The sequence below is a fragment of the Rousettus aegyptiacus genome, unplaced genomic scaffold (genome assembly GCF_014176215.1).
Source record: "Rousettus aegyptiacus isolate mRouAeg1 unplaced genomic scaffold, mRouAeg1.p scaffold_m13_p_16, whole genome shotgun sequence".
In the NCBI taxonomy this organism is placed as follows: domain Eukaryota; kingdom Metazoa; phylum Chordata; class Mammalia; order Chiroptera; family Pteropodidae; genus Rousettus; species Rousettus aegyptiacus.
In genome coordinates this window covers 52,090,306-52,212,906 of record NW_023416291.1, presented here as the reverse complement: position 1 = coordinate 52,212,906, position 122,601 = coordinate 52,090,306, and the positions used below count along the sequence as shown (strand labels likewise).

At 63.0% G+C, this 122,601-nt stretch overlaps 1 protein-coding gene across 6 annotated transcripts; it reads left to right on the top strand.

Moving 5' to 3' along the window:
* The first annotated feature begins 3,658 nt into the window (after positions 1-3,658).
* On the top strand, positions 3,659-107,715 carry KDM4B (lysine demethylase 4B). 6 transcript variants are annotated; one of them, XM_036234065.1, is made up of 24 exons: positions 3,659-3,789; positions 25,106-25,204; positions 29,699-29,864; positions 35,109-35,284; positions 36,364-36,478; positions 40,390-40,583; positions 60,336-60,385; positions 62,775-62,878; positions 67,031-67,168; positions 81,213-81,409; positions 88,187-88,288; positions 88,551-88,750; positions 93,809-94,263; positions 94,494-94,614; positions 96,122-96,300; positions 97,337-97,556; positions 98,889-98,965; positions 99,230-99,285; positions 99,468-99,576; positions 102,969-103,154; positions 103,271-103,435; positions 103,779-103,898; positions 104,441-104,533; positions 105,643-107,715. In XM_036234065.1, exons 3-24 carry the CDS (start codon positions 29,724-29,726, stop codon positions 105,817-105,819), a joined length of 3,375 nt encoding a protein of 1,124 aa, XP_036089958.1. In that variant the 5' UTR covers positions 3,659-3,789; positions 25,106-25,204; positions 29,699-29,723; the 3' UTR covers positions 105,820-107,715. The 6 variants fall into 6 exon arrangements, with proteins under 6 accessions (XP_036089958.1, XP_036089963.1, XP_036089964.1 ...); XM_036234068.1 differs by lacking the exon at positions 3,659-3,789 and adding an exon at positions 12,077-12,717; XM_036234067.1 differs by lacking the exon at positions 3,659-3,789 and adding an exon at positions 21,026-21,400.
* Positions 107,716-122,601: the final 14,886 nt, after the last annotated feature.

The window sequence follows — 122,601 nt, the reverse complement described above, 5'->3', positions numbered from 1 at the left end:
AAGCTGGGCGCTCCTGTCCCCATTTATGTTCGAGGAAACCAAGGCCGCAGTGTTCCCCCACGAGACCAGCCCTAATCGTTAACCAAGAAGTCCACGACCTTAGAAGGGGTGTCTGGGCCTGGGGAAATTGGGACACCTTGGGGCGTAGGGACTGACTCCCTGAAATGCTGTTTCCAGCAGAAGCCTGAGGCCAAGGGTGAGGCAGGTTTAGAAATCAGCTTCAGGGACGGTGACAGGGCTGAATTCTGCAGAGGCCGTCGATTCGCGTGAACCTGATACTGGTGCCTTTTATTCACGGCCAGGTCATGGCATGGGCAGATCTGATTTAATAAACAAAAAGTTCTGCCTCTTTTTGTCCTTAAAACGTGCCAAGAGTGCCCTTGAAAACATTATGCTAAGTGCAAGGAGGCAGCCACAAATGATCACGTGTTACATGATCTCATGAAGCCTCCAGCACAGGGATCTGTGGAGAGAGGTTAGGGGGCCTGGGCCGGGGGAAGCGGGTTGGAGGGAACGTTAGCCGAATGGGTCAGGGCTTCTGGGGCGACAGACGTCCTACATCGTCATGGCGGCACGTGTCTGCGGCTGTCCTATAGTACACTCCGTGCGCGTGAATGGAACGGTGTACCAATTACATCGAAAGCATGTCAAACGTGGACATGGACTAAAAATCGGAAAGATGCTCAGCTCTGAGGGGCGTCCACGATAGTCCCCGGGTGAGCCCGGCACAGGGACAGAAGACTCCGAGGTGGGTTCATTATCAAGATTGTAGTCGTGGATGTTTTTCATTTTAAAAATTAAGACAAATATCATTGTTAAAGATGGGCAAACCCAGAAGAATGTATGTGCAACCACTATGTAGAAATAATCACAGTATTAAGCATATTTCCTTCCTGGTCGATCAAAAAAAGTCTTTCAATAGCTTTATTGAGATATTTCCTGTTGCCATGCCCTTCACCCATTTAACCCATTTCCCATTTTCCCGGACGGTCCTCGCTGGTGGCACTTGCAGCTACAGCGTTCACCCCAAGATGACTCATGGACTGTGGTGCTACCTAACCTCACCCCCAAAGTTTGTGCGAAATACCTCGATTTTATCTCGCTTTTATTATTTTCTTATTGCTCTAGTGTATCAATAGTCTTTGGAAACAAGTGATGTTATTCTGTTTATAGCCTTCCGTTTTTAATAGTGGTATTTCCATTTACAGCACATAGTAATTCTCGGTCGCTGATAACGTCGAATTCTAGAAAACGTAATATTCCGATGCGTAATATTAACATTTGTTTTCAGTCAGCCGAAGATTTCCTGAATCTGACGTATGGACACATTTCTGTTGCATGAGGATGAGAAACAAGTTCTGTTTAGAATGACTCCAAGAACAGATTTTATATTTTCACATCAAAAACCAGATTTGCTTCTGCCTCAAAGAGCGTGTTTATCTAAAATGAATGAGGACAACAAGCTGCACTTTTTTTTCCTAAACGGGGAATGGGTTAAAGTCTACAGTAGTGGTTTTTAGCATACTTACAGAATTGTGCAACTATCATCACTATGTAGTTCCAGAAGATTATCACCCCCAAAGGAAAATCCAGCCATTAGTAGTCAGTCCCCATCCCCCTCCTCCAGCTCGAGAACCACACACCCACTCGCTCTGGGTCTGCCTGTTCTAGACATTGCGTATGAACAGGATCACGCAATATTTGGTCTTGTGGGCGTGTTTTCAAGGTTCGCCCTCGTAGTGCGTGCCAGTGCTTCACTCCTTTGTAGGGCTGTTGTATTCTAGCCTGTGGCTGGACCACATTCAAAAAACTCACCTGCGTGATTTTTTGATGTAAAAGTTCCTTTTCTCCCTCCATCTCAGGTTATAAAAAGTACATAATTCCATTAGGACATTTGGAAACTGACTACGTGAAGAAAGTCAAAATATATATACCATCCTGCCATTCAGAGGGTTGCCATTTTCAGGCTTTATTTGTACAGGTGCATGTGTCGGTGCTGTGATGGTCAACCTCAGAACACCCTGGCACTGTTTTGACTCAACCATTTTTAGGTGAGGTAGACAGAGGTTAAGTGGCTTTACCTAAAGATAAGGCAAAGCCACGGCATGCATGTATTTCTGTGTGTATACACACACATACACACACACACGCATTGTATATTTTATATGTAAATTGAAAGAACAAAATTGGAACAGTGCTGCACATTAGCCTTGTGCCTGGTTTTCTATTGAATTCAGTTCATTTATCAAGTAGGCACTTTGTCTAGCACCTCAGTAAACAAACAGATGTGAACGGTGGTCTAGTGTATGCATATTTTTGTCCACTTATAAACGTAAAGCATTTTAAATGTGTCTAGCTTACATGTTGATCTACTTTTTCATTGCTACATAGTATTCCAGAGTACCTTGTGTTCCTCATCCCATAAAGGTGGATATTTAGGACAAAACATGGAAAGCAATTGCAGACAGCTCTGCAGCAAGCACCCTTGAGTGGTGCAAGCTCTGGCACCTTTCTTGGGGTCTGTGACCTCCAGGAATGCAATGTACTGAAAATGTTACTAGCAAACATCCGCTTGGCGGTTTATACTGCTCCCTGCGAAGTGCGACGTGCCCACACCCCTTTCTGATACGCGGTTGGTGGTGATGATAATATAGCAAACCTTAATTAAATGCTTAGGAGAGGCTACACGGTCAAACCCTTTACGTGCCTTTACGTGCCTCCTCTCACTCTACTTTGGCAACATTCCCAGGAGAGGGGCAAGCAGTGGCGTGTGTTTGCCACCGTATCCATTTCACAGGGGAAAGAGGCCCAGCGAGGTTACTTCGCAGTGAGGCGTGGGAAGCAGCCGAGCTTTGCACCTAGGTCAGAACATCAAACTCGCCTCGCTTACCGATTTAGGGAACTTCGGGGAAAGGCATCCAACTTTATGCGGAGGGCTATGCCCCTTTACAAAGTTTTGTTGATCGTGATGGATACGGACTTGGTTAATTTTGTTGGGGGTGGGGAGGGCATTTGCTGCTAGATTTTTTGTATCTCAATTTCGAAGTTCTCCTTTCCAGAATGAGTGTCTGTTAGGGAGCTGTGCTTTGTAGCCTGGAACTCCGAATTGGGGAACTCTGCGCCCAAATTTCGGCTGCGGGTTTCGAACCCGTTCGTGGTGACGCCTGGGCCGGGTGCTGATGTTGTGCAGGGTCTCACGTACTCAGCTGCCGCCTGATAACCGGGGCGGGGCCTGGGCCATGATTGGCATCCACCTCAGCCAGTCCGCACCTCGGGCTGACCCCGCAAGCCAATACCCGCTTGTTCTCGTGCGATCGTTGGGTGGGCCCCGAGGCGCCCTTGTCAATCCGAGCCCCAGCCGCCGCCCGGTTGGTTGCGGCCCCCTTGGCTGGCGTGCGCCACCTCCAATGAGATTGGAGCCGGTCAGCGGGCACGTGGGTGGGCACCAGCGTGTCCGGACCAGCTGGCCAATACGGAGGCGAGGCCGGCGTCGGCACCTACCCAATCGGGGAGCGCAGTGGGTAGGCCGTGCGGAGTTGATGGGCCCGGCGGATGGGAGGGGCGGAGCTGTCAGCGGCAGCCAATGGGCGTGCGGGCGTGGGCTCGGGGGCCAATGGCGGCCGGGGCGGAGCTGGCGTGCCGCCTCATAAGCCCCGCCCGGGGCGCTCGCGGAGGGCTCGGCCGCCAGCGACCGAGCGGGGCCCGGCCCGAGCGGGGCTTGGGGGTGCGACGCCGAGGGCGGGGGAGCGCGCGCCGCTGCTCCGGACTGGGCCGCGCGCGCCGCCTCAGGTGAGCCCGCGGTACGCGGCCGCCGCGTCCGAGCGCGGGCCCCGCCGCCTCCCCGGCGCCCAAGCCGGGGGCTGAGGGCGGGCGGGCGCCCGGGACTCGAGGCCCAGGCCTCGGGCGCGGCCTGCTCGGGCCGCGGCCGCCGCGCTTTGTCCCAGCCCGCGAGGCGGTTGGGGGCGTTAACCGCCCGGCCTGGGGCGCCGGCCGGGCCTCGGGCGGGGGCGGCGCGGCCGGACAATGGCGGGGCCGGGGGCGGGAGGCGGGGGCGCCCTGCCCGGGCCGCGCGGGGGCTGGGCCCGGGCGTCCCCGTCGGCCCTGCACAAAAGATGACAGCGTGGGTGGCCCGAGCCGGCCGGCCCTGCTTGGCTGGGCCCTTCTTGTCTTTTATTCACAGCAATCCTAACGATTAAAAAAAATAATTATTATAATAGAGAGATCCCAGGCCCTGGGTGGAACCCGCCCGCGTTTCCGACCCTTTGGGCGCCTGTGGGGTTACCGGGGCGCTTCCCCGGGACGCCCTCCGAAATGCCCATCATTTCATCCCAACCCCGTCCCCGAGTCAGCCCGCAGTGCCATCGGGCTTCCAACTTGCCCCTCAGTTAATCTCCCTGAACGCCCCCTCCCCCCCGAAGTAAGCACGCAGTCTGGATTTTTTTAATTAAAAAATGTGTCCACTTGCTATGCATATCATAGCTTCCAAACGCGTCCTCCCAGTTCTTCCCCCTCAACGCCATTGCCACCTCGAAGCCCCCCTCTCTGTAGCAATAAATCGTGGAGTCGCTCCTGCAGCGACCCCCTTGGGCTGTCCCCCAACCACTCCCGAGGGAGCGAGGGGACAGATTTCTTCCGAAAGGGACCTGCCCCGGGGTGTGCAAGGGCTTGTGTTTGTGCCCCGTGGGTGCGGCGACACCAGGGGTTTGAGGTGCACGTCCACCTGAGCACGGTGGATGGTTTTACAGGGTTTTTTTTTTTTTTTTTTTTTTTTACCCCCTGGGGGCGGGGGAGGCATAGACTGCGCTCTGGTGTGTCCCATCTGTTTGATCGGGGGAAGATGCTTTTGTTTTAATAATTCAGGTGCTCCTGGGGAACTGTTTCCTGAGTTATGAAACTAGTGAGAAGGGGGTTCTGTTCACTGGCACCCAAAGGTCCTGTAATATGTAAAGACTGTGTCCTTTTCCACGTGTTTCTGTCAGTGACATTTATTCAGCAAGCTCCTTTGGGTCTCACTGGGTGCTGGCACTGTCTTAAGGTCTGAGGATACCTGTCCCATCCCTCTGCCTCAACAGCTATTTATCTGGCTGTCCCCAAGCTGGAGAAAGCCCCTAAAACGAGCTCATTAGATGACTCCTATGGGCTTTTATCGTTGCTGTGCAAAGCTAATGACTCTCCCTAATTCTCAAGTAATAGCTTCCTTATGAGGCAGGGGGAGGGTTTGTCAAGCTCACTGGTCAGTCAGCCTTTTCTTGCCACCCTTGGAGCAGCAGTTGAGCAGCCTCTCTGGTCTCTGCAGTTTGTTTTTTGGAGCCAGAAGGACAGAGTGAATGTCTCAGAGTCAACTTGTGATTATATGAGTCGAGGGTTTCTGAAACTCGCTGGCCCTCCTTCTGTACTTCTGATTGGGCGCTTGGCAGATCTTGGCGCTTCCAGTGCAAGGGACGCGGTGATGGTCAGAACGCCGTGCTCTGGGGGAGGTCACCGAGTGGGGGCGGCAGAGGGGTGGTTGGAGGTGTGGCAGCCCGGATGCTCCCAGGTGTTGTGCCGTGGTTTGCACGCGGCTGCTGTGTGGGTGCCTTGTGCATGTGCGCGCGAGTGTATAGTTGAGACTGTACAGATCTTAGTAACAATTGAGTTTCTTGAATTTCTGATCCTTGCCTTTTTGGAGCGGGCAGCTAAGGAGAGAATGGGCTGCCAAGGAGCCATTAAACGTTGGAGCTTGAAAGTATTGCTGACGGGTTGTTCAGGACCCCGCCCCGCCTTTGTTCTACTTCTCTGTTTCCTAGAGAAGACCCTCTCTCAGTCTGTACCTGTCTGCAGGAGCCCTCTGGGGTGGTCAAGGGCCCTCCTCGTCCCTCCATCTCCCACCTCGCCTCGCTCTCCCTGTCCTTGATCCCACATCTCTCCGCCTCCTCTGCTGGTTTCTTATGCCCCACCCGCCTCCCCGGGGCACCCAGGGAAACCCGTGCCCCGGGGAGCCCATCTGTTCTGTGGTTCCATCTGACACCTGTGAGGATGCACGCTGGGGGCATTTGAGTGTCGGGGTAGGTTCTGGGGAGTCTCTGACTTCAGGGAGCTTTGGGTCTAGTGGGGGAAAAGGTGAAAGGGGTGTCCCAGATGCGGTCATAGCTACTATGGTGGTATGGAGCCCAGTGCCCTCAGGGCCAGCTTAGAGAAGCGGAAGGACTAGGTCATGGGTGACAGGGACTGAGGAAGGACTGAGGCGTAGGCAAATGAGCATTTCAGGTTGGCTTTCTTCCCGAGATCTGGATCCAGAGCCGCAGTGTCGTTTCAGAGCTATGTGACCTTGGGCCAGTCACTTGCTCAAGAACAAAATGGGGCTGTCACTAACCTTCCCAAGTGGGGTGCAGGGGTGGGGAGCAGATGAACTGCAGGCGGAAGGTAGGACCGCGCGGGCTCTGCACACCTGGCTTTGCTGGGGTTTCTGGGTTTCTGGCTCTGCTCCAAAGCCCTGACCCTGGCACTGTGGCTCTACCTGTGCTGCCCCTGGGTGCCCCTGGGTGCTTGCACCCTGGCTGAGGGTGGGGACACTTGAGGCAGGAGCTGAGCCTAGACTTTGCTTCTGTCTCCCTCCCCATGCCCCTCACAGGCCTCTGACTCCGAGTGTTCCAGTCCCTCCTCCGGGGCAGGTCACTTCATGTCTCCGGGCTTTGCTTTCCCCTCTGTAAAATGGGTGTAATGAGCATCCAGCCCCGTCACTGTGAGGATCAAAGGGGATGAAAGGCTCTGGAGTGCTTTGTGGGGTTCCAGGGAGCCGGGAACAGCGAGCCAGCTCATCACTGCTGGGGTGCTGTCAGGTTCTGCCAAGGTCTCCCCCTCAGCCCCGTCCGCACGTGGGCTGGGTGGTTTTCTGTGGAGGGCCACCCTGGGCACTGTGAGGTGGCCCTTGCCCCACTAGTGTCATCAGCACGCCTCTTACCCCTCTTACCCCCAGTTGTGATAACCGCATTGTCCCAGACATTGCCCAGTGTCCCCTGGGGAGCATGGCCACCCCCAGGTGAGTCTCTCTCACTTAACATTTAACCCATAGCGGTCTGATAGCTGACTGTGTCCCCATGTACCTCAGGTTCAGGTTCCCTTTGTCCCCTTCCCCGCTTCTTGTCTTTAATAGGGAGGGACTTGTGTTTGCAAACTGTCCAGCCTGTAGCCCTCAGCCTGGTATGGGTCCTTCCCAGCCTGCAGCGCTCTCCTCCCCTCCCCCACACCTACAGACGTGGACCTTAAGGACGCCCGTGCCACCTGAGCCCATGCTGCCAGACCCTGACCGTGGCGCGGGGTCTTCGCAGCTGCCCTTCGCTCATGGCCCCCGCAGGTCCCCTGCCCAGGTTTCCATGCCCTTCTTGTCATTGTGCCCTTTCCTGTCAATTTGTTGACCTGTTTTCTGGATTTTAAGATGCCTCCTTCAACCTTCGCCTCTTCCTAAACGATAATGCGCGTGAAGCCACGGGACTGACAGGCATTTTTACACAATGAAATGAATTCGAGATGGATTTTTTAAAAGTTTGTATCACTTCAATTACGGCCCAAGAGGATCAGTGAATGGATTTTATCGTTGTGGGATGAACGGGCTTTTGAGCCGCCCCCGCCCCGCCCCGGCCTGTGCTGGCGGCTCAGGCGAGTCGCCCTGACTCTGTCAGCTGGTGCGCCCACTCCCTCGGGGCCTGTCAGAACTCCTGAGAGGCCTCGCTCTGCGCAGCACCCCCCCCCCCCCCCCCGTGGCCCCCTCGCGACTCCGGCACAGACTCCGGACTGCGTCCCGTGGCCCGCGTCCTCCTCCGCGGTGCCCTCTCGCCTCTGGCTGTGCCGTCGCGCCCTGCCGTGCCCGCGGGCCTCAGTCCACCCAGCGCCCTTGGCCGGGCTTCCCTGCCTCAGGGCCTTGGCGCGTGCCGCTTCCGCCGCCAGGAGCTGGTCCCTTGGGCCCCTGCCCCGCGCGCGGCTCCCTGTCACGCGGTCCCGGCTCAGGGATGCCAGCCCTCACCACACTGCCTCAGGACCCCCTTCCGGCCGCCCTCTCTCCCATTCTGCCTTTTTTCTTTGCGCACTGTCCTACCAGAAATGCATATTAATCTGTTTCAGGATGTGTTGTCTGCCTCATCCACGAGGGTGGTTTTTTGAAGAGTCAGAGTAACTATTTTTGCCTTCGAAGGCCAGACTTCCTGTGTCCTGACTGCTCTGTCGTTGAAGCACAAAAGTATGCAAACACGAGTGTACCTGTGTCCCCATAACTTTACCGACACGGAAATGTGACTTTCATATACTTTTTTCATGTCATGAGCTATTTTCCTTCGATTTCTTTCCCACCTGATTGTTAGAAACCTCAAAACCATCCTTTGCTTATGGGCCATACCAAAGCAGGCTAGGTTTGACCCGAGGCTGCAGGTTGCCAGGGTGTGAGGTCCTCACTGTAGACATGGCATCTGTCTTGGCTGCTGCGTGTCTCCCCAGCACCTGGGCATTTCCTGGTGCCTGGCATGTGTTCTGTAAAAATTCGTTTGTTGGATGAATTTCCATCTTTTTGATGTCAAAGCATTTAGAGTTATTATCTGTACTTAAAAAATGGGTTGCGGGTGGTTTCAAGGGGAGTTAAAAGTCCAGGGAATGTGACAAAGTGTTATGACCCCATTCACCCAAAAAAACCTCGTGATAAGGGAGACAGTAAAGAGTTGACCTAGACGGGCGGATGTTTTGCTGTTTGCGAAGCCTGGTTTCTTCATTCTGCATCGGGCCGTCCTGTTCGCTTCTTGCCCCGTCTGGAGTTTGGCGAGGCGTGTGCTCCGCCCGAGGCCCACTTCGGCCCGGCAGAAGCCGAGGGTTGGAAAGGAAGAAGACATGCCCCAGTCACGTAGTTTTGTAAGCATTCCCGTGCTGGTGTCCCCGTCCCAAGGGTGACGTCCTGGGAGGCTCTGTCAGTCGGTCTCTCAACCGTGGCGTGCACGGGAGCACTGTGAAGAGGTGGCTTTCGTGTGTGTGACATTTAAGCTTTGTAGGGCAAGTGGCTGATGAGATGGCTGTGGGACGTGTGTGTTGGGTGCCCGGGGGCGGTTTCGCCCGCCCTTCTTGGCTTTACTCTTCCACCTTGGCTTTAGGGAGCGAAGAACTGGCTGACGAGTGATTTCTGAGCCCGGCAGGTCTTGGTACCATCCCAAGGACGTTTTGACCTGTCGAGGAAGCACACCGGTAATTTACGGGTACGCCTTCTGTAGCCGATTGAAATAAACAACCTGGAGAACTCCTTGGCTTAGTGAAGTTGCCTGTCCTTTTATTTTTTTTTTTCGGGCTTGTCTGAATCTTTCTCTGACTCTCTGTTGCTCTCTTCCCTCCTGTCTTTTCTCGTCCCACCCCAGTGGTTCTGGTGATGCCACGGGGTTCATGAGGTTTGCATGAAGCCGTCTCTGTCTCACGGGCAGGCTGTGCCTTTTGGGCTGTGACTCTCCAGGGTGGAGGCCTTGAGTGTGTTTGTTCAGTGGACAAAGAAAAATAATCCGAAAGCCGGCTGCCCGGGGCCTCAGTGCCTCAGTGGGTCTCCAGGCACAGAACAGAGCTGTAACCAAGGTGGGATTCGGCCCCGCAGGCCTGCACCAGCGATGGCAGTTAAGACAAGCCTGTGGGGCTGGCCGTGAAGGGGCGGGTGCTCAGCATTGTCCCTAGCACCCACTTCCCTTCTATGTTTGCGTCTGGACCCAAACCACGGCACCCGGGCAGGTAGGGGCGGAGCTGGAACTGCCTTCGTGGGCTCGTGGCCACTGCCTGCAGTCTCCGTGGAGAGAAGCGATTCGTGTCCGATGAGCTGGCAGCGGATCCAGAATTGTGCTTTGTGCACAAGACGCAAGAGGATGGATCAGGAGGCCTCCGCTGAGCGAGAGCCAGCCCGAAGCTGCCAGCAGGCGCAGTGATGGCCCGATGACAGGGGTGCGCCAGGCATCCCGTTAAGTGGGGTGCAGCCAGGCCTCGGGACCCCAGTATGGCCAGCACCTCGTCTCTACGCGGACAGCCCGTGACCTGCTCGCTGGGCACCCCGCGTGAGCGAGGGGGATGGCTCGCCTCAGCTCCACAGGGTGCTTGGCGGACCTTGGCCGGGCAGCTGGACTGGGAGATTCTGTCATTTTCCTGCTGGACCCTTCTAATCCCTGCTGTTCCCTCATTCTGCCCCTTAAAATCCCATCTGTCAGGAAGGGTTGGTGCTGAGCAGAGTGGGCTTCCTATCTTAGGTCAGTGGCTGCGTGGATCTGATTATCTTGGTCGTGATTCGAGAGAGAGAACCACTCTGTCTCTAGCTGGCATGCGAGTAAAGCCCCTGGAATTTAAACTCTAGATTTATTGCTTTAGGCAGCTCCTTCCCCCCAAGGAGGAGCAGAGAGCCGGTACAGAGCGCTGGTTCTCTGACACTCTTTTGGAAAAGAAGGTGTCTCATTTCTCCGCCCTCCTGGGCTGCAGAGGCAGAAGCCGCGGGATGGCGCTGGCCGCCGCCCCCTCGCGTCCTGCCTGCACCGAAGGCAGCGCCCTGATCCGACCTGCAGGCCGACGGGCACTGGCTCTCCTGCACGCCCGGCCACCCCACCGGGCCCGCGGACGGAAGGACGGCGCACGTTCGCCGATGGCAGAGCTGCAGCAGGGTCCGGCCGATGGTCGTGGAGACCTCAGTGCCCACTTGGCCTCTGCAGACTCCTGAGCCATGTCATGTAACCCCGAGGCAAAGATACACAGTTGAGCACGGAGGCAGGCCTCTCGCACGCGCGTCTCGGCTTGGGGACCAGTGGTTGCTGTTGATGGCTCTGGCTGGGTTGTGGCTTCCCAGTGACACAGCCATTGAGACGTGACTCGGAGCCCCATGCCCGCTGAGGGCGTCTGTCGTCGTGTGGTTGGGTGCGACAGTTGTTGAGCCTGTGTGCGTGTGGCCAGGTGCTCGTGGCGGCCCTGCCCACAGGGTCATGGGGCCGTGGAGGGAGCCTGGCCGGGGGAGCAGCAGAGCTGAGACAGGTGGCAGCTCAGGTGGTGGCCAGAAAGTCAGCAGAGGAGTCGCTGTTTGAGTTGTGCCTTGTCATCGTGAGTGCCGGTGAACTGGCGTGCAGAGGAAGAGAGGCACTTGGCGAGGACACTGGGGGGCCATGGCCTGGGACACCTGCGTGGAGAAGAGCCGGAGGAGGCGGGGGTGCTGGGGCCAGCCCGCTGTCTCTTGCCGGTGGCTCTGCCCTCAGGGAGCTTAGAGTCTGGCCCGCGAGGCAGGGCCTGAGGCATTCAGGTCCCCGGAGAGAGCGACATGACAGCTGTTGAACGATTCGCCCTGGTATGCCGACCAGACCCCGGATTTTCTAGGCCAACCCCTCTTAAAATACTCCTACCCTGTCTTTTTAAGAAATATATTGTTTATTGAGATATACATACCATTAAATACACACTTTTAAGGTGGACAGTTGAGTGGTTTTTGGAACACTTACAGGGTTGTGCAACCGTCACCACTAATTCCAGCACACTTTGTCACCCCCAAAAGGAGCCCTTCCTGTTAAACTGTCATCCCCCATCCCGCCTCCCAGCCCCTGGCAACCACGAACCAGCGCTCTCCGTGGACGTATCTGTCCTGGACACGTCACATAAGTGGAATCGCACACGGCGTGGCCTTCGGTGTCCAGTTTTTCCCACTGAGTAGTATTGGGACGAATATTATTAATAACATAGCAATAACATGGCCAAATGATGTTCCCGTGTTTGGTTGGACACATCGTGTTTACCCACTGTCCGTTGATGGACATTTGGGTAGTTTCTCCTTTTTCTGCTCCTCCTTTTCCCAAAACTGTGTCAGAGTTCCAGACTTGGAGGGCTGCGGTGTGCAGACTGCTTACCCAGCCGGCCCCCTGGGCAGAGGCCGTAGAGCTAGATCTTGGGGGCAGAGGGAGGCCAGAGTCCGGGAGGCCCAGCCCGGGGGGCGGGGGCGCGGCGCCCCTGCAGGAGCACACGGCTCCCTCTGCGTGCACGCGCGGACTGTGGCATTGGGTGGCGAGTCCGCGCTGCGCCGCCCTCCTCCTCCAGCCCGAGCTGGGCGAGGTGGGCCAGGTGTGCTGCACCTGGGCCAGCCATGCCTGGGGTCCGCGCAGGACCTCAGTGCAGCCACTGGGCCTCCGTGTGTCGTTCGTCTGTCAGCGTGGCTCCTGTACCTGTCACTCTGGCTTGTCTGTTTCTCGTGTGCAATATGTCCTGGTGGAGAGGACCGGGGCCTTCCTGCTGGAAGCCAGGGTCAGAAGGGGTGTCCTGGTTTCTGCCTGACCCGGCGCTGGCCTCACCCGTCAGTGCCGTCACCGTACCAGACGAGTTGGCCCATCTACTTTGCTGGTGTCTGCCCCGTGGGGACAGTGACGTTCGGGCGGAAGCGTGCGTGTGACTTGCTGTCCCCCTGGCAGAGGATGCGGGTGACCTGGGGTGTTCCGAGTGCCAGGGAGCTGCTCATGGCACCAGGAAGATGCCACGGGGATGCATGGGAACACTAGAGTGTCAGGTGACAGAGTTGGGCCTCTACCTCACGCCATACACAGACACGAACTCCAGGTGCCCGAAGACCTGAAGGGGAGAGCCGCACCCGCAGAGTGCTCAGCAGCGAACACGGGGGCAGCCGCGCAGCAGCGTCTGAGGCGGCATCGGCCACTGGAGGACGTGGGGCCAGCCCCACGCGTGATGCAAAGTCTCAGTTTTCTAGTATGCGAAAAGGTAAAAAGAAACAAGTGAAATTGATTAGTCTATTTTATTAACTCCAATATCCAAAATATTGTTTCCGCATGTAATCGGTATAAAAATTGTTAATGAGAGGTTTTTACATGCCTTTTTTTCTTCTTGGTCCTGAGTCTTCCACACCCTGTGTGTGTTTCTCACCTGACGTCCTGGTGTAGCTTACACTGACATTCTGGTGTGTTTCACACTCACTGCTGGGCCGCCACACGCTGGTCCTTTAGGAGGACTGCCGTCCCTGGATAAGCTGAGCGCTGTGATGGGGATGCTGTAAATGGGGGCACCCGGTGCTTCGTGGAGACTGCCCCCTTCCCAGCCTGCCGGGGCTTCTGGGTCTGTTGGCCTGAAGCGTGAATTGTGAGGCAGGCTCGACGCCAACCAGCTACCACCATGGGAGGGGCGGGCGAGGAGGGCGAGGCCCACCGCGGTGGGCGTAGCTGAGGGACAGCCCTCTGGGGGGCCAGGGAGGCCCGAGGCCTTCATGGGTGCGAATGAAGCTGGTTCTCGGAGGAGAGAAAGTGGGCGGCCTTGGGGAGGGCAGGGGCTGACCCCCAGCGGGCCTGTGTTTGAGGGGTGCTGCGGGGAAGTGGGGGCATGCTGCAAGCCCTGCTCTCGAGACTCGGCACTTGCTCACTCCGGGACGTTGGGCTCGCTGGCCAGCCCCTGCCAGTCGGGTGGCCATGGCCATGGCCGTGGCCCGATGCTTCTGTGGACCCTGCGTTTGTGGCCTGGATGCTGGCTGTGTGGGGCACTCTGAACTGGACTCGAGATGATTTCGTGAAGGGATTCGGAGGAACTTGAAACGTTGTTTTGGCCATAGGAGAGCCCAGGAGAGACTTGTGCACAAGAATGCTTTGGAAGTAACATCTCGGAGCCGCAGATGGTGGGAGGTCTCCCGGTGGGCATGGCGGAGCGGGGTCGGCAGCCAGAGGCTGGCGCCCGTGCACCCAGCCTGCCGCGGGTCAGATGCCGGCTCTGCCGCGTCTGTGTTCTTATCCCAAGGTGACGGTGGAGGTTTCTGCGTCAAGCGTGGGTGAGACGAGCTGAGTTTTAACAGTGAAAGTCCCTTAGTGGGGTGGCTTCCGTCCCAGGAGTGATTCTCCACCCAGGAGACACTGGGTGACGTCTGGGGACACCTGTGGTTGTCATGGCGGGGGTGGGGCCAGGGATGCTGCTCAGTCCCCTGCAGTGCCCAGGACGGATCCCTCCACCCCTGACAGTGTCCCAGTTTGGGGCACACTTGTCCCAGAGGCGGCCTTCAGTAGATTACGATACAATGCAATATAACTTTCCTCTGAGCGTCCGTCTCCTCGACTGTGAATCAGGGTGTCGCAAGAGAAGTTTCTAAACCACTTTTCATTCCAGAGCAGCCCGTGGCTTTTGTGTGGCTGCTCTGCATCCGTGCTGGGAAGAAGGTTCAGGAACAATCGAGGTGTTTAGAAGATGCCTTGAAATAAGCCGTGTCTTCTTCTGGAGCTGCTTAATGGTAAGGGGGCAGGTCGGAGGCAGCCGGGGCGGTGGTCCTGGGGAGGCTGGACCGGAGGCAGCCAGGTCGGAACGCGGAGCCCTGCGGCTTGTTCCACACGCCTGGTCGGGTTTTCTTGTCCAGTGAACTTGGGGTCAGGCCACCAGCCCGGAGCACCGTCCTAGGGTGAATGATGCCTCAGCCCGTGCGAGGGCTGGGGTGGGACTGTGTGTTGTGGACCGGCCTCTGGTGGGGACAGGGCCCGGTTAGGTTTCGTGTTCCTTGGCTGTCCCCACTTGGGCTCCGGTGTCCTGGGGGCAGCCACCGTGACACCGGACACCTGGCGGTGCCGCCTCAGCGTCCCAGCTCCGCCCCCGAAGCCCTGTTCCCTGCCTTCGTCAGCTTGGCCATCAGCCAGGGGCAGGCCTGAGAGCTCTGGGCCTGGCCAAGTCTCACTGGCTGTTTCCCTACAAGCCTCCGGGAGGGGTCTTTGTTATAACAATAACTTATTTCACAGTGTGAAAATCAGCAGCTACAGCGCGGGAAAACCAGAGCAGCACAGGCCGCCTGCCGCCCCGGCGGCTTCCAGCGTGTGTGTCCAGCCGGCACGGGGCTCGTGGGGCTCCCGCGGCTGGTTCGCGGGTGACGGCGTTTTCCTTACCCTGTGGTCGTCGGGAAGCCAAGGATCCCCACGTGGGGCCTGGAGATGTGGCCTTGTAACCAACAGGCAAGGGATCTTGTCACATGGGCCGGGTGCCAGGGAGGGCTGGGACCTCAGTGTGGTCAGGATTGGTCGAGGGTAGGGGAGTGGCGTTATTTGATAAGCCTGGGCCCCTGAGCACCGTGCAGGCCAGAGGCAGACAAGTGTGCCGGTGCGTGAGACAGGAGGGCGGGGCCCGATGGAGCCCCACACTCTGCTTCGTCTGCCTGTCCGTCCCCCGAGAACATTTGTCCTCAGGTCAGTGGTTTGGCACTAAACCTGGGCCAGACTCCGGGGCACAGCCTGCGAACCTGGCTGGGGGCCGTGGAGGAAGCCTGGCAAGGGTGGGCGTCTCAGAAAATGTCCAGAATCCTCAGCTCTTTGCCTCACAGTGACCTGCCTGGCTAAGAGAGCTGCCTGCTGAGGCATGGGCAAGCAGTGAGGGCTGTGGGACTTGGCAGTCTTCCTGATGGGGGGCCGAGACGGGGCCTGTAGCACCCCCAGGGGCAGGAACCCCTAGCAGTCCAGCCACTTAGGAAGACCGGGGCACTTTTGAGGGGACCAGCGTCTCCTGGGCCACATTCCGAGGTAGCGCTGGTTTCGAGGTCTAGAGACAGAGCCGAGAACGGGACCTGAGTACCCCATCCCTGCCGCTGCCGCGGGGAGAACAGGCTCCCTGGGCCTCGGCGTCTTCACGCACACTCCTCCAGCCCCGACGGGGAGAGCAGTCGCCGTGTAGCCGACTGCCTTTGCCCTTTCCTGCCTCCCTTTCTAGGACTCTGTCACAGAGCATCTGAGCACGCACGAAGGTGGACAGCAGGGCAGACGCCTCGCCCCCGTCGCCCGCCCTCGTGGCAGTCCGCCCCGCCGCCCTCCCGTCCGTGGGGAACGAGCCCCCGTGGTGTTGATTTTTTTAAAACTTAAAAAGCTTTGTGGACCCCCAGGAAATTGCAGAAACAGTGCAGAGAAGTCCTGCGTGCTCTCCCCAGCTCCGCCCAGTGGTGACATCGAACGCAAGCGTCGCCCACTGTCGGAGCTGGGAAATCGGCGCCGCAGCCTCACTGGGATTTCACAGGGGTCAGCCTCCGCTCACTCCCCAAGTCACGCCCGCCACCGGTCTGTTCCCATCTCCATAGTGTCTTCATTTGGGACTGTTAGGGAACGCGACATCATGTGTCGCCTTCGGGGCTGGCTTTTTCACGGAGAGCGTCCGAGCCGTGCACGCCGGCGGCCCATTCCTGCCGGCTCGGGGCCTGCCAGCGCCGTCCGCAAGCCGCCGGTGGTGGCGATGCCCGCCGTCCGTCCCGGCCGCAGCAGGGCCACGCCGCTCTTTTCCCCTCCATCACTCCACCTGAAGGTTTGTCAGTCTTGTTATTGCCCCCCAAACCAGATTTGGTTTAGTCGATTGCTTTACTTTTTATTTATATTTTGTTAATTTCTGCTTGAATCTTTATTTTTCCCTTCTTTCTGCATTAGGTCCAGTTTACTCTTTCAGTGTCTTAAGGTAGACCTTGGGAGTATTGAGGTCATTATTCTCCTTTTTTAAGTGTAGGCCGCTGTACATTTTCCCTTCAGTACTGTGTTAGCTGCATCCGTAAGTTTGGGTTTGCCTTCATCACCTCAAAGTATTTTCTGACTTCTCTTGTGATTTCTTCTTTGACCATGGTTGTTGAGGAGTGTGCTGTTTAGTTTCTATGTATTTGTGACTCCCCAGATTTTTTTCCTGTTAATGATTTCTGATTTTCATTGTGGTCAGAGAACCTACTTTGTGTGATTTGAATTCTTGTTAATGTGACGAGGGTGGTTTTATAGCTCAACACGTGTTCTGTACGTACTTAGAAGAAAGTATAATTTTCTCTTGTTAGGTGGGCTTTTCTGTAGATGGTTGTTCCTTTACAGCATCGTTCAAGTCTTTTTTTTTTTGTTCATCTTCTGCCTAGTTGTTTTATCTGTTGTTGAAAGTGGGTATTGCCGTCTCCAGCTGTTATCGTTGAATTATCTATTTCTCCCTTCTTTTCTGTCAGTTTTTGCTTCATGTGTTTTGAGCCTCTGTTATTAGGTGCATATGTGTTTATGATTGCTCCATCTTCCTGATGGATTGGCCCTTTATCATTGTAAAATGTCCATGTTTATCTTTACTGACATTTTTGTTTTAAAGCCCATGTTATCGGATATTTGCGAACCACTCCGGCTTCCTTCTGGTCGCTGCTGCCTGTCACGCCTTTTCCATCCCTTTTATTTTCAGCCCGTTTACATCCGTCAGTCTAAGGAACGTCTCCTCCAGGCGACAGCCGAGTGGGTCTCGTCTTTCCCCCTGCAGTGCGGCAGTGTCTTTCGGTCGGATCGTCGTCCGCGTCTGCCGCCCGCCTTCGTGCTTTCTGTCTCGTGTCTTTCCTCCCTCGCTTCGCACGTTACCGCTTTCCTTTGCATTGAGAGAGTACTTTCTGCTGTGACGTTTCGATTCCTTTAGTGATTTTTTCACTCTATTTTTGCAAGTACATTCTTGGGCCATATCATATATATCTTACCAGAATCTGCTTAATCGGGATTAAGCTTTGATCGATTCAGGGGTTGGGGCTTGCGAGGATGCTGGGGTGTCCGTCGGCCTGAACGGCGCCCTTCTTCTGTCCGTCCCTCCTGGGCCTCGGCGAAGGGAGGAGCTGTGATGACGGCAGCTGCCCGTGAGGCCCCGCCGTGCCAGGCCTGGGCTGGGGGGGCTCGGGTGCTCTCATCGCCCCTGCCCCGTCCAAGCTGACTGGCTTGCGGCCCTGATCCTGCCGCAGGGTTTCGAGTCTGGGTCGGTGTGTCACGCCCACTTGGAGGCAGGGCTCAGGGCTGTGAGGAGTGCCTGGTGCTCAGCCTCGAAGCTTGCGGAAGGCCAGCAGGGCGATGGGCTGCGACTTGGTTGTTGACTCTGGTCCTTTCGTGAGAGCTTAGGAGGGCACCGGGCAGAGAACTGGGGGCGGACAGCATGGACGCCTGTGGTCACTGACAGCGTGGGAAGCCACCGACAGTGCAGGGAGCCATGGTGTTCTGTGTACATTTAGTTGACTCTTCAAACCAGCATCGGCATTTTGACTAGGACTTTAGGGAGCTTTTGTGCATCTGTTTTTTGGTTCGGTGTTTTTTAGTGGCAGTTTTGTTAAGTATATTCACATGCTGTACAGTTCACCCTCTAAGAGTGTGAACCAGGAGTTATTACTGTATTACAGGTGTGCAGCCATCACCACAACTAATCCCAGAACTTTCCGTCACCCCAGAGGGAAACCCCATGCCCATAACTGGTCATCCCCAGGCCCTTCGCAGCCCTGGTGACCGCTATTCTCGCCGTCCCCATGGACGTGCCCGTTCTAGACACCGCACATGAGTGGGATCACACACCGAGGGGCTTTTGCGGCCGGTTGCATCACGGGGTGTCGCGGCCTCCAGGTTTGCATAACCTCGCTGTGGCGAGTGTCAGCGCCTCCTGGTGAAGGCCGAATCCTGTGCCGTTGTCTGGAAGGACCGCCTTCTGTTTGTCCATTAGTCCGTCAGCGGGCATTCGGGTGGCTTCTGCTTTATAGTCGTTAGGAATGACGCATATAATGCAAAGTACGAGCACTTGTGTACAGTCCATATGTGGCTGTCTGTCTGCATTCCCCTCGGGCAGATGGGTAGGAGTGGAATTGCCAGGTTTGATGGTAACTCCGCACTTCTCGCTTCAGGAAGTGGCCAAACTGTTTTCTAAAGTGGCTGCACCATTTTTAGGATCCTGCCAGCAGGATTCGAAGGCTCCAGTTTGGTTTGGAATTTAAATTTGAATTAAATAAGGAGAGGGTGCCGTAATGGTCACCAGGACGACTTGTGGCCTTCCTGGATCCTGTCTGCCCAGCTGGACCCGCGAGCTGCTGGGGGTGCGACCTCTGGGCCCAGGCGGCGGTGCTCGAAGTAGTTGGTTTTAAAAGGCTGATGCGTAAGTGTTGGCAGTAAAGACAACAGTTCGGCCGCCCAGACCTCACCCTTCCCGGCTGTGGGGAAGGCCGCGTGTGCCGCGCGGGGGTCTTTCTGGCGCAGGACGGCGGCTGTTTTTGCAGGGCGTGTGCGACTTCCTGGCCCAGTCTGTTGAGCGCTCCGATCGCTTGTAGTTTTTTCTCCTTAAACCACACTGCGGTGAGGTCCCTGCTGCTGTCCCCTCGAGACGGGCTGCTGGGAGCTCGCACACACGCTGCCCAGTGGCCCAGAGCCATCCTGCGGTCGGTGCTCCCGGGGCAGCCGGGGGCCGCATCGTCCCGCGGGCGGCCCCAGCGCTGTCCCTCCTTTCATTCTTCTCACCTCGTGGTCGCTGCCGTTCTGAATCGCCAGTTCGCGGCGTTGCTTGTTAAATTAGGGCGTTTGTTTCTGTGCTTGGCGTGTGACAGGCTTCTCAGCCTCAGCACTGTGACTGTCCATGCGGGGTCGTTGGGGTGGGGGTGTCCTGGGCCCTGCGGGGCGTCGAGCCGCATCCCTGGCCCCACCCACTCGACGCCAGGGGTACTTTCCCCTCCCCTCGCTGTGACAGCCGCAGACGTCCCCAGACGCCCCCCAGCGACCGGGACAGAGCGCCCTCCGGCTGAGGACGGTGTTGTGTAACAGCCCTCACCGCGTCAGTATTATCAGCGCCTTTCCTGTTGCGGGTTTTTCTCAGTTTCTCGTTTATCTCTCAGCTTTATTTTTGATGTGTTACTGCATAGAATATTTTAAAGTTTATTGCCAAATTTGGCTTTTCCTTTAAAGCCTCTGGTCTGTGACCTGCCTCGAGAGGTCTCCTCTCCCTGAGGTGATAAGAACGCTGGCCGGCGTCTCTCCCTCGCGCTTCGCGGAGGGTGCGGAGACCTGCCGTCCAGAAGCCCGAGGCGGGGCGCAGCGTTTTGCGTTCCACGTGCCCCCCCGCCCCCCGTCTGCGTGGGCTGGCGAGGCCCGTGGCTGGCACACGGATCCGGAGCTGGGCACCTCTGCTGCTGGCTGTGGGATCTCGGGCAAGTCCGGGCGCTGCCCTGGGCCTCAGTTTCCTCACCTGTGAAATGGGCTGTGCTAACAGTACCTGCTGCCTGGGCTTTTGGGGCCCATCAGGCTTGCCCGGTGCTTGGAGCCACGCCTGCGCGCGGGCAGACGGGGCCACCACCAGCGGCCCCCTCATCGCCACTGGCCGTCCCTCATCGCCGTGCAGCTCCGAGGGCAGGCCCAGAGCAGACTCGAGGAGGACGGTGATGTTCAGAGTGCTCAGCGACCCCGCCCAGCGTCCCCGGGTCTTGGACAGTGAGCGGGGTCCTCTCTGGGCACTTGACTTGTGAACGTGTACGTGTCCCATCCCCTCAGCCCCCGCTGCCCCGGCGCCTGTACAGAGAGGCCCACAAATTGCAAGGCACGTTCATGGAGGAACAGATTGTTTTGTTAATGATTGCGGTTTCGAATGGTTATGGAACCTCCGAGACCTGTTCCTACGTATGGAGAACGGGCGAGTGGTGTTTGCGCTCGGCCCCCAGCCCCCCCGGGATGTGGGCGTTCACTCCTCTCTCTCTCTGTGGTTCCAGCCCCGCGCCCGGGGCTGTGGGCCAGGGGGACAGGTGGCCTTCGCCCATGTCGCTTCCCCGACCCTTTCGAGAGCCTGGGGAAGACGTAGGTGGGCTGGCGGCCCCGTTCTCCTCGTCCCTGCCGTCCCGAAGGCAAGTGCTGGCAGCCACGCTGCCCTCCTTGGCCTTCTGCCCAAGCACTTTGCTTTTATTTTCATTTTTCCAGTCCAAGTGCTTATTTTTTTTAAAAAGAAATTTTCGGAGACATACTTTCAGATTTACAGAAAAGTTGACGAGAATGACACGAAGTCCCAGCTACTTTCCACCTGCTTTTCCGCGTGTTAATTTTCGTGCATCTGCCTTCGCTCCCTTTGTGCTCTCTCCCTCCCCGCCGCCCTTCCTCTTCCTCTCTGCTTCCCTCCCCCTTCCCCTCCCTCCCCACCTCCTTCCTCCTCCCCGCTTCCCTCCCCTCCTCCCTTTCTCTCTCTCCCTTTCTCTCCCCTCCCTCCCTCCCTCCCTCTTTGTCTTTCTTCTGAACTGCTCCAGATAGACACCCCTTTCCTCTAAATGTGTCAGTGTTTATTTCTTCCGAACAAGAGGTTCTCGTATGGAGTTATGAAAATCGGAAGTTAATTCTCGAACGAGAGCCCAGGATCACGTGTCGGAGTCACGTGTCCCGTCGCTTCCGTGTCTCTGAGCCTGGAACAGCTTCAGTCTGCCCTCGGGGACCGCGCCTGACATTTCGAAGCGTGCAGGCGGGTTACTCTGTAGCTTGTCCCTGGGTTCCTCACACTCAGGTCCCTGTTCCGGTGACGCCCTTGGGCAGGACTATCTCATAAGTGATCTGGTGACCTCTGTGCACCGCATCCTGAGGCCCCGGGTGTCAGTGTGGCCCATTTCTGATCACGTCTGTGACGGTCACCTGGTCAAGGTGGTGGCTGCCAGGTCTCTCCGCTGTACCGCCCATGCTCAGTAAGTTTCTCAGGGGGAGGGGTGCTCTGACAGCCAGCACCCTGTCGTTCCTCCAGCGCTCACCGCTCGCCTCAGCGGCCAGCCGATTCTTGCCGGACGGCGATCGTCTCATTCCGCCGGCCCTCCTGGGTCCCTTGGCTGGCTTTCTGCCGTAAGGAGCAGCCGTTTGCTTACGTCGCCGTGGACTCCTGGACTCTGACCTGACGCAAGGTGATGACCCATCGCTCTCGCAGTCTTGCTCCAGGGTCCCAGGTTCACCAGGGTCCCCACGAGGCTGGCTCCTCTGTCCTTGCCCCGTTGTGGCGATGCTGAGTGTCATCTCGTGTGCTTATTGGCCATTCATGTGTCGTCTTTGGGAAAATGTCCATTCAGATTCTTTGCCCATTTTGTAAATTAGGTTGTTTGTCTTTTTGTGGTGGAACTGTAAGAGTTCTTCGTACGCTCCGGATGTGAGAGTCTTACGAGGTAAGAGGTCAGCGGGTGTCTTCACCCATCGCGCGAGCCGTCTCCACGTTCTCGGCCACGTCCTTTGACGCAGAGTCCAGTCTACCTATGGTTTCACTTGTTGCTTCCGCTTTCATTGTGTCTAGGAACCGTCGCCTAATCCAAGGTCACAAAAATCGTGTATGAGTTTTCCTCTAAGAGTTTCAGAGTTTCAGCTTTAACATTTAGGTCTGTGATCCGTTTTGAGTTAATTTTTGTTTGCGGTGTGAGGTGGGGTTCACCTTCTTTTCAACGTGCATGTCCGTCGTCCTTGCGTAATTGTTGAAAAGCCTCATGGAAGAGCAACTTCCGGAACGTCAGTTCTCTTCCGCTGATCGTTATGCCTGCCTTAGGCCGGTACCAGGCCGTCCTGATCACTGTAGCTTTGGCACCCCGAGTCGTGTCTAGGCCTGGGGGTGGACGTTAGGGAAACATGATGTCGCTCTTACTTACGTTTCCACAGAAGGAGACCAGAGCCGCCTTGGCGGGCGCCCAGACAGCCCAGGGTGCCCGCCGCGTCGCCCACTGAGCCTGCGTGACCCCGCATGTGGGTTTCGGTGTCGGGGAGCGTGGGCAGGGTTTGGCGAGACTTCATAAATAGGAGGCTCTTTTCCCAGTTCGCAAAGCTGATGAAAAAGGTCGCTTCTCAGTTTTCGCACACGGGCAGGGCGAGGCGCGTGCTCAGCCGGCCGGCGCCTTTTCCGTCCCGGCGCCGGGTGCGGCGTGGTGTCGGTTTGTTTGTTCTTATCAGTTTGGATCTTTTTCCGGCCAGACTCTCTTCTTCCAGCTGAGACCTGCTGTGCAGCGAGCTTCAGAGGACAGAGGTAGAGGTTTTTAACTTTTTCGACTTTTTAAGTATTTTAAACTCACCGATGTCGCAGAGACAGTACATAAAGTCCCTTCAGACGCCTTCCCGAGCTCTTAACAGCTGCAGAGGAATGGCCCAGCTAACTACGCATTTTATCAGGGTTCCAGTGGGCCCACTCACATCCCTTTCCGCCCTGGGGCTCCTTCAGGGACCCCCTGTCGCCCGTGGTCGCCAGGGCCCCTCAGGTTCCTCGGGGGGGAGGGGACTGCGTCTCAGTCTTCCCTCACCTGTCTCGGCCTCGTGCATCGTAGGCGGTCCCTGGGCCCTGTCCGAGGTTTCCTCCCGATGACACGGAGCTTATGTGTTTGGGGAAGGCTGCCGGGTGGTCTCCTCCATGGCCTTGGTCCCTTGGGTGAGGTGGGCCATCCTCCAGTCTCCACGTGAAGGTCACTTTTTCCCTTTGGGGCTTCAAGACCGTGCAAACACCTGTGTCTCCCCAGACTTCTGCCTGTCGCTTTCAGACGGACGGCAGTCACGTGCAACAGGTACCACTCCGCCCTTGGCGTGGCCACGTGTGGGGCCCTCACAGCTCCGTTTGTGAGCGAGACGTCCTTTGCGGGGGAGAGCGGTCCCTGCCCCCCGCCCTCCGCGCCCGGTGCCGCTCTGGTTGCGCGCCAGGCCTGCGCCTGCGCATCTCGGGGCCGCGACCCAGCGCCGTCGCTGCTTGTCACCCCCCGGGTCGGCTCCCGTGTCCTCCTGCGTGTCCAACCGTCCAGGGACCGCGTCCGCCCTCCCCGCCCCATGAGGCGCCCAGGCTCATCTGGGGAGTGCACGTGGAGGCTACGGCAGTCGCCCCCCTTCGCCGCCCTAGCAGGTGACCCCCGACCTGGTGACTCAGACAGTACATGTTATCAGCGGACAGTTGTAGAGGCTGGAGGTTCAGCATGGTTCGCGCGCGGGGCTAAGGTCAAGGTGTCCGCACGCAGGTCCCTTCTGGCAGCTCCGGGGGACAGTCCATGCTTTGCCAGTCCCAGCTTCTAGAGGCGCCTGCATCCGCGCCATCTGGTTCCTTCCGCCACCTGGACTCACAGCGCAGCCTCTGACCTCTGCTGCTGTCATCACTTCTCCCTCTTAAAAGGACCCTGTGAGGACAGCCGAGCCCGCCCGATGATCCAGGATAATCTTCCTGGCTCAAGATCCCCCTTGTAATCCCATCTGCAAAGTCCCTTTTGCCCCAGAAGGGAGCGTAGCCTCAGGTCGTGGGGTTTAGACGCAGACATCCTTGGCGGCCTGTCTGCCGGTCATGCTCATGGTCATGGCCACAGGCAGAGGTTCCACGGCGATGTCAGGTGCTGGCAGGCTGTGGAGCGGGGCGGCCTGCAGCCCAGGATGGGGAGCGGCTGCGAGCCCTTGGGAGAGCCCGCGAGGGCTCATCAGTGCAGGGGGAGGTGTGTGCAGCCTGAGGGCCACGGCTCCACAGCGCGGTGTGGCCGATCCACCAGGGGCTGCGACCTGTTAAAGGGCAGTAGAATCAGCTTAATGGGTCATACCCAGTGATTTTAAAAAACAGATTAAATATAGAAAATGTCAGTGTGCATTACGTGTCATCAGGGTGTTTGTGAAACCTATGCTATTTAAAACTCTTGGCGAATTGGAGAAAATGTGTGGGATCCAGTTTGACAAAGCTGGGCCTGAGGGCCAAGCTGCCCTGCCCAGAGCATCCGGCCCACTGGGGGCACTCGGGTCATGGACAGCATGTGCAGCAGCCCTGAGGCAGGGAGCATCTGCCACCCAGGTTCACACGTCAGGAGAGCTGTGGGTGCTGTGGGCGCGAGGCCAGCGAGTGGGCGCGGGGCGGCCGGAGCCCAGAGGCCGCACCTAGCCGAGTCCCGTCCTGCATCCGTTCAGCAGGTGCAGGAGTGCCTCCACCCGACTGCGGGTCCCCCAGGTGGGACCCGGCCCCCCGTGGGTCCGCTCAGCCCTGCCAGGCGCGCTCTCTGCACTCTGCGTCCTCGGGGTGCAGATGGCGGTCACCGTGAGGGGTTGTCCATGTGAATTTCCTTCTTGGAGGGCCACCTTCCCCGGCTGTGGGGTTTACCAGAGGCAGAACTTGTAAACCCCTCAGACGCTGCCTGGACCCTCAGGTTTCCAGATGCTTCTTTAGTTGCTCCTGGAGGCTCTTGCTTCCTCAGCTCCTGATTTTTAAAAGCTGAACTTAAAAGAGGCGGTGCTGGGAGAACTGGATGGGGCGCTCACAGTTGCCGAGTTCTGTGTCCCTCGAAGTGGCAGAGGTCTGGAAATGGCTGCGAGAAGGCAAGCGTCCTGAGGCCACACGCTGCTGCTAGGGGTATAGCGTGGAGTCGAGGCTTCAGCCTGCCATCTGTTCAGTCGTGCTTTTATTTTGTGCATTTTAGGAACTATCACCGTTGCCGGAACTTGACAGAAACCTGAGCCACTAATTGGAGCATCCGTCGTTGCAGCCTCGGCCATCCGGGACAGCCAGGAACTTCCAAGTAAGTGTGAGACCAAGGCACCGAAGGCTACAGCCTTCTGCGGGGTGGCCATGAGGCCTCTGTGGTGCGGGGAGAAGGCGGCCCCGTTTAGTTCTGAGTTCCTGGGGGATCCGGGGTCTGCACCCCCTTAAAGGAGCCTGGACCCCTCTGGGTTGGCTCTGCTGGAGGTATCTTCTCCAGTCCACATGCTCCATGTTTGTACCTTCGCCCTTCGGCATCTGAATGCCTGTCCCTCAGTTCTAGGAGCCCTGAGAGCCACTGTACATTTTGATTACACTGTGGTTGCCCAGGATGGGCTGCCTTGTCTGCGTCCTGTGGATCAAGTGGGACACCATTTCCGGGCTCCCTGAGGGCCCTGTTCGCCCAACCCCATGCCCTACAGGAGATGATGACCAGTCACAGTCCCGGGGATGGCAGAGGGGAGCCCCTAAAAATGAAAGAGTCTTTTCAAATGCATTTAAAAGAACCCCATCTGCTTCTGGGTTTCACCTTCAGGCTTTCTACCCTCTTCTGCACGTTTGTAATTCACTAGGGAGAGAGGACAGAGGGTTTTAAAGTGGCGGCCTCTGCTGGTGGCCCAAGGTGGTCACTGGTAGGGAGAGAGGGGACGAGCCGATCGACCCCTGATCGTCCCCTGCTCGTACACATGGGGTGGGGATGATGGGGTGGAGGACGGACCGTGCTGTCCCCCGTCGGCTGCCCCCGATGGCCTGAGGAAGGCTGCGTCGTGTTCAGTACTGATCTCGGACGGAGGCCACGTGGCTAGTTAGGGGCCAGTGTGGACCGGAATGTGGCTTCTCAGAGGCATTGAAGACTGCAGCCGCTTCTCAGCGTCTCTCTCCTGGACGCTGCACGTGCCTCCCGTGGCTGTGGTGATGCGGCCGTGAACTGGTAACTTCAACCAGCCCACGCCTCTGTGACAGCCGAGGAGGTCGGAAGTCTGGAGTGGGTGTCGCGGGGCTCAGGTCAAGGCGTTGGCAGGGGACCGGTCCTCTGGAGACTTGAAGGCAGATGTGATCTTGACTTTTCCCTGGCTTGGGGCCCCTTCCTTGAACCGCTCCAGCCTCTGCCTCTGCCTCCCCCACCCTCCCTTTATCAGGACTGTCGTGAGGACACTGGGCCCCCGGGGAATCCAGGATCTCCCCATCTCAGGGGCCTTCACTTCGTCCCATGTGCAAAGTCCCAGTTTTGCTGTGGAAGGCACCGCGGTTCCAGCCCCAGGGGGAGGACGCGGCCGTCTCGTGGGGACGTTACTCTGCCGACCATAGTGTCGTCCACACTGCCTGAGCGTTTCCCACAGCGGCTGCCGTCCGCCGTCCGCCTGCAGGGGCCCAGGGTTCCGCGCGCACGTCCGCGCCAGCGCGGGTCGTCCCTCCCCCTCGTTCGGCCGCCCTGGGGCCCGAGGGGTGGCCCGCCGCGGGGGTGACCAGCACGTCCCGTTGGCGCGCTTGCCGCCCTCGCGCGTGTCTGCTCAGGAGAAGCGTCTTCACTTTGCCCGCCTGCGGACTGTGCTCCGCTTTGCCGGCATGAGCCTGTCTTGTGAGGGGCACGTTGCTCTTTCTAGACTGTTCTCTGTGTTCCCTCGTGGGGGCTCTCAGTTGGTTCTTTGTCCCTTCTCCCACGTTTCTCGTAACCCGGAAGGTTGCCGCCCGGTCGGCATTCAAATTCCTTTCTTATTTCTCATATATACGTGTATGATTTTTATTTGCACCCCGTTCAAAAAATGCGTCAAGGGTTATGGAGTGTTGGGATTATAGACCATTTTAATTTTCTTACATTTTCTTGTCAAAAGCTTTATTTTAAGAGGCACAAATAAGAGAAGAATCAGGCACAGCCCGCCTTGGGGCCAGTGTAGCTGGCGGCGGCTGGAGCGGCCAGTCTCGCCGGGGCGCATTTGAAGGGCGCACTCCCTGCCTTCTGCCTCGTCCGCCCTCCCGACCTCCGAGGCGGAAACTCATCCCCGTGAGAGGTCCTGCGGGCAGGCCCCGGCCACCCAGCTCTGCCGGGACAAGCGGGTCTCTGGGAAGAGGCAGGCCTGCCCACCGCCTCCCACCAATGGGGTGGGGTTTGGGTAGGCGGGCGGGGGGCAGCGTCCATGAGAGGCCGTGACCGCCTCCCCTGCAGGGCACGTGAGCCAGCCTGGAGGGAGAGCAGGCCAGCTAGCCAGGACCGGCCGGGGCAGACGCGAGAGCTGTCGGGGACGGGTGGGTCCTCGCACCTGCCACTCACCAGGGCAGGGGACTCAGGCTGTCACAGCCTCTGGCCCTGCCACCTGCCTGCTGTGTGGCCTGGGCAGGTGGGGCCCCGTGTCCAGTGAGCTGTGACAAACGGGCTCAGCGCGTGGAGTGGACGGCTTGCCCGCATGAAGTGCGTGGAACAGGGCCGGGCCTGTGAGGTGCTGGTGTGTCCCCCGGCCTCCGGCCGCAGCAGGCTGAGGGACCGGCCTCTGCACCTTTATCAGGCCCTCGAGGGCCTGGGAGCAGGGGCTGAGACTCGGGCCTCAGAGGATGGAACTGACGCTCCACGTGACGTGGGTGGGTGGCAGGGCCCCCCTTGGGAGCCACCGCTCTGTGCAAGCAGAGACCCCAGCTTCCCCCGCCATGTGGCACGTCTTCAGGGCTGATGCGGTGGCGTGGACAGCAGTGGGCGGCTGGGCGGTTGAGGGCGTGAGGAAGGCCAGCTCTCTCCCTTGAGTCTCTGCCCCTCCAGAGCCATTGGCTCCGCTCCATGCTGATGTTCACAGTGGTGCTGGGGTCGGGGCCTGTCCCCTCAGGAGGAGGGGAGTCGTGGGGGTCCGCAGTGAGCCCTGATGGCTGTGTCTGGCTTGGAGGGGAGAGGGCAGGTGGGCTGGGGCCCGGGCCGGGCAGGTGGGGCTCCCAAGTGGGGTTTTAGCCCCAGGCCCTGGGTGTGGTTGAGCGGGCTGGCCAGGGGTGAGGTGGGGGGGTGGGGTGGGCAGTTCAGAGGGCTACTCAGGGCCCTAGGGAGGGCAGCTCCTTGGTGGGCGGCCTGGCTGAGACTGGGGCCCTCTGGTGCCAGCTGCTCCTGGGGGGTTTGTGACAACCCCTGTGCTTCTATAACCAGTCTTCTGGGTGGTTCCCTATGATCCTGCCCAGAGCCGCTGTCACACGCTGTCACAGGCCCTTGTGGCCTGCCGTGCACACTGCAGCTTTGTGGCTGCCCCTTGAGGAGAAGCCTCAGGGCTCTCTGTGGACACAGGGTGGTGGTGGGCCCCAGCCTGGTCTCAGCAGTGATCCTTTTCTGTGTTAGGAGCCTCGGTGGCCCTCCTCAGCCATCTGGCTGTGAATGTGACCCTCAGGGTGGGGCTTTAGCTGCTGTGTCCCGCCCCCCTGGCCCCAGCCCCAGGCATGGGATGGGCTTTCGCAGACAGCGCCGGGGGCCAGTGTCTGCTGGCCTAGGCCTCCAGATCCTGCTGTAAGTGACTGCCTCTGGGGTGACTCCTGGGCTCATGCTGCCCTCTAGTGCTCGGTGTGGGGACTCTTTTGGGAGCCAGTGGCTGTATCTTGGTGACATGGATCCTCCACCCCCCTTCCTTCTGGGATGAGTGGGCTTCCTGGCTTTCTCATGCCCCAGCTCACCTTGGGGAAGGGGAGGTGGACTAGGTTAAATCGTCCCCCAGCTCCTGGGCTCTGACCTTCTCTGCCTCCTGGAGCGAGTCTGGGCTTTCAGCTCCTTTTCGGTTTGGAGAGTTGAACCAGGAGAATTTAATCAGGCAATGGGGACCGTTCGCAGAGTTTTTCACCCAGCCCCTTCACGCCCAGGGCAGGCCACTGCCTACTCTACTGGGCCCCCTTAACTCCAGCCTGCAGCCTCCTTCTGGAGAAGAGCCCGGATCCTCCTCAGGCACCCGCAGGCGTCGTGGTGCACACAGACACGCCCCCCTCCCCTCCTGTGCTGGGACCTCCAGGAGTGGGCAGGCCCCGCGCCGTGGATCAGGTCTGGCCCCAGGAAGCAAGCCATCCAGCTGGGCCTCCTGCTGCCGCGTCCCGGAGTCCCGCCTGTGTGTGGCCCAGGTTCGCCGACAGCAGCCAGGCCCGTCCTGGAGTGACCCGCGTGCTTGGGCAGACACCGCCCAGAGCTGGGGTCCCTGCTCATGGGTGCGACCCGTGAAAGAAGCCTGGCCGACACGCAGCCCCCCTCACCTTCCCTGACCCGCGCCGCGGCTGCTCTGCAGACATCCCGCTCAGAAGGACGCGCGTTGATTTGCGGCCCGATGAGACAGGCTTTTCTCCCCGGGGCCCCGGGTTAAAGCCGCGCTCCGGCTTCCCGCGTCGCGCTGGCGCTGAGCTAGGACGTCTGCTTTTAATTAGTGAAGTCATCCTGGTCTCTCGTGCCAGAGCCGAGCGGGGAAGTTGGCTCCCGGTCCCCTCCACCCCGCGTGGCTTCCGGGGGCCGCGGGTGTTTCTCGCGCGGCCTGAGGGAGAACAGGCCGCTCGGGGCGGCCCTGCCATGCTCATGCTCTCCGTCCCCCCGCAGGTGTGGCGGTGTCTCGGCTGCAGCCATGGGGTCTGAGGATCACGGCGCCCAGAACCCGAGCTGTAAAATCATGACGTTTCGCCCAACTATGGAAGAATTTAAGGACTTCAACAAATATGTGGCCTACATCGAGTCCCAGGGAGCCCACCGGGCGGGCCTGGCCAAGGTGGGTGACGTCCTGGTCCCGGCCCAGCGTTTCCGCGCCCGTCCACGTGTGGAGGCGGCACACGTTAGCACACTCACTGCGCCACGCGGGCCGCATGTGTCTGCAGCGCGGTGGGCTCTGTGCCCCGCCAGGTGCTGCTCTCAGCACTGCGTCACCGGTGACTTGTGCGGTGACTTGCGCGGCCCCGGTCCCCGTGACAGCTGCGGGCTGGGGCAGGGACATAGAGCTGCACTAGGGCCGACACAGTGGGCGGTGGCCACCCAGGGCATCATGGCCACGGGGCGCACACACCTGTGGGGGAGGTGGGTCAGGAGTCCGGGAAGGCCTCGAGGTTTGCCTTTATGTTACGAGTCAAAAATGTGTTTCTTAGAGACAGTAATGCACGTGGGAGGCACGCTTAAACGGCGCAGCAGGGCGGAGAGTGGCGCGTGAGCCTCCCCCTTCCCCGTCCTCGGAAGGGACAGGGATGCGCACGGCCCCTCTCCTCCCGTGGTGCGCTACGCAAATACGTGTGCCCGCGTGTACGCGCGTGTGTGAAGGCCAGACAGACACGTGAGCTCTCCCCGTGTCGCTTTCTGATAGAAAGGGGTGCCTTTCTTTTTTCTCGTTCATGTGAACCTGTGTATGTGGCGTTACTCCCCTGATAACTGGGAAGGACCTGTTCTGGGTTCTTCTAGCTGCTTTCCGGATGGCTATACTTTACCTAAGATTCCTTGTTGTCTGTTCTTTAAACCAGGGTCCCCACTCCCTGGGCCACGGACCGCACCGGTACTGGTCCGTGGCCTGTTAGGAACTGGGCCGCACAGCGGGGGGTGAGCGGCGGGTGGGCGAGCGAAGCTCCGTCTGCATCCGCAGCCGCTCCCAGCGCCGGCGTCACCGCCTCAGCTCTGCCTCGGGTCCTCAGGCATTAGATTCTCATGGGAGCGCCAGTCCCTGGTGCCACAAAGGCTGGGGGCCGCTGCTAAACCAGGTGGCTGGTGAACCTTTTCTACAGAGAGCCAGGTAGTGTTTCCAGGTTTACATGCAAGAGAGTCCCTGTTACCACCACTCAGCTCTGGCTCCTTGGATGACCCTGGAGTCTGCGGGTGCCGCTGTGCGCCAACAAAACTTTATTCATGGACATTGACACGTGAATCTCACAGAACTCTCACTTGTCCCGAAATCTTTTTCTTTTAAAATTTTTCAACTATTTAAAAGTGAAAACAAAGCAGAATAACACATTCTCAGCTCAAAGGCTGTACCAAAGCAGGTGGCGGGTGGGACTTGGGCTGCGGGCTGCGGGCTGCGGTTTGCTGCCCCCCCCCCCGCCCCATGTGGGCTGGTTTTGTTCCTCATATCAGTTCCTATCCTGCTACATTCCTGTCTCAGTCTCGGCCTCAGGAGATAAGGAGCGCAGTGTGCGGCCGCGTCTTTTCCCCTCCCCTTCTCTGGGTTTTTGCTCCTCGCACGTGGGATAGCATAGACAGAGTATTCTCATCTGGTCACTGCCTGTGTCTCAGTCGGCTGGGATTTGCCATCTCAGATGGGAAGGGCAGGTTCAGCGGGGTTGTGGCAGGTTCAGAGGCTGGCTAGGAGGCTCTTCTGCCCCACTGACCTGTTAATCGTCAGGTGACGCTGCCCTACCGCCCCGCCCCTTGCAGGCACAGTGGCGGGGAGACTGAGTTGCGCGGACCGGGGGTGGGGGTGGGGCCTGTCCTCCATCTCCTGTCACTGACCCAGTTCCACTCGCCAGGACGCAGCCAGCCCGGCAGCCTGGGATCCACGTCGTCCCTCACGTCAGGACGCGCGTAGCAAGTTAACACCTCGGGTGATTCTGTCAGACGCACCTTTGAGTCCCCCTGTCACTCCTCTGCCTACTCTCACCTAGTCGCGTCTGCCACCCTCGCGTCCCTGTGGCCCGCGCCCTTCCCTCCGTGGCCTTCGCCGAGTCGCTGCTTCTCCCTTGGGGCCCTGTGTCTCTGCTCGAGGCTTCTGGTTCCGGGAGACCAGTTTTTCGCTGGTTCGCGTGGGTCGAGGGGGCCTGGGCCGGAAAGCGTGAGGCGTGCGCTTTCAGGCGGCGCGTCCTCCTGCCTGTAGGTTGTGGGTTCCTTCTCTCTCTCAAGTGGCGCCGCTCTCGCCACTTTATCTGACAGGTGCCTTGGTTGCGGGACCCTCCGGCGCCAGCTGCGGCGGCGGCAGTGGGGGGCGGGGCCCTGCTCCCCTGGGCGCAGCGCGCAGCCCGCAGAGCCTGGCGGTGAGAGGCAGGCGGTCTCCCCGCTCACGCAGACGGCGCGCGGTGTCTCCAGTCTGCCGGCAGCCTCCCTGCCTCTCTGTGGGGACGCGTGGGTGCAGGGACGCAGGTGCTGTGGCCCCGGCCACCTCCCACTTCTCTCAGCTGGGGCCCTTGGCCCTCGGGGTGGCCAGCCCCTTTGGCGAAGGGGCAGGGCGTCCTGCTGGCCTGAGCCAGCTCTGGAGACGTGGCGAACTCCTCCTCCGGCCTCGTCAGCCGACTGCCCTTTGTGCGCGCGCGCGTGGGCGAGGGCGCGGCCGGCACAGGTGGAGCCAGGGCCGCGGCTCAGAGCGGCTGCAGCTGCGTCCTCTGTCCCCCGGCAGTTCTCGCCTCTGCAGACCGGGGTTGGGAGCCTCGCCAGGCCACTAGGGAGGTGCCTGGGAGGGCCGCATGTGGGCCAGGGTGCGGCCCTGTGGGAAGGGTCAAGGCCCTCGGTGTTCGAGAGCATCTCCGAGGACAGTCCTCTAGCGGAGAAGCACCCCGGCCGCTCTCAGCTGCCAGGCCTGCCCCCTGCAGAGGCGGTTTCGGGGGGCGAATGCTGGCCCCTCCTGCTCTCTCTCAGGGATCCCCACATCTGCCCCAGCTGCCCAGACTTCCTAGCTTTGCCACTCAACTCCCACGGGGCCAGCTGCCCGGTGTCACCTCCTTCACTTGGGGGATGTGGCCTTTCGGTTCCTCCCATCGTAGGCTGACCTTGCCTGCTAGGTGCTTCGAGCAAGCTCAGTCCAGGGCTGTCCCAGGCACTGGGCGAGGCGATCAGGGTGCTCCCCGGTCTTCAGGTGCCATCCTTCAGAGGTCCTTTGCCTGGAGATCTCCATTCGAGTCCCATCTCTCAGAGGCTTGATGGTGTTAGTTCACGATATGTCACTAAGAGATTTTTCTGGAAGCTTCCAGTTCCTGACCAGCTGAAAGTGGCCCTCCTTTCCCACAGGCTTTTCAGAATCTGCTTAGTGTAGTTCCCAACGTGTGCAAACCGTGCAACGCGTATGTGTCTGAAGGTCCTCTGGTTTTCAGATGTCCTCACACGCCTGTGCGTTGGGGACAGTGTAAATGAGCAAAGTAGACTTAGGCTCTCGTTTGGGAGGGCCTTTGGGTGTGCCACAGTTTGTTCATTTTGTCCCAGCCTGGGATCGGGGACAGACGTCTTCTAGTAGAGCTGAAGCGGGTTCGCCTGGGCCCGCAGCTCGGGGTGGCCGGGAGCCCATCCAGGTCACGGCACTCGCAGAAGGAGAGTCATCCACGTGGTTACAGAGCAGCTCGGGCCCACGGGTCCTTTGTCACCAAAGAGCGTCTCGGGTCCTGGAGGCACAGCCCTGTCGTTCGTTTGCGTTTCCAGCCTTGAATGTTGTTTATTAGCCGACTTCAGATTTCTCCCTAAGTCTGACCCCAGCACCTGTTGTCATGCGGCCTCATGCCGGACCCAGGCACCCCAGGTGCCTGTTGTGTCATGGCTGCAGTTGACACGGGGAGAGGCGATGTCCCCAGAAAGAGTCTCCACTGGACAGTTGCGTTCTCCAGGACCCATTTAAAATAGGGTCCCAGCCTCGGCACTGCTGACATCGGGCTGGGCCGCTCTCTGTGGGGCCCCGTCTAGGCTCGGTGCGAGGCTGTGCAGCATTCTGGGACCCACCTACTCAATGCCAGGAGTTTCCCCCAGTTGTGACAACCACAGATGTCCCCATATATTGCCTGGTGTCCCCTCAGGGGCAGGATCTCCCTGGGTGAGACCTGAGACTTCCTCTTACTGCTCTTGTTATTTCTGTTGTGTAAACAAGCGAGTGTGTGTGCGGGGAGGCGGTACCTTGCTGCTGTTAGCAGGCAGCCAGAGAATGAGCGTTTCCGTAGCCAAGAAAACGTTTTCTTCCGCCAATGTGAGAGATGCCATGGCGGCTTCCTTGGGCTGGTGCGTGGTGGATTCCCGCCCTTCTGGAAGCCGTCGGCAGGCTCGGGCATCAGCGGGGCTCTTCCCTCATCGGCCTGAGCACAGTGAGGTCTCAGCCTCCTAGAGTTCATGGCCGGTGCCCCGAGAACAGCTGGGTTTGCTCCTCTTCCCAGAGCTGCTGGGTGGCCCGCTGGGTGCCCTGGAAGGAGACTTGAGCCTCATGGCCACCCGCCCAGGACTGGGAGAGACCAGCCCCAGTTGGCCCCGTGTGACTGCCTGGTGCCCCATGGCCCAGCCCAGAGGTCCCCCCAGCCTGGAGGTGAAGGACCAGGAGTAGACTGCTGAGCCCAAGAAGTCCGGCACAGTGTCCACTCAGGCTGCGCCCGGACCCAGGGCCCCTGGCCCCAGGCTCTTCCCGCTGGTCCTCAGTGTCCCTTCGTGGAGAAGAGAAGGGGGGCAGGAGAGCTGCCACCCGCTCGGGGTCAGGTTGTGGTGGCACCTGCTGGCTCTTGCTGCAGTGAGACGGGTGCCCTTTTCAAAGGCGGCCTCAGGTCTCCCGCATGGAATCGTCACCGCCACTCAGCCACCTGCCTCTCGGTGCCTCACTCGACCCTCCTTCGTCTGGTGGTGTTAGTGTTTAGCAGTCGCTCACCTTCCCACAGAGCCCCCTTAGCCTCACCAGGATGTGCCATCGGCCCTCGTCCATCCGGGACCCCTGGTTTCTGGCGTCGCCCCAGCTTCCCGGCTGTGACTCCTCCCCAGGCCTGCCAGTGAAGCCGGCGCCCAGGGGCAGGCGTGCAGTGCTCCTTTCTGCCGCTAGAGGGCGCAGCGGCCCCGCGCGCCGCGCCAGAGCGAACTTGTTTGGCTGTAAGAGAACTCGAGGCACCGGGAGGCCGGCCCTGCTCTGCCCTGGTGGGTGGGGCCCAGGGCGCTGGTGCCGGGCCTCCTGGGGGTTGGCAGAGGTACAGGTGGTTCCTGGTGTCCCCGTGGGTCAGGCCCTGGTGTGCTCTCTGGGTGGTGGCTGCTGGTCTCTAAGGAGGAGGTAGCATGTCCTCTGCCTGGAGGCACCACTGACTCCCCTCTGGTCTCACAGATCATCCCCCCAAAGGAGTGGAAGCCACGGCAGACGTACGACGACATAGACGACGTGGTCATCCCGGCCCCCATCCAGCAGGTGGTGACGGGCCAGTCGGGCCTGTTCACGCAGTACAACATCCAGAAGAAGGCCATGACGGTCGGGGAGTATCGCCGCCTGGCCAACAGCGAGAAGTATGCGGCCAGCACGCGAGCGGGTGTAGGGCGGGCCCCCCGAAACCCCGGCTCTGAGGCGGAGCCACACCTCGAAGGCCTCTGGACCTCCCGAAGCACAGCCCCGTCCACCAGGGCACACGCAGCCCCATGCAGCACACACGGCCCGCCCGGGTGCCCCGGGGGGTCTCGGCAGCCCGTGCTCAGAGACGTCCGGTTCGGAGAGGGCGAGATCTGGACCCGCCCCCTCCTGGGGCCACGCTGTCCCTCTCACGCTGCCCTCAGCACTCGCTGCTGAGGACCGTGCCCTGGAGTGTGTACCCCACACCCTCCCATGGTGGCTCTTGTGGTGCCTCCTCATAGAGGGGCTGTCACACACACCTCCCTGTGTGCTTCCTCGCTCAACACGATACACGTGTGGGCGCTGTCACGCACACGCCTGCGTGCCTACGGGTGCATCGTGGGCATTCAGCGCATGCTGACGGGCACACGCACGCACTCCCGCGTGCTCACGGTCGCGTCGGTGGCGTATCCGTGGGCACTCGTGCGCATAGGGTGCACTCCCTGACACACACCCCGTGCTCGGTTCCTCGCAGCCCCCCTCGCTCTCTGAGGTTGTTTGTGCGTTTCTGGCAGTGCATTTGCTCTCACGTAAGTGTTCCGTGAGGGCAGAGCATTGTCTGCTCACTCACACGCTGTCCCCAGTGCCTAGGACAGGTCCTGGCCCGTCATCGTTGCTGCGGTATTTGCCGAGCAGCGGGATGATGAGAGCCGTCAAGGCCTGTGCCCCCCCCACCTGCTCGGGTGCCCCTGGCGTGCACTGTGGCTCGGGTGCCCCAGGCCCAGCGGCCGGCACGGGGGGGGGGGGGGGGCAAGAGTGGTGATCCAGGCAGGGCCGCTTGCCTGTGTGGGGCGCGCCCAGCGCCTGGGGGGAGCGCTCTCCCTGCAGCAGCCAGTCCAGTGCATTCGTGGCCTCGGGGGTTGCGCCCTCCGGTGGCCTGAGCGGAGCCCCTCCCTCGGTGCGTGCCCAGGAGGAGCGGGGAGCATCAGGCGCGCGCTCCGAGCCCCTGGCCCATGTTCCCCGTGCTGTTTGCTCACAGGTACTGCACGCCACGGCACCAGGACTTCGACGACCTGGAACGCAAGTACTGGAAGAACCTCACCTTCGTCTCGCCCATCTACGGGGCTGACATCAGCGGCTCCTTGTACGACGATGTGAGTACTGGGGGCCCCTCGGCATGGAGGCCAGAGGGTTCTGGGGAAAACGAGGGCCTCAGTTTTCTGGTAAATGGCAGAGGGGAATGAGTGTGAATGGGATTGTATCTTAAAAAGGGAAGTTGAAGTGATGCAGAGGCTTAGCCGGGCTTTCTGTCCGGGTCCCAGTTACAACTGCTGCCAAGTCTCAGAATGAATGAAGAAGGGATCCCATGTGTTTTCTGACTTGCAGAATCTTTCCTACTGAGTTATCGAAATGCCACCCTCAGAACCTCAGAGCCTTGAGTGATCAGCCACCCAGGCTGCCGCTGGGCTCACCCACATCTGGTCCCTGTGCTGGGCTGGAGGCCTGGGGACACCAAGGCAGTGGAGGGGGCCTGGCCTTGGCCTGTCCAAGGCTGCAGGTGGTGGGCACGCAGAGGCCCGGGGAGGTGCTGGTGTTAAGCAGAGGGAGGTTCACATGGGTCTTCTCTTTTTTAGGGAACAGCTTATTAATATTTATAGGACCTCCGACAATGCTGGGTGGATCTCCGGGGGTTAACTTCAGAGTTACTGAGCCTAGGCAGCATACGTAGGGGTCTTGTTTTCTTATCCATTCAGCCACCCCGTCTTTTGTTGGAGCACTTAGTTTTTTTTATCATTCGAAGTGCCTGTTGATAGATATGTAGTTATTGCCATTCTTTGTTCCTATTTTTTGATACATGTTTTTTTCTTCTTAAAGACGTCCTTCCAGCATTTCCTGTAACACTGGCTTGGTGGCGATGGACTCTGTTAGTATTTTCTTGCGAAGCTCTTTATCTGTCCTTCCATTCTAAATGATGGCTTTGCCGAGTAGAGTAATCTTGGTTGTAGGTTTTGGGTTTTTATTACTTTAAATATATCCTGCCAATCCCTTCTGGCCTGCAAAGTTTCTGCTGAGAAATTAGCTGTCAGTCTTACGGGCGCTCCCTTGTGGGTAACTAATCACTCTCCTCTTTCAGCTTCTAGGATTCTCTCTTTATATTTAACCCTTGGCATTTTAGTTATGATGTGTTTGGTGTGGGCCTCTTTGGGTTCTTCTCGTTTGGGACTCTGCACTTCCTGGGCTTGTATGTCTGTTTCCTTCAGCAGGTGAGGGAAGTTTTCCGTCACTACTTCTGCAGATAGGTTTCCACTGTCTGCTCTCTGCTCCTGGTGCCCTTTGGTGTGAATGGTGCGACGCTCGGCGTTGCCCCAGAGGCTCCTTACACTAGCTCCGTTTTTCGTTTTGTTCTCCTTCTCATCGCTGTCCCGATGGGCGCCCCGCTGCCCTGTCCTGTGTGGCAGTGGGTCGTCCACGCCGTGGGCTCCCTCTGGCGTCTCTTCCTCCCAGATATGGTGGTCTCGTTTCTGACCGGTTCCCTTCTGTGTTTTCCATCTCCATTTTTATGTTTTCTCTCTCTCTCTGCTGTTCTCGCTGAGTTCATCTGCTCTTCCCCTAAGTTCATTGAGCATCTTTATAACCAGTGTTTTGAACTCCGTGTCTGATAGACTGTCTCCGTTTTGTTGAGTTCTTTTTCTGGAGCTTTGTTCGGTTCCTTCAAGTGGGACAGGCTTCTTTGTCTCGCAGTTTGGCTGCCTCCCTGTGTCTGTTTCTATGAATTAGGTAGGGCTCCTACATCTCTTGGTCTTAGTAGAGTGACTTTATATAGTAAGTGTCCTGCGGGGCCCAGTGGCACAGTCCTTGGAGGGGCTCAGCTGCAGGTCAAGTTCAGCCGCAGCCTGTGCACTTTTGGGGCCACCTGGTAAGAGTCACCAGGCAGTCCACCCATGCGGGGCTTAGAGGTGCCTCAAGGGGCCAAGCCAGGAACCGAGGCCGGGTGCCGCTAGTGCCAGCCTAGGAGCTGCCCAGGGAGAGGCGCGGGGCCCGCGGAGGCCGGACGCTGCTGCTTTGGGTTTTGTGAGCCTTGGAGAGACTTTAGGGAAGTTCGCAGCAGGAGCCAAGACAGGCCGTTTTATATGGAATAAACTGCTGGAGGCAGCGTGAGCAGCCCGCAAGCTGGGAGCGGCCTGGCCCCAGGGGATGCCTGGGCAGAGCGACCTGTGTCATCCAGGGCGATAGCGACTCAGGTGTGGCGGTGCCTGCGTCTGCACGCTGGGAGCAGGGAAGGCTCAACTGAGCAACAGTGGAGACTGAGTCTGGGAGGGGGCCGCCCCTGCAGCCCTCACCCTGCAGCCGCCGGCCGGCTCAGCATCTCCTCCCGCGTCCCTGTCTCTCAGCGGGCGAGTGAGTCAGCAGCGAGGCCGGGGGCGGGCCCTCTCTGAGGACCGCCTGCGACTCCTGCGCTCGCCTCACGCAGCGGCAGCCTCCACGGCAGCCTCCACGGTCGTCGCAGCCAGAGGTTGTGGAACCCTGGGCTGGGGAGCCTGGTGTGGGGCTGGGACCCCTCGCTCCTCAGGTCGGGGACGTGGCTCTGCAGCCAAGAAGGCCCTCCCGGTTCTCAGTCACCACACGCCATTGCGAGACCGGGCCATTTTGTACCTCCATCCCTCCTACTGGCTTGAAGTGACCTTATTTTTGTCCCTAGTTGTAGGGCTTCTCTTCAGCCAGACCTCAGGCGACTCCACGTGCTGGGTGCTGTGTGGTGTGGTCGTGAGAGGAGGCGGGCCCAGTGTCCGCCTCCCACGACGTCATGGGGGGTCTCCTCCTCCGGCCCACTTTTAAGTGGGTTGTCTGTGTCCTTATCGTCGGGTTTTAAGAGTTCTGCCTACGTTTCGGGTGCCTGTCTTCGATCAGACGTGTCTTTGGCAAATGTTTTCCCTTCGTCTATTGCTTGACTCCTCGTCCTTTTGAGGTCCCTGTGTTATTCTCAAATAAGAATCTAACTATTAGAGGCTCGTCCCCTGAGAGCATCTGGGTTTGCCCTCGGGTGCCGCCCTTGGTGTGTCGTGACGGCCCCGCCGGGGCCTCCGCTACACCCAGCGTGGGCTCAGCTCCGGTTCCGGCAGAGGATTTGGGGCTTCGGTGCCCTGAGTTTGCTGTGCCCAACCTAGCACAACAATTTCCTTTTACAGTGGGGAAACTGAGGCCCAGAGCAAATAAGTGACTTGCCTTGCTCACAGGACGAGTTCCTGCCCGGCCTAGGCTAGGTGCTGGGGCCTCTGCCTGTCACCGCATCGTAGATGCGTGGGTGGGACGGTGAGGTGATTCGACAGGGGTTCAGGGAAACGACCTGGTTTTGACGTGCCCCGACCTTGGGCAGCTTCTGTGCAACGTGGCCAAGGGGCCTGGTGGCTGCTCGCACCCCGTGTTCTGGGCTCCTGCCGGGGCCCGCCTTGAAGGAGAGCCGCTGGTCGCCCATGTCAGGAGTGGGGGCGCGGTGAGATGGGGTGCGAGGGAGCACGGACGTGCCCCCGCGTCTCGGCAGGCTTGCGGGTCCTCCGGGGGCTGAAGGGCGACGAAAACGGGTTTTGTGAGCTCTCGTGACAAGGTAGGCGAGGGCGCCAGCCGCGCTTGCCGGGTTCTGAGAGCCGTCTCTGCCTGCTTCGTGGGAAGGCGCCGGAAGGGCTGGCCCCAGCGCCTCTCAGCGTCCTCTTCCCTTGCCGCTGACCCTGAGGCACGTAGATTATCCTCACCAGACCTCGGTCCCCACTGCCCGCGGCCCATGCACAGCTCAGTGGGGAATCCAGAGAAAGCCCCGGCCGGTGGCCTGGTGCGGGGTGGCCGTGGATGTCCACGGGTATGAGCAGCCCGGGCCGGGTCCCGGGTAGGGGTGGGTGAGGCTCTGCAGTGGGCAGGTTCGGGGGTGACGGCTGGCTCCGGGGCCCTCGGGGGTCACGCTGCAGCCCAGGGCTCAGAGGGGACAGCGCTCCCTGTCCTCCCGGCCGTGCCGGGGGTGGGGCCCGGCGTCCTGGGGACAGCAGCCTGCTGACCGTGCGCCTGCCGCCCCCAGGACGTGGCGCAGTGGAACATCGGGAACCTGCGGACCATCCTGGACATGGTGGAGCGCGAGTGTGGCACCATCATCGAGGGCGTCAACACGCCCTACCTGTACTTCGGCATGTGGAAGACCACCTTCGCCTGGCACACGGAGGACATGGACCTGTACAGCATCAACTACCTGCACTTCGGGGAGCCCAAGTCGTGGTGAGCGCCCAGCAGCCCAGCCGCTTCGGGACCAGGTGGCTCCTCTGGGGCCAGGCGGGGCGGGGGCGCCTCCGGATGGCTCCCTGTGGCCAGGGCTGTCAGGGCCCTGGCAGCTCGAGGTCTGCTGGCACGGTCCCCACCAGGGACGAGGGATGTGTGCCCTCGGCAGTGGGCTTCCCAACGCCCTGACCTGTGGTTGGGGTGCCCACAGCGAGCAGCAGCGGGCACGGGCCCCCTCAGCACTTCCCGGCTACGGCACTGGGAGCTCTTGGGAACTCAGGCCTGGGGACAGGGTGATCCTGGGCACTGAGGCTCCCCTTGCCTCCCGTTTGGCCTCTGGGTTGAGGGGGGATTAACAGTAGGCCCCTGCTGCGTGGGGGGGGTCCCCTGCTGGTTTGCAGGTGAGGAGCCGGCATGGGCCAGCTGGCCCAAAGGCCAGCCCTCGAGTGCGGGGCCCTGCCTGCTGGCGGGGCGACCGTGCATCCCGTGTTCCGGAGTCTGAGCTGGCCCGGCGGCCGCGGCCTCCGTTCGCTGCTGCAGCAGAGACTTCTGGGCCAGGGCCTCTCATCTCCCAGCCTCTCCTCAGCTGGCTCGGAAGCTTCTGCTGTCGCAGTGATGGTTACAGTGCAGAGGGGGATGCGGGAGGCGGGAGGTGGGAGAGGAGGCTCGGCAGGAGACCATGACGCTCAGGGCCTCAGCCGAGCAGACTTGGGGCCGTGAGGGGCCAGGGAACACCGCACAGCCAGGGACCCAGGCAGACCCTGGGCCAGGAGCCCCACCTTGGTGTTCTAGCTGAGCTGACTCCCACCAGCGTGGAGGGGCCCCTGCACCCCCTTTAAGTCCCTGGGGCCTCCTGGAGGCCTTTGCTGATTAGCGGGAGCAGCTGCTCTAAGCGGAGGCCTTGGAGCCAGGAGGAGGCCGAGGCGAGGCTCTATGTCTCCTCGGCCATGTGGACTCTGATGTGCACAGAGCCGTTCCCACGCAGGCAGGCCGGCAAGGATGGGAGAGTGTGGGGGGGCGGGACAGGGCGTTTGTGTGTGTCCGATGCCCGCCGGTCACAGGCCTGGTGGCCTAACACGTGCATCTATTCTTCCATGTCTGGAGGTCAGAAGCCTGACCCGTGTTCACAGGGCTGCACCCAGGGGGGCCGGGCCACCCCAAGGCTCCCGGGAGAGCCGTCTCCCGCCCTTTCCAGCTTCCAGGGGTGCCATGTCCCTGGCGCGTGGCCCCTCCCCCCTCGTCACAGCCGGCAGGTGGCCCCATCCACGTCTCTGACTGACCCCCACACCTCCCTCTTACGAGGATCCTGTGAGGATACTGGGCCCCCTGGGAATCCAGGGTCGTCCCCATCTCAGGGGCCTTGGCTGAATCTCACCTGCAGAGTCCCTCTGCCACATGAGGTGTCGTGTGCACAGGTTCCGGGCCGAGGACGGGGACGTCCTTGGGGCCGTCGTCCTGCCAGCTTCGGGCCTCTGGCCTGAGCTGAGCCGTGCTGTCGTCTGCCGCAGTCCTGCTGCAGTTCTGGGAGCTTCTCGTTCCCAGGCCCTTCTCTCCTGGGTGGCGTTCTGTGTCTCAGTATTGGCCCTCGATCGCCGACACCTCCAGGCTGGGAGATGTTTCCCTCGGGATAAATTTGGAGAGAGATCGAAGGGCTGGCGATGCCCCGAACCTCAGCCCCGCGTGGTCCTGAGCACCGGGCGAGCTGTTTTCTGGGCAGCAGCGCCCTCCGTGCTGCCCGGGGGGTCCCGGCGGCTGTGCAGCCACCTCGTCCCCTCTCGTCCTCTTCCCGTGGCGAGGCTGGGCTGTGACTCACGGAGGGGCCAGGCCTGGTGGGCAGGGGGCTGTGCGCTGACCTGCTGCGGGCGAGGGGGTGCGGCCCGGAGCGCAGCCTGCGGGGTGAGTGGCCCGCCCCGGCCAGCAGTCGGCGCAGTCCCCGGGGGCCGTGTGGCCGGCAGCCTTCTCCCCGTGCACATCCACAGCCTGGGCCGTGAGTGTGTGTGCATGTGAGTGTGAGAGTAATTGTGAATGTGGGGGTGAGTGTGTATGTGAGCGAGCATGCGCGTGTGTGTGGGAGTAATTGTGTGTGCACGTGAGTGTAATCTGAGTGCGGGGGTGAGTGTGTATGAGTGTGTGTGAGCATATACACTAGCGTGTGTGCATGAGGGTGTGTGAGTGTGTGTGCACTGCGGGGCCCTGCTCTCTGGCCTGGACCGTGCTTCGTGGCCGTGGCTGGCAGAGTGGCCAGTCTCTGCGTGGTGGCCCTCGTCCCTGTCCGGCCAGGCGCAGCTCCCCCAAGGGCAGCTAGATGGCGCCCTGTCCTTCCCTGCGCGCATCGCTGCCTGCTCGGTGGACTTCTTCCAGGCTCCTCCGTGCTCCTTAGACTCCACGCCCGCCGGGCAGTGATCATCCCGGAGGCCCTGGGGAGCTGCCGCAGGACGAGGGCAAGGACCCCTCAGGGCAGGCAGGCCGTGGGCATGCTGCTGCTCCTCCGCCCAGCCCCGCGGGGGGCCCTGGTTTTGGTCGGCGTCTGCCAGCCAGAGGGACCTTAAGGGAAGAAAGCCCACCTTTTTTTCCCAAAAAATAAAAAGACAGAAAGAAGGGAGCCAGTGCTGAGAGCTGAGGAGCGGGGTGGGGAGGCCAGCCTGTCCCCTGGGCTGCGGCTGGGACGAGAGTGCTGGGAAGGCAGTGGACTGGCCTCGAGGGAGAGGAGGCGTGAGGCCGTGCAGTGCAAGGTCCCTGAGAGCCATACATGGGAGGGGGCCCGGGGACGTGCGGGGCAGCAGCCCCGTCCCCGTGCGACAGCCCAGGACCAGCGCCCGGCTCTGTGCCCCCTGTTGCCAGCACGCAGTGCAGTGCCGGCTGCAGCCCCTGAGGCTGGCCCCTCTGTTCTGGGCTGGACCCTGAAGAGCACTTGGGTGTCCCCGGGGTGCCACCTGTACCCTTCCCTGCAGCCCGGTTCCCGAGAGCGCCGGGGAGGCAGCCAGCAGGGCCGAACGCTCCAGAAGGCACCTCGATCTTGCTTTTGGTTTCTGGTCCTGAGGGGGGTGGGATTGCACGTGGGCAGGGGCTTCGCAGAGGGCGGCTGCGTAGGGGTCTAGCTGCAGAGCCCCCGGCTCCCCGCCTGCCACCCGGCCAGCTCAGCCCAGGCGTGGCGCTGGGCACCCTTTTGTGCCATGTCCCTAGCACAGAGGGGGTTTGGTGATGTCAGGAGACCTGGGTGCTGGATGCAGTGACCCTCAGCCTCTCGGCTGCAGTGTGCTGAGGCCCCTGTCCTGCGGAGTCGGCGCCATCCCTGGGAGCTGGTGCTGACCGAGCTCCGTCGTGAGCCAATGTGGACGCCAGCCTGGGGCCGGTGAGGGGCCCTGTTGTCCCCGGGCTGGGGGCTCAGGGAGCCTCTCGGCAGCCCCCTGGGGGGGTGGCGCCCTGTTCCCACCCTTCCCTCCGGCCCTGGCAGGGGGTCGGTCCCGGCAGATCGCGCTCGCACGTCTGTCTCCCTGATTACACTGCTCTTCCTGCGTCTGCAGTGGCTTAATTGCAACCATTTCGGAGTATTTCGGTAGCACTTTTTTTTAAGTGTCGACGTCCTCAGGTTTACAGCGCTTTATGAAGCCTTTCTGGGTCTGTTGCTACTTTGGTAGTGTGATTTGTGTGTCAAAGTGACGTGAACAGCCTGGTGTCGATGAAAGCATGGAATCGGCTTCGAAAGGCCGGCATTATGTGCTGCTTTCAGGCAGCCAGGCTAAGAATATCTGCAGCCTTTGAGTGCTTCAAAATCCCTTTTGAGATGGGGATTTAAAATAGACCCAGCGCTTGAACTCGCCCCCTGACCAGCCTTCCCACACCCAGCCGGTTAGCAAGGCCAGGAGGTGGGCGGACCTGGGTGTCGGGACCGGGCAGGGCTGGCCCTCAGGGCAGTGACCAGGTAGTGGGGCTCGGTGTCGGGAGACTGTGCCCGCAGAAGCGGCTATCCCGGCCTGGGTGTCTGCCCTGGGCCCAGGGGTGGGAGAAGAGAGCGGAGCGCCTGCCGCCTGAGCCGGGTGCCCTGGCGCGCACGGCCGGCGTCGCTGCCGTTCGGGCCGGCGGCCAGGGTGCGGCCAGGCTCCTGTGGCGCGCCCTGTGCGCCTGCTTGCTGGGCGAGGGCTGGCCGCGGCTTCAGGGTCCCCGCTGCCCCGGACCCACAGTGCAGGCTTGGGGGAGCGTGAGGCCGGCGTGAGTGGCAGGCGGGGTGCAGGGGCCGAGGACCACCGCGGGGCGCAGGGGCCGACGGCTGCCGCCGTGGCGGGCAGCGCGGACGAGCAGCCAGGGGTCGCACGCCAGGCGCCGGGCCTCTCGTGGCAGCTGGGGCGCAGGCTGGGCTGTCCAGTCGAGGTTTTTCCGTTCTCTACTGTAAGTGCTGCAAGTGAGAGAAAGCCCTTCCCCAGGCGACTGAGGCCCGAGCAGGTGTGTTTCGGCTGAAGGAATGTCACTATGGGCCTGGGAGAGCGAGCCCACCCCACCCCCAGACTCGCTCTTGTTCCACCTGCTCTCAGAGGATGTGGAGACGCCTGGGCCCTTCAGAGGAAGTGTGTCCTGGTGCAGGATGCTCACCTGGGGTAGGGGGGGGGAGCTCAGGGCTGTGACCTTGGCCTTCAGGCCGCACACTGCAGCATCCCTGGAGGGCAGCAGCGCAGGTGCCGAGTTCTGTCTTCGCTTCCCCAGCCCTGCCAGTCCTCTCGCTTCGACTTGCCTGGCACACAGTCTTCCCAGTCTCTGTTGTCAGCGTCCCTGAGTGGGGGAGAGGGGAGAGGGTCCGATCGTGCTCACGTAAAGGGCGCAGAGCCCCCACATGCTTCCGGATGGTCCGGGGTGTGATGAGCAGGTCCTTCTGTGCAGGGTCGGCTGAGAGGGTGCCGCTGGGGGAGCCTGGGCGGCTGGGAGCTTGTGTCAAGCTCCACTCCTTCCCTGACCTTTCAGAAGCCTGATTGAGGCTCCCAGGGGCCTGGAGAAATTTTCTGTTTGATTCAGCTGCACCTAGAGTTTTTCTTTGGCATTTTGCTCAGGGGAATGTCACAGGAGAAGAGCTGGGCAGCCTTTCAGAAACCTGCCTGCCAGCGGGCACGGCCGTCTCTGCCCGTGCTTGGTACTCTGGAGGTGTGTGCGTGCATGAGTGTGCGTGTTTCCACATCTGTGCACGTATGCACGTGTGCAGAGCTCACGTGTGCACATGTACTTGTGAGTGCATGCCTGGGTGCGTGCGCACGTGTGCATTTGAGGGCACATGCTCCCAGTCTTGAGGCACCAGGAAGGAGCGTGGCTGTGCTGGGCTGGATCCCATGGGAGCCGCCCTCTGACTGCGGCCCAGGCGAGAGGCTGGGTGCGCTGGGCCCAGGGTTTATGGGTCTGTTGCCGGCGGGGGGGGCGTGGGGGGGGAGACAGAGCAAGGCCCTTTGGGAGGAAGGGGGCTCCTGGGCTGCTCTCTTACCCCTCAGCTGCCCGCCAGCCTGGCCGCCGGGGACCTCCCTGCGGGCCCACCGAGGCAGCATCAGCCGGCCTCCCAGCTGTACCTCCTGCGCCCTGATTAATCCCTCCCAGGGGACCTGAGCCTCCGGGGACAGGAGCCCCTCTGCCTCCTTTCTCCCCAGCTGTTCAAAGTCCACTCCCCAGGTCTGGCCGTAGGTGGCGCTGCTGGACCACAGTGTCTGGCCCAGCCCCCAGCAGGGCCTCTGCTTTCCCCAGGGAACGGGACTGGGAAGTCTGCGGTGGGCGAGGGGGCCACAGGAGGTGGTGGAGAGCCCCAGTGCCTGGAGGAGCCCAGTCTGGGTCTGCGTTTGCCATGGGCAACTGCACAGCCTCTGAGAGCCGAGGGCAGTGGGCACAAGGAGGGGTCCCTGTGCCCTGACTCAGGCATCGTCCTTTCTTCAGAGACGAGGGCAGCTCCTCCCGGCCACCTGGCTCTAGGCGGACCCCGAGGCCCGTCAGGGCAGGGAGCGCTCTGCACGGGTTGGCAGGAGCTCCTTCCTCCCCTTGCTCGCCCCAGGCCGAGCAAATCCCCACCTTAGTGTCCAGTGACAGTCAGTGTGGCCGTGGCACCTGGGGTGACCAAGGGGGCATGATTTGTACCTGGTTAACGCTTTGGGGAGACTGCCAGGCCCCCATTCCCTCAGCCCCAGGTCCTGAGCTAAGGCGACAGGAGCAAAGAGTGTTTCGAAGCAGAGAATTTCTCCTGAGAGCAGATTGCCGCGGAGCAGGGAGCGGCTGGACCTCTGCGTGTTAAGGGATGGTACATACGGCAGCACGGGCAGACCCCTCAGTGCCTGAGTGAGCCTCGGGGGGCCCGGCGACCGCACGCTGACGCTGCCCTGCCTGCGATGGTGGGGGTGGCCTCCTCCCTGCGGAAGGAATGTCCCGTGAGAAGGCGGCGGAGGTTGCAGTTGAGGTCCCGAGGGCAGCGAGCAGGACCACCCAGGGCCCAGCTTCCCAGCCCACTGGTTGTGATCTCGAGGCTCAGCACGGGGCCCACGGGGCCACGGGGAGGTCACCTTTCCAGAATCTCCTCTTTTGACGGTGGCTATAGCCACCGGATCAGGCTGGTTTGTGCCTGACTTGCGTGCCCACTGCCTCCTTGCGAGGCACTTGCGCGTGTGTCAGGGTGACAAGCACGATTTCGGCTTCAGAACTGAAAGTCCGCATCCTGGAACATTCCCAGAGCCTCGCAGACTATGGCGCTGGGTCGCTCCAGAGTATGTGAGCGCGTGAGTGTGTGTGAGTGTGCCCTCGTGTTCCGTATGTGCACGCGTCTGCCAGCTCACCTGTGTAGCCACCGGGAGCCCAGGTGGGGCCGTCGGTCTCTGGCTGGCGCTGCGGCTGCGGGCCGTGGCCCTCGGCGTCCGCGCCGGCCCAGGGCGCGGGCCAGTGGCTTACCGGCACGCCAGGAGGGCCTGCGCTCACGGGGGCTCGTGGGTGGGCCCGCCACGGCAGCCTGCCCTGGGCCCCCCCCGGCCCCTTCCAGCTGGTGCTGCGCCTCGCCCCCGTCAGAACCGCGTCGCTGTCCCTCACGCCACCAGCCCCGCCGTTGCGCGTCAGGCTCGTGCAGCAGATCTGACACCGAGAGCTGGCTTTGGCGTTCGAAAAACGAGCTCCTCTCGGGTCTGTCCGTTGTTTTCCCCGTGGTTGGACTGGGTGGTGGGTTTCGGGAAGAAGGGCCCTTCTCGTCCCATCACGGCCAGGCACGCTGGCCACGTGCCTGTCACCGTTGACATTGACCTCGACCCCTGCTGAGTGTGTTGGCCAGGTTTCTGTACTGTAAAGTCATTCTTTCTCTTTCTCCTTTTTGAAGTGTACTGTTTAAAAAAGTACTTCAAATATCGGAAGAGGGAAGAGAGTCATTAGCAGGACAGGCCCGTGCCCAGCGCCCGGCTCGGGCGGGCTCTGCCAGCCCTCTCGCTGGCCTCTTTTCTCCTTCTCTCGAGTCGGGGCGGGTTTAGGTCTCTGTTGCTCCATAGCAGGTCGGCCCCATTTATGGCTTGCGGTGATTAGCTCACACTTCTGTAGGGCAGAACCAAGGCACGGGCCAGTGGGGCCTTGAGTTCAGGGGCCCAGAGGCTGAATCGAGGCATCGGCAGGGTGAGCCCTCATCCGGGAGTTCGGGGTAGGCCATTCGGGGCGTTGGCAGAGTGAGGACCCCATGTCCACCAATTGTCCACCCGGGGCTGCTGTCAGCACCTGGAGGCCACTCTCAGGCCTCACCACGTGTTCCCCCCATCTCCAGGCCAGCCTGGGGGGTCCCCCTCGTCCTTGGCACCTCTGACCTGAGGAAGGGCACCACCCCTCTTAAGGGCTCACCTGCTTAGGCCAGGCGCACCAGGGTGCTTTCCTGATTTAAGGTTTACCAACTTGGGACCTTAATTACGAGAGCAAAACCCTCTCTGAACAGGCGCGCGAGCCTCCGGGACCGACGTCCGGGGCGTCTGAGAACTGCGCTCGTCAGAGTGTGTTCCTTTTCTTGGGAACTTTCTTTATTGTCACACATAGTATAGAAAAGTACATAAAATGTTTACGTACCAGAAAATACACATTCATATACAGTTTCCTGAATGGCTCTCTAGCCAACCCCTTTTAGCCCCCGTGAGTCAGGAGAGGCGCCTCTCCCCACCCCCCGCTGCTCCGCCTCCGTCGAGGCCCCCTCCCCAGCCAGCGCCCCCGGCGGCCACCTTCGGACCTCTTCTGCTGTGCCTGTGACCCCGGGCGGCTGGCTGCCGGCCGGATGTGAACGCCAGGCAGAGGGACTCTCGTGTGTTTTGCACTCGTTACGTGTGGTGGTGGTTTGTTCGTCTTGATGGCTGTAGAATTTTTCGTTTTCTGACTTTTTCTCCATCCGTGCATCTGTTCACTGTTGTCGGACGTTTGGGCTGTTTCCAGTCGGAGGCTGCTGCAAACGAGTCATCTTCTACCTGCCACTGCGTGAGAAGCCCGCTGCCGTACGCGACGACGTGACGAGAAGGAAAGATAGTGGCAGCTGCTCGCGCTGCTGCCCGTGCGCCAGGCGGTGCTCGGAGGGGCGGCTCGGCTTGTCTGAGGCCCGCGCCGTCCTCCGTCACAGACGGGCGCCGGCTCTGGCGTGGGGCCACAGAGCTCGGGAGTGGTGGGGCCGCGGCTTGGACTAGGTCGTCGGCCGAGCCCGCATCCCTCGGTGCTGCTCCCCCTGCTCCCGAGCATCGTGCCGTGACTCGGGAGGGGCGGCGCGCTCCGGCCAGGCAGTCACTCAGCCTGGGGGACGGGGTGCGCCCAGCTGGCAGGGTGGTCCAAACTCGGAGGTATGGGAGAAAAGGACCCTTTTCTTACAGGGCCCCTAAAACGGTCACAGAACCCAGCTCTGCTGGCGGGGGTCGAAGCTGGCAGCTTCTGCGGGAGCTGGAGGCAATGATGCCGGGGTGCGGGGCCCGGGCCGACGGAGGCTCCGCCGTCTTCCGCACGCGGCTTCCGGGTCGCCCTGGGCGTGCGTGTCCAGGCAGGGCCAGGGGAGGCAGTGTTCAGGAAGCTGCGATGGGCAGGCGTGGGGGACAGCACACGCGGCTTCTGCCCACATCTCAGTGCCCAGCGCCTGGTCACATGGCCACACTTCACAGCAGGGAGGCTGGGAAATGTAGTCTGACCACGTGTGAGCCGTAGCTTTACCACTGCCCGGGTGCCGAACAAAGGCGACTTCTAGGTTGCAGGAGACAGGTCGGCTCAAGCCCTGGGCCCACCTGAGGACAGACACCATCTGTTAAGGATGCGAGCTTATGGAGTGGCCGGACCACCTCCCGTCCCCCCTCCCCGCCCCCAATCAGGGCTGCAGGGCAAGGCTTGCAAGAGGGGGGGGAACAGGCTGCCAGCGGAGGGCGCGGCTGGAGGGTGGGCGCTGCGCCAGGGGCAGGGAGTCCGGAGGCTTCCGGGCTAGGCCGCAGCTTCTGGCCTGGGGGCGTTCAGGGTCGATTTCTCTGGCAGAGCCAGTGTGGGAGGGAGGGTCTGGGGGTCAGGGCTGGGCACGGCCAGGTAGCCCTCCGCTCATGCCTGGTTGCCGGCCTACCCAGCGAGGGTGTGGTTACCTTATGTCCGTCTGCCACTCATGGCTGTGGCCATGGGCATTGCTGGCCATCACACAGCCCCGCTGGCTTGGTCTGGCAGGAGCAGATGGCCCTTCATTTTAGAGTCTTTTGTTCAAAACGGGTGCTTTAGAGTTGGCGGGGCCTGCTTCACCCTGGCTGGTGCGATGGGGGTCGGGGGGGCTGCAAGGCTTTTGCTGTGGGGCAGCAGGAGCCAAGGAAGCCCTCCTGGGCCCGCACTCCCGGGCTGGGCTGGGCTGGGCTGGCGTGTGCCAGGTGGGGAGTGGGAGGCCTTTCCCTGCCCTCCACTCAGGAACCTGGTTTTTTCTGTTTGAAGTGTCGTCGCTGGACATTAGTGCCCATCGGGAGGTCCTCCCGTGGGCAATGTGCGGATTAGGAGTGGATTCAAGCTCTGGGGGTCTGTGGGGGCCATCTAGTGGGGGGCTTCCTGCTGCAGAAGACGGGCCTCCCAGCGTGGAGTTGCTTGCCCCCACCTGTCACTCGAGCTGAGCTGTCGGCAGTCCGGGTTCTGTTTGCAGGCCTGGTTTCCATGGCAAACTTCTCCCACGGTAGCGAGCTTGCTGGCAGCAGATTTCAGCTCCCCGGAAGGGCGGTCCCTGCAGGTGTGCGAGTGGAGGGAGTCTGTGTTAGCCTAGCTGGAAGATCTGGCTATGACTGCACGTTGGCATAGCAACAGGAGGCGGGAGCCCGGTGGCCTTGCAACGGTGCAGGGCCGGTGCAGGATGGGGCCAGAGGTGGCCACGCTGCTCGGATAAGACACGCTGATTGCCCACGGGGCTCGCTCTGTCTGCTCTTCAGCTTGACTCCTCGCCGAGCAGAGCTGAGCCTGCTTAACTCACATGTGAGCATGACCCTCCCCAGCGTGCCAGGGCTCGGAGTGACCTGGAGTGGCCCCAAGTGCCCCGAGGCTGAAACCCAGATGTGTGGCAGCTGGAAACCCTGGTGGTCAAGGGCCCGTGTATAACAGAGGTGTAACCCGCATGCTCGCCAAGCTAGTCCCCTAGTCAGGGACACCCAGGGCCACCTTCGGCAGGGCTAGGAAGAGCCTGTGGCCTGTCCTCCCAGTCGCCAGGAGCCTCAGCTGCCAACGTGTGTCCGCATGGGGTTCAGTAGGCCTTGGCATCTGTATGACAGTGACTGCAAATGAATCAAGTCGTTTTAATAGACGCAGAGCCTCCCACGTTGCAGGCATCCTGACCGCTCTCAGCTCGCAGGGACCGGGACTCCAGCCCTTTGCCAGGCCCGAACCAGCTCAGTCCCGGGTCCGGGCTCATGCCGGCACGCGACGTCGGCCTGTCTAATTCCCCTCCACTCTGGACAAGTGGGAACCAAGATCTTTCTCTCTCGAGCCAGCAGCCCCCGTCCCTTCAGATGCTCCTGGCCTCACTCTGTCCTGCTCAGATGGGCCTGTGTGTCTTGACAGGAGTCAGTGAGGGGCGTGCCCCGCTCGAGCTCACCGGCCTGTGGAAGAGGAGTTCGGAGGTGGCGGGGGCACCAGCCTCGCCAGCGGGGGGTCCGGGCACAGCGGGTTGTTTCGTGAGGCTCCTTCTGCAGGGAGGAGATTGGGGTCTTCGCAGGTGGCACGGTGTCCTCGCGGGCACCATGTCCCGCCACGCTGCCCCCCCCCCACGCTGGCAGCCCAGGCCCTTCCCTTCTCTTCCTAGAAGCCCCGCCACCTGCCTTTCACGCCTCGCCTCCTAGCCCCCCACCCAGCATCTCTAAAAACGGCATCGAAAACAGGCACGCGTGTGACTCGGCACCGTAGGTCCTGTCACAGGACAGAAATAACCCACGGGCCCGTAACGCGCCTGGGCCGGGGGTCAGGCGCCGCCGGCGGGGCCTGTGCGGTTCAGCACCACCGGCCTCGGGACGGCTGCGCCCTGGTTGCAGCCACAGAGTGTGCGGCCGGCTCTCGCTCCCCCGCAGGCGGGCCCGAAGCTGCAGGAGTCCAGGACGCTGCCCCATCCCGGCCCGCACGGGGAGGCGGGGCGGGCTGGGAGCCACCCGGTGCCTGGGGCACCAGCCACCTCCACCCGGCTCCCTGAGCGGCCCTGGTCCCTCCCTGTCGGCGGCACACGGTTGGCCCCCGCTGGCCAGCCAGTTCATTCGGTCGTCCCCATCTGAGACGGCCTGTTTTCTCTGAGCAGACGATCCCAGGACTCTGTTTATCTTGTGTGTAGGTTTCAATAGAAATGTCATTATTTCACATCATTGACACCGCTGGTGTGAGATACCCGATTCTGTCCTCTATTGTCCTGGAAATTAAATGATCCATTAAAGATAAAACCGCCAGGGCTCAATAAGGCCCTTTCCTGGAAACAGGCCACCCTGGTCCTGGGCTGATGCCATCTCCCCAGCGAGTGTTCGTATCCGTCGCAGGAAGGGGCCCAGGGCGGGGACGAATGAGGGGGGCTGCCTCCCACAGGCAGAGCGGGGCTCCTGGGAAGTTGAGACGGGATTTCCCGATAAGCCGGGCTCATCTTCGTTTGCCTCCAGCTCCTTCAGTCGCCCCTCAGGGAGGGGGCCGGGCGGCCCAGGCCGAGCCCCCTGGGGGTAGGCACCCTGGAGCACCTGTCCACCGCGGCATCTGCGCCCACGCCTGGTGCTCAGGGACTCGGAAGCGCTCTCCTTTTCTCCTGACGGTTTGGGAAAGGGCCTCCGGCCCTCCTCCACCCCGCCACCCCCCATCCGTGTCTGGGCCTCCGGCCCTCCTCCACCCCCCCACTCCCCCACCCCCTCCCCAGCCGTGGCCACCAACCCCTTCCAGGCACAGCGGGTCGGTGACGGCTTTTCTTCCTCCCCTCCCGGTGGGACACGGGGACGCCAGGTGTCTCGGTGGTTCCAGGGCCGTTCGTCCTTTCAGGCCTGTGGACCGCGGGCCCCTCAGGTGTCCAGGGCAGGCCCCCTTCTGCCGGGCGCTTTACCTAATGACGATACAACACGGGTGGCAACTTCTCCCGTCCCCTCCACTGCCCCCGGGGCTGCCGGCAGCCCCTTTCACGTTTTAGCCGTGATGAGGCCGCTCTGCTGGTGCTGACCACGATGCCCCTGCCATGACTGCATTCCGGAGTCGGTTGGCACAGTTGTCACAGTCGTCATTGCCACCTCGTTACGGAGGGACTTGATCACAGGCCAGTTCGCTGCCCTCCCGCTGTGGACGGGGCTTTGAGCAGCTGCGTCCCCTGCCCGCATCCCCTGCCCGCGCCAGCCCTGCAGAGACACGCGTGGGCTGCCCCGGGGCGGGCCGCGGTTCCGTCGGCGCAGGCGCACGCCCGGGTTTCCGTTTGACCCGTGTGCGGTGAGCGGTTTCGGCTTTTCAGCCCCGGGCGAGGGGCGCCGTTTGTCTTGGCGGGTTTCGCGGTCCCCGTGACTGTCTCTGCTGCGCAGGACGTGGCTGGTCCCACGCTGATGTTTTTATTCTTCACCCTCGCTGGGCCATTTCCTTCTGTGGCTTACCAGCATGTTCTCTCAGTTTTCCTACTGAAAGAAAAAAGTGTGTCTCTTTCCCTCTAATTGTTGTTCTCCTTTTACCTTTTTCTCGATTCATTACATTGGCTGGTGTGTTCAGTTCAGTGCTGAGTGGCCATCGTAACGGGCAGCCTGCCTTGCTCCCGACTCTCCAGAATGTTCATCGTGAAGTGTGGCTGTGGGGTGGTCCCTCTTAGTCCTAGCTGGCTGAGGATATTGATGCTGAATGGTTTGGAATTTTATGTACACGTTTATTGCTGGTCCGTCTTGGCGTCCCTGAGGATAAAGCTTTCTGGTCTCGCAGTGCGCTTTGTGTCTGATTTTCTGATGTGTCCCTTTGCAGCTGTGTGGGGCTGGCCTGCCGCTTCCCTGTGCGTCTGCCCTGTGTTGGTGGAGGGCTTCCCACTCGCCAGTTAATTCAGAATATGCCAGACGCACAGAATGAGCCGAGCAACCCCTGATCCCCCTGCCTGCGCAGCAGTGCGAGTGGGCGCCGCTCTCAGTGTGAAGGCTCACGAGGGCTCCCCGCGAAACCGCCAGGGCCCAGTGCCTTTCTGACGTCTGCGGCTTAGTGTCTTCAGGGTTCCTGGTTCGTCTGATGGTGCTCATCTTAAATTTATGGATGCCTTTCTTGGTCCAAGGCTCAGGAGACACCGAAGAACCAAGTGCCTCTGTGGCACCGAGCCCAGCAGCTGGGGCGGGACGGTGGCCTGCCACTCCTGCGTCTTAGGGCTGGTACGTCTTAACAGCTTTATTGAGGTGTAACTTACTCTGCGTAAAGCACCGTACCTAGAGGTCGCCTGAAGTGTTCGGACGTTTCAGTACATCAGTTGATAGGGCTGGCCTCAGTGGCCGTCATGTCGAGGGTCACTGCTTGTGGCAGTATCTTGGGGTGCTTCCACATGTGGGCGGACCGGCAGAGCTTAGTTCTGACCACCTCGGGGCAGTGCCTCGGCCGCTCTGTGGCCGGGTCATGCTGCTGGGCCCCGTTAGGCTGCAGGGCAGCATGCTGGGACCGTCCCGCTGACTTGTGGCAAGAGAGGTCGGGCTGCGGCCATGAGGGAGCTTTGAGTTTGGGGGCTGCAGCGATAACCGCGTTAACATTCGCCCTGGCAAGGCCACTGGCGTTCGGAGCTGCCACAACCTCCCGGGCTTGTGCAGGCGGCTTGCTCATGCCAGGTGGCCTCCAGGTTGACACGTGGTCTCCGCACTTCCGGTGGACACTGCCTTCTTGGTTCTGTTTTCGTAATTACAGCGTGTTAAACGGCAAGGGGCCTGTCTGCCCAGGCCTTGTGCAGACACTGTGAAATTAACTTCCGCACCCTCCGGCACGCGTTGGGCTGAGCTGACACTCCAGCGGGCTCCTGGCTGGACCCGTGCCCTTGGCACGCAGTCCTCAGCAGAGACGAGCCCCCTTATCGCCGGCACCTGACCGCGAGGAGCCTCGTGCAGGTGGACGCTGTCAGGCTGGGCAGTGGGAGAAGTTCCCGGTGCGCTTGTCACTGGCAGAGCCCCATGAGCCCTGGGGGAGAAGAGGAAGTCGGTGTCACAGAGCTGCGGCTCCCGATTCCGGGCGAGCAGGGGCCCGGGCAGGGGCCGAGGGGTCTCGCAGGCGCGGGCAGTTGGGGATCGAGGGCCCTCGTTTGAGACCCCGCCCTCGCCATCGCATTGCCCTTGCAGCGGGCAGGACGGGGTGCTGGGACTCACCTCGTTAGCGTGGGAATGCCGCCCTCCTCACCAGGGAGCCCGACCACCTGTGACCGCGCTGCAGCCCAGGGCGCCGGCAGGAGTGGGAGGGGAGGGCGACTGGCCAGCCCGGCCGCTGGGCTGCGGGGCACGGGGGGGTCCCTCCACTGGAGTCTCACGACCTGTCCCGAGGGTTTGCCCGTGATGGGTTTGCTCACTGGTCCGAGGGGCGAGCAGCCCCATGGCCCAGGACCCCCACCCACCTGGCTTTCTGGGGTCTCATGCGGCTCTCCTCTGGCAGTGGCAGACAGGACCCCAGGGATGCAGGGCAGGGGGTCAGCCAGGCTCACGGGTACAATGGTACATGTGCCCCAGGGCGGCCCGCCCCTGGGGTGTCACGCTGCCCCCCGCCCGACCCAGGGAGGTGAGGACGAGGGACGGGCGAGTCCAGGCTGAGAAGCCCTCCAGGCGCCTGTGAGGCCCGACACCCTGTCGCCTGCCCTTGTAACTAATGGCTCCCGAGCAGGTCTCTGCTCTCCAAGACGCTCTGTGTTCCTCTCCCTGACATACGCATTTAGTTTTTAACTCACAAGGCATTTGCTTATTTATTTTCATTGTTCTTGATAATAATTCTAAGCCATTAGAGGGGAAAATTATATTCAAAATTGCTGTTTCACACTTTATTTGTTTGATGATTTAGAGCGATAGAAAGTCGCACATTTGCTGCCTTTTATAGTCTGATAATTATTCACATCCATCAAGCCATTCCAGGGGAATAAACAAAACACCGAGAAGATGACACTATTAATAGCATCCTCACGGAGGACAGGAGACTTCCCCCGGGCCGTCGGCAAAATGGAGGCGGCCCGGGCCCCGGCAAGGCGGGTGGCCCGCCTGCAGAGGGCACGTTTCCTTTTCATCTCCTGGCTCCAAGAGCCACCTGGCCTCCGGGCTGTGGCCGGCGCCCACTCAGCACCCATGACCTGCCTGGTGTCACAGCCCTGGAGCATTTTTATTGGTCTCGTAGACTCTGTTGTGACTTGTGCAGTCAGAAGCCTCTGTCTGGGACCCCAAGGGTCCCTAAGCCGCCAGCCTGGGTTCAGGCCCGGCCTCGGCAGGGCCCTCCGAGACAGTCCAGCATGTGGCCTCCGTGCTGAAACAGGAACCTGGGGCCGCGCTCCTCTCCAGTGTCCAGTGTCTCCGGTACGGCCCTGAGCCTCTGGCAGACGGGTCAGACTCCCACTGCGTGTCCTGCTGGGGCTCTCTCACGCCGTCACTTGCCACTCGCCCCGTGGGCGGACTCGTGGGTGTCAGCTTTGCCTTTTGCAGGTGGCCAGAATCGGAGGAGGGGCATCCACTACCCCAGATACCTGAAGCGTGAAAGAGGGAGCCGGGAGGCGCAGGAGGCGCGGGACGCCCTCTCCCTGGGGCCGGCCCCGCCAGGGTGTCCGGCAGCGCACGGCCCTGCCGCCCGCCTCTTCTTTCCCTCCCTCCCGTGCGTCGGGCCTTGGCCGGGCGTAACTGTCGGACTGCAGTTGTTTCTAAAACATTGTGTGGCTTTTCACGCATCTCGAGTCCGTTGGGGGCGCAGTTCCCAGGGCTCCTGTCCGTCCTGTTGCACCTCGTGAGCCTGAAAATGGTTATTTCCTCACAGAAGCCCTGATGTTTGCAGACAGCTGCTTTCCGACAAGGGCCCTGGGCCGCGCTGCACGGGTCCGTCTCCCCTGGCCCTCTGGGCAGCTCCGCGGCTTAAACCCACGACGGAGCCTGTCGCGCCCGGCTGCAGCCTCTGCAGGGTCACCTGGCCCGGTTGCCAGGCTCACCACATCCGCTGAAGATACAGACTGAATTCTCTGTGCCTTTCTGGTTTAGAGCCGTCCCGAAATGCTTTGTGTAAAACCTTCAAAAGCAGAGAGAACGTGAGGAGGGGCTTTTAAATATGGAGGTACAGATGCTGGTGAATGGCGGATGTTTCTGGAAAAAGTTCCAGAGGGGCGGCTCCAGACTGGCTAACCTCAGGGCTAGACTTACCAGGTGTCCCACGTGGTGGCCAGCAGTCCCCCTGGGAGGCGCCCTCTGTAACCATCCTCGGCCACTGACCTAGGTCCAGACTCCCAGGGCAAGGCTGGGGGCTGTGGCCAGGGCAGGCTGGGTGACCTCACGCCGGCCGCCCGTCTCCCTCGCGGCCCGCCCCCCCCCCCCTTCCTCTGCTTCTGGAACCCTCCGCTCTGTTCCCCTCCCACTTGGCCTGTTCCTCTATCCCAGTGTCTCCAGATTCTTCCAGTGTGACTTGTGTGCCAGGCTGTCGTCCCTGCATGCCCTATCACTGGCCTGGGGTGAGCTGACCACCTGGAAGGGCCCACCAGATGCTACCCGGTCTGGAGTGAGGGGTCACGGGCCTGCTGAGCGGAGCACACGTGGGGGGGGGGAGCCGGGGAGGCCCTGGGCGGCGCAGTGGGGGGCTGAGCCGGAGGAGGGGGCGGGCCAGCCGGCTCTGCCCCAGCCCATGCTGAGAGGCCAGGCCGGGGCACCCGGAGGCCGGAGGCCATCTGTTCGAGGAAACCATGAAAGAACCCTCTGCCTCCTGGTGGTCCAGGCTGCCCAGCCCAGAGAGAGGCTGCCTGGGGTCGCAGGCGGGCAAAGCTGATTGATTTGACCTTGTGTGACCTTGCGATGGGGACGGATCTCCTGGGTTGCGAGCCGGACTGCGCTCTTATTGGTGACCAAGAACCGACTGTGTTACTGCCCTGAGAAGTAGCTCACTGACGTCCGGACAGATGCCGCCTGCCTTGGGGTTAGCGTGCAGACGCGCGCAGCTCGAATAGCTGCTTCCCGGTCTTTCTTTTCTTTCTTTCCTTCTCCTAGCGCCGAGCCTGAGAGTCGGGGGTGCCCCAGCCTGGTGGCATGACGCTGGGTGGACCGTCACGAGGGTACCGTGCGCCGGGCTCCTCGGGGCCTTCTCTCTGCTGGCGAACGTCAGTGCCTGTCGGGAGGCCAGCTCTCAGCTGGTTTTCCAGGGCACCCCAAGGGCCGTGGTGGGGGAGAAGGCCCAGCGGGCGCCTGTAGCCCCCAGTGCCGGGGTCTCTTGGCGGCAGCAGGCGGTGGGACTCGGGCGGCTGTGGAGAGCAAGCCCGTGCTGCCCGCCTCTGGCCGGTGCAGTTCCGTGCCCTGGACCCTCAAGGACACACACCCCGGTCTGCGCACCTTCCTCTGAAACCGAGGTTCTCCTCACCTGAGTCCCTGGGGCTCGGGCCGGTGTGGTGCGTCATTGGCGGCAGGGCTACTTGGCACCCTCGAGGCTGTCACTGGGTCACTCTGAGCAGTGGGCGGCACTGCTCGCTCTGGGACCCTGGAGCCCAGAAGTTCCCATGGCTCCAGCCTCCTGCCCACGAGTCCTTTCTCGTCTCCCTAGGGGCTGCTCTCCCAAACGCCCAGCCCAGTGCCCCGCCCAGCCCCCCCCGCCGTCTGTCCTTCCTGATAACAGAGGAGCCATGTTGCAACGTATTAAACTTTTAACATCCACCAGATTCAATTAATCTTATCTTTACAACTCCCAATTACAGACGGTAATTAAGTGCAAGCAGCACTGTAGACTGGGGATGTCGCATTAATCATCGCGTCCTGGGCCGCGTCCTCCGCGTCTTCCCAGAAGGGACGGGACGTTGCCTTTCCTCGCTCGGGGGCCGGCAGTCCCAGAAAGGTGCTTTGGGTTGGGGTGACTTTTATCATCTCTGTGTAAGTGGTAAAAGGCCATTTTAAAAAAGAGAAGCCTCGTCCTCGTCCGGACGATGGAAAATCCTGACACCAGCAGAGTCGAAGGTGCTGAGGCCGTTGCCTCAAGGGTCCCAGAGTGCGCCCAGAAGTTAGTTATTTTTGTCCTGTTAGATTAAAGACGACATGTGCTCAACTTACCTCCCACCCCGTACCCTTTTATTTTATTAAGAAGCGGTAGTGAACCCCTCTGTTGAAATGGACTTAACTGGCCACAGCGTCTGGGCCGGCTTCCCTGCTCTGTGTGGGCCCCACCTCTCCCTGTACCTGAGGGGCAGAGGAGGAAGTGACTGCATCCCATGCCGGACTCATTCCAGAATGCGGATGTTCTGGAGCAGGGTCTGTCCCCTCTGCACTGCTCACACTTAGGTGCTGATTGCCTTCTGTGGGGGGCCGTCCTGGGCACTCGGGCTGAGCAGCATCCCTGGCCCCGCCCACATGATGCCAGGAGCACCGCCGGTCATGACAACCACAGGTTTCCCGGACATCTCCTGTGTCCCCTGGGGGCAGGCGGTTCCCCAGGTCCAGACGCTGTCCTGGAGTTTCTCCTAGAGTCACGTCACCGTGGTGACGGACCTCCACCCCTTCCCTTGGCCCCTGCGCAGCACTTTGAGTCGTTAGGGACCTACACCCCAGTTCTGCCTGCCGAGTCCCCCGGGCGGCATGGGTGGGGGCTCCCCGCACCCCTCGTCCCGCCCCCCGCCGCGCTTCCCTGCTCAGCATCGGCGGGACGGCGCTCTCGCGTCGTCTGCTTGCAAACATCCCCCTTACGTCTTTTTTATTTACGACGGCCTCGTAATCTTTCAAATGTAAAACGTGCAAAAATAAAACGTATGGAGTGGGTGACAGATGATGTTTTTCTCTTTCCCGAAGCCGCATTCCCCGTCAGTCAGCTCTCGAGGCCGGGGATGGGCCGGGGGTGCGGGGCTGCCGGGCCCCCGCCCTGCGGCTCGGGGCTCGGGCTTCTGTTTTGCTTGTTGCTTTTCAAGCCTCATCGAGGTTTAGTGCCACCTAACAGGGAGCGTCCCCGCTCCTGCCGCCCCGAGAGTTCCGTCACGGCCCGCCTGGTCGCCAGCGCCTTCCGCGCGGGTCCCTCCCCACAGCCCCTGGCCGCTGCCCGCGTGCCCTCGGCCCTGACCGCGGCTGCAGTGGCTTGCTCCGCGCACGAGCCGTGTCTCCCTGGGGACCCTCAGGTGCGGCTGCCACACGGCCGCGCTCTGACCCTGCCTCCCTTCTCTCGTAGGTACGCCATCCCGCCGGAGCACGGCAAGCGCTTGGAGCGGCTGGCGATAGGTAGGTGTCTGCGGCGGCGGGGCGGGCCGGGAGGGGAGGCCCGGGCCCGGGAGGCGGGGCGGCTGGGCGGGGCGGCTGGGCGGGGCGGCTGGGCGGGGCGGCCGCCGTCCTGTTTCCCCGCCCCCTCGCCTGCTCTCACGCGATCAGGTCCGTGGTCCCTCTGCCGGGGCCGTCACTGCACGGGCTCTGCACAGCGTGCTGCTGCTGTCACCTCAGGCACGCGCGTCGGTGTCTTAGCAGAGTCCTCGGTCGCGCCAGCGCGCGCTTTCCCAAGTCCTCAGGTCGTTGTGCAGTCTGGGGGCGACCTCGCCTGGGCCTCAGAGCTCCTGGGTGACTGCAGGCCTCGCACGCGGAGCTGTGACTCGCCTGGGCTCCCCCAGCAAGTGTCCCTTCCAGCAGCCACTGTGCCACCGCCCGCATTGTCCTCGCCAGGCCTGCCCCGCGGCTTTGTCACAGGGGCCCGGGCTGCGTCCGCAGAGGGGCACGGACTTGAAGTGAAGGCAGGTCCTGGGGTGAGGGACCCCTGGAGTGACACTGAGGTCCCCGGTCACCCCGAGGGAGGGACCGGCGGCTGGTGCCCCGTCACCCCTGTCACCCCCGCGGTCTGGCCCATGCTCTGTCAGCTTGAGCGCCCGCCCCTCCCTCGCAGGCAGCACCCAGGTGGGGGTGGGTGGCAGGGCGAGGCCTCCAGTGTTGGGAGCCCCCGACACAGCACAGGACCCATATCTGGTCATCCCGACTGTCCGGGCAGCAGTGACAAGCAGTCCAGCCCTCGCAAGGCGGCCACAGAACCCTGCGGAAGCCACTGCTCAGCATCGGCGCGGCCTCCTCACTGCTGGCCGCTGTCCTCAGGCCCCTCCCCACGTCTCCACCGGGACCCCCGCCTCGTGCTTTGTTCCCCTCCCTTTCGATGTTTTGCTTTGGCAATGGGAGTGGTAGATCTCTCTGCAAAAATAGGGGCCCCCTGTCCGAGCCGCACATCAATGGCATTGGTCCCCCGAGAATGAAGGGAGGCTCATCAGGGTACATGGGGCTGGATGCAGAGGGGTGTCATGGTGACGTTTCTGTGGGAAGCCTGGGCCCTGTCCTTGTCAGTGGGCCGAGCCCGTCTCTCGGGAACACGCTCTCACGGTGGGGAGTCCCTGTCACACGGGGTCCTAGCCAGGGTTTCCACGTGCTCGCCACACTCGCAAATAAAAAGTGTTTTCCCGTTCTATTTTTTTAATACACATTTGAAATACAAGTTTTAATTTTAAAATAGCAGTTAAAAGATCTTTTCCCATCATATTAGTTTTCTCTTGCCGTCGTAACAAGTTACCACAAACTCAGGGACTTAGAATGACAGATTCCCTCACTTTGGCTGTAAATCTTAAACTGCTCTAAAAGCAGTTCTAACAACAAAAAAATGCCACGGATTCATTTTCTCACAGTCCTGGAGGTCGAGGGTCCCACACGGGCCTCAAAGTCTGGGTCGCTTCCAGAAGGGTCCCCCAGGCCGGCTGTGGAGGGCGGTGGACACGCAGGGGCAGAGGCCGCACCGCGTCCTCGCCGAGTGCCCGTGGCAGCCCGTCTGCCACCTCCCGCTGGTGGCCCGTGCCGCGTGGGATTTCAGGGCCTGCTTTTCTTTACCCACAAGACGTGTCGCTGATTTGAGCCTCAGCCAGCAAGTGGCCCGAACGTCCCTGAACTGTATTCGTTGGACGAGCTGCCTGAGCAGGTGGCGCTGACGGGCTGTGCTCACTGACGTCATGTACACGAGCTCCGTGCTGCACAGTCTGGGGCAGGACGCACGCCCGAACGCGGACTCTGACCGGGGCTTAGGGCCGGAGCCGTGGGCGAGCCCGGGCCGCTGCTCTGCTGTCCCCCGAAGGACTGCGGCCCCAGCGCCTCTCGCTCCTCACCTGCCTGGTGGCCGTGGGGGCGGGGCGTGCAGGGCCTTGTTGCAGACTCGTGTGCGTGTGCAGAGGGGGCACCGCTCCCCGCCGATCGCAGCTCGCCGCTTCTGGAGCACGAGCTCCGGCGTCCTGCCGCCCTGACTCTGCTCTCACGCGGCTCGGCGGCCACGCGGCTGCACCCCAGCGGGTCTTTGGCGGGGCTGGGGGGGACGTGCCTGCGCACCCGCGCCTGCCCCATCTGTGAGTGCGGGCGTGTGCGGTGGGCGTGCGGCCTCTCAGTGCCGGCAGGTTCTCTGCTCCAGGTGTGCTAAGCGAAGGCCAGAGCGTCACCACCTCCCGCCACCCGCAGAGCACGCGGCGCTGCGTGACGAGGTCATATGTTCGGCTCCCTTGGTGCTGCGCTCTGTGCTCTGTGCTCCGGCGGAGGAAGGAGCTGCCCGGAGAGCGCTGGCCTGACCCGGCCCGCACTCTGACGCCCACCTTCTCTGCTTCAGGGTTCTTCCCCGGGAGCTCCCAGGGCTGTGATGCCTTCCTGCGGCACAAGATGACCCTCATCTCGCCCATCATCCTCAAGAAGTACGGCATCCCGTTCAGCCGGGTACGTAGGGGCCGCCCCAGGAGGGGCTGTTGGGGCCCAGACGACCAGGAAACTGGCTTCTTAACCCTCGAAAAGGGTCTGGGACAAAGGCAGGCCTGGGGAGGGCCACGTCGGCTGGGCAGCAGCCTCCAGCTCTTCCTGCTGGGGGACGAGGGTGGGGGTGGCTGGGTGGGGCCTTGACGTGCCCCCCGTTCCCTCCCTGACCCGAATCCAACCCCAGCCTCGGCTGGTGTGGCCAGTGGGCTGCGCCTCTGCAGGCTCTGCAGGCTCGGGGCGCAGAGTGCGGGGCCAGCTGCGGAGGGCCCTAGAGCCCCTGGGCAGGCCCTCTTCCCCTCCACAGGGCACCAGTTTTTGCTGCCCCCCACGCCCTGCACCCTTGCTCCCTGGACCTGCCCACACCTGGCAGGCGTCCTTTGAGACAGTGAGTGCCCATCTGCGGGACTGTGAACTCACTCACCCCACGGCTCCAGGACCGAAGAGCTGTGACGCACGAGGCCTGAAGCCGGGGACGTGGCTGCAGAGGGCGGGCAGGCTGCGGGAGCCCCTGGGCCGGACCACAGCGCCGAGGCCCCCAGGGGGCTCGCAGGTGCCTGGGTCTGGAGATGGCTCTGCTGTGCGTTGCGCTTAGCAATTACCTGCTCCAGGCGATTCCTTCCTCACGGATGAGCCTTCTGGGCAAGAACGTCTAGACCTCTGTCCCCACCTCAGCCCATGCAACAGGCACACCTGAACCTCCGGACAGGCCTGAGCACACTCTTGGGGCTCGGTTTCTGGAGGGGTCCCCAGGGGAGCCATTTGTCAGGCACAGAGGCAAGCTCACCATCAGACCCTCGTTCCTCGCTCTCGCCGAGTGCTGAGCGCCGGCCCGTCGGAAGTGGCTCCTGACGGGTCAGTCACACCGCGGGCAGCATCAGCGTGCGCATCGGGGACTTGTCCTCCCTGTCGGGGCCAAAGTGACTTCCAGCCACCACTCGTTCACCAGGAAATGCAGGTCTCTGCGTTCCCCTCTTCGCCTTCTGCCCTCCTTCACCAGGAGCTTTGTGGACAGACCCTGGCATCGCTCGTGGAAGTGAGAAGTACTTGCTCTCCTGCGGTTTGTCCAGAACGTTCTCCAACGCGGCGCTTCATGGACAGGGATGCAGGTCGCAGGAGCTGGCTGGCAGCCCCCTTTCCTCCCTGAGGCCAGTGGGGTGAAGGCCCTTGTCTTCAGGCTCTGACGGACGCCCCTGCCATGGTTCGACATGGATCCCTGATCGGAATTCTTGGTGGCCTTCGAAGGAGTGACTCCCACACCCTGCTTATAAATCTCTATAATGGTATTTACCTCTTAGGAAAAGCAGATCGATAGAGAGCTTTTTAGTAATTAAAAGAGTGTGTTTCTGGAATCTGCCATTGACTTGCTCGTCCGTTCTGCACGAGCTCACACGAAAGACGGAGCTCCGGCCTCCTCCGTGATGGGCCCTGGGGTTGGCATCCCCTCTGCTCCTTGTCATCTTGCTGCCTGGCCTATCCACCGCCGCCAGCGCCTCCCGATTCACTGTCGGGATAATGCTGACAGCCGTGACACGGAGGACAGGCACGGCGGGCTCAAAGTGAAGCCACTGGCACGTAGATTTTCTGAGAGGAATGTAATCTTCTTATCGTCCTGAGCGCTTTCTCTGTTCCAGGCCTGGATTTATGGTGGGCGTCGGGCTGGGGGAACTAGGCCCTGAAGTTTGCCTGAGCCTGGGGTAGAGGTGCCTGTGCCACACCCAGGGGCTCAGGCTCAGCGTCCCTGGGGCCCTGCTGTGCACCCAGAAGGCACCAGGCTGGTGCTACATAGGGCTGCGCCCCAGCGGAGAGGAGCATGCGAGTTACCGGTGGAGGAAAAGCAAGATGGCGCTTTCCAGGATCCGCTCAAATGGAATAAGAAAATCAGTAATTGCATTAAAAAACAAAACGAAACCAACCCTCCGAGTCCTGTGGCAGCAGCTGGCCCAGAGGACCCTTGCTGAGGACCGGGGAGCCGGGGCTCGGGGGACACGCGCGTGCGCTCCCCCAGCTTCCTGCCGCACACTTCGTTCCCGGCACGTAGCTGTCACTTGGACAGGAGTTTAAAAATATGACTTAACGCACACTGACTTCCCTTGATTGGTGCAATTTATTATTTGGAAAGAAAACCGTCTTGGTGTTCTTAAGGGCTGACTTTCTCCAGGCTGCGTCAGTTTTGATTGATTTTTGACTCTGTGCTTGGCTTCTGGAAGCCTTACTCTCCAGTCTCCTGCCGCCCACTCACCCCCCCGCCCCCCGCCAGTTTCACATCTCACTGGTACTTAAATGAATCCAGCGATTTCTGCTCATCTCTGGGGGAACAAGTGAAGATCAGCATGCCTGAGAACTCCCACAAATCAACGGCGGAAAGATGAACAGCGTGGTGAGCGGGCGGGGCGGCGGCGTGAGCCGGCACTTGGCGCGCGGAGACGTGCACACCAGCCATCGTGACGCGGCGGCCCGCGGGCCTCAGCAGAGGGGGATCAAGCCACAAGGCTATCCCTCTGCGCGCCCACAAACACGGCTGCCATCGGACACGCCCAGTGCCAGTCGAGGGGAGCGGAGGGCATCAGTGGCGCGCAGAGGGGCAGCCACTGCGGGGGGGGGGGGCGGTATCTTGGAGACGAGCCGGTGCCCCTGGCCTGAGGCCCTGCGGTGGCCCCTCCATGTCTGTCTGCTGCAGCGCAAATGCGGCTGCGAGGCGAGGCCCACAAGGGTTCCCAGCAGCGTGTGCGCCCGAGCCCCAAAGCCTGTGCACAGGGGAACGGATGAGAGTGGCGTGTCCACACGACGGTTCCCTTTGGGAACGAAAGGCTGCGCACGGCGGGCCAGTGAATGCTGAAGAGCAAAGCGGCCGGATGCAGGGGCGCAGGGCGTCCAATCCCGTTGCCGGGAAACCCAGGAAGAAACGTCATCGCGAAAGGCCTGGTGTCCGTTCCCGTCCGGGGCGGCGGCCGCTGGCCACTTGCGGTCTGTGCCTGCTGCCGACGGCACCGCGAGGAAGAGACCGGCCCCGCTGACCGCAGAGGGAGCGGCTCCCACGCCCGCAGCCCCAGCTCCCAGCTCGGCGTCCCGGCCGGCGGGAACGGTGCCGACTCTCGCTCGCGGTCTCCTCTGGGCCTGGCTCCGCGGCCGTGGGGAGGGTGGTCAGCGTGGTCATGTGCAAGCGTCCCCCTGTCCCCAGGTGGGGGATGAGGCTGCAGCCCCCACCTCCTCCTCCAGGCTTTGGGGTTGCAGCTCCAAAAGCCTCGGTCTGGGCCCTTGTGGGCCCCACCCCGGTCACTCATACCCAGCTCCTTGGTTTGGGGTCTCTGTGTCAGGTCTGGTTGTCCGGACTGTTTGACTAGATCCCAGAGCAACTCTCCCCAGCGCTCGGGCCTGGACATCGTGTGTGTGTGTGTGTGTGTGTGCGCGCGCACACGCGCACACGCCAAGTGCTGCTTCTGTCTCCTGGACCTCGTCGGAGGGCCCTGCGTCCTGGAGGAGTGGCAGATCCTGTGCTTACAATGGCGAGGGACTTAGGTCGCGTCCTCCTAGGGCAGGACGCTGCACTGCACGCACGCCCCGTCCTGGGGTGCGGCTAGTGCCACGCGCCCCCTCGCCCTGCTGTCGGGAACAGCGCGGGGTGGGCGGTGGTGTGACGCGGCCGTCGTCCTCGGAGCGGGAGGCCCCTCCGCCTCTGGAACAGGAAGCCCCTGGATGGCAGCGCTCAGCAGTCCGCTGTACCTGCAGCTCACCCCCGAGGAGTGCTGGCTCGCGTCCGTCACCTCGGGGCCTTAGCCAGACGGCCGGGAGCAGGGGCAGGCAGCAAACTGTTGTGGCTGCCACCACACCGCCTTAATTCATGAGCCACGTGGAAAACCGACCGGAGTCTGTGCAGTCAGAGCCGCCTGTCACTTGGTGAAGTCCGTTGGCTCCTGAAGTCAGGGCTCCCTGGCACGTGTTGGGGACTCCCTGAGCCCGCGTGCCCTTTCCGGCCTCTTTAGTGGCTCCCCGTGGCCTTCGCCACCAGCCCGTCCCTTTCCCAGGCCAGGCGTTGCTTCCGGCAGACAGACCGTGTACGAATTCCCCGTCCTTCTGACCCTGGGCCTCCCCCTCACCTGTCGGCCTTGGCCTCCTCAGATCACACAGGAGGCCGGGGAGTTCATGATCACCTTCCCTTACGGCTACCACGCCGGCTTCAACCACGGGTTCAACTGTGCCGAGTCGACCAACTTTGCCACTCTGCGGTGGATTGATTACGGCAAGGTGGCTACTCAGGTAAGCGCCCTCAGACCCTGCGAAAGGCTGTGAGGGCTGCGTTCCTGGCCCCTAGAGCGCCCCTCACTGGGAAAGGGGAGGCGTGCCGTGGTGCGGGCGGACGGCGGCAGCTGGGGCCTGGGCGGCCCCGTGTCTCCCTCCGGACGGGGCGCTGACGGAGCGGGCAGAGCCCGGTGCTCTGGGCCCGAGGGCTGCCTGCGGCCGATTCCCGGCCGGAAGATGCGACGTGTGAACCGGGCACTCGTTCTCAAATCCCCTTCGCTCCTGGCACCCAACCGTGAGGTTTGGGTGACAGCTTACAGGGTTCGTGGCCCTCGGGGGCAAGCCCCTGAGTGCCTGGCGTGGGGGTTCAGGCCTGCCGCTCCCCTGCTTGTCTGTCTCCTTCTGGGGGCTGAGCTGGCCGGATGCGCACAGGGCTCGTGAACTCCAGCAAGTGGGGGACGACCGACCCGCGCGGGGGGGTGAGGTGCAGGCAGGAAGCAGGGCTGTCGGGCAGGCAGCAGGCCAGGCCCCTCCCCAGCCGCCGGCTCTGGGGGCCTGCCTTCCTGGATGGTCACTTCGGGTGTCTGCGGACCACAGAGGAGGCCATCAGGTGGGACTCGCCCGGCCCGTGGCTTTCAGCCCCTCCGGCCCTGTCTCCACAGCGGACACCGGCCCAGCCAGCCGCGGGCACGTGGAATAGGAGGGACCCCCTCCTGGGGGCCGCTGCAGGTGAAAACGCTGTTTCCCGCCAGCCTCCCACGTCCGAGCCTGGGGTTCCTCCGAGGGGTCGCTTAGCTGTCCCCAGTCAGGGCAGCGTCAGGGCATTGGTGAGGGCAGAATGCAGGGGTGGTTCCCGGGGCCCAGACCCCGAGCGTCTAGCGCTTTCTAGACCTCACACCCGTACAAAGGGGGTCTAAGCTGGGATGATCGGTACAGTCGCGCTGGCTGCCTGGGAGTGTCATGGCCTTGAACTCTGGCCCAGTTCGATGGAGATGAGCTGTGAGTGTCCAAGACTCCGGTTAACAGAACCAGGGCACATCTCACCAAAAATCTGTTTATGTTGGTTCTATAGACTGGCATTTTTGCATAACGTGGGTCATACAAAATATATCATTAAAGTGAATGTCATCTGTTCCTTTTTACTTTTTGAACATGACAGCTAGAGACAGTAACGTTACAGAGGTGGCTTGTCCGTATCTCTCCGGGCAGCGCTGGTCTAGATGACTGGGCTAAACTCTGCTTTTCTAATTAGCTGTTTCTCTATCTGTACTGTTTCAGCGCCGTTTAGAAAAGGAAATGGGCTTTGTAGCGAGGAAGATGGGAGCCGTTCCCAGCATTTAAAAGCGTTGGGCTCTTTATACTTAATTCAGAAATCGTGGGGGGATCATCGCAGGCGGAGCCCCTGGGCTTTGCTAAGAAGGGGGACGTGGGCTCGTCAGGATTTCCTGTCTGACCTGAGGAGTAATTAAGCATCCAGGGCGGGTGGTTTGGTTGTTTCCTCGTGACCTGCTGCGGTGGCGGGAGGTGCCACTGAGCGGGGAGCTGGCCGGGCGCGTCCTGGCGGTGCTGCCAGAGCCCAAGCGGGGCGGCCGCGAGGACTGCCCAGCCGGCGAGAGCAGATTCGGGGTCAGCTGTGTGTTCACAGACAAGCGGCATTTGGGAGGTGCCGCCTGAGCTCGGCCTGCACGCTTCCTCGCCAGGCGGCGGCAGAGCGTGAAATTGCTGAACAAGCGGCATGCTCCGCTCCGGCCAGCGGGACCCGCGGGGCGAGCGCGCGCCAAGCGCCCCTCGCAGGGCCTTCCCTGCGGGGCAGCCGCTTCGCCACCGCCGACCGCTGGCCGCGGGTGTCTGCGTGTGGCCGTGCCGGGCGCCACCTCTCAGCCCGCGGGGCGCCGCAGCGGGGCAGCCGTCCCCAGCGCTCAGGAGCCTGCTGTCCCCGGGCTTCAGCCTCTCGTGCGAGCCAGTGAAAGGCGGGGGGAGGGGAGGACCCCAGGGTTCCTTTCCTGCTGAGCCAGTCCAGTCTGCTGCGCCCCGTCTCTGGGCAAGTTCCTTCCCTCTAGCACCTTCATCAGATCGTAACCCAGGGCGGAATTGTCACTCCTCTGATTTAAGGGGCTAGCCTGTCGGTTCAGTACCGTCTTCAGGGCCCCAAGAAGCCCCTGTCTCTCCGTCCATCGTCCCTCTTCTGTCATTCTGCCTCTGTGCTAACACGCCGAAGCCACGCTCGCGTTCGCTGGCCCGCATTTCAGGCATTCCTGTTCTTTCTCCTTCTGGAGCAGGGGTCGAAAACTGGGGCCCGTGGGCCAAGTCTGGCAGGTTATTTTCATACAGTCGGCAAACTAAGAACGAATTTTACGTTTTTACAGAGTTGGGGGGGAAATTGGAAGAACTCGCGACATGGCGGTTAGAACTCAGACTGCGCTGGCGTGCGGCCCCGCCCTCCCCTGGCCTGCTGTCCGCGGCGGGTCGAGTAGTTGCGTGAGAGACCATCTGGCCTGCAACGCTAGAATGTTTGCCGCTTTGCAGGGACCGTCCCTGCCGGCCCTGGCTCTGGCGGGTTAGGGCCAAGCCGTCACCTCCTGCCTCCTGGAGGCAGGGCCGCTGCCTCCAGAGGTCCCAGGGCCCCGGAGGACACCAGCAGCTGGGAGTAGGCGCCCACTGCAGGGCACTGCCCGCCGAGCCCTGAGTGCGGGCAGAGGGGCTCCCAGGTTCCTGCCGGCTGGACGGCCCTGGAGGAAAGAGCTTGCGTCCTCGGACTCCGCTGCGGGCAGCCCCCCAGGCGTGGGGCTGGGGCCGCCCGCCTGCCAGCCTCCCCTTCCTGCTAAAGGCCTCCTCTCACCTGTGGTCCAGAGCCGTGGGCTTCGAGGTCCCTTACGCATGACATCACTTCACCAGAGCTGCGAAACCTCATGAAACAGGCCGGTCCCTTGGGGAGCAGGGAGGGACCCTTGGCTCCACGGTCCCAAGGGCCCATGGGTTGCATTGGCCTTGTGAGCGCGGGAGGGGAGGCAGGGCTGACAGGAGGGGCTGTGGGAACGACACGATTGGCCTTCTCTGTAGGAACCAGGACCCGTTCCTTTTTCAGGAACTAGATGTTAGAGAGAGTGACCCCCTCTTCCCCCCCATCCGGGAATCCAAAGTTCCTTACAACCTGCGAATCACCACCCTTGCCAGCAAGTGACTGTCAGTGGGCCCTGAGCAGCAGCCAGGCTGGGTGCCGTCCTCAGAGGGCGCAGCGGCATGATTGCCTCTGGACGGAGGCTCCTTCAGCCAGAGGCACTGAACCCAGCAGCTTCTGGGGAAGGCCGCCGTAACCAAAGAGCCGGGTTTATGGACCACTTGGCTCCATCACCTCGAGCGTCGTGGGTGGGGCTGGGCCTCCATCCCCAGCTCTGTGGGAAAATGGCCCCGCAGCAGGGCAGCAAACAGCAGGGGCTCCTGGGAGTGACTTGGAACCACGGGCTGGGGAAGCAGAGGCCACAGCCAGGCCTGAGACCCCAGAGGAGGAGGCGGGGTTCACAGGGCGATTTTTGCAGCCTCCCGGAGGGGACGGGGAGCTTCCTGCCAGCTTCCTCCATCAGCCGGGGAGGACACGAACTGAAGAATTGGAGGAGGAGGCAGGCGGGAGGAAGGGAAGGCAGAGCCTTTCGTGGCCACCACCTGCTCAGCAGTAAAGGCCGGGGGCGCGGACGGACCTGAGTGCACGATGCTCAGCGTGAGGTGCCGCGCGGGCGCGAGGCCACCGCCACGGAGAGCGCGCGTGGTTGCCGGGGGCTGGCAGCGGGGGCGGCGGTGACTGCCACGGGGGACGCGGCTTCTTTTTGGGGTGACGAGGATGTTCTGGAATTGGATACTGTTGATGATCACGCAACACTCAGTGTAGAGAAAATCCCTGAAGGGCGGGCGCTTTAGTTAGGTAGACTCTAGGGCGTGGGGACCGTCTCTCAGAAAAGCTGTTTAAAAAAATCCTGCCACCCAGAATAGTTCTTACTCTGTTGAGATAAAGCTTTAAAAGGAGTTCTGCCTCCCCGAACAGCGCTTATCATATTGAGAGAGGTAACCCAGGACGAAAAATGGCGAAGCCGCTCCAGCAGCGGGGTGCGGGCGGGTGGGGGCGGCTCTGGGGGCAGACGCCGTGCTTCGGGACCCCCGTAGTGCACAGCCACCTGTGCCCGTCACGTGGCCGCAGTGCGAACACCCGTGGGGTCGTCCTGTTACCCAGGTGTCTGGGAGCGGTGTCTGGGACAGGGAGGCGTCGGCCGTCCGTGTCGCCGCTGGTACCGTACGGCTGCTCTTCCTCTCGGCAGCGCGTGGTGGCCTCGTGTGCGGGGCGGTTGTCACACCGTCATTACAGAGGCGGGAAATGTGTGTCCGATCAGGTGGACTGACCCAGTGGCACCTTCAGCCACGGAAATGGGTTTGCTGTGTCCCTGGCGTGGATAGGTGGGGACGGCACCTCGAAGGAATAAGTAGGTTTCGGACCATGACATGCAATTTCACATGTTTGGGGGGTGGTTACCTAGACGGCGTTAGGTGTTAGCTCTCTGCGGTAGGATTTGGTGCGTCTTGAGAACATACACTACTTAGTACGCTTTTGGCTTTTTCTACAAGTTTTTAAAAAACCAAGTGCCGCCGCGCTGGGCCTGGGAGGAGTGATGAAAGGCGCTTGCCCCGTAAACCCTCAGGCTCCCCCTGTGGTCATCAGTGGTGGCTCGTCGGTTTGTTTTTAAAACGGGCATGAAAAACCAAATAAGCCACCACCATGAGGCCCCAGTAGCAAGGCCAGCCCTCGCCCCGCCAGGAGGCACTGGGTCAGGGGCCTGCAGGCGGGGCCCGGCCTGGAGAGAGCCGACATAGAACAGCACGTGCAAGTCCAGCCCGGGGGGCACCTGCTGCGCCCCAGAGTGAAGTGGACGCGTTCCGGGGCCGGCAGCTGCTGGCCAGCAGTGACCAAGGCCTCCGCAGAGCCCGAGGTCAGAGTGGGCGACGGCCGTGCCCCCGAATCAGCCACACGCGTCACCACGTGCGCCTGCGCTCACTGCCGCCTCTGCCATGAGGCCCCTTTGCTCACAGCCGCGATCCTGGGGGCCGCTGCTCCCCTCCGTCCCTCTTTCTCCTCGCCGCGCGCTCTGTCCCCCTCTGCATCTCCCTGTCCCCGCCTCTCATGCATCACCTTGACTCTGGGCCTTGTGACCTTGTGAGGACCAGAGGGAGGTAAAGACACTTCGCCAAGGTCACTGCAGTGAGAAGGCCAGGCTCTGAACGCCCTCGACCTTCCTGTCTCCCTCACGCCACTTGGAAGCCTGCGCCTGTGCGGGGTCCGAGACACACCCTCCACACCCACCAGTGTCTCCCAGACTGGTGGCTTCCTCCTGGCAGGTGTCTGGAGCCACCTCTGGGGGCTGCTGCTCTGTCGCAGAGAACAGACTTCCCTGGGACACACGCTCAGAGGGCGGGCTTCGCCCTGGGATTGCGGGCGGGGAGAGCCAGGGGTCGCCCTGGTCTCACTGGGGAACGATGCTCAGGCACCAGCCTTTTCAGGTCTGGCCTCAGAGTTAGTCCTGCACGGCCACACGCCACTCTGGATTAGCGCCGTGTGGCCCCGGCGGCCCCCGCCGTGGCTGGCACTGGGCGAAGCCTGACCAGGCTTCTCCTCTGCACGTGGGGAGGGCATGCTGGCATCCCTCCCGGCACAGGAGTCGGCTCAGATTAAACAGAGCAAGAGCGATTTAAAACCGGTTTAGCCCGCCGCACTTAACCGGTTTTCCGGCAGCAGTCTGGGTACCACCTGCTGAGAGCCGGGGCTCCCCAGGGGCTGGGGCAGGGAGGGCTTCTGCTGAGTGTGGGCAGGGGAGAGCCTGTCGAATGTGGCCCCCACATCCCTGGCGGGGCCTCTCCTGCAAGCCCAGCGTGGGCACGGCCGTTTACTCACTGGTGAAGCGCGAGCCGACCGGAAAGCTCTGTGCCTTCTGTCGGGCGGTGCTGCTGCTCCGTGTTAACCCGGAGCGGCGGGGAGGTGAGCGGAGGAGGCTGGCCCGGGCCAAAGCCCCGTCACTTCTCCTCCTGCTTCTCCGACCCGCCCGCGTCCACGGCCTGCGCAGCGCCTGCGCGCCTCGCTGGCCTTCCCGGGCGTGGGCCGGGCAGCCAGGCGCGCGGGGTCCGCAGTGAGGTGTGCTTTCCCCTTGCTCCTTCCCCCGCAGCTTCCTGTCACTCTGTCCCCGGTGGCAGCTTTAAGCCGCTCCCTCCGAAGCGCAGGGCAGCGTGACCGTGACCGCACAGTGGCTCAGGGAGGGCCAGAGCAGGGACTGCGGGCACCGCCCTGAGGCCGGCCTCGGAGCAGCTCGCCCCGCCCTGCTCTTTTGGCTGGGGAATAAGCGCTGGTTCTGGGACGTCTAGAGCAGGCGGGGTCAGACCTGGAAGGACGGGCCTCAGGCGGGGTCGCCCTTCCCACTGTGACCTTGCGGTCCGGTCGTTCTCTGTGGGCCACCCCGGGCACCGTGGGGGCCTGAGCGGTGTCGCCGGTCCCGCCCCCTCCATGCCAGGAGCACCCCACTGTGAAAACCACAGGCGTCCCCAGACATCGAGCGTCCCGGAGACAGCGTTGCCCCAGGCCAGGGCCCCGGCTCTGAGGGAGGGGTCCAAGGCATGTTTCTCAGCCATTTCTCGCCACCGCCACCCCCACCCCTCCCAAACCCTTCTGCGCTGTTCTTCCTGGTCGCCCTCAGCCTCGGCGCCCAGGGGTGCCGTCCATCTGCTTCGGTGCCCTCCGCCAGAGCACAAGTGAGGCCGGGTCTGCAGACTCCAGAACCCCCCACCCCCTTCTGCGTGGCGTGGGCAGGGCTTGCGTGCTCGATAGCTCCCCTGTGAAGTGCCTTCTCTCTGTTTCTGGGGGCTCTGAGGCCTGCCGCCCTGGCCCTGCCCTGCGGGGGCTGGAGGTGGGGGCCTGTGGTCCCCGCCCTCCATTTTCAGTTGCCGTGGCTGGGAGGGCTGGGGAGGGGAGGGAGCGCACCAGGCCCAGGCCCCAAACTGGCCGGAGGCTCCTGCTTCCCATCTGCTCCCTCCTCCAGCGTGGCAGGCCTCGGATCCGTCTCGGCAAGAGCTTCGGCCAGAATCACAAGGAAGTTACCGCGCCCTCCTCGCGGTGCGCGCCTCGGGCCTCCGTCTCGCTGCGGCTCGGCGGCTGCTCATCCCCCCACGCGGCGGCGTGCGTCCTGACCAGCGTCCTCCCGTCTGGCCGCTGGAGGCCGCATGCTGCCGCCGAGACAGGCCTCCGCTCGGCTCCGCGTGCTGTGCTCCCGGGGCCTTCGCAGCTCCCCCAGGGCGCGCGACAGACGGACGTCCTGCCCTCCTGTCGGCTCCAGTCTCCTCTCCTCCTTCCGCTCCCGTCCCCATGCCCGGGGCTGTCTCGGGGCACAGGCAGCCGTGCTCAGGCTCCCCGCTCCCTCAGAAGAAGGGTTTGAGAACCCCACACGTGTCCCTGCACCCAGGTCTCTGTCGGGCGGGGCTTCCCGGCACAGGCGGCGCTGCCCGCCCCTCCTGGGTGCTACTTTCTGTCTCCCTGTGGGGTGCTGGCTGCCAGGCTGCTGGCCGGTGTGCAGCCACTTGGCGCTGGGAGAATGGTGGGTCCCGGTGTGCGAGCTGCTCGTGTGGGTGGCCTGCCACCCCTCGTCACTGTGGCTGCTTTCTCTGGTAGAACTGGGATCCCGAGACTCAGGTCTGCAGACCAGGCCTCTCTCCCACCACTGCTGACATCGGGGCCAGGTCACTCTCTGTGGGGCCGTCCTGGGCCCCGTGGGGTGTTGAGCAGCGTCCTTCGGCCCACTCGCTCGATGCCAAGAGCACCCTCCGCCCCGCAGATCCTGGCAACCACAGCTGCGCCCAGACCCCCCCCCCCCGCGGGACCCCCTGGGGCGGAGCACCAGAGCGGCACCAGAGTGGCCAGCTCCTCCGCGTCCCCCCCCTGCTTCCAGCGCCTTCCGTGGGCCCTCTCGGTCCTGCTGGCAGCCGGGCATGCTTCCTGGCCACGGTGGAGGTTTGTCAGGAGGTCGGACAGGGCGACCCCCTCGCCGCGGCAGCGACGAGAGGAGAAGCGGGGGAAGGGGAGGGCGGCTCACTCAGCAGGGGTGGGGGGACATAGAGGAAGGGGGGAGGAAGGGATTGGTCCTGTGAGCTCCTCAAGCCCTCGCCCAAGTCTCTGTCTGTGCGAGGTAGTCCCTGGGGCCAAGGACCAGGGAGGGAGCCCTCCTGATTGTTTTGTTTACGAGGCTCTCGCCTCCTGCGGCTTTCCTAACGACCCGCTAGTTGCTTAGCACTGGTAATTGCCTCAGCGGCTGGTGGCTGTGCCCTCTGAGCGGAAGCCGCCCCCTCAGCCGGTTTCTGCCCCGCTCTGCGGGTGGTTAACGCTTTGTGGGCTGAAGTGCTGGGCACACACCCCCATTCACACGCTGGTGCTCCTCGAGGCGTGTGTGTGTCACCCACCTCGTCCAGCACTGGCTGAGCAGTTAGTAGCCATCATGCAAGTCAGACCCGGAATGAGACCTGTGAGGTGAAGAGGAGGCAGATCAGGGACGAGGATGCTGGCGAGATTCCGGCCCCAGAGAAACCACAGAGGGCAGCGGGGCTGGGCTGCCCAGCGACGGCCGGACCGGCGGGCGCAGGGCAGGTTCCAGTTGGTGCTGCAGCAAGACCTGGTGCTTTTGTGTCCTGAGGCCACCGTCCCAGAGTGCTGTGAACTGCGGGCCCGGCAACAGCAGTTTGTCCCCTCCTCATCTAGAGGGCGGAAGCCTGGATGCCGGCAGGGCCAGGTGTGCCCCTTGGCATGTGGACACAGCTCTAACCTCTGCCTCTGCTGTCACGTGCCTGTCCCTGCTTCTCGCTTATCGGGACACCAGTCACTGGATTTTAGGCCCTGCCCTAACCCAGCGGGACCTCACCTTAACCACTTACATCTGCAGGGCCCTACTTCAAAACCAGGTCATGTTCTAAGGCCCTTGGTAGGCATGGATTTGGGGGTGCTCTTCGGCCCCGGAACCCCGGGGGCCACAGAGGAACAGCGTTTCGGACGAGGACAGAGCGCCAAGTCCCTGGGGGCAGGAGCAGCAGGAGGCAGGACTTCTCGGATGTGCGAAGGTGGGGCGGAGAGAGGGGACCGTGTGGGCCTGTGGGACGGGGCACTTGGAGCAGGGGCCCCCCAACAGCGAGTTAATTAAAGGGAAGTAGAATAACCATTGCGTCCCTCGGTCGCGTCAGCGAGTTCTGGTTGAGAGCCACGCAGGCTGGTGGTGACGTTGAAGGCCTGGGCACAGGACGTCTCTCATCCTCTCAGGTCAGCTAGGGTGTACGAGTGGAGTGTCTCGGGCAGCGAGTGGTCACCGGGTCTGCAGCTTGGTGGGCTGAGGGGACCTTCGGGTTCGGACGTGTGGCCTTGCAGCTGACAGCGAGTTGTCAGGTCGAAGGCAGGCCCGTGCCTGGCCCGGCCCTCCCTGCGTGGGGTCTGCCGCTCCTGAGCGCACCCGTCCCAGGCCCGTCCCCATGCACAGCAGGGCAGGCTCCGCACACGTTCGTCCACGGCTGGCGGCGGCTGGCGGCTGCTGGCGGCCTCCGGGCCCCGCGTAGCCCCGCCCATCCTGCCTGGCTCCCAGTTTAGGGCTGAAGTCGGGCTGCTGCTCGGACCAGAGAGCGAGGGCATCCCTGGGGTCGGATGCTGTCTCGGTTGATGATTTTATTGAACCACGTTTAATAGTTTTCTCTTTAGGCCGATTACAGCATCTCCTCTCTCCCACTTTGGTGTTTTACATGAGCAAACCCTAATGTCTGTTCAGTCTTTTGAAAAGCGGTGGCCTCTGATTAGAGCTCCGCGCTGTGTAAATGGGGGGAAACGTGGCAGATGAGACCCCAGGGCCCTGAGGCAGCCCGGCCTCATTACTTCACACAAGGAGCATCAGTCATTTTCGAGGCTGTCTGCACGTTCCGAGGAGCCCGGAACGGACCGCCGAAAGCTCCTGACGGGGAGTGTGTGGCGTTCCTCTGATCACTGTCCTGTTGTGACGCTTCCGCCTGCACTGGGGTGACCAGCCATCAGGGCCGGGGTGCCTCAGTGCTGCCAAGGATCAAGGCCAGAGAGGAGTGGGGAAGGTTTGGGGAGGGGACTGGCATTGGGAGGGAATGGGGGAGATAGGACCAGCGGATGGGAGGCCCCCACCCCTTCTGCTGCCTGCAGCCCAGCTCCCTCTGGCCCTTGGCTGGGGGTTGTGAGGCTTCCTGCCCCAGAGCGACTGGTGCCCTGTCTCTTGCCACCTGCTGATAGAGACCCGCTCGATGGGTAGCAGCCCGTGGGCAATGGCGACGTCTTTTGCACACCTGGAAACGTCAAACAGTAAATCGTCTGGGTTGTGTTGGGCATTCATAGTCGTTCCTACGGAGAGGTTATGTTCATTTCACTCTCAAGCCTAGAGAGGGCGCGGCAGAGGCCAGGCCAAGTCCCGGTACCATCCTGTAGTGTGCCAATAAAACTTTATTTATAAAAACAGGTGGCAAGCCAGAGTTGGTCCACATTGCATCATTCGCCCAACCCAACTTAAATCATACCTGTTCAATAAGGAGATTCAGGAAAATAAGTGGCACAAAAATTCTTTGATTCCCCGACTGAGAGGACCACGTTTGACGTTTGATGGACGTCCTTGGCTTTTTCTAAAGATTCTAGCTGGGCCGCTGCTGTGTTCTCGACTGTGCATGTTTCTTCAGGTAACAGATCCGTCCCAGGAACGTTCCTGTTACTTCAGGCGGTGTGGCTGGGCAGAGCGTTACTTATGTAATCCGTGTGTGGTTGTGGGGTGCGTGGCCCCGCACGTGTGTTTCTCTCGGCAGAGACGCGGAGGACACGTTGTCTGGGCGGCCCACTTCCTTGGGTGCGGTCCCTGGGAGGGGAGGTGACGGGCGCGCGCGTCTCGAGTACGGAGGGGGCCGTGCTCCACATTCTGGCCAGGGCTTGCTTGTCGGGGCTGCGTTTCTGGCTCCGGGGGCGTCCGGCGGGTAGCTGGTGTCGGCCGTCTCCAGCAGCCTGGCCTTGCTGAGGGCCGCAGGGGGCGATGGCGGCCCACCTCTGAGGGCATTTGCGGGGGGCGGAGCGGTGGCATCTGTCTGCCGTCACTTGGTCAGCACCCACGGAGTGCCATTGGATGCGGTCCACTGACTAAGCAGGCGCAGGCAGCCTTGGGGACCACTGCACGGGCTGTCAGGCCCCTCTCGGCGCCAAGTGCCCAGTTTCTGCTCGCGAGTGTCGAGTGTCGGGGGTGCCGAGAGGTGTGCCCAAGCCCCACCCCAAACCGTGCCTCCTCACTCTGCTAGCAGGCTGGCATCGCCAGTGAATGGGAGGGGCCCCACGCTCCAGGCCCGGGACTTGGGGTGGGGGGGCCTGAGCCCTCAGTGGACAGGCCCACCCAGTGGATGGCAGCCCGGCCCCCAGGCAGGCAGGCTGGCTGGCCAGCGGGGGCTGGGACCCACTGCCAATGCAGCTTGTCTTGGAACAGACCATCTGTGGGTGCTGGCGGTGGGACCCAGGCCTCGTCCTTGGCACCCCCCCCGGCCCACCCCGCACGTCCCTGCCTCTTGCCTGTTACTCTTTAATCTGTCCCCAGATGCCCCACTGGGCACTAACGGCACTGGTGCAGCTCTGCTCCTTATTCCCTGGTGTCTCAGCGGGAGCCTTCGCCGCTCTGGGTTCTGGTGGCGGAGCACCCTGTGCTTCTGCATGGCACGGAGGGCCCTGGGGCATGCCCAGGCCTGCGGGGGGGCCGCTTAGACCTCCTCCCACAATCGTGCTCGCTTACTGCATCAGAAGCCAACCCCCTCGGAGGGCATACTCCATCATCTCTGTCATCTCCATCCTCTCTGTCATCTCCATCATCTCTATCTCCATCATCTCTATCATCTCCATCCTCTCTGTCATCTCCATCATCTCCATCTCCGTCATCTCCATCCTCTCTGTCATCTCCATCATCTCCATCTCCGTCATCTCCATCTTCTCTGTCATCTCCATCATCTCCATCATCTTTATCATCTCCATCTCCGTCATCTCGATCCTCTCTGTCATCTCCATCATCTTCATCTCCATCATCTCCGTCAGTCATCTCTGTCATCTCCATTTCCATCTCCATCTCAGTGCCGATGGTGCAAGAGCAGCAGAGCCTGCCAGCTTAGTCCCTGCAGCAGCTGCTTACAGAAATGCCTGTCCCAGAAGGTTTGGGAGCTGGATGGGCTGGACGAGGAGGGCGATCTGTGGCCTCGTTAATGAAAACAAATAATGCTCCTCGCCCTTAGCCTCTGTTCCGCCTCGGCACAGCTCTGAGGCTGCCTCGCGGCCTCTGCCACCAGCCTCTGGCCTCCCGCCCGCTCCAAGCGCCGTTCCAGGATGGCCTCTGCAGGGAAGAGGCACTCTGCCTGCCCCCGGGCCCGGCCGAAACGAAGTCGCGGCACACGACTCCCACTGTGCGCGTGGCTGCAAACCAGACGGCCCGGCGGGGGGGGGGTGGGTGTCAGTGTCTGGCGCGTTCAGCCCGGAAAGTTGCCCTTAAGTTGCCTTAGCAGCTTTCGCTGCCACACCGTCCAGCTGGAACAGGGTGATGGGTCTGCAGCGCCCACGCCCCTGCGCTCACTGCCCAGCCCACGGAGGTGACTCCCGTGTCCCGAATCCAGGCGGCTGCCATTCTCTACACCCGGGGCCCACAGGGTGCCCATGCTTCCCCAGATCTCCATCCCCCCGGTCCATGGCAGACCCCATCCCAGGCAGAGCCCGCACGGAAGCGCGAGGGCGGCCGTCCCCGGTGGCTTGGTCCTGGCTGTGTGAGGAGACAAGGGCTGGGCCCCAGGCCGCGGGGCGGTCGGCTCTGGGCACGTGTCCGCCTGGCCCCCTGTCCTCCTCCACAGGCGGACACAGCTGTGTTTCCTGGTTACTTACAGAAAAGCGGTGGACGAGCCGCTCGGTACAGGTCCCCTAGGCTGCTGTGGTGGCGACGCCGGGGCGGCCGGGGCCTGGCCGGGAGTCCGCACCGCGGCCCCGCCTGCTCCCGCCCCGCCGGCCGCTCTGTGCGGCGCGGCTATCACTGAGTGGGCTGAGCTCGCCAGGCCTCTCCCGGCTGTAGATGTTCCCTCCTGCTCGTGGTCGTGTCCTTGCGGTCCCTGCCCTGCAGGCCGGGAGTGGGGGCGGGGGGGGGGCAGCGCAGTCGCGGGAACTCCCAGGGCGCTCCGCTCCGCTCTTCCCGCACCCCCCACCCCAGCTGCCTGGGGTTCGGGTGGTGACGGCATCGCCGTTTCCAGAGCAGACGGAGGGGAGTTTGGAAGGGCCTGTCAGGGAAGGTGCGCAGTTGCCACTCTCAGTTAAGTCTGTTCCGTTTCCTGCTCTCCCACCGGGAGAGTGGCAGTGACGGGGACGTGAGGGGAGGGAGAGGCGCGCGTCCGACGTGGGAGTGGGGCTGAGCCGCGGTTCCGGGACCGGTGTCTCCTGGCAGGGAGCTTCCGAGCCCCAGCTGCCGGGGCTGCAGTGCAGGTGGCCCAGGGCAGCGGCTGCTCCGGGCCGCCCGGCACGGCGCCCAGCCCCTCCCCCTCCCCCAGCGGACCGTTGTCTCCTCTCCCCCAACCACGCGAGGCAGACTCCGAGCCCGGCTGTGTGATGGACCTTCTCGCAGTCACCTGGGTTCCCTTGTTTACTCCTAGTCTTTGGGGACCGAGAGCGTTTCCTGCGGCCCAGCCTTGGAACCCCAGCTGTCACAAAGCGTCCCACGTGCACTCGCACCTGCTCGAGGGCCCGCGTCTGACAGGAGTTTGAACTCTGGCTCCACGCGGGCCGCGGGCCGCGGGCCGCCTGACCCTCCAGCCTCCCGCAGACAGGGCCTGCTCGCAGTCCGCAGCGCTGTGCGCCGGCTGGTGGTGGTGACCCCACTGGGGTGGACTGGAGGCCCACACTGCAGGGCTCAGCCAGCCTCACCTTCCCTCTGGGACGGAAGACGCCGTGTCCTGCCTCGCGGTAGGCTCTGTAGCCTCAGGGGGTCCCTCCTGCCTCCCGCAGTGCACGTGCCGGAAGGACATGGTCAAGATCTCCATGGATGTCTTCGTGCGCATCCTGCAGCCAGAGCGCTACGAGCTGTGGAAGCAAGGCAAGGACCTCACGGTGCTCGACCACACCAGGCCCACGGCCCTGAGCAGCCCTGAGCTCAGCTCCTGGAGCGCCTCCCGGGCCTCACTCAAGGCCAAGCTCCTCCGCAGGTGAGTGGCCAAGGAGCTTCGCCACGCCCGCTCTGCTGGTGAGCCCTTGAGTGGCCCGCCCCGCCCGCTCTCCTGCGGCAGGGGCCCGCGGGCTGTCCCCTTCCTTTTTCCCTCCCTCTCTTCCTCTCCCCTCCTCTGGTTTCTCGCTGCTTCTGAGCTGGAGCGTGTGTCTGTCACATGCGCGGCCGGTGGGCCTTGCAGCAGGCGGTGCCTGTGCCGGACTCAGTGTCCCTCCTGCTCCTCGTCACCAGCCCCCGGGCGGCTGGCCCTTCGGCCCGCCGGCGACCTGGTGTTCTCTCAGGGGCAGCACACGCTGTGCCCCTCCCTCCGCCTGCGACCCTGGGTGTGAGAGCCCTGTTTCTCCGAGTCGGGCGCCGAGCCCTCCATGGCTCTGTCGGTGGCAGGCCCTGTGCCAGGGCCCTCTGTCACCGTGGCCTGCGCTCTCCTGTCTGCGGTTGCTTGTTTGGGCATTTCCGATACCGTGATGTTGAGATCTGCAGTCGTGGAGGTAACAGAGACATGTTCTCCCAGGGACATCCTTTGCCACCCCCATTCCATCTCAGGGAGCCCCCTCCTGCCCCTGCCTTCCGCGACAGTGTGGTAGCTGTCCAGCTGCGTGCCTGGTGTCCGGCAGGAGGGGGAGAGGCTGAAGTGATCGCCCTCATGGCTTCAGCATGGGGCTGTGGGGACGTGGGTGACAGGTCTGAATGGAGGAGGGGACGGACTTCTTGCCGGGAGGAAGCAGGCAGCGAGCCCTGCTCCTGGCTCTGCCTCGTGGCCCGGAGGCGTTGGTCCCCATCTTGCTTCTTCTCTAGGGAGCGGCCAGGCCTTCAGGGCTCTGAGCCGCTCAGACAGTTCCAGGGGACGTGCGGCAGGCCCTCTCTGGGCCCGGTGAGTGCTGCAGCAGCCTGGCCCCTGGCCTGCCAAGGGCAGAGGTCGTTTTCACCGTGCAGGCCACACGGTCCCTCAGACCCCTCAGCCCCACAGGAGCTGCAGCAAACAGTGGCCCCTCGTGAGCAGAGTGCGCGGCACGCCCCAGTACAGCCGCTGTGGACACCGAAATTGGAACTTCGTATCGTTTCCATATGTCACAAAGTATTATTGCTTTTTAAACCTTTGAACCATTTAAAAATGGAAATACTGTTCTCAGCTGGTGGGTCGCACCAAAACAGGCGGCAGGCGGATCGGGCCGTGGCGAGGTTTTCCATCTGCAGCCGCGGGTCACTTCCGGCGACTCTCGTCCCCACTGGTGATGGTCAGCTGGCCCTAGGGCTTGGACACTGAGCGGGTAGGGGCGCAGCCAGTTTCTTCTTCGGTGCCCTGTTGGTGGCACTCCCCACCCTTGGACTGTTTCTGGGAAAAATCATCCTGGCCTGGCGGTCAGGCGCCGTCAGGCGCCGTCGAGAGCATGCTCCCCCAGCTGGGCGGTTCTGGTTTCCAGCGCGTCTGTGACTCCGCCAGCCATGGGCCGCCCAGGCCGCGCCCGCCCGTTGCCCCGCCCCTCGCCCTCTGAGAAGCTTCTCTTAGCCTGGAATCTCCCCCACTCGTTCCGAGTCTCTCTCCTGACTTCTTCTGTGGGCTGTCCTTTTGGGGCCCCGCTCTCCTGTGTGTCCTGGAGAGAATCCGTTTCTCCCCGACAGGGAGCTTCAGGTCTTCCGGGCAGGGCGGGCAGGCTGCGCAGCGAGCGGCTGCAGCGTTTGCATAATGGCTGGTTGGTTGTGGCTCAGGCCGATTGGTCAGCAGAGTGGACTGTGGAAAAACGGGCGCCACACCTCAGAAATGGGTAGGACGGAGCACCAGGGACCCCAGCGGGCTGAGCACGCCTTAGCCGGAACCTCACGTGCCTCGTGTGCGCAAAGGAAGCCGCCCCCAGCCCCCTCCCTGCCCGCCGCCCCCTCACCCTCCCGCAGCCCCGCCGGCCCGTGCTGGACCCCGGCCCACCTGTCACGCTCCGTTCCTTTCTGGAGCGTGCCTCTCCCGCCGCTCCCTCCGACCTGGGGAGCTGGCATGGTCCAACAGTGGGACCGAATAATGAATTAAGCCATGTTCCCAAGGATGTGATTTTCTTCAAAGCCTTCACTGTGTAAAAAGAGGCTGATTCCCTTCCTTTTAAGTCACAGTGGAGGGCTCTCTCTGAGAAGGTTGATCTGGGGGACCGACGTGGCAAAGCCCACGCCGCCGCCCGCTCCCCTGGCCCTCAGCCCTGGGCAGGGCCCCTCCACGGGCAGTGCTGGCCTCGAGCTGCCTCTGTTTCAAGTTTCAAGAGCGTTGGGAAGCGCGGTTCGCCAGCTGCACGACGCAGCAGGTGTGCGTTCGGCCCTGCACACGCGCGTGCAGGGCGCCCATCGCACCCCAGCCCCTGCTGGCTCCACGGGTCGTGACCTCCAGTTGCCCACAGTGGAGGCCACCGGCTGAGCGTGGCCGAGAGCCCCCGGCCCTGCTCACTCACCGGCAGCGCCTCTCCCCCACCATGCGGAGATCACTGTGGAAATGAGGGCACGGGGCAGCCCCCCGCATCCCCTCAATGCCCCTGACCCTTCGCAGGGCCCGAGCTGGCCGGATACCACGGCCCCTCTGACGTCACCGCGCCCTGCCGCAGTCCGGAGGCCTTCCGCACAGACACAGCTCCTGGCCGCTCAGGAGCTGGCCCTGCAACCTCTGGGCCTGCCAGGTCCTGAGGAGCTTGTCGCCCTGGTGACTCACCGAACGCTCCCTGAATGCTTCTTTTCTAGAGCGCGCTGTGCACCGTCTTGAAGGCTAAAGCCTCTGAAGGCTACACTCCTACTGGCCTGTGGGGCCTGGGAGAGCTGGTACCTAGCGGGGCTTGTGTCCTGAGGCTCCCCAAGGGGAGGAGAGACCAGGGTGCATGGCCCGCAGCCTCCTGACCCCCGCCCCTGGGGCCGCACCTTAGCACACAGCCCTGGCTGCCCCGAACCTCCCTGTGCAGTCAGGAGTCCTGGGCGACAGCTGGTCCCTGGAAAGCCGACAGCCCCGTCTTAGGATGTAGAGAGGCTGAGTGCTCTTGGCCCCTTGGCGACCAGGCCTGAAGCCACTCTGAGCCCACCGCACAGGGCAGCAACCTAAAGGGAGTCCCCCACTCTCTCCCTCCTGCCACCTGTGGTCCCCAGGACACCTGCTTTTAGCTTGGAAGTGTCAGTACAGGTATTTGGACTCCATCTCAATATTTGGTTTGTATAAACTTAACCAGATAACATCTTATTAAACCTGACAAGTGTACATGTATCTTCTCCTGAAATGCCACTAAGATGACCATATGTGAGTGACAAAGAATGGAGGATGGGGCCATGACAGCTGAGCAGCAGGGAAGGCCGGGCGGGTGATACCTGACTCTGCAATCTCTAGTCCATGAACCTGTGGTCGGGGCGGCTGCTTCGTGCCAAGGACGCCCAGGAAGGCCGAGGCTTCTGGGACACCCGCCTCCCGGGCCGGGGACCGAGGCAGGCATGAGGGGCTGCTGGGCTTGTACCCCCGCCCCACGCCGTATCTCAGCATGAGATGTGGCCCTGTTGCCCGGCAGGGCGAACCTGGGCAGGAGGGAGGAGCCTTCCTGGGGAGGGACGGTGGAAGCGCGCGTCCCCAGGCCTCGTCCCCAGCCCTGAGGCCGGAGAGCATGAGGGTCTTCTCCAGGCCTCCGAGCGCACAGCAGAGCGAGGCTGCAGACCCTGACGTCACGGGCCTCGGCGAAGTGGCCGGGCTCCTGCCCTCTCCATCCCCTCCAGCCAGCCCTGCTCGCACATGCACCGCCACCGAGGACCTCTGAGGAAACGCCGAGCGCAAGACAGAGCGCAAGACAGGGGACCCGGAGAGCGCGGCGTCAGCGGGAGGAGCGCCGTGCGTTTGCGACTGAAGAACCCGCTCTCGCGAGGAAAGAGGTGGCTCTTGGACATTTAAAATGAGAGCAAAGGAAATCTAAGAGACGATTGGCAGGCAGCTTGGGGAAACCTGGCAGAGAGTCAGACAGCAGGACGGAGCTGGGAAACAGGTCAGAGGCTCGACTGAGGAAGCTCAGCCTCTCTTAGGCAGAGTTTCGGGAAAAGAGGAGAAAACATTTCCTGGGACTCAAAGACTTGTGTTTTCAGATTAAACAGTCTGGCACAGGGGACGAAAGTCACACACACCACAGCACAGCGCTCTGCGGTCTCACAACTCGTACGTTAAACAGATCTCCGGAACTTCTGGAACAAAGATGGCACCATAAGGAACAAGGGACGTAGATGGCATCGGCCTTGGCGAGCATGATGCTCCAAGCTAATGAAGAGACAGGGTTTCAAAAGTCAGAAGAGAAATGATTATCAGCCTAGAAGTATGTACCTGGCCAGACTGCCGACTAAGTGCTCAAGAGGAACGAAGGTCTTTGTAGAGGCGCAGTGTCCCGGAGTTTCCCTTCTTTCTGAGGAGGCTGCTGGAGGACGTGCTCCAGCCAAACGAGGGAGTCAGCCACGAAAGACATGGGATCAAGGAAACCGAATCCAAATCAGGAGCGTCCCTGCCAGCCTCAAGGAGTATGCGACCCACCCCCTGCATAGGAGGGCCACACCCAGAGCCTGGAGATCCCCGGGAAAGCTGAGTGGCGGGGGCCCCTGACTGGCTCCGGGAAGAGCGAGCCGAGTGCAGTGCGGGCTGCTCCGTGGCTCGTGGCTCGTGGCTCGTGGCGGCATGACAGTTCCCACCAGGAAAGTGTAAATGGGGAGTTTCTCCACGGCCGAGGGCAGCGGCAGACGCGGGGAGAGGAGCTGGTGCGCGGCGGGGCGCAGGGCCACGTCCCGAGTGTCTCAGCAGAGGAGGCCGGGACCAAAGAAAGAGGGAGCAGCCTCAGGGAGCCACGAGGGACTGGCTTCGGGAAGAAACAGCCGAAGAGGCCTGTCCTGTCCCTGCCGGCGGGCGGCCTGCGGGCCGGGGGGTGCCTGGCGGCGCCGCCCCCGTGCTGAGGCGGAGCGGCCGAGGTCCTTCCCCGGTTTTCGTTCTCACGTTTCCTCACAGGACAGTGTTCGGTGCGCCTCCCCTGCGGCCTTCTGCCCAGGTCTGTCCACCTAATTCCACCCATTTTGGGGGTCTCTGCACTGGGGAAGCTGATGCTAGGGGTGTGGCACTAGGGCTGGGGGTCCGCAGAGTGGTGGGGGCCGAGTAAGGGTCTCTGGGGCAGATAGGGTGCCGGCGGGGACACCCCTGGTCGGCCCTGGGAGCAGGCAGGGCAGGGCGAGAGGTGGCCCCCAGGGCTGGTTCCAGGGTTGAGTGGGGAAAGGGTAAGAGGGGGCCGAGGGGCCGGGCAGCTGCAAGAAGCCAAAGCCAGGTGAGTCGGTTGGGGACACCCCTCTACTGGGCGCTGCCCGGGGCCAGCATGGGGGTTTGTTTTGGGCATCTGAACATGTGGCCCTGCAGTGTTCCCAGGCCTGGACAGAGGCTCCTCCTTGGGTGACAGCTGGTGGCGAAAGCCGGCTGCATCTCCCACCAGGCCCCGGGGCGATGTGCCCGTCTCTCTGTGGGGCTGCACCTGGCAGTTCCCACACTTGGCTCCACGTGGATCCGCCGGTGGCTCTGCTGTGTGGAGAATGTCCCCAGGGCTGCCCCGGCTCCTGTGTCCCCTCCTGCCCCCGCTCCCTCCCGCTCCACCCCCCCCCCCCCGCAGTGACCCGTGCACGCCATGCTGTGTGTGATGCCATGCCGCTGCCCATGACGCTCCCCCGCCCTGGAATGCGCCCTGCTTCTCGCCTTTGGTCGTGAGGTGGTTCATGCTGCACACATCCAGTGGGGCTTGTCTCGTGCCCCGTGGGCATCACCTGGGCTCAGGGGGGACAGAGCAGCAGAGGCCAGGGCCCCCGAGTTAGCTGGCCGAGCCGCAAGACCGGGCAGCCGTAGTTAGGGTGGCGGGGCAGGTAGGAGGAGGCGCCCCAGAAGCTAGGGCAGAGAGCAGGGGCAGGTAGGGGAGACAGCAAGGGAGCCGGCAGGTCTGGCGCCTGCCATAGGCACCCCCAGGTGGGAACTGGGGGTCCTGGCATCGGGAGCCCCTGTGGCCTCCCCCAGCCCCTGCCCAGCCCCAGCCAGATAGCTCTGCATCTCCTCGGTGACCACTGGTCCGTGGAGGTGTGGCTGCCACAGGACTTCCCATGTCCGAGTGTGACCCCACTGGGGCCACGTGGAGAACTCGTGGGTGGAGGGGAGCCAGCTGGAGGGAGAAACGCTGGCTCCCTCAGGCTGCTGAGCAGGAGAAGTGAAAGCCTGGTGGGGGCTGGTCATGAGGCCTGGGGCCCTGGCCACGGGGCACCCCCCCCCCCGAAGGGCACCCCCACCCCCTAGAGGGCACTAGGGCCCTGCCCAAAGCTGGGTGTCCGCACACGCCCACATCCGTCCAAGCTCCTGAGGCACGCACACCTCCTGTTACGTGTGAAAGCCCCCCCCCCGCACCCCCCTCCCCGCAGTCCGCAGGCCCCTCCCCTTTGCTGCTTCCTTTCTCCCTCCTTTTCACCAAGGAGATGTAGCTAAGCCTCAGCTTGAATCCTCCCTGGGGATCGATGCCCATGCCCACGTCCTGGGGCACCTCTGGCCACGGCCCTGTCCTCGAGGCAGGCACTGGGGGTGGGCCAGGCGGGGCGAGGGTGCAGGCAGAGGAGGGGCCGCCCCCGGCCAGGAGCTCCTGAGTGGAGAGGGGCGCAGGGAGCACGGGGCGCCCGGCAGATGCAGGTGCCAGGCCTTCAGGCGAGGCGTCCCAGGGAGCTGACGTGAGTGCCAGAGGAAAACCCCCTGACGTTTACGTTCTAGACAAATTAGTCTGAAAGAAAGCAGACACTGGAGAAAGACTGAGGAGGAGAGGAAGCCCACCCTAGAGAGGAGGAGAGAGCAGAGCAGGAGGCCGGGGCCGCCGTAAGTGCACCCCCCACTCCACGCGTCGCCCCGGCGTTCCCCGAGCCGCTGTCTCCGTCGCGGCCACACGCCCGCCCCTCCCCACCGCTCCGGTCCCCGTCCGCCATCCCATCTCCAGCTGCCATCAGCACGCGCTTGACCACCCCACCATCCCCGTCGCCCTGCCCCCAGGCTTCTCCCTCCAGCACCCCCCCCCAGGAGCCACCCACCGGTCCCCACGTCTCCCGGCTTCGCCTCCTGTCTGACGACTCTCGCTCTCCAGGTCCCATCGGAAGCGCAGCCAACCCAAGAAGCCCAAGCCGGAAGACCCCAAGTCGCCAGGGGAGGGTCCCGCCGGGGCAGCCCTCCTGGAGGAGGTGGGCGGTGGTGCGAAGGAGGAGGCCATGCAGGAGGCCGACCCCGAGGATGAGGAGGAGGACCCGCAGCCCCCGCCGCAGGGCCGGGAGGCAGAGGGGCCAGAAGGTGAGTCTCGGCGGGCGGGGAGGCTGGGGGGCGCCGGGTTGGGCACCCACGTCAGCTCCTGTAGGGCCTGCAGCCAGTGGAAAGAGCCAGCGTTCGCTGTGGCTCCGAGTCCCCACTCTTTAAGAACCCCGAATTCATGCGCTCTCCTGGCTGGGTGGGGCATGTCTTTGAAACGTGAATCCTGGGGCACTATGAAAGGCCCGTCCCCCCCCCAGATGCTTAGGAGAGGGGGCCTCAGCCAGCCACGCTCCTGGGGCCGGGGTCCGAGACCAGGCTGGTGGCGTGGCCGTGTGTGAGTGAGGCCTCTTTCGGGGTGCAGGCGGCTGCCTTCTCTCTGTGGCTCTGCAGCCCCTGCTGGGAGGGTGCCGGCCCAGTCCATGGGGAGCCCTCATGGCCCTGTCGCCACTCACGGGCCCCCGCAGCCCCACCTCCTACGGCCAGGCCATTAGGGTTTCCGTTTCGATATAGGAACTTTGGGGGAGACACAGATGTCTCGTGCAGAGCAGAGGTGGCGTCCGCCCCGTCGTGGAGGATGCCCGCTGCTGGCGGCCAGAAGCTGGGCGGGCCGTGCTGGGGCGCCGGCGCGGGGCCCTCAGCCCTGCGGTGTTAACCTGTGGGCTCTTGGAGGCCCCCAGCCCCACGTTTCCCAGTGTCCCCCTCTTTGTGGCGGGCTTCCTTGTCCTAGCTCACAGCTGAGACAACTCTCCAGGGTGGAGGCCCTCCCCCGGGGCCTGCACGCAGCTCGCTCCCGGTCACAGGCCGTAGGTCACCAGAGGGCTCTGCTCTGGTCCTCAGTTTCCGTGTTCGCGGCTCTGTCTTGGGGGCATGTGAGCCCCTCACAGGGGCCGTGTACTCGCTACAATGCAGCGTCCGAGGCGACTGTCCGTGGGTGCAGTCGGGGACAGGCCCACGCCCGCAGTGTTCCCAGGGGATGGCACTTAGGTGGGGCTGCGTCCTCCCACTGGAAGGGTGCGTGACCCCGAGGGTCCCCCAGGCACTCACCGGGGAGAGCAGAGTTTCTAGGTGAATCGTGTGCTGGCGCCCTGGATGGCGGGCGTCACCGCAGTGCCTGGTGCTCACAGGCATGCCGGCCGGCCCAGCCCAGGCAGCAGGCCCGAGGGGAGGGGCGCCTGGTTGGAGGGGAAGCCCGCGCCGCTGCTGTCGGGGGGCGGGCAGCTCTCCTGTGTGGGACGCGGTCTGGAGACGGCGCCATCAGGCCACTCGGGTGGGACAGGTGCCCCAGGAGCCGGGTCTCATCCCCGCGGGCCAGCCGCAGGCGGGCAGCAGCGTCGTCAGGAGGCCACTTGCCACCAAGCAGTCAGACAGGGGTGCAGCTTGCAGCACAGCGAACACAAAACAAGGCCTGTGTGGAGAAAGTTAGAGATGTTCTTCACAAGCAAGGACCTGCTGAATAGCGGAGCCGTGTGCTGCGGAAACCTGCGCCCCCGTGGAGGCAGTCGACCCGCCTCACCGGGGTTCTGGGAGGTGTGGCGGGTGTCGGGCCAGACGCAGGCGGAGGGAGAGGCAGAAGGGAGGTCGGAGGTCTGGAGACTGGCCACCGACTCGCAGGGCAGGAGCGCGGACAGCGTGCCCCGCTGCGGGCAGGACGTGTGGAGGCCACCGTTCTTTGCCTGGGGGACTCTCAGACGTACCCTTGAATGTCACCATCCCACTTATAGTTGAGCAGACTCGCCAAGCCAGGCAGTGGATCGTCAAGGACACATTCGAGCCTGCTCTGGCTGCCTAGCAAGCGCCCCGGCTGGGGACTTCAGCAGCAGAAGTCCACGGCCTCGCAGGTCGGCAGGCCAGCTGCCCGCGACCGAGGGGTCGGCGGGCCCGGCTCCCCCTGAGGCCTCTCTCCGTGGCGCGTGCGAGCCGTCTTCGCGTCCGCGTGGCATGCCTCCAGCCCCGCGTCTGCCCAAACGCCCCTGTCTTATAAGTGTGCCTGTCACGTTGGATTAGGGCCACTCTGATGACCTCATCTGCAGTGACTAAATAAAGCCACATTCTGAGGCAGTGAGGGTAGGACTTCAACACAGGAATTTGGAGGCGGGGGACATAGTGTCGCCCGTATGGGGGGGGGCACGTGGGGCTCAGCCCCGTGGCCATCCAGGCCCCACCCCCACGTGGCGTGTGCTCCAGGGCACGGGAACGACCAGCAACTGCACATTCCGTAAGTCGGGCGGCCGAGCTCGGGGTGCTGCGTAGGTAACGAGCTGTCTGAGGGGTGCCCCTGGACCAAGGGCCCGGATCTCGGGGGGCAACCTCCTCAGCTTGCCACCTGAGTTTCCGTGTTTCTGGAGAGAGCCTGACTTGTACACAGAAGCACACGTCACAGAAAAGGGGCCGGGACGTGGAGGACGCCGGCCGCCCCTCCGCCAGGCTCCCGGGGCCCCGGGGACCGCACCCCTGTGGCGGTAGGGGCGTCACGTGGCGCAGCTGCAGGGTGGGCCGCCAGGAGGCACGTGCACCCCAGGAAGGGCGGGGCCGTGCCTGGGCGGCCGCTCCGCTCCCGGCTCCCGACGCCCCGTCCCTGTCCCCCGGCAGCCTCGTTCCCAAGAAGGGGGCTGGAGTGGGGGGTCCCTTGGAACACCGGCCCCCGTGGAAAGGAAGCGGTCCCTTCAGGGTGCTGGATGTGTCTGCCGCTGCCGGAGAGCCCTTGTCCGTCGCGCCTCTGGCGGGAAGACAACTGCGAACGCATCAAATGAGCGCTCACGGTCGGGGTGACAGCAAACACGCCGTGGGGGAGCAAGCAGATTTTAAAGTGGTTTCTAGACTTCCTGTGACGCCAGCTTGATGTCCCCGAAAGCTGCGAGTGCCATCAGGAGTGAGCAGCAGGGTGTCCGTCTCGTGCTTGCAGAGGGAGGCGTTCTCCGTCTCTTGCACTCTGGGTGCTCCCTACAGCACCCGGGGGCGGGGGGGCGGCAGAAGTGGAGGCTCCTGGGACTCTGCATGGGGGGCGGGGGTGGTTCGTGTGTCCCTGGGGAGGGGCCCTGGGCCGCCCGCTGGGGCACTAGGCCTGGAGGTCTGCGCAGGCCGGCCGCTGTGTCCCCCGGCCTGTGCCCCCTGCGCCTGCCCCTGACGGTGGGAAGGCAGCTGCACTACCCCTGGCTGGGACAGCCGGGCCCCCCGCCTGCGTGGCCGTGGCCGTCTCGCAGAGCGCTGGCCCCTCCCGTGGCTGGACACAGCCGCTGTCCCTTCCCACAGCGGGGGCGGCGAGGGCCGGTCCCCCCGCAGTTGCCGTCTCGTCTCCCTGCGGAGTGCGCAGCCCGAGGGACCCCACCTGAGGCTTCCCAGAGCCTCGAGGAGGCAGGGGCGCCCAGGCCACTGGCAGGGGGCACTGCAGGTGTCTTCGGTCATGGAGCACCCTGTCAGAGTGGCCTGACCGCTCGGGGCTCAGGACCCGAGGGCGGGGTTGAGTGCACCCTTTGCCTCCTAGCTGATGGAGCCTCTTGGAGAACACAGGGTGTGGTTGCCAGAGACACCGTGGGCTGACCCAGCAGCTGCTGCAGGGCTACCGCGTGCAGGGGGACCGGAGTGGGGACAGAGGGGCCTGGGGGCCACGACGTGGCTCGGGCCTGGCCTTCGTGTGGGTGAGCAGGGCGATTCAGCTCCGGCCCGCGCTCCGAGCTGGGCGTCTGCTGGCCGGGAGGTCCTTGTTTGATCCCTTCTGGGGGTCAGTGCCGACCAGGGTGTAAGTGACAAACCCTCACCCAAGGTCACGGGCACTTGTTCCATCACCTTCGGCTGAGGGTCGGGGGTGACGTGTAGACGGGTTTTTATAGCCAGAGCTACCGCGCGGGTGCGCAGCGCCAGCCAGAGCGCGTCGTGCTTCCTGTTGCCACGGGTTTCCCAGGGACAGGGACGGGGGCAGACCCTTGCCCCCCGTTTGTCCTGTGCCCCCAGCCTCGGACTGTCAGGCACAGGTACCTGGGCCTCACGACCACTCATCCCAGGTTGTCCAAAAAACCGTTGGTCCCAGATGACCAGAGTGTTTGGTCCCCTGGGAGCCTGGGCCGGGAGGGTGGGGGCCTAAGCTAGTGTGCCCACTCTCCAGACAGGGCAGGCAAGGGTGGGGACGCCAGGGCCGGCCGTGCTCTGGGCCCTGTGGCCTGTCGTCCTTGAGTGCAGGGTCCCTGATGCGGAGTCCACCGTGCCCTGAGCACAGCCGGACTCCCACAGGCCGCCACCTGCAGGGTCTGCTGGGGCTGCATGCCGGTGACCCCCACACTGATTTGCTGACGGTTCTGGAGGTCGGAAGCCTGAGGGGTCTCATGGGGCTAAACCCAGGTGTGGGCGGGGCTGGTCCTTCGGGAGGCTCGGGGAGAACCGGCCCCTGACTCGGAGCCCCTTCCTCCGCCGTCGGCATCTCTCTGAGCCTCCTTCCGCGTTCACAGCGTCCTCTGACCACCGCTGGGAAAGGGCCTCTGCTCTGAAGGGCCCCTGTTGGTACCTGGGGTCCCCCCGGTCCCTCCGGAAAGCCACGTCACCCCGTCATGTCCACAAGTCCCAGAGCTAGGGCTGGACATCTGAGGGCCACGACTCTGCCAACCACGCCGCCCCCCACCCCCAGCCCCGAGTGCCACTGCAGGCACACCCCACTGGGCCTCCACCCCGCCTCGCCATCTGTCGGGAAGTCCCCCCATGCCAGCCCGTGGGGGCGGAAGGGTGTTCCAGGCCCTTCGGGCCCTCTCAAGTGACCGTTCGTATGTAATTTCTTGTTCGAGTCTTTTTTTTAGAAAGTTCTACAAGTTGTCATGTGTGTTCATTATAGAAACATAGAGAACTCAGAAATCTGACAAGTGGATCTTGCCTCTCCCCTCCCTTGGGAAGAACGTACCTCTCCCACCTCACCTCAGTTCCAGAAGGCGCTCCGAGCACCTGCAGCCCCTGGGGGCAGGGGTGGGGCGCCCCAAGGCTCGGGCTTGCCCCACGCCTGTGCGCTCTTGGGGAAGGCCAGGGAGTTTTCTGCCACCTCGAGCCAGCTCCTGCCTGGGCAGGGCGCTCACGGGAGGGTGTGTGGCCTCACCCTGACTGGTCTCCCCTCTCTCCCCGCAGAGGATGGGCGGGGCAAGCTGCGGCCGGTCAAGGCCAAGAGTGACCGGAAGAAGAAGAGCCACAGCCCCCTGCACCCCCACCACCCGCTTCTGCCCCAGCGGCCACCACCCCCACCGGCCCAGGTCCCCACCGAGGAGGTGCCGCCACCTCCACCGGGGCCCCCGGGGCTGACCCCTGGCCCTGCGGCCACCGAGGAGAGCACCCTGTCGCCGCCTCCCCTCAACGTCGTGCCCCCCCAGGCACCCGGGGAGGAGCCAGAGCTGAAGCCACGCCCCATCATCCCCATGCTGTACGTGGTGCCACGGGCCAGCCCAGCCACGTGCGACAAGGGCCGAGTGGCCTGCCAGCAGGCCTCTGAGCACTTCGCCCAGAAGGGCCCCACCTGGAAGGAGCAGGTGGCAGCCCCCATGGAGCTGACGGGGCCCGAGGAGGAGAGGGCAGCCAGCGAGGTACAGGTAGGGCGCCCGTGACAGTCTCGGCCCGGGGGTTCTGCCTGTCCCTATGTGCCATCTCACAACAGGGCCCTGAGGCTCGTCACCGAAGCCAGCAGTGCGCACGTGGTTAGAAACCACAGCGGCCCCCACTGCCCCTTGCTGGGGCTTTGCACCCCCAACTGGGGGAGCCGGGGCAGGGCCAAGCTCGACTTCGCTCCCGTTTCAAAGCCGTTTCCTGTCCTGTGCTTCAGGCACCGTCCACGTTTTCCAAGTTGAAGATGGAGATCAAGAAGAGCCGGCGCCACCCCCTGGGCAAGCCGCCGACCAGGTCGCCACTGTCCGTGGTCAAGCAGGAGGCCTCCAGCGATGAGGGTGAGTGTGGGCGCCGTCCCTGCCTGCCGGGCCCCGGCCACGTGTACCCCATCCCCTCACCCAGAGCCTCCCCAGGTGGTCACCCCCACTGCCACCAGCTTAGGTCAGGCCCTCAGGGTCTGTCCCAGACTGCCCAGCCCTCAGACACAGCCCCACACCCACCTCCGCTCAGCCTGCAGGTCTCCCCAGAAGAGCGCCCCAAGTCTCTGTTCCCCTCAGCCCCTTGCTGGGCGGGGATCCTGCCTCATCCTCTCACGGGCCCTGGGTCTGAGAGCAGATGAACAGGCCCGTGAGCAGAAGGTACACCCAGTCCAGTGCGCCCCATGGGGTCGGCCCCTCTGGCGACCCCTGCGAGTGAGGCCAGACTGTGGCCACACCCCCCATGCTGAGGCTTGAGAAACGGACTCAGAGTCGGAGGGGCGCAGAGCCGCGCAGGGCCTGAGAGTTCGCTGATTCCCAGGGTCACGTTCAGGGCGTCCGGGCTCCGTGGTCCCTGTGCCACGGCTGGCGACTTCCGTGCTGCCTTGAGTGTGGGGAGGCAGCCGTCTGCTCGTGTGACGAAGCCTCTGCATTGCTCCCGGCAGGTGGCTGTTGTTAGCAACACACAGGGCTCTGGCCAGTAACAAGGCTGGGAGCAGCCGGTGGCAGCCGAAGTGACTTCCTGCCGCCGAGCTGGCTGTGGGCCTTGGAGAGGCTGAGGGGGCTGGAGCCTGCGGGGCGGGGACAAGGCGCGTCTTTAACGCTGGCTGCTGGGTGGGCGGAAGCTGCAGGGTCAATGTCCCATCTGCTGCTTCCGCTCTCTGTTTAAGATGCACATGGGATTTGGGGACGTTTCTTTCATTCTGAATCTAATTTGAGGGCTAGGGCGAGGTGGGTTTTGGGAGCACCATGGACCACAGGGCTGAGCTCTCCGGAGTGGAAGGGGTCTCGGGGTCAGATGAGCCAGGGCCTCTTCAGGTGGCCTCACAGTTGCAAAGGCCACTGTATCTGCCTTGCTGGCTCAGCCGCTCTGAAGGCTGGGACCTCAGGAGTGAGCACCCAGCTTTTCAGGGCAGGCCCGCAGCGGGCGTTGACACTCAGGTGCTGAGGAAACGCAGCAGTGGGGTGTCAGGGGGTGGGGCTGGTGACTAAGGCCAGCAGGGGCCAGCGGTGACAGGAGGGGTTGGGAGAGACGCCCACGAGCGGCTTTCATCTTATCTCAGTAGGATTTGGGGTGACGCCGCCCCCTCCCCAACTCCTAGCCGTGGTCCTCTCCTGGCTCTACCGAGCTCCGGGAGTCTGCACCTGACCTGTCGAGGCTTGAGCCAGCCCTCCTGCCCTCAGAGGGGGGACCAAGGGCCCCTGAGCTGGGGTGGCCAGGTGGCCACTCTGCAGAGGTCTGGGGCCGTGGCAGTGGGGACCTGCCATGAACGCTTGCCCCGGTGAGCCCCCATCAGGGCGAGGGGGGGTCCACAGGCGTGCTGACGTTTGTCTCCACGCCCCCCCCCCCCGCCCCGCTCTGCTCTAGAAGCCTTCCCCTTCTCCGGGGAGGAGGACGTGAGTGACCCTGAGGCCTTGAGGTCACTGCTGTCCCTGCAGTGGAGGAACAAGGCTGCGAGCTTCCAGGCCGAGAGGAAGTTCAACGCGGCGGCCGCCCTGACCGAGCCCTACTGCGCCATCTGCACCCTCTTCTACCCGTACAGCCAGGTCAGCCCGCGGCCCGGCAGCTCCTGTCTGGCCCTGCAGGTGCCGGCGTTGGCTCCACCGGGGCTGGCGACTGGACGGAGAACCCGTTTGCTGTAGGGGCCACAGTGGGGTCAGCTGAGTGGCCGGAGGACGGGGTGGGACAGGTGGGGCCAGGCAGCCACAGTGTGACGGGGAAGCGCCCGGTGCAGCGTGCTGGAGGGACAGGGCCCCGTGTGTGTGTTTTATCTGAGGGGGACTTGTCAGTGGACATAAAAATGGCCTCTTGACAGAGGGGTGGGGGGGTCACAGACCACTGTCCCTAGGGAAGCTCCTCAGCATTGTGGGCCGAGGGGGTGGCCGGTGACCGCCTGAGTCCCAGGGGCAGCCCGGGGCCAGGCACAGACCTGTGCGGCCCTGCGGGACACCAGCACTGAGCCGGGCTCCCAGCGTGCCGGACTCTGTCCAGGCCGGGCCGGGCACGCCTCTGCCCCTTGGGCCCCAGGCGGGAATTCCGCCTGGCCTCTCCCTGCACCCTATCCTGTGCCGTCAGCCACCAGGCCCTGCCCCGTCTCCCTCGTAATCTCGTTTTCTGCTCCCAGCCCCTCCCCCCATCTGGCCACGGCCTGCCTTCCGGGCTTTTCCTCCCCGCAGGCCCCCTGTCCTTCCTGCCGGCGCCCACCGTGGCCAGAACAGGCGTGTGGGAGGCCACTCCAGCCACGCGCTCCCCGGCCGGAGACTCACGTCCTGGCTGCACGCCCCACGGCCTTCCTTGGCTGTGACCTCTCCCCCACATAGCAGCAGGTCGCTCTGTGATGTCCCCAAGTTCTCCTACCGACCCAGCCAACCCTCTACTTTGCTGACAGATTTTAGTTCATTTTTTGAGGCTGCTCATCTGCCACCTCTTCCAGGAGGCCTGGTCAGACCTGCTGTCCCCAGCCTGGGTCTGAGACGCAGGGCCGGGCCGGGGCGGGCAGGGAAGGGACAGGCAGAGGGTCGTGAGTGGCAGGGAAGGCCCCGCGTGGCCTGGTGCGGCGATGTCAGGCGGTCCCCTTTGCAGGCTCTGCAGATGGAGAAGGAGGCTCCCCCGTCCTCGCTCGGGGAGGGCCCCTCCACGCCACCTTCCAAAAGCGGCCAGAAGACGCGGCCACTGATCCCCGAGATGTGCTTCACCTCCAGCGCCGAGAACACGGAGCCGCTGCCCGCCAACTTCTCCATCGGCGACGACGGGACCAGCCTGCTGATCGCCTGTGCCAAGTGCTGCCTGCAGGTCCACGCCAGTGAGTGCGGGTCCGCCGCGAAGGGGCCCAGGCTGGGGGCGGGCCGTGCGGTCTGCGGGGGCGGCACCCCCACCCCACAGGGACGCCCGCCTACCCACGCGTCTGTGTTTGGGGAGCCCTTCCCTCTGGGCCGTCGCAGGACCTGGTGTCGTGGAGCGGGGTCTTGGCCCCACCCTCCCCCGAGGCGAGGCGGGCCTTCTCGGTGGCCTCCCTCCCGACACTTGTGTCCTCCGGGGCCTGGGAGGCGGTGGGCAGGGAGAAGGTGCCCATCAGCCGCTAGGGCGCTTTTAACGTTGGCGGTGGAGGTGACATTCTGGGGTGTCCAGGGCCCTGTTGTTTCTGCTGTCAGTGCCCACCCTCCCCCAGACCCTGGAGCTGGACCGTGACCTCCAGACGGAATGGCTCCTCTCCCGGGGTCTCGGAGGGCAGTGACCAGAGACCGAGACCCCAGGAGCGGCCATTCCGGGGCCTGGAGCTCTGTGTGCCGCACACCCCACGGAGGGACGCAGCCCCGACCTCTGTCCCCTGCTCTCTGTCCCCCGCTGTCCCCACAAGGGCTGCCCTGAGCTCAGGTTGTCTCCTGCCTTGGGAGCCTGTTGGCTCGGCCCAGTGGGTCTGGCGTGGGACGTGCTCCTGCACAATCCCTTGGGGGCCTCTCTGGAGGGGCCTGTGCTCCGGGGCGCGGGCCGAGACCTCACCCACTGAGCTGGGGCAGCAGAGACTCAGCACAGAGGTGGCTTCATGAGCTAGCCACCTCCCCCTCGCCGGCCCCGACCTTAACTGAGTGCCCATGGGAGGAGCACGGTCAAGTACAGGCTCTAGAGCACCTTGCTGTCCCTGGGGCCTCTGTGGGGTCAGAGCCACCTTTCTGAGCCCCATCACTCTAGGACGTGACCCTCCCTTCACCCACCTTCCCTGTGTCCTCTCCCCGTTTCTGAACCGTGACCACATTCCACAGCAAACCACCTTGATGACTCAGAACCCCTGACGTGGTTTCAGAAGTAGCACTTTTGCCGGGCACTTGGCTGGCCCGCCCAGCCCCGCCGCTCCAAACTCCAGTGTCCTCAAGGCCCACTTCGCACGCCCCAGAACTCGATGGTCCCTTTCCCAGGGTCCCAGCTGAGCAGAGCCTGGGGGCGGCAGGCGGGGGCGTCTGCGAGGGGTGCCCTGCGGCCCTCTCGGCCTCCAGCCCTTGCTCACGTGCGTGGGCGGCAGCCCGGGTTGAGGTGGCGAGGGCAGCAGAAGCAGTTCCCTCCGTGGGGAGCTGGACTCCAGGGGGCCCTGGCGCTGCGGGCGGCGTGGCCGCTGACGCCTCCCTCCACTGTCGTTCAGGCTGCTACGGCATCCGCCCAGAGCTGGTCAACGAAGGCTGGACGTGCTCCCGGTGTGCGGCCCACGCCTGGACCGCGGTAACTCGCCCCTGCGGCTGGGGTGGTGTTCTGGGAGCCGCCGGCCCTGTGGGAGCCAGGCCTGGGCCCCGGGCTTGCCCATCCTGAAGGGGGACCCCGCCTCCGTGGGTCTCGGTTTCGTCACCTCAGCAGTGAGGGGGTGGGGCCCGACCCTTCAGTGGCTGCTAGTTTGAAATGTAAGGACCGTGGGCGGGGGCCGGGCCGGGGCAGCGCGGGGACAGCTCTGCCCCGCGCCCCACTCACCCGTGTGTCTGGTCCCTGCAGGAGTGCTGCCTGTGCAACCTCCGGGGAGGAGCTCTGCAGATGACCACCGACAGGAGGTGGGTGGAGGGCCCACCCCAGGGCCTCCGTCTCGGGGCGGGGGGGGGGCAGGAGGGGCAGACGAGTGCCCGGACTGTTCCCTGAGGTCCCGTAACCCCTGACCGGCCGGCAGCAACAGGTGGACACGGGCAGTGCCCACACAGGGAGGCGACCCCTGACCCCTGACCCCGCCCCGCCCCAGGTGGATCCACGTGATCTGCGCCATCGCCGTCCCCGAAGCGCGGTTCCTAAACGTGATGGAGCGCCACCCTGTGGACATCAGCGCCATCCCCGAGCAGCGGTGGAAGCTGGTAGGTCCCCTGGGGTCCTGCCCCGAGGGTGGAGGGTCGCGCCCGGAAGCCAGATGCCACCGGTTTCAGCCGCACCAAACCTGATGCTTCTCGAATAGGTCCCAGAGGTACCACAGTCAGAAAGCGCAGAGGTCCTGGGAAAAGCAAGTCCCCCTCGCGGGCACAGTGGGCCCCTGGCCCCCCGTCGCTGTGTGGTGACGTTCTTTGCGCACTTTGCACGGGGACCAGCGGCCAGTCCTGACCCGGCCTGTCTCAAAAACTCGTGGTAAAAGCTCTGAGCGTGAGGTCGCCCCTCTGAGCGGATTGTCAGGTGGACAGCTCTGGAGCTCAGTCGGCGTGTGTCGGGGGGCCGTGCACCTGCCCCAGCGACTCCCCGGGCCCCCGCCCTCATCTTGCTTCTGAGTCCGCCGTCAGGGCCTCGTCTCGGTGGCCCCCCGCAGCATTTGTCCCGCGTCTGGTTTCTCGCACTGAGCAGCGGCCTCCAGGTCCTTCCGAGCTGTCGCCGTGGTGGGCCGTCCCTGTCCCTCGTGGCTGGCTGACGTCCCGCTGCGGGGATGGACAGCATCTTCCGTAGCCGTCCACCCGTCGGGACACCTGGGTTCCCTCTGCGTCCTGGCTCTGTAGAGCTGCAGTGAGCGCGGGGGTGCAGATACCTTTGCGACTTAGCGTTTTGGATTTCCTCAGGTGGAGTCCCAGAGGCAGGATTGCTGGGTCGTAGGGCAGCTCTGTGCTCGCTGTTTTGAGGCGCCCCACACCGCTTCCCATGGCGCCTGTGGGGCTGTACATGCCGGCAGCGCAGGAGGGCGACTGGCCTGGCCCCCACTCCCTCCTGTCGTCTCGGCGATCGCCTGAGGTGACACCCATCGTGGCTTGACTGGCGTCTCCCTGAACATCAGCACCGTTGAGCCCCTTTCCCTGTGCCCGCTGGCCACCTGTGTGTCGTCTTTGGAAGGACGTCTGTTCAGGTCTTCCGCCCGTTTTTAGGTCAGGTCGTGTGCTTTCTGTCGAGCTGTCGGCCCCTCTCGGTGCATGTTGAGCTTCCCCTCCAAGGAGCAGGTGGCTGTCCCAGGCGGGGCGCTCTCGCTGGTCACGGTCCCCCTGGGGAGCCTGGGGGTGCAGGCGGCATGGCAGAGTGTAACCATGAGCAAGCACCGGCTTCCGTTCCCAGCTTGGCCACCTGTCAGCTGCGTGGTTCTGGACGGAGCCCTGATCGCTCTGCCCCAGCCGTCCGCCCCGCGCGCGGGAACCCGGCCTCGCCACACGGCACTGGTCGTGCTGCCTGAGGCCAGCACCTGCTCTCGGGGTCATCACGGCTGTGTGTGGGGCAGCCCGCTGAGGATGTGTCCCCACGCAGGCGTGGGGGTGGCAGCTCTGACGGAGCCTGTCGCCCTTCGCCAGGTGGCTGGGCCCTTGGCCAGGGTGCTCGACAATGTCCTGGCCGCTTTTCCTGGACAGTTTGTTTCCCAGCTGCCTGGGTGGTGCTGGGGTGTTGACGCCCCTGCAGGGTCTCTGAGGGCCGGGAGCAGAGAACTGGGGCTGTGGCAGTGGCCTGGTGGGAAGCCCTGTGGGAAGGGACAGACGCCCACCTCGAGCCCACAGCCGTGGCACCACCGGGCAGGCCTGGGCAGGCTGGCAGGAGCCTGCGGGGGACCGGGGCCGTAGCCGTGGACCGCCAGGCGCAGATGGGCGGCCAGGAAGCGGCTGGCGGCCTGCAGGGGAGGGCAGCCGCAAAGGGCTTCATCATTCAGGCGGAGTGACGGTGCGGCACGCAGCCGTGATCCATCCTCCCTCCAGACGCTTTATGGATCATCTGACATTTCCAGCTTGCAGCCTCTTCATTACCTGCACTTGTAACGATGAATTAAAAATCCTTTTACATGAGGCTCGCTTGTACTGCCTAATGGGGCCGTGCAGGAAGCCGGCGGTTAACTCCTGCTTGCCCAGCTGCCAGCCCACCTTCCCAGGATCACAGGCCGCAGGCTTGGGGACAGTCCCTCCTGGTCATGGTCCATCCATCTATCCCCAGGACTCCCTGGCCACGGGCTGCAGGTGTTCGGGGCATCCTGGTGAGTGGGGGCTGGCCCCATCCGTCTGCTGGCCTGAGCCCTGCGCTCACTCCCTGCACCTGACTGGGATGGGTCCCGGAAAAACCAGACCCAGGACGCGGCCTGCGCTGGTATCCCGACAAACGGTACAGTGGGGCCTGGCCCACATTCCTCATGATGCAGAAACTCAGGACAGTGAGCTGCCAGCCACCTGGGAAATGAGTTGTATCGAGCCTCAGCCCCGGCTGTCAGCTTTCTCCTGAGCCTCAGTGGTGAGGCAGGTGGCGTGTGCGAGACCGTGGGCCCTGCTGGCCTCGAGGGACCGCCCTCCCCAGGGCCTCGGGGCCCCTGTGCACGCCTCTACTCTTGGAGGCCAGAATCGAGGGCTCACGCTGTCCGGAGCTTGTGCCGGCGCCCGCCCCGCAGGCTGGCGGGAGTCGGGTATCCCATCGACAGCTCAGTAATGAGCTCTCATTGCCATCGATCGGGCTCAGCGGCTCCCGCAGCGCCCTCGGCCGCTCTGCGCATCTGGCCGCGTGTTAAATGCTCGGGGGTGGGGCCTGGCGACGGCTGAGCTGGGGGCGGGGTGGCCCTGGATGCTGATGCCGCAGGAGCAGGTTGCCCCGGGCAACGGGCCGTCCTTCCACGTGGACCTCCCCGGGGGCGGAAGGCCTCCTGCGGGCTCCCCTTCTCACTCGGCGGCTGGTCCGCAGCGCCTCCGCTCAGAACCGAGGCGGCGTTCGCGGCTTCAGAGCAAGCAGCGGAGTCGCTTTTCGTATGTCCAGAATTAGGCAGCGGTCTCCCCTGTCTGACTCTGAAACTTTCCCACCGCCCCGGAGAGAAGCCCCGTCCCCTCCCCCGCTCCAGGCGCCCGCTCGCCCGCTTCCTGTCTCCGTGGACGCGCCTGTTTGGGCCTTTCACATAGACGGACTCACGCCGTGTAGCCCGTGTCTGGCCTGTCTCTCGCTGGGTCCGGCCACGCTGCGGTGAGGGCTGGCGCCTCCCCACGTGGTGCCGGGCCACGTTCTGGTGTGCGGTTCTTCGGCGCCTGCGTCAGGCAGCTCTGCAGAGGGCCTGGGTCTAGAAGAATCCTACAAGCGTTCCTAGGGGATAGGGGAACCACAGGCCGAGGCGGCAAGCCTGGAGACCCAGCCCGGGGCGGTTTGGGGGGCTCTCCGCTGCGTCAGGATTCCCGGCCCAGCAGGCCCCCCAGGCCCTCCCCAGGGTGCCTCCCAGCCCTGGGTCTCGGGGGTCACTCCCAGGAGACAGTCCCGGGGGTCCAGTAGGGGCTCACAGTGCCCCGGTCAGTCACCGGCCAGATCCACAGTTCCTCTCCGCGCCCCCCAGAAATGCGTGTACTGCCGGAAGCGGATGAAGAAGGTGGTCGGCGCCTGCATCCAGTGCTCCTGCGAGCACTGCTCCACGTCCTTCCACGTGACCTGCGCCCACGCCGCCGGCGTGCCCATGGAGCCGGACGACTGGCCCTACGTCGTCTCCATCACCTGCTTCAAGCACAAGGCCGCGGCCCACACCGTGAGTCCCCGGCCCCGCCCCCCGGCCCCGCCGCCCGGAGCCCACACCGGAGTCCCCAGCCCTGCTCCCGCCACCTGCGCACTGACGCGTCCCTCTGCCCTCTGCCCTCTGCCCAGGTCCAGTTCCTGAGGGCGGTGTCCTTGGGCCAGGTGGTCATCACCAAGAATCGCAACGGGCTTTACTACCGGTGCCGCGTCATCGGCACCACCATGCAGACCTTCTACGAAGTGAACTTTGATGACGGGTCCTATAGTGACAACCTGTACCCGGAGAGCATCACCGTGAGCCGTGGGCGGGTGTGGGGTGGGGGCTGCCACCAGGCAGCCGGGAGGTAGCCCAGTCCCTCATGCGGGTCCCCTGCGGCCCCACCGGACAGGTCCAGACCCTAGGCCCCCTGCAGGGGAAGTACCGCCTGTTTCTGCAGAAACAGTGCGGAAGGTACTGTCAGTCTAGATGAGCCGAAGCCAGGGCGGCCCCCAGGGGGTACGGTGGCCCCGCTCCCCGAGCCCTGGGCCGAGCGCAGCGCTGGCCCCTCGTGCAGCGGGGGCCTCGTTGCAGCTGACGCGCAGGCAGTGCGGCTGCCCGGGGGCCTCCACCTCACCCCGCCGCCTCCCGCCCCCACAGAGCCGAGACTGCGCCCGGCTGGGGCCCCCGCCCGAGGGGGAGTTCGTTGAATTGCGGTGGACGGACGGCAACATCTACAAGGCCAAGTTCATTTCCTCTGTGACCAGTCACATCTATCAGGTGGGTGGGGCCCTGTCTTCCAGGTGGGGACACAGGGGCGCCATGGACCTGCCTAACGCAGAAGGTTGGGGCTCCTTGCATTTTGAGGGGACGGGGCCTCTGGTCACCTGAAACTTTCCCCGTTAGAGCTGTTTTCCTGATTTTCTGTGTGTGGCAAATACACGCAACATGAAGCCTGCCGCCGCGCGCGTCTTGACGTGCAGGCGGCGGGGGGGGGGCGCCTCTGGTTTTCCTCTTTGGTCACGGCGGTTGTCAGGTTCTTCCCGTGACTGCAGAAGGGAGGGCGTGGACCAGTGTGGCGCCGCGGGGGGCTGGCGCCGGCCGCCCCTGGGCCACACGCCCGCTCCCCTGCTGCCAGGTCCCTCTGCCGCTCTTTCTCGCATCCCTCTCCCTGCCCTTGCTCCGGGAGCGAGGACGGGAGCCAGCAGGACCAGCATCCCTCTCGGCGGGCCAGCGGTGGCGACCGGGGGTGGGGGACCTTGGCGAGGATGGGGCGAGCCAGCGGTGCCACGACACCGCCCCTGAGAACTGCCCCTCTGCAGGTGGAGTTTGAGGACGGGTCCCAGCTGACGGTCAAGCGCGGTGACATCTTCACCCTGGACGAGGAGCTGCCCAAGAGAGTCCGGTCACGGCTGGTACGTGGCCGAGCAGGGCCTTGGGGTGTCTCCTGCGGGGGGGCGGCTGAGGGCAGTGCCCGGGGAGCAGGTCAGGGCCTGGGCCTGGGCCGCGGCAGGCGGGGTTGGGTTTGCTGTGACCTGTGACAGCCTGGGGAGGAAGGGACAAGCCCGTGCTGTCTGGCCTCGCCAGGCGCACGCGTGCACCCAGCGCCCGAGCACATCCGAGCTCCGGGTCGGCCGTGCAGAGAAGCGTGTGCGCAAAGCTCCCCCTTCCAAGGGAACAAGGGTCCCGGGGGTGGGGAGCGGCCGCCTTTCCTCATGGCCGTTTTCTTTCTCCCGTGTTTAATCCAAAGAGCAGATTTCGGGGAGCAGGTGGCTCTGGTCCTGGTGAATGAGCTCAAAGCAGGAGCTGGCGGGGGCGGCACAGCTGCCCTCCGACGCCGGGTCTCCTGGGGAGGACGGGTTGCCAGGCAGAGGAATAGGCTGCCCCCTCCCTGTGGCACAGCTGTACCCTGGCCACCCGTCTGCGCCACAGACCGGGACAGACCGGGACAGACCAGCCGCCGCCTGCCCTCCCGGGGGGCCCGTGACGGGCATGTCAAGACTGCCTGGCACACAGGATCAGGGTCCGCACGGGGAAGGGGCACTGAGGGGCCGTCTCCAGTGACTGGCTCCCTCTCGTAAGGTCGTTGGCTGAGGGGCAGTGTCCTTGGCTCCCAGAAGGGTGGGCATTTGCCTCAGCCACGTGTCCAAGGGGAGCCCCTATTTCTGCGTGTTCGGGCTGCTGTGACCGAACACAGACCAGGCCTTGTGAACCAGAGGTTATTTCTCAGAGTTCTGGGGGCTGCAAGTCCCAGATCAAGGCGCCAGCAGACCTAGCATCCGGTGCGACCAGCCTCCTGGTCCAGACAGCCTGCCCCGAGCGTGGGCCGAGCGTAGGCCATACTCACGGGAGCGACCCCTGGGGTCTCTGCCCTCAGGCAGAGGGCAGCCACACGCATCGCCCCCACCCCTCCAAGGCCCCGCCCCTGGGCCCATCACGGGGGGGGGGGGGCGCCGGCCTAGCGTCGGGGGGGGGCCCAGACCGGGGGCCCCAGCTAACGCGTGTGCTCCCTGGCCTCCCGCAGTCACTGAGCACCGTGGCACCCCAGGACAGCGTCTTCTCCGGAGAGGAGGTGAAGGCCGCCAAGCGCCCGCGGGTGGGCGCCCCACGTGCCACCGAGGACGCGGGGCGGAACCCGGACTGCCTGGCCTTCGTGGAGAGCCTCCTGCAGGCCCCGTGCCGGCGTGGGGTCCCCTTCTAGGACAGCGGCCGCCTGGCTGCCCCCTGGCCCAGCAAGGCAGGCGGTGGCGGGCCCTGGCGGCGGCTTGCTGTGAATTCTGTCCTTGCCTCCCTGGCCCCCAGAGGCCACCTCCGTGCTCTGTGGGGACAGGAGCGAGCAGGACGCCGGCACGCGGCCCCAGACTCAGGGAGCAGGGCCATGCAGGCTCTGGGGGGCCGGCCGGGGCTCGCGCCTCCCACCACTCAGACCCGTAAACCACGTCCGCTCTTCTTCTCGAAAAGGTGCTACTGTGTTGCCTGCCTCCCGAGCAGCCTTTGAGATTGTGACTTCTGTACATAAATCACCTTTGTGAAGTTCTTTCTATAAATACCTATTGTTTAAAAAAAAAATGCAAGAAAAAAGGAAAACAAAAGGAAAAAAATTCCCAAAGTTGTTTTCTAGATTTGTGGCTTTAAAAACAAAACAAAACGTTCTCAGAAACGAGACTTGACATGCTGAGGGAGACAAAAGCATCTCGTTATTTTTTTGTTTGTTCGTTGACTGTTGTTTTGAAATCTTACTGTCTGCGTGGCGTGGCGAGGCCGGGAGGTGCCGGGGCCTCGGGCGGGGCGCCCAGCGCTGCCGGCCCATCAGGCCACCCTGCCGCTCCGCTCCCCGCCCCGACTCCGCGAAGGTCCGCAGCGGGCATCGCCTCCTTGGTCCCTGCCTGCGCCCTTCTCCTTTGCACCGGACGGGAGAAGAGGCAGGAGGCGGCCGACGGTGCCCTCGGGGTCCGAGCGCCGGCCACGGGGCTGCGGGCCTCCTGTCTGTGAGCCTTTGCAAAATAAACACTCTCTTCTGGTTTGTTCCATCTTTTGCTTCTTCTCCTGTGAGAACCATTCCACAGCCAAGGCCTCAGGTGACGGAGTGTCCCCAGCGCCACCCAGGCCTCTGTCGGCCTGCGCGGTGGCGGGGAGCTCTACGAGCTGGCGACCTCAGGGGCAGGCGGGCGCCCGGCTCCCCAGGGTGTTGGACAGGCAGCTGGGTCGGGCCGGCTGGGCGGCCCAGGTCCCGCTGTTTCCTGCTCGGCGAGGCCAGTGCCCCCAGCCTCCCCAGTGCCCCTACTTTGGCTATGGCCCTGTGGGACCCCGAGGGACCGGCAGCGTCCTGTGTCACGTTTGGCGCCTGGATCCACGTGTCTGGGACAGGGTGAGAGAGAGAGCGCACTGCTTCTGTCTGGGGGAGAGGCGCCTGTCACGCAGCTCGGGTCGGGCGGGAGGCGGCCCCGCTCATCCTTCCCGCTCTCCACCCCCGCCCTCTGCTCCCGCCTGCAGGGGAATCGGGAGCATAATTTGCTTGTATAAAAATTATTTTAAAAATTTTTTAAAAAGTGTTTTAACGGTTGCCAGGCCAGAGAGAACTATTTAAGGAAAATGAAGAGAAGGTAAATGAGCCGAGAACCTTCCATTTCCTTGGTGGGGGGAGGGGGCAGGTGCCCAGAGTGGGCGGGGCTGGGAGGCACCGCGGGGAGCCAGCCGCAGCGTGGGGGTCGCCCTCTGCATGCAGCACCCCGCCTGGCGGTGCTGTCACTGTGTTCATATGTAGTTTGAAATGCTATTTATATTGTAAAGAGACTGAAAAGGAGGCGGATGCCCTGCAGCCCTCCGGGTCCGCAGGGTCCGCGGGGTCGCCGGCCCCGTGGCGGGGTGTCTGGGCCGCGCCCCTGTGCGTTACGGGGCGACGTGTGCAGACAGGCCGTGCGCGGCGCAGCGAAGGGGAGACCCGCGTCCCCACAGGCCTGTCTGTGTCCGTGTGCGAGAACGGGAACCCACCCACCCTGGCTCTTCCCCACCCGAGACTGAGGACGCGCTGTATTTCTGCCTGATGCCCTGCCTCTGGGTTCATACCGAATTAAAGGCTCGTGAGCACTGCGTTACAGGCCTGTGTCGGCGTGTCTTCATTTCTGAGCCGTGCTGGGGGACGGGGCCTCAGGGCCCGCCAGGGGTGACCGTTGGGGCGGGACAGACTGGGGGCCCCCCGGCGGGCAGGGCTGGGCGCACGCGGCCTGCCCCTCGGCCCGGCCCCCAGCCGCCTTCCCGAGCTGGATGCAGGCATCTCGTGTCGGCACGGACCTCGGGCCCCCCTCTGGGGCAGGCTGGCGGTAGAGGTGGCCGCGGCGGCGGATCCCTGCCTGCTTTGGCCGCTCTCTCGTCCAGAGCCAGTGGCCTCCCTCCCCCGCGGCCCTCTTCGCCTCTGCCCGGTTCCCGTGACGTCCGAGGGGTGGGCGTGCGTGGGGCATGGGATGAGGCTCGGCCCCCCGTGGTCGTGAGTGTCACTCGTCCAGCAAGGACCGGGGAGCGGCCGCGCTGGGGCAGGCCCGGTCCCCGCCGTCGGGGCGCTGGGGCCGGTGGGGCGGGCGGACGGCAACGGTGCGCAGGGCGCCAGCTCCGGCCTGAAGGGCGGGGCGGGGCGGCGCCCCAGCTGACGCGGGAGTCCTGAAGGGGGCGAGCGCCAGCCATGGGGACGGTGGGGGGCAGCCCGCGCCCAGGCCCCGAGGCAGGAGGCCAGCGCAGCTCGCACTGTGGCTGGAGCAGAGTGGGCCGGGCCGGGCGGGGCGTGCAGGGCTGCGGGGCGGACCTGGCTGCCGCCCCGAGGGAGGCGGGTGCCCCGGAGGGCTGGTGCAGAGACGGGCAGTGACTCGGGACCTCCCCTGGCCTCTGCAGGCCACGAGTCCTGGTTCTAAGCCCCGTGGCCACGTTCACGGCTGTCACGATGGTGCGGAAATCCACGAGTCTTCTCCCCGCCACCCCTGGGGCCCCCTCGCCCTGCTGAAGCCGAGGGCGCGACTCGCCTTGGAGAGCTGGTGCCCGCCCCGGGCAGCGTCGTTTATGATCAGATTCACTCATGGTTTTCGCTCTGTTACTGGGCAGTGCGTGGGGTGACGGCAGCCGGCGGCAGCGCGGCCGGGAAGAGTGACCGTCCGGCTGCCCGGCGTCCTCGGCGCGGCGTCCACCCTGCTGCTCGCCGGCCAGGGCCGGACGGCCCCCCTCCCAGCAGCTGCCTGGGGCGGGGAGGGGCCTCCAGACCAGCATGGCCCCTCTCCCGTTAACAGAGCCCACGCTGTGGGTGCAGACTGGGCGCTCGAGCCTCGATTCTGTGGCATGGGCCCCGCTTACTGGCCCCCGCCCGCCCCCCGACACTGCCCTGTCGTCCCCACATGTGGCTTAAAACGGCAGACATTTATTCTCTCCGTCCTGGAGGCCAGAAGTCCCAGATCAGGGGTCGCAGGGCTGCGCCCCCTCCGAAGCTCCGGGAGAGGCTCCTTCCCGCCTCTTCCAGCCCCCGCCGGCCCCAGGGGTCCCTTGGCTTGTGTCTGGCCCTTCGCCCTCGGCCCCAGGCTTTACGCGGCCGTCTCCAGTGTCCCTCAGCCTTTCTCTAGGACGCCAGTCGTTGGATTGGGGGCCCACACGAAGAGTCCAGGATGCTCTCGGTCTCGAGACCCTTAATTACTTCTGCAAAGCTGAAGTCACGGGTTCCGGGAACGAGGAACCAGCTTCCTCACCCACCACGGACGCCCTGTGCCACAGCTGCCTGGCCCCCCGAGCCCCCCGAGCCCCACGAGCACGAGGACGAGGCCTCGGTCCCGTCAGCACCCGTGGGGCTCGGCCCAGGGCCCAGCCGATGGTTCTCTAAGACCGGGTCCCGCCGGTTAGGTCCCGAGGACTAAGGTGGCCAGCTACCCACAGGGGCCGCCATGGGGGGCGGGAACAGCCAGCAGGGGCGAGCGGGGCGCCTCACTCTGACTTAGAAGCATGGTCTCGTTTCACGCTCCTCACACCACAACTAATTCAAGTCGACCGGGATGTCGCGGGGTCCCCCGAACGGAGAGCAGACGGAGCCTGCAAACCGGCCGAGCTGCGAGCCAGGCAGAGGCGGGAGGAAAAGGCGCCGAGCTGTGCCACTCTGGTGAACAGGTCTGGACGCCACTGGCAGGACACAGAGGCCCGGCCGAGCCGGCGGCCGCTGCAAACTGAAGATGCCGGAGCCACGTGCCCCGGAACCGGAGGAGGGACTCGCAAGCAGGCCGAGGGGCCGGAAGCCGGGACGAACCGCGAGCGGGGCGGGGAGCACGAGGGTGTGTTTGCTGACAGAGACCTGCAGGCGGACGGCACCTGATCACGGGAGCGAGCGTGGCTCACGTGTTGACGTGGGAGCCACGATGCCCCGGGAGCAGCGGCCACACCGGGCGTCTGCCGTCGGCTCTCAAGACCTTTCTCCGAACGCAGGAGCAAGCGCTCCCGGGAGAAATCGTTAATTTTGTGCCTGGGGCAGGAAAAACACGGGATGGATGTGGAGCATCTCACGTGGCCACAAAATGGGGAAATACTCACTCGAAGATACAGGTTTGTAGAACAGGCCCAGGACACAAACCCAAGCCACTCCCAATGGCCAGAGCTGGAAAAACTTGAACAAGATAAATGATAGCGTTGGGTTACAACCCGGAGAATGAAATAAATGTCCGAATCGCCATAAAGAATTGAATTAATAAACGAGACGCTGGCGGAGGGCAGGTCTTCCTCACAGACGAATTCCGGTTAATGTGGGAGGGAGGAGGGGAGAGGTGGATATGTTCGGGCTGCCCGTGGTGACAGTGACGGCCGTGCTGCGGTGGCCGTGCTGCAGGAGCCTGGGCTGCACCGGGGGAGAAAACGCCTCGTTCCGGAGCCCACGGCACCGCGGGGGGCGGGCGGGAGGAAAAAACAAATTATGGAGCAGGACAGAAGATTGTAAATGCTGCGAGAGACAGAGACAGAGACAGAGACAGACAGAGAAGGGGGCTGGGCTGGGGTACGGCTTTACACAGGGTGCTCAGGGTCTCACTGACGAGGTGACATTGGAGCGGAGACCTGAAGGAGGTGAGGGCGTGAGTCAGGTGTGCGTCTGGGGGAGGAGAAATCCAGGGGGAAGGCACAGCCCGTGCACGGGCCTGGGGCAGGACCGAGCCTGGCCTGTCGGGGGAACAGTGAGGAGGAGGCCGTGGCCGGGGCGGGGGGAGGAGGGAGGGCAGGGCCTCGTGGGTCTCAGGGACGGCTTGGGCTTTCACCCTGAGGGACGTGGGAGCCCCAAAGGGCTCTGTGTGGCAGAGCTGGGACAAGACCTGACTCAGGTGCTCGCCGCTGCCCCCTGGTGGCTGCTGAGGGAGGACACAGGGCAAGGGTAGGAGCCGGGGGCTGAGGACCAGGGCAGAGGGTTCTGCACACGCACAGGTCCTGGACCCCGGCGGAAGCGCAGAAGTGACCATCCTTTGGGGTCAGCAGCATGGAGGTTCCCGTGACCCCGAAAAGGGGTATTCGGGGTGGAGAAGAGAGGTGAATGCCTGGCCGGAGGGGCGTCCACATCTGTACACACAGAAGGGCCCTGTTTGTTGGTAAAAGCAACATTCCGTCGTACGGCTGGACTGTAATTTTAATCAATCCCCTATCGATGGACACTGAGGTTATTCCCACATGTTCCCAGTGAGGAAGAACGCCACAGCCAAACAGGTTTCTCGGTGCCCACGGGTGCATGTTTCTCTGGAACAGCTGCCTTTAAAAGGGGGCGGGGTGTTGTTGGGTGGAAGCCTCTGTAAATTTACTTTTAATTCCCGCAGCCGGCTGGCCCCCGACACCTGCGGGCCCCGCCCTGTGACGGCGGAGGCTTCCCGTGTCCCCGATCCCTCCAGGTTGTAAGCTGTAGCCGGCCTCCCCGGCCTCCCCGGCCTCCCCAGCCCCCTCATCGGATGAAAAGCCTTTTGTCAGGACCATTTCAAAGCACATTATTTAAGAAGTTCCCCGAGGACCGTCTCCCGTCGGTTTGACGTTCTCTGCTGCATTGCTTCCATCCAGCTCGGCGTCACGCGCCGAGTCGTGGGGCGGGGGCCGCCCCCGAGCCAGCGCTTCCCTTCTTTGATTCTGAGAAATTAGGAAAACCAAGCTCAGAGTTCCTGTGTCCTGGGAGCAGCGGCAAGTGCCTGGTGGCCGGACGTCAGGTCCCCCTCAGACCCAGCAAAGGCAGATGCATCTTGCCAGGGGCCGGTGTCACCGCCGACCCCGGCAGGCTGGAACGCTGGGCCTCCCCACCTCCCCGGCAAGCACCCCGCAGCCTGGCTCCCGTCACGTTGACGCCGCGAAGAACCCCACGCTGCTGTCTGCTAAGGCCGCTGGATGTAGCTTAAATACATACACCCTGCGGTGAGTCACCCACCTCGTCCTCCAGCAGGAAAAGGAAGCCGTATGTGTCACCGCAGGGTGAGACCCTCTGGCGACGGGTTTTCGTGAAGAAACCGCAATTTGTTCTCAGAGTGAGGAATGTCAGCCCCGAAGGCTCAGCCCCGGGCTGCTCGAGTTGCCGAAGCCTCCCCCTCCCCACCCCTGAGTCTGAAATAACAGCGGGGTTCGTGGGCGGAGTGATTGCTGGTGCCCAGAGAAACGGTGTCTCAAAACCCGCGTTTCAAAACCACGGGCGAACGCCGGCGTCCTCCCGTGGCAGAGGCCGAGGTCCCTGCCGCCCGGCCCGCTCCGCAGCCGGAGAGGGTGACGGGGCCGCCATCAGGCCCCTCGTTGTCCCCGGGAGGAAGGAATGGCCAGCTGTCCAGGTACACAGCTGCGTAGGGTTTGTAGTTTACAAGCGATCTCGTGCTTGTCCGAATGCTCGAGCACTCAGAACGTGAGGCCTGACTGCAAAGACCGCCTCCCTTGTAGGAGAAGTTTTCAGCAACCGAGCAGGGCAGACCCCACGAACACCCCCGACTGCCTCCCTCTCGTCCGCCTCCTCTCCTTTAAAGGCTGGGAAATCGAAACACGTGCCTTCCCAGGCTCCCTTGCAGCTGCTCACGGTCACGGGACGTGGTTCTGAGCGAGGAGATGCACAGGTGGCTGGGGGATTCGGGGAACTTTTTCATCTCCTCACGGTCAGGGCTGGCGCCGCACCTTTGCCGTTCCTCGTCCCTCTTCCTCCCGTGTGGAACGTGGGCGTGAGGGCTGGAGCCCCGGCCGCCGTCCGGCGACCACGAGAGCGAGGCTGAGCCATGCTCCTGACGTCATCCGTCCGTCCGTCGGGCGGGCGCTGTCTGCCCGTGTCCCTGGCGTGGAGACCCCCACCGTGGCCGAGGTCAAGCTGCCAGCCTGTCGGCCCGTGCAGAATGAAAAAGCAGCGGCGACCACCGAACGGCAAACACACCGTGAGAGCGCGGCTTCTGGCCACGTGCTTCCTTTTGATAGAATTTATCTAATTGCGAGTCTACGTCATCTTATTTTTCATCACCGCTTGTCAACAACCAGTTTGCAAAGTTCCTGAAAATCTAACAGTCGTCCCCGGCGAGCTGGGACGAGCGGGCGCCCGCGCCGGCGGCGTGCGGAGTGCAGCCTGCACGGCCAGGGTCTGCCTCGGTCTCCAGCGGTCGGGTCTGTCTACCCCATTTCCTGAAGTGCCGGAGCGAGGTATTCGCGGTTGGCTGAGCCCAGAGGTCGCCGTGTTTTGTCTGAAAAGCATCGCTCGGGGCCAGCGCAGACGGCCAAGCGGCCTGGCGCCTCGGGGACGGCTTCCGGCCGCGGCCGCGCCCATGAGCCGCCTGCAGCGCGGCCTTACGCCGTGGAGTGGATGTTTTTCGCCTCATCGAACACTCGGGCTCCGTGTTCCGACGCCACCCATGTCCGGCTTCCTCCCCTCGGCGCGACGTGCCTGAGACCCGCCCTCGCCGGGCAGAGTCCCTGCTCCGGGTCGGACCACGGTCTGCCCAGTGCGCGCGCCAGGTGACGGACATTCGGTGATTGACAGCACAGCCGCCGTGGACTCGTTCGTGCCCGTGGCTGTTCACAGGTGTGTTGTGTGAGCTTTTAGCCTCGGATCCCGCTGCTCACAAAGCCGCCTCCCGTGCCCAGCGCGGCGCACTTCTGAAGAGCCTTGCAATGACGGTCATTGCGCCGTAGAGCGGAGGAGGCGACGGGGCCAGGTGAGTTGGCGGCAGCCGGCGCGGCGGGAACAGGGCGGGCGAAGGGTGGGGACAGGAGGCGACCGGGCCCCGGGCCCAGGAAAGCTGTCTGCCTCTGTCGCTTTGCTGGGGGTCAGTGGGAGCGCTGGGGGGTGCCGAGCGTGGGACCGTCAGGGCCGGTCCAGGGACGGGAGCGGAAGGGCCGCGGGGCTGGGAGCCGAGCCCCGCACCCCGGAAGCCCGGCCTCGGCCGGAGCGAGCGCTGCGGCCGCCAGGGCCACGGCCATCAGATGCTGAAGTCTGTTCGGAACAGCTGCCTGGTGACAAGTATAATAAAGTGTATTAATGAGGCCATTATTACTCCCTAATTAAAAGCTAATAACTAAGAGTTAATTGCCTTTAAAAGATGAAGCGAGGCCGGGCTGGGATTTATCTGTTTGCCTTTGCTCGCCTGGATAGGCTGGTATTTGGGGACTAATTAATCGAATCAAATCTTACAGAAAACTAACAATCTTGGGCCGCGCGCGCCGTCCGAGTCGAAGGTGTTGGCCGCGTGTCCGGGCGTTTTCGTTTGTGGGGTCCCGTTTCTGGGGGGGACGGGAGTTTGCGAGGCGAGGCGGAGGCCCGGGGCCCGCTCGGCACCCTGGTTCTTGGTCATGTATGGCCGGCCGCTGTCTGGGTGTCCACGCAGGCCCTGCGTTCAGCGGTCCAGAGGCCACTCAGGGAGACCCCAGGCCCGGCCGCATCTTTCCTTGTCTTTTATTTCGAAATAGCTTAAGACTCACAGGAAGTTGCAAAAATTAGTGCAGAGAAGCCCCGTGCACCCCGCTCCGCCCGCAACCACAGCCCCTCAGCAGAGGCAGGTGACAGTGTCACACAGCGGCCCAGGGGCTAGACCCCCCGCAGCGCGTGACGAGGGCGGGTCCGTGACGCAGCCACTGGCGGCCACTAGCTCGGGGAGTCTCTGTCGCCTCGTTTTTCGGAAGGGTGACCTTGCCAGGTGCAGGATTCTTGCCTAACGGCTTTCTTTCTCTTTCAATATTTTGAACTTATCGTCTCTCTCTTCCGGCCTGAAGTTGCCATTGGGAATCCGCTGACGGTTTTCGGGGTTCCCTTGTATGCAGCACGCGCTTTCCTGCCCTCAGGCCCTCTCTCCGGGTGAGGCCAGTGCCGGGGCCCCGAGGCCGGCCCGGGGGCAGTGACGCTGGCCGAGGACCTGGATCCCCGCACAGGAAGCCTGCGGGGCGGGCCCTGCAGGCGCCGGGGTCTCTGGTCCCCTCGCTTTCTGGAGGGACCGGGGGCTGGACGCAGCAGTGGGCAGGGCTGTGAATTAGCTCCTCTGTCCCCTGGCAGCAGGACGGGTCCCCATGCCTGCAAAGGGGACCCGAGCCTGGCAGGACTGTTCGCCCGAGCTCCCTGGCCGGGTGGGGCCTCTCGCCCCGCCCCGCAGGTGGGAAAGCCGTGGGCCGTGGGTCGTGCGCCCTGCGCCAGGCCCACGGTCAGCAGCCCCTTGGGCCACACAGCCCCCCACGGGCTCTGGGAAGTGTCCCTGGCTGCGGTCCGAAGGCTATGTCAGCAACAGGCAGAGCTGTGGACGAGCCTCACCAGCCACACACTGGCGGTGACCGGCGTCTGTGGTCTAGGCTAAGCCCACTGTGCCCAGTTTTCCTGGCCGAGGGGGCCGCTGGCTTGGCTGCAGACCACCCTCCCTGCCCACGTCCAGGGCAGGGCCGCTGGGCCGTCCGATGTCTGGGTGTTCCCAGCCTGGCTTCCGGTTGCAGGGGGCGGGAGCTATCAGTGGTGGAGGCAGCAGGGGACCCTCAGACCAGGCTCCAGAGATAGAACAGCAATTGGGCAGCCCTGTGCCCCCGACCAGGCCTCTGCAGGTAGGACCTGCCCGGACGCCCTGCCAGCTGGTGCAGGCCCGGCTGCCGCTCCCCAGCTCTGTGCCGTTCGCAGAGGTCAAGCCCCACAGCTCCCCCTGCAACCCTGTGGGTCAAGACCAGAGTGGGGGGTCCCGAGAGGTGACCCAGAGCGCGGGCGAGGTGGATGTCCACCCTGGGCTGTTTTCCCCAGAGGAACCTCAGGCTCAGGGCGAGCCCGGCCAGGTGCTGGGCCGCCTGGGCAGGGGTGGGAACAGCGGTCACCGTGCCCGGCGGGTGCTAGGCCAGCCTGGGGGTGTGGACAGCGGTCACTGTGCCCAGCGGGGGGCTGGGCCGGCCTGGGGGGTGTGGACAGCGGTCACTGTGCCTGGCGGGGGGCTGGGCCGGCCTGGGAGGGGGGGTGGGGGGTGCTGACAGTGGTCACTGTGCCTGGCGGGGGGCTGGGCCGGCCTGGGAGGGGGGTGGGGGGGTGGACAGCGGTCACTGTGCCCGGCGGGGGGCTGGGACACCTGGGCCGGCCCAGGGGGGTGGACAGCGGTCACTGTGCCCGGCAGGGGGCTGGGCCGGCCTGGGGGTGCGGACAGCGGTCACTGTGCCCGGTCGGGGGCTGGGCCGGCCTGGGCGGGGGGTGGGGGGTGTGGACAGCAGTCACTGTGCCCGGTTGGGGGCTGGGCCGGCCTGGGCGGGGGTGGGGGTGCGGACAGCGGTCACCGTGCCCAGCAGGGGGCTGGGCCGGCCTGGGCGGGGGGTGGGGGTGCGGACAGCGGTCACTGTGCCCGGCGGGGGCCTGGGCCGCGTGGGGGTGCGGACAGCGGTCACCGCGCCGTGCCCCTCCCGTCCTTCTGAGGCAGCTCGCGCTGCAGAGACCCTCTGGGCGCTCCGGCCCCAGCCCCGGGCCCCGGGCCGTCCTCGGTGGGTTCTGAGAGCTCTGGGGACCAAGCTGCGCTGTCACCTCGGTGCTGCCTCCTGAGTCTCCGCTTTCCGCCTCCCGCCAAGGCCGCGGTCGGTCGGCACCGCCGCCTGCTCCGAGCTCTCGCCCTAGCGGCCCCGCCGCCTGGGGCGTCGGGCTCCTCTCCTTCGCCCCTGTCTCCCGTCCATCCTTCGGCTCGCGCTTCGGGTGGCGCCTCCTCCAGGAAGCCTTTGCTGCTCCCCGATTCTGCTGTGTTACGTGCCCGCCTCCGTGAGCTCCGGTTGCTAAAGACAGCTGTGTTTACCGCGTAGACGCGGGCATGTTTTCGAGTGTGCGAGAGCAGTCTGCGTCTTCAGAGGATTCACGGGGAGAGGAAGATGTATTTGTAGACTGCGAGGGAAGGGCTTGGCAGGAAGGGGAAGGGCTGTCAGGCAGAGGGCCCAGCCCGCATGCCTGGCACACGCAGGCACGGCCCCGAACTTGGCCCCGGTCCCCTGAGCTGCCTCGTTCCTCGTGCCTGGGCCTCCCAGGAAGTCCTCTGACCTTTGCCGGAGTCTCTGCCGCTGGGAAGGTTTGCCATGTGGGAGACCCCAGACCTCAGTCCATATTTTTCTTTTACGTTTTTATTTTGAAACGACTTTAGATTTATATAGGAAGTTGCAAAGATAACAGAGAGAAACTCAGCGCGCCCCCCGCCCCCCCTTCTCCCGATGGTCACGTGTTCGAAGCCGTGCCCTCGAGCCCCGCCCGGTGCGTGCGTGAGCTCCCTCTGGGTCACCGCGGAGTGCCCCACGGAGCAGGGGACCGCGGCTTGTTTAACTCACGGCCCATCTGGGGCTTCCAGCTCGCGCCTGTGACGAAGGAAGCTGCTATGAACATTCATGTCCAGGTTTCGTGTGAACCTCAGTTTTCATTTATCTGGGATAAAAGCCCAGGAGCACAATTGCTGGATCATATGGTAAGCGTTTAGTGTTTAAAGAAACTGCCAAGCTGTTTCCCACAGGGGCTGTACCGTTTTACATTCCCACCCGCCAAGCAGGAGACCCGGTTTCTCTGCACTCAGAGCGTCTTTGATTTCCATTCGGGCTTGTCCTGGAAGTCCCACGCCCCAGGTGTTGGGTGGGGGGATTGGGGGGGTCCTGGGTCCCAGGGGAAGGTCTTAGAAGAGGAGACGATGTAGGCCGCGCCTCTTTGGGAAGCCGTCTCAGGCTTCCTTCTCCTTGGCCGCGTGCCACCCACCAAACGTGGTCCCCCAGGAGTTTAATGTTGGGGCCCTAATCCCCAATTCGATAGCATTCGGACAGGGGCCTTTTGAGGTGACTGGGTTTGGATGAGGCGATGGGATTAGCGTCCTTGTGAGAGGACGAAGGGACCAGAACTCGGTGTGTGTGTGTGTGTGTGTGTGTGTGCGCGCGCGCGCGTGTGCGTGTGTGTGTGCGAGATGTCAGGACACAGAAGGCGGCTGCTCGCACACCAGGGAGAGAGCTGCCACCAGCCCCCCACCCTCCGTGCTGGGTCCCGGGTCCGGGCTCCCAGCCTCCAGGCCTGAGAGGAACAAATTCCTGCGGTCTGCGCCAGGCTGTCGTGTGTGGCTGCGGCAGCCCCGGCTGGGACGCACCCGGTCCCCGGAGCCCCGCGCCGCCCCGCGCCTATGAGCAGAGGTGCCCGGGCGGCAGACCCACACGACGTGGGCCCCGGAATCAGAAGCGCTGGCTGGAGGGACACAATGGGGACTTTGTCTCCCAGTGAACCGTTTATCCTGTGGTTCACGCAGCTGACTTTGTCGTCACAACTGAGTGCAGGTCCTGAGACTGAACGACCGCCCAGTGTTTGGGGCAGTGCCCCCGGCACAGTTTCCTCCGGGCAAAGTGCACTTGAGTGACACACGCCTCTCTCTGGCCCTTCGATTTTCCAGTGCCACGGGGGCGTTTTTTGGGAGGGGAAACTGAAGTTCCTGTAGTTTTTCCAAAAGCTTCTCTCTTAATCCATTGCTAATCAGATCTTTCTCTTCGGGTTTTCAAATTTTTATTTTGATATAATTATAGACTTCCAGGAAGTTGCAGAAATAGAACATAAAGTCCCAGGCCCCTTCCCCCAGCTGCCCCCAGTGGCGACGTGGTCACGGGGAAATACCGGAACCACGAAACCCACAGGGACAGTCCCGCCAAGGACACTACGGATGTTCAGTTTCACGGTCATGAAACTCTGCACTGGTGTGTGCGCGTGTGCCCGTGTGTGCCCGTGTGTGCCCGTGCGTGTGCCCGCGCGTGCGCGTGTACCCATGTGTGCCCGTGCGTGTGCCTGTGCATGTGTGGTTCTGTGCAGTTTGATCCCACGCGTGGTTTCACGGACCCACCAGCTTCACCAACACCCAGACTTCTCCGTGTCCGAAAGCCGTTCTCGGGCTCTTCCTCCCCCGCCACTCCTGACCCTGGGAAAAAAACCGCCGATCTGCCCTCCAGCGGTGGTCGTCTTGTTTCGAGAACGTGGCATGAATGAGATCGGGAGGAACCTCCCGCAGTCGACCCTCGAGACCCGTCAGGGCGGCTGCGTGGAGTGGCCATGTCTTCCTTTTCGTGGCTGAGGAATGTTCCCCGATACGGCTTCGCCAAAGTCGGTTCAACCATGGCATCGTCGGAGGACGTTTGGGTTCCAGTATTTTGCTATTTTGAGCAGAGCTGTTATGAATACTCGTGTACCTTTTTTTTTTTTTTTCTCCTCCGCGCGAACATATGTTTCCGTGGCTCTGGGACGGCTGCCCGGGACTGCGCTGCTGGGTGGCGTGGCGGCTCCACGTCTGCCGTTCCGCGTTCCGGGGCGACGCTGCCGCTTCTCACCCCCGCCCGCCGTGTGCGAGCCGTCCGGTGTTCCCGCGTCCTCGCCGCGGCGGCCGCGGTCACGGTTTTCCGTTTCAGCTGCCCTGATGGGCGTGGAGCGGGAGCTCGCCGTGATTTAGTCCCCTGATGGCGAACGATCCGGAATATCCTGTCACGTGCCTCTGCGGCATCAGATTGTTCTCTTTAAAAGCCGCCCCTGGGGCGTGTGTCTCCAGGGTGAGTCTCAGTGAATTTTCACGTGTGCACAGGACAGTGTGACCCCCGATCACTGCACCGGGCCTGGCCCGCTCCTGCGGCCAGAGGAAAGTCCCACAGCTGAGGGTTTGCGACCGGCGGCCTTGGGTGCTGAGGCCGCACGAGGGTGAGGCTGGGACACGGACTGTGTCCACTCACTCAGCGGGCGCTGAGGCATCTGCCGGGGCCCCCGTGGCTCTTGGGACAGACGCCTCCATGCAGGTGTCAAAGTCCACCTCCTGGACCTCGCCTCACGCTGTGCCCCCCACCCCCGGCCCCTTCCGCTCCGAAGGCCTGCGCCCAGGCTGCTCCCGAGGGCTCCTTGCACCCCGCCTTCTCCTAGCCAACTCCCATTCACCCGTTGGGCTGCGGCTTAATCGCCACCTCCTCCAGGGAGCCTCTCCTGATGCCACCATCCGGTCTGAGCTCCCTGTTCCATATTCCCTCCGCTTCCTGTACTCGCCCCGGGAGAGCTGCTCACAGCCGTGTTTACGCGAGTGTCTGGAGATGATTTAGAGTTTCTTCTCATCCACCAGCTCCCCTAAGGGCAGAAAACCCAGCCTGGCTGAATCCGCGGCACGAGCCGGGGGCTCGAACACAGCAGGCGCTCGGTGGCTCCAGGGACACTCACCCAGGCAGGGGAGCGAAGTGTGGCCCGGATCACACAGCACGGCCGCGTCCTCCTGCGGCCCCCACTGTGTCCCCCGGGGCCCCCGCGGTGCCCTTCCCTCCAGAACCCCCGTGACCGACAGCAAAGGTTCCTTCCAGGAGCACGCCACATCTGCACTCATCTGCGCCGGCTAATTTTATTAAAGTTCCCCAAAGAGAGAGGCGTAAATTCATTAGCGAGCGTCTCGGACCAGACCCTCCTGCACGCCGGGCGAAAAAGATTAGAAGTCAGCTGGGCCCGACGATAATGAAGCAGAAGACGCTGAGACATAATTCTTAATTAAACCGTAATGAGATAAGAAACCGTCCCCGGCTGGCGGGCCTGGCCCGCGTCCGCGTCGTAATGCTGTGATTTACGATTCCCCTCCTTCAAAGATGTAATTAGTTTTTTCTTCCGTCCTAAAAAAAAATCCTAAATATTAGATTATAAATAAATAAATAAATACATCCGGGTGACCGCTGGGGGTGGTTTTTATCCCAGCGGAATGGTAACTCCAGTTTAGAGAAGATGAACGGGGAAGGCTCGAGGTGGGGGTTCGCGATAAGAAACGGAACGTGCGTGGAAGGAGACCGTCCGGTTTCTTGGTCCACAGACGGCCTCTTTCCTCCGCAGACCTCGCTGGCTCTGACACGTGGCCATCCCCGGCCCCTCGTGCCACCGCCGGTTTCAGAGCCCGGGAGAGGGGAGCCCTGACTGCTTCCCATGCGGCTGTTGGCAGAATTCAGTCCTCGTGGCTGTGGGACCGAGGGCCTCAGGTCCTCGCAGGCTGTTGGCCGGGGCCACCCTCCGTCCTTCGTGACGTGAGTGTTGCATGTGGCCGTTTGCTTCCTCACGGCCAGCGGGCGAGCAGGCCAGAGCGTGTGAACCAGACGGAAGTCCCAGAGGTTTACAGCCTCATCTCACAAGTGACATTGCAAGGCTTTCGTCTTACTCTGTTTGAAGCAAGCCACCTGGTCCCGCCCACACTCAAGGGTCACACGAGGGTGTGATCAGCGGGAGGCAGAGATCCGGGGCCTTATCAGAAACCGCCTGGCCGGCCTGCATGTGTCCTCTGTGCCCTCGCAGCACAGTGCCTGGCACACATTAGACACTCAATTAACACGTTCGTCAAGTCAGCAAGTGGTCTCCAGACTTCCCGATGCATTCGCTCGTTCATTCATTCATTCATTCATTCATTCACTTGCCTATTTGACAGATATTTGCTGAGCAGCTACTCTGTGCTAGGTCTGTGCTGGGGACCTGGTGGTGACCAAGAGGGACCAGGCCTTTTGGGGACCTCACAGTCCAGTGGAGGAAAATGACATTCAGCAAGTAATCGCGCTCTGAAATGCCAGATCAGAACGGCGATCAGCTCGGAAGAAACGGGGAGCTGGAAGGGTATTTTCAGGGCTCTGACCTGGGCTTGGGGGGCCAGGAAGACTTCTGAAGAAGTTCGAGCTGGGACCCGAGGATGGCGGGACAGACAGACAGGGCGGGGGAGGGGTGCTCCAGGCAGAGGGGGCAGCCAGGGCGGAGGCGGGAGGCCGGGAGGCAGGGGCTTGCCTTGGGAGGCCCCACAGGGGTCGGAAAGTCTTTTTTTTAATTGAGATAATTTACACGGCATGAGACCCGCCGCTGTGAAGCGCGCAGGCCAGTGCTTTTTAGAATAGTCACGGGAAGCATCACCGCCGCCCAGTTCCGGCACATTCCATCACCCCGGAAAGAGACCGTGCTCGTCGGTGGTCGCTCCCCCTCCCCCGCGGCTGGCGACCACGCGGCCACGTCCTGCCCCCGTGGGCGCGCCGTGAGTGGCATCGCGCGCCGTGCGGCCCTGCGCGCTGGCTTCTCGCCCGGCGTCCCACGCGAGGGCTCCGGGAAGTGGGGGCTGGGAGAGGGGGGGTTAAGCCCACCCGGCTGTCTCAGAGCGGGGCGCCATCAGCGGAGCCTCGAGAGAGCAGGGCCCCAAGACAGCACGCTCGGCTTTTCAGCAGGTACATTCAGCCAGAGCCCCCTCAGGGGGGGCCGGAGAGCAGGGAGCCAGGCGCTGCCTGTGAACAAAGCGGGCGGGCGGGCGGGGGCCTTTGCAGGGCCGCGTCTGGGCCCGGGGCGGGGACAGCCTCGCCGAAGTCCTCTGGCTGCCGCTGCCCATTGTCCACCCTGATCGAAATGCAAAGAGAAAATTAAAATTCGCCCGCTTCCTTTTCCCTCTTTCTTCTGGATCTTAATGGATTCAGTGGTTACGGGCTGAGCAGGTGAAGAAAACGGCTTTTCAGACGTTTTCAAAAAGAAAACGTTTCTATTCCGGGCTGGGCCTTGAGTTCGGCGTCATTCGGCAGGCGCGCC

Excerpts from the sequence above, each read along its gene's own strand:
- KDM4B (XM_036234065.1), top strand. The coding sequence starts at position 29,724 with ATGGGGTCTGAGGATCACGGCGCCCAGAACCCGAGCTGTAAAATCATG. Across the intron at positions 67,169-81,212 it reads ACGGCAAGGTGGCTACTCAG|TGCACGTGCCGGAAGGACAT; the intron begins GTAAGCGCCCTC and ends TGCCTCCCGCAG. Across the intron at positions 94,615-96,121 it reads GGAGGCCTCCAGCGATGAGG|AAGCCTTCCCCTTCTCCGGG; the intron begins GTGAGTGTGGGC and ends GCTCTGCTCTAG.